At 38.2% G+C, this 102,939-nt stretch overlaps 1 protein-coding gene across 1 annotated transcript; it reads right to left on the bottom strand.

Annotated features, from left to right (window-relative positions):
• Positions 1 to 3,304: 3,304 nt before the first annotated feature.
• TRPM1 (transient receptor potential cation channel subfamily M member 1) lies at positions 3,305 to 101,468 on the bottom strand. The gene is made up of 29 exons (XM_054388151.1): positions 101,181 to 101,468; positions 77,633 to 77,740; positions 75,918 to 76,061; positions 42,101 to 42,180; positions 41,048 to 41,243; positions 39,794 to 40,007; positions 38,366 to 38,490; positions 37,513 to 37,684; positions 34,878 to 35,052; positions 32,749 to 32,872; positions 31,337 to 31,409; positions 29,509 to 29,609; positions 27,189 to 27,362; positions 26,031 to 26,165; positions 25,059 to 25,109; positions 24,238 to 24,273; positions 23,404 to 23,554; positions 20,279 to 20,609; positions 19,530 to 19,758; positions 17,939 to 18,061; positions 17,479 to 17,610; positions 16,078 to 16,206; positions 14,972 to 15,223; positions 14,223 to 14,415; positions 11,857 to 11,877; positions 9,968 to 10,112; positions 7,641 to 7,840; positions 6,368 to 6,500; positions 3,305 to 4,583 (listed from the first exon to the last, which is right to left on the bottom strand). The coding sequence occupies exons 1-29, from the start codon at positions 101,466 to 101,468 to the stop codon at positions 3,305 to 3,307; spliced, it is 5,514 nt and encodes a 1,837-aa protein (XP_054244126.1).
• Positions 101,469 to 102,939: the final 1,471 nt, after the last annotated feature.

Genomic DNA, 102,939 nt, shown 5'->3' with positions numbered 1-102,939 from the left:
CCACAGCAAGCATGCAACAAGAAACTGGATTTGTGATAGTGGGCTAACTACCCAGAACACCTGTAACAAGGTACAATCCTCTGGATCTTGCAGATCTAGTGAAACAATCCTATTGACATCCTTGCTCATGCATCCTTTTCACATTCCTGGTTTCTGTCAAGGCCTTACTTGTATCCTTTTAATTTTATTTAGAAGGACAGATATACTCTTTACCAAAGATAACAGTCAAGCCCATAACCTAGGAAAGCATGCAGAGAAGCAGTGTGGAGAAACCATAGCTGGAAGGTTTCAGCAGCTGTTTTAATTAATTACTAAATAGAAAACGGACTTTCTTGGTTCTCAGGTCTCAAAATCCAGCCTCTAAAATAGCAAGAATGACTGCAGTAGGAGAGGCTTCCAAGAGCAAAGTCAGTCAAGCCCCAGAATGACAAAATGTAAAAAGGGGTACTTTGTGGCATCACCTGGTATAGTTCAGAACCTGCTTATGCAAATATTACAGTTACTGTGTTTAAAAGATTTGCCTTGAGGGAGAGGAAAATGTCTGTATTGCAAGGTATTTTAAGGTGAACAAACTGAAATCAGTGTAATGTCTCTGTGCAGACATAGTCTTAGAGTACATAGTCTTTAGGTTTGACGTAGTTCAGTACAGGCCAAGCACATAACAAAAAATGATTACTGCACTTCACAGTGAGACTGCTGTGGAGTCACCACATACTGAGCAGTAGGAGGGGTGCATCTTCCTGAAAAGCAGTATTACAGAGGTCTCTTCAGAAGTGCAGATTCTGTCCTTGCATCCTTTCAGGCAGTGTTCAACAAAGCGTGTAGGCAGACGTGCAAGTGTGTTGATCATCACTCTATTCGGTGTGCTCCAAATCTACTATCAGTCTTCTATATACATACAGAGACACGTTTAAATCATATTACAATGTCTGTAGGTCTAAAGTAACTCTGCCAAAGTCCCTGTACTTACCATTTAATAGAAGAGCTTGTAATTTCAGTTCATGCTATGCCTCATAAATGCCTTCAAATATAAAAATGCCATCCAAGGCTTATAAAGTCATCACTGCATAGAGAACTTTATGGAAAATTACTGGCAAATGTTAAAAAAAGGAAAGTTTGCTTAGAAAATGTTCAGTCTATGCACTACACAAGAAGGAGCAGATGAGTGAAGTGGTTTGATATCATAGTGATATCTTTTTCATGTGTTTCTTTATAAATATTTTTACACAAAGGAAGGAAGTAAATACAAAGGTAAAATGCTATGTGGTAAATTTGTAATTTAAATGCTAAAAACGTGACTGGTCAAACAGATTTAACACATTTTATAAAGACAAAATAACAAGAGGTATGCAACACTGTATTTTGTTCAAAATGCATACTGCTGGTTTAGCAAAGTGCTGGAAAGCTGCATCCCTTTGTGTTTGTGAACGAATCCGTTTCTGGTGAGTGTGCAGGCAAACAATAAAAAGGCATTGGCAAACTGGAGGCTATTTAACCAGAGGTACAAAATGGCTATGTAGTTGCACAGGATGGTAACACATGTAGAAGTAAACATGGAAGTGAAACAATTTCACATGCCATCCTAGTTTTACAAAATACCAAGTTCCCTAAAGCTGGTTAAAAAAGAAGCTCACATGAAAAGAAAACTGTCAACACTGTTCTGACAACAGTGAACCAGTAAACCTGCTAGCAAAAGTTCTTAGGAAATGATGAGTGAACATTGGGAAATGTCTGTGCAGTTACCATGACCATTCGGTATGGTAACAGCAGTTGAAGGTGTTAAGTATGGATGGAATATGGAAGTATAACACAAACAATAAAAAGCTGATGCCTTCAATGCATTTGTAGATTCTTCCATTAATCTCTACCTTTCAAAGTGCTGTAAGCAGCATTATCAAGTGGGATACTGATACCTACATACTGTGGAGCTCATGCAGGGGTAGGAAGAATCTGTCTTTTCAAAATAGTGTATGAGTAAGTCCTGATAGCTAATGAGTTAAGCATACACTTTTAACCAGTATTCTGTAAACAAATAACATGCTTTTAACTCATTTTCTGTCTTGTCTGTTCAATGGTATGCAGCCTCTGCAAAGAGGTGCTAAATAATTCAAAAGAGCAAAACTCCAAAAAGGTAATAGAGAAGAATGAGGCAAGTAACATCATACGTACTATGAAGAACTACAAAAAACCTAGTACTTAGAATGCCACTGTTGAGATGAGCATGCTGGAAGACTGTAACTATAGATGTACGTTTTTCAGTTTTTATCACTGAGGGATAGAAAAAACTTTCGCTACAGAGACTTTTTTTCCCTTTCACATTTGTTTTTGGAATTTACTCAAGAAAATGTATGAAATTTCTATTTCAGCTGGAAAATGTATTCTTTGTTTACACTGACTCCTAGAAACTTTCTTGTTCCTCGTGTGTTGTCAAAATGAAATTGCAAAATGGAAGATGAAATTTGATACACTTTGATCTCACCCAATGAGAACACCTTCCTCATTTTCTTTTTTTTCCCCTTTTCATTTTTTTAAAAGCCAGATTCTTACTCTGTATTTTGAAACAATGGTCACTGTTTTTCAACAGTTTAAGGCTGTCAGCATGCTTTGGGGTGGGGGCAGATATGATCCTGAAAGCAAGATTATATCACTTAAGTTCAAGGACAGGTCAAGAATATCTCTACACTTTCCAGGTCAAGTTTTTCCAAACAGAACTGTATTTTGCCACTCAGACCTGTTTCAGTGGATGAAAACAGCTATGCTGTATCTTTCTGAAAGGAGAGCTAAGAAGCATACATGAAATCAGAAGTGAAAGAAGGAACTGCATAGTTTTTCCTTGCCTCCAACAATTTTGTTTAGATCTGAAAAAACAGTGGCCACAGAGAAACTGGCTACATGATGAAGGATAAAAACTAAGGCTGGTTAAAAAATTTGTTCAGTTTAAGAAGACTTTCTGATAAAAAAAAATAAAAATTAAAAAAATCTAAATTATTATATAATAACATTGCCCTTCTTTCATGAGCTTTTATAAAGAGCTCATCAGTAAATAAGCTTATGAGGCAGATCAAAATGGAACAAAGAAAGATCTATACTGTTGGTATCTGTGGACTGTGCCTACTTCTTATCTGTCCCTGAGAGAAGATCTCCCTTTCACCTGATCCAGCAAGCATTTAAGAACAGAACCAAAAATGGAAAGGAACAAATATATGCCACATTCTTCTTTACAAATGGATTTTAAAATCCATAATTTGTTCAGTTCATCATGCTGCTTTCTTGACTATCTTTGAAACAGGGGCTATAAGCCACTTTAACATTCAGTTTCTGTGGATGCATTTTCTTGCTTAGCTTTCTGTTCCTCTGTTGCACTGCCAAATGCTACCACGAGATTTGTTACACTGCTGGCATGCCCTGGTCTATTTAATTTGTCCTTTACAGACTTGGCTTTTTGAGAACGGCTGTGTAAACTCTTTGACCTTACTGATGGGAACCCAGAAGTCCGTTCTGGCTTTACTGATAGTAAATTATCTTTTTCAGCCTTGACAGTGGTAGGCATAGAGGTGTAAGAGGCACTCATACCTGCTTCACCAACATCACTGTCATCATCTGTGTCCATCTGTAACTGTTTCTGCTCTGCTTGCCTTTCTGCTTCAGAGGCAAACCCAGGGTATTCTGGAGGATGTTCTTGGGAAAGTTGCTGCTCAACTTCATATTTCCACTCTGTGGCCCACTGTTCAACTGCTGAAGGGCACACCTGATCCATGATGGTACTATACTCAGCAGTCCAGTTGTTAACTCCTCCAACCATCTTCCCACCCTGTGCAAATATAAAGCTCCTTGACTTCATCATAGTGGTTTGACAAGCACTGAATGTTTCAGGAGGAAAATAGCGCATTGCTTTAGATTTGTCCAAGGGGTAAGAGATGGTAGCTTCTAACTTGGTACGTTCTACTTTCAACTGAGTGTTTTGGAAATCAGATGTCGGTACTGACTGACTGTTTGTAACAGCATCCATCTGGTTTATACTTTGAGGAATCATTCCATCACTCTTGCAAATCCCCTGCTTTTCATCCCCCAAACCACCTGAATCAGAATGTGGCGTAGAAACATTCTGTGCTATTTCTAACATAGATTTACTGTCATCTGCTGTGGAGACTGCATTAGCACTAGAGGTATAATGGAGACTGGTATGGTGTTCTGGAACCAGCATCTTTGGGTCTGCTTCATCTTCTTTGGTACCAATAGAATGGGCTTTTTTACGCAGTCCCATGGCTGGTGACATAGGAGTGGCACTGTCGTCATATGTTAACTCATCACCACCGACATGGTATCTGTACATGCTGTAGCCATCAGAGCTGTTAACGCTGCTTTGCCGCAGGAGATAAGCAGCGTCACACTCAGAGGAAGCCCGCGAACGTGTGTATGTCAGCTCGGATTTGTCAACACCCGCCAGCTTCTCAAGAGCATTCACCATCCGCCCAGATAGTTCTTCCAACTGAGAGAGCCGAAGGTCGACTGTTTGAAGGGAAGCTTTCATAAAATGCTCTCTTTCGTTCACTTCTTCTAGCCTCATAGACATATTTTCAACTCTGTTGGGTATAAAAGAGGAAGCATAGAACAGGGGCTGTGGAATGGTGCAGTAACCCGTTACAGACACCCAGCCTGCTGATTTCTTCAGAAGGTAGAATTTTATACTATGAATCATGCATCATTCTTTTTTCCTACGTGTAGCATCAAAAACAAGTGCATTTTCTTGCTATCTGTGCTTTCCATACATTGTATTAGAAGTCTATTTGAACTTTGCCTTAGTTACATGTCAGGAGAGTACAAGAGCTGAAGCCCTTAGGCGCAGTGTGCCACCCACTTCATATTCAGTTATCTTTCACTGTGAAGCATCAATTAATTCCATTAAAAATACTTTGTAATGACATGCTCACAGGATGATTTAAAATAACATCAGGGCATGTTGTAAAACAGGTTTTGCAGCTGTATGGGAGAAAGCAAATGCCAGTGTGTATGGCATTACTTTAGCTCTTGAAATACTTTTCAATTGTGTATCAGCTGAAGGGAGTGCAATTACTGTCTTGTTCAATTAAAATAATACTTCTCCCCGTTTTATCATTTATATTCTAATGGAAAAATATATATAAAAAGTAATGTATTAGAATGTGGCTTAGAGATCATACACTAGGAAACCAACTGTGCAAATTAAATTAACATTCTTTTTCTCTCACACACAAAAGATGACAAAGCATCTGGAGAAAGAAGCCATGAGAAATAAGCAAATCTGCTTTGTGGCCATAGACCATAGTGAGTCAGTGAGGCTTACCAGCCCTGCTTTATTCTCTGCCACAATACCTAGGATTTTGACAAATTGCCATGGATAAATAGCACGATAGAAACTACTCGAATGAATACATGTAGCAGATTTCATTTACCTCTCTATTCTCAAATTTCACATATAATAATACAGGATGTACAGGGTCTCCCTTCAAGAGGGTGTTTATCCATTAAAGAATTATATGGCTCACAGATCTACCTCATTAGAAATGTTAAAAGGAAGATAGATAGATAGATAGAGTTAATCAAAATACTACGAAACACATTAAGGTGAAACAGTATTTAAAATGTGTGTAATTTTCATAATTTCAAGGAAGTGACAGAAGACCCCATCCTTTGACTGACTTAGAACTACTAAGAGAATAGGACAAGTCTTGGGGAACAGTTCTGCCCAAGTGACCTGGTGAAAAACAGTGTTGCTACCATTATCACTGTGTGCTTACACTGCAATATGCAAACATTACCTAGTCCTCAGAATGGCTTAATGATTGACATCTGAATATTCCCTGTCTTTTAAATGGGAAAGTTCATATTGAAAAGATGAATGCATTCATTGTTCAAAGCCTCTAAGAGAATTTGTGGCAGAGATTAAAAGTCAACATTTGTGAATGATGGACCATAGCGTATATCATAGGTCCAAGGGAGGAATCATCAGTGTCATTATTTCTCACGGTTGGATGAGCTGTTGGAAGTTCAACAAGTAGTAGTTTGCTCAGACAAATAAAAACCAGAACTGTGATCTTCACATGGGTGAGAGGGGAAAAACTCACCATGAACTAAAATATTCTTATACCAAAGCTACCCAAATCAGCAGCCTTAGCAACATATTAGGAGAGACAACAAAAAGTTTGCTTTTGTGAGGGATGCACCTGCACAGATATTTACTCAGGATTCAGATCAGCTTCTGAACTGGTGGTGCTGTTCTTCAAGATATAAACCTCTTGTACTTTAACTCAACTGGTTATAATGAAGACAACAAAAAAGCAAATAACGTTCCAGATAAGTGAGGTGGGCTTTTCCTCATAATAAGTACCTTTCAGAGGTAACTCTGATGCGTTCATCATTAGATGATTGCTGCTCATCCTCTTTTTCTTGGAAGTATTCTTCTACACACTGTTCTTCAAATTCATACAGTTTTTTTAGCTCCTCATCATTCAGAAATAACTCTGTGCAAAACAGAAGAGCAAAATATGTTTCTTTTTTTCTGAACTCCTAGCAGTCAATGTAAATGCATTTTAGCAGATTATTTTAGGCATATGGATACTGCAGATTCTATTTCTGCACTAAATGAACAGATGATTTTGTAAATAGGGAAGGAGCCCTTAGCCAAAGGTGGCCATAGCCCTGAGGGCAATATAATGCATTATGAACATCATCTGCTTTTATGACCATCCACAGGGGGTTACATTTTCTCAGTGACCTTTGTACATTTTAACAGCAGTGCTTCATGTTGAACAAACTTGACTAGATTTTACAGGATAAAGACTAGAGCAAGCTCTGCTAGTTTGACTGTTACTTCATTCAAATATTGTTCTTAAAAGGATGCCAGTTATAGGCAACATAGAATCTAATATAACAGATCGTTTCCCTGACATTCCTTGGACAACAGCTTCAAAAAATTATGACCATGTAAGGAGAATTCAAGGAAAATGTAAACTTTTGGGGAGATTTTATCCTTTACTTGAATTTGTCTCTGTATTTTGACAAAGTGTTATGTTTAGGATTTTCCCTTTTTTTTTTTTAACTCAGAAGCATATTGTGCAGAAATATAATTACAAAACAAATTTCCTGTGAAAAGTAGAAATACAGAGATAATTGAGGCATCTGATTAATTCAATGAGGCATATAATGAAAATAATAACAATAACAGTGTGTGTTAGAATAAGTATCCTCATAGTTCCCCTGTGAAATGACAGATAAATGGAGACATGAAAGTGGGGATACTCTTAGATACAATCACAGTGCTGACTCTAGAGATAATATTTGAAACTGTGATCCCTTTTCAGTTTCCTGTTTGCCCTCTCTGATATATGGGTTTCACTAGGACTTGGCAAAACTGGATTAAGTAGATGCCCTCTCATTGTTTTAAGACAGCATGTTAATGGATGTCTTCATTAGGAGCACAGCATCGCATTTCTCTCAGAGTCCACATTGCATAAGAGCTGCTAACGATATAAATTTTGTCCCATGCTATCTTCTGCAAATACATTTGACTGTCAATGTGAACAAAATAGTTCAGCAGTTGAAAAGCTGCTGCTTTCTGATGATACGGTACAAAGAGCTCAATGTAGAGATTTCTTGCATACTCAGTCCCCTGTCACGCTCATCCTGGTCTCCTTCACCCTTCCTGCAGCGACAGCAGATTCGCTTGATGATTATATAGATGTGGCTGAAGATAATCATTGGTGGTGGGAGGACAGGTCTGTCATGGAATGTCATGATCAGCTGGTACCGCTGGAACTTCCAGACTTGGTTGGATATTGATTTTACCTCAAAGAAGGTATTACTGGAAAGGAACATAAGTACAGTTTCTATTAGGCCCCTAATTGTTACTTATTATTGAGCAAGCAACTGTACTGAAAAAAAGTAACAGCTAAATAACAACATGAGGCTGCAGAGCTTGCTTGGTTCAGCTCTTTCCTGATGGTGCTGAACTTGCTGAATTGATGATTAACTTGAACTCAGGATTTCACTATTGCTTTTGGGGGTAGCTCACCAGAAGCTGTTCTCCGTCCCCCATGTACTATGCAGAACTGCTCTCTTCTTAGACTATTTGCTCCTACTATGGAAAGTCCTTTAGATGTTAATGAAAAGAAACTTGGGGCTTGGTTATAAAGTATTTCTTTTGATGCATGCCAGTATTTGATATTACACAAAGTATTGAATCCATGAAAGGTATTTTATGCGCTAAATGAAGAAGGTTCACACAGTTTGCCTTTAATATGCTAATCAGCTTGGCCTACATAGAAGATTTCAAGTTTTCACAAAATATCCTGAATTCAAACTTTGTTCACTCAAACTTCGTTCACTCAAACTTCTGACTTAAAAACGTGCTTCATGGTTCCTGTAAAGGAATACGTTTCTGGAAGCCATGGCCTCATCATTTCTACATCAAAAGAAGGTGTATTATAAAAACGTTTTATTTTGTATTTATTCAGTGAAGGGTAAGTGATAATATTCAATCCAGAAATAATAATAGTCAAAGTTATTAAATACCAATAAAGAAGATTTGATATTCTGTCGTAGGCTTTTCAAGAAATTTTAAAGTATGTTCAGGCAGCTCACTGCATTTCTATGAGATGATGATACTTGCACTTCCTTTTTTAATATTTTTTGTCTATTTTTTCTATCTTTACGTGCTTTAGAACATCTACATTCACAAAACCAGTTAAAATACCCCTTCAAAAACAGAGAATTCTTGAGTTCATACAGCTTTTGGTTTCTTTTGTCTATCTATACATGAGATTATTTACCAATGATAAGTGACAGTCTGCCTTCATCCTGTGTCTCCTGCGTAGCAGGAATTCCTCAGCTACATCTCATCCCCTTGCAACCACGCTGGGATGACAGGAGTTAACAGCATGACCTACTTCCCAAACTGCTGATTCTTTGGTCCTTCTAGCAATGTGACTCGCATTTGAGCACTTGAAAATTCCTGACCTTTTAAGTTACATACATCAAATGAATCACAGGCTTTGGGAGTGGAAGATTTCTGGGCACACAATGAGCTGTTTGTTGTTGTGACACCAGATACCTATGCCAGCAAAGCCCTCCAACACTACATGTTTATGGGCATCAAAAGTAAATCACCTGCTTTTCCCAGGTGGTGTGTTCAGTAAGTCTTACTAGCACATAAATATTTCAGGTGTTTGGGGTTTTTTTGTTTGTTTGTGGTTGGTTTGGTTTTGGTTTGTTTTTTCAAATTCCTAGGTTATGAACAGGGAAATCATGTGGCATAAACGTGGGTAGAAAGAAAAAACAGCGTAAATTAATTTACTGTTACTCCAGAGAAGTCTAAATACAGATTTGTGGAAGAACATTAAGAATATACATAATGAACATTGCTTGCACTGGCCACAGACCTTAGCAACATGTAGCTATCCTTACTCTTGGTTCGAGGCAATATAGACTCCTTTTCTGGGTCATGTAAGAATTTTGCAAGACCCTGATATCTTTTTTCTAAATGAAAAGCAATACAGGAAGGAAAACCCAAAAAAGCTAGATGATGTAGTGATAGTAGAAAGCCTTCTGCTTTTGATGTTTAGATTTTCATTCTGCAGTTCTATTGCAGAACCACCTTTGCCAGTTGTGACATCAGCTTCCAGCATGTGTGTAGCAGGTTTCATGGACTGTGTATTACATCTTTCCAGAGCAATCTGGAGGCCTGTCACTATCCACTAAATGATAACTGCAACTAGCCAGATTCTTTCATGCATTACTGCAATTGCTGGCAAATTCAAAGCACCCTTTCCTCCACTCTTTCCCAGCCTGTACACTATTCCAAGTATTTGCCAGTCATGTTCATGGAGTAATTAGATTCTCAGTGCAAACGCTTGCAATATCAGTTGATGGGCTCACAGGAACTTTATCTCAGCAATAAGAAAGTAAAGATAGCACATGATCATTTACATACTTGAAGACAGCAATCAGCAGGTTTACCAACAGGATATTTGCTACCAAGAGGTAACAGGCCATAATAGCAGGAGTGAGCCATGCCCCTGGTATACATGGAGGGAGGCGTTTACCATCATCGTCATAAAGATTGTCCCCGCAAGGAGCTGAAGGAAAACAGAAAGGTATTTTTCCACAAATTGCCTGATAGTTAAAAACACTATTTACATTTATGCAGTGGTGGCACATGCATAAGATTTGCTGAGCTGAACAAATTCTACCAGTTTATTTCCAGTAGCAAGTATGTATAAATTCTACTTCAAATTCTGCTGCTAACTACAGCATACAAAAATATTTCCCCTTGATAGTTAGCAGAGAGACAGCTACAAGTTTACTGTACAGTGAGGCTTTATCTTCAAATTCCTATGGACATTCTTTTTCTTACAGTAATAGACTAGGACAAGATCTTCATGTGCACAGATACACACTAATAGTGGAATTAAAATAAATTCTCCAACAAAACTTGTGTGCTTACCTTGCCAAAGATATAAAAGAATTTCCTTGTAGTCTCAGATTGTTGGGCACAAATTAAACCTTTACTGGGGCCCTGATACAGAAGAGATCTTAATGACCCTCCCCAGCTTTGCCTGGGGTTTACAACTACACCCCTTATGCATGCCTGTCCCTGCCTGAGCTGTATCAGGTGTGCAGGTCTCAGGCCTACCTCTTGGATGGACGTTTCACCTGTGTTTGCCCCCTGGATGGACCCTTGTTCTGGCTCTGGCCCTGTCTCCTTTTGCCCCTGTTTGGACTCTCTGTACTATTATTTGCCCAGTCTGGGGCTGTTAATGTCACCAGCAGGTGGCCCTGCCACCACTTTTGGCCCAATTTCTGCTTCCTTTATTTTTCACAGTAATTCTAAATTTTAGATACAATTTTAAACAAACGGGAGAGAATTATAAAATGAACATTAAATAGGAACAGCAAAATAGACTGGTGAGGATGAGACAAAAATTGAGAATGACCCAGCTGTTGTCAGATTATTGCCTGCAGTAATCCTAAGAAGACGTAGGTTGTCTTGAGGTAAGAACTTCTTGGAGGTGGGTAATTGCAGCAAGTTTGTTCTGTCTCTAGGTGCAGTGCCAGTGAATCTGATTTCACATACAATGCTAACTTTTGGAACCGTTTAGTAGCAGGTAAAGTGTTTTATCAATCATAGCTTCTTTAGCTGAAATCTTAGTAAATTCTAGGTCTGACAATCAGTTCATTGCAGATTTTGTTTATGTGAATAGACAGACCAGTGGGACCGAGTATTTTACAGAAGATCCCAATGCTTCAACCTGATCTGAAAAATTACTTCCAATTATTTGAAAACAGACTAATCTTATTTACAGGGACTGAAAGGGAAAATGGTACTACTATTAATAAACTATATTGTACCTGCTTTTCAAACATCAGACCTACGTTTTTTCTCTTTATCATAACAGGAAAGTCAAGTGACTCATAATATTATTCATGTGGAATATGAAAGTAGTAATGTAGAATATGAAAGAACTCATATGGAGTGAAAGTCCTGCCAAAAAAACCACTGATACTGCATCTAGGTATTCAAAGGGAATTAGTTATAGCATGACATTCATGCGTCATATTAAAAAAAAAAGTAATTTCAGTTTTAGTGTACTAGAAGAGTTATAGCAAACCACACAAGCTCAGTTAAAACTTATGATCTGCAATCTGTATTAAAATATTTTTTCTCTGCTTCTTTTCAAACGGAACTATTACAGTAAGAAAACAAGATTCACACCTAAATATTGGATGAGCCCTATAATTGAAGTGCCAGTATCTAATGAAGAAAAAGATTAATGAACATGTTCAGCTAAATAAGATAATCAATTTTCCACAGAGACTTACGATTAATTTCCATGGCATAGACTGAACAGCATTCCAAAAGAACAAAATAGAAGGAAGGAAGGAGGCAGGGAGAGAAAGACAGAAAACAACAGAATAATATAGAGATTAAAAAAAACAAAACAGAAATTACAAGAAAAAAATTGTTTGAAAATACAGTTTTGCCACAAAGAAAAGATAAGCAACTCAAATGTCAGAACAGTAGAGATATAAGCTTAGAAATTATGTCTTTGTTATAAATGCATTGCATCCTGCAGTTTCCTACTCATGTTTTCCCCAAATGTTACATCTAGCAGTGAATTAATGATATTAATAATAAATCACAAAATGCTTCTAGCAGATGATCATTTAAATATACACAGTATTTCAGGCAAGTAAACAAAACTGGCGGTCACTATGAACAGAAAACAACTCAAAATTATTACACAAAAACATTCTTTTAGCTATTGTGGTAACATTTATGTTGTTTGCTTTTTTTTTAATGATTATTGTATTTTTAAGAACCACCCTGGCTTTGATTCAGCCAGCTGTTTCTGTTTCCATTAATACTCATAATACCGGTGCTATTACAGTTTGTAAGTTCATTAGAGCCCATTTTGACTACCAGTATGGACACTTGCTTGCCAGCTCCTAAATGGCAATTGTAAGCAAACTCACACTACTGAAAGAAACACAGCCAGGCTGCTCTATTGTTTACAAATATGATGCTCTTGACTACTAGATACCACGAACTTCTTGCTCATGGGCATCTTCTAAATGGAGTAAACCAGACAGAAGCATCCTGGGTTGCATTGGGAAAAATGTTACCAGCAAGTTAAGGGAGGTAATTACTCACCTCTGGTAAACCCACATCTGAACTTGTGTGTCTAGCTCTGGGCTCCCTCACAGAAATCAGACATGGACATACTGGAAAGACTCCAGTAGAGGGCAAAGAGTTTTAAGGTGATTGGAACATCTGACAAATGAGGCAAGGAAGGCAAAAAAAGCTGGGATAATTTAGCCTGGAGAAGAGAGAGTCAAGGGAGACGTTACTACCTAATGGTGAGTGGAAGTAAAGACAGAGCCAGACTCTTCTCAGCAGGATACAGTGAAAAGAGAAGAGACAATGGACAAAGGTAAAAATGTGGGAACTTCATTTAAATCAGACTGTCCAGAGAGGCTGCACAGATTTCATCCCTCAAGATAATAAAATTCTGACTGAACAGTCCCTGAGCAACTTGATCTAATTTACCCTCCTTGGAGCAGGGAAGTTTCACTGGATGATCTCCTAATGTGGTTTCCAACCTCAGCAATTCTGTGATTTCTGATCTTCATCTTTAGCTGACATCCTGTCTTCAGTGAAGCTCTTGACAAAAGTCCAACTACCTGCTTTCAGATTGAAAATCTGATGTAATACTTTTTCCATGAAGTGTTTGCACTTGTGGGCCTTGGCAAAACTACCCATAAGCACTTGACACAGTCATGTTAGACTGCCCAGTGACTTCTGAGGTTGCTTTTGTGGTGTGTTTATGGAGAACCACAGAAAGATCAGAGTGAAAATCTCCTACTGAAAGCAGAAAGAGGCTCAAATGTCATTCCATTGGCAGTAGAACTCCTTGGGTAGCCACTTCTATTTAAAAATTAAAACAACAACAAAACCATACATTTTCAAATTAGTTTATGTTTAAGCTATTGACACAGCAAAACTTTTGACCTGGGAAGTTTTTTTAAACTGTGAAGATTTTATATCACAGAATCACAGAATATATGGGCTGGAAGGAACCTTGAAAGATCATCTAGTCCAACCACCCTGCCAGAGCAGGATAACAATGGCTATCTCCACACTCAAAGCTAAAGAAGTAGAGTGTTCCTTTTTTGTTTTGTTTTCCCATGTGTAGAAAAGAAGATCATGAGTGATTCATCAAATGGAAACATTTCTGGAAAGTTGATAGGTGCATCTATGGGAGTAAAAATGTATTAGCTCATTGCCTGTGCTGTGCACTGCAGATGAGAGAATACGTATATTTTCATCTCCTTTGCAAGGTATTTATTTTTTTCTTCTTCTGTTGGAAATATTAGTAAAATAATGGTTCGAAAGGACACCAGATCAGAATGATCTCTGCTGATCCTTGCAAATAAACAGAACATGTAATAGTGTTATATTCTTGGGCAGAAGAGTATGCTAGACCATATCACTCTCAGTGTTAACCAAACTTGAATATAAACCGAGAGACAGGACGTGCAGGTGGGGAAAATTGTTCAGTCTCTCAAGTCTGTCACAGGAAAACAAGAACAATACAATCATAAAGACAAAACAGTAATTCCAAATTAAAAGTAACCATTAATTTGGATCTGATCATCTGCCTCAGAAACAGGAAACAGACTCTTACTATGAATTCTACTCTTACGGTCTATCTGGTCTGCGAACACCTCTCCATAGATCATCCAGTAGGGCATATAGAAGATGTTGCGAGCTAATCTCCAAGAAGGCTCCTCATCTGGATGCAGGATAGCTTGGCGGGCCACACCAAAACTCATCAGAACCACAAGCATGATGACCACAAAGTAGAGCATATCAATCATCTGCATGGAAAGACCATACAGAGGCTCTTAACATCGCTGGCTAGTACAGCAGCATTAAAGTAAACAAGAAAGCATCAAGAGAATGAGCACATTCCCATAATCTTCTGGCTAGTACACTTTAACTACTGCTCATGAAGTAAGGATAAATAAAAATGCAGTAAAACCAGTAATTTACTAGAATTAAAAAAATACTAGAATATATTAAAAAAAGCCAAAATCTTTGCTATCTCTATTCTCTTTTACATCAAGTGCTTTATGCTGTGCACTTCTGTGCTTGCAAAGAGATAACTGATGGGTTTGTACCAGCAGTCTGTTATTGCTGATACAAGTTTCCACAGGCAGGTTGGAAAAAATAAATAAAAATTCTCTCTTGATTCAAGCAGTGACTAACAAGAGTACTGCATCATCTAGTATGTGTGTGAAATTCACATGGCAACTTTTTCACAGCCTTTATTCAGAGTCCTACTCAGACAAAAAACCTCTTTTAAAAACCAAAACTGAATTTAGTTCCCATGAAGTTCTGAAATACAAAATTTATAGCAATTTAAGCACTAACCATCTTTCCAATCATCATGACGTAAGGTCCCAGATATTTGTTCACACCAAAGATATCTAGTACTCTAATGTACCAGAAAATAATATCTACACAGTAAATCACTCTTCCATAACCCATGTAAGGCTGGCTCTGCAGGCGAAGAATTGCTCCTATAATAAATACTGAGATAGCCACCAGGTCAGTAATATTCCAGTATTCTTGGAGCCAAACTTTCACTTTTTGGCTCAGCTTGCCAGGCTCTGACATCAGAATCTGAAATACAAACAAAACCAAAACCAAACAATAAAGAATTCATTAGGAAAAACTCCAAGCTACTTTTTGAAACAATGGTCAAGAAAAGAGGCCAGTCTTGTCACATTCAATAAGTGCATGAGAACCCCTTCACTGCCAGCAAAATTTTTCTCAAACAGCGTATTTTTAGTTACTAGCAGGCAAAGTTTCTTTTTCATAGAATCATAGAAAGGTTTGTGTTGGAAGGGACCTAGAAATACCATCTAGTCCAACTACCCTGCTATGGGCAGAGACATCTTTCACACAATCAGGTTGCTCAAAGCTCTGTCTGACCTTGAACAATTCCAGGGACAGGGCATCTACAACTTCTCTGAGCAAGCTGTTTCAATGCCTCACCATCCTCATCATAAAAAATTTCTTCCTTATGTCCCATGAAACCTACCTTCTTTCAGTCTAAAATGGTTGTCCCTTGTCCTCTCACTACAGGCATAGGTAAAACCTGTCTCTCTTTCTTCTAAGCCCCCTTTAAGTGTTGAAAGGCTGCAATAAGATCTTCCTGGAGCCTTCTCCAGGTTGAACAAACTCAACTGTCTCAGCCTTTTTTCATAGCAGAGGTGTTCCAATCCTCTGGTCATTTTCTCGTTCCTCTCTGGGCTCTATTTCCATCTTTATTTCTATTTTGCCTTCATTAGGCCTATTTTTGTTGTAGGTTTTAATCAGTAACATCTAAACCAGGAGATCTGGACTACTGACTTGGCATCTGTATTTGTTTCCAAATATGGCTTCTCAAACCTCTGCACAAGTCCATGTCATTATTACCTCTAAAAGCAAGCTTCCTTTTAAAATTAGGAAATGTTGGTATGATCAGACTTTACCTCTCTTATTTTCTCTAAAGCCAGTGTCAGAATGTAAGAGATGACAATCCATTCCTGGACTGATGGCCATCGTTCCATCCGCACCAAGATGATATAATTAAATAGCATCAAGTAGCCAAGGTATGATATCTACAAAAAAAAAAAAATCCTTTATGGGCATCAGGTGATGGATCCCAGGTTTCTTGCACACATCAAAAAATCAGTCTCTGTTAATTTCCATTGGGTCATTCTGGACTTATGCTAGAAGTCAATAGAGCTGTCACTATAACTACTAGTGTAAATGTCAAACTGGTGATGCTAGTGTCTCCAAGCCTCACATTAGATTCACCTGTTGAAGACCTTTACTTTCACAAGTGAAAAAAGATTTTCTTCTCCGAAGGAAGCAGCTTGCTTCGAATGCCCTTCCTATATGCTGGCAGAGGTCATGGTTCTCCAGCAGTTGAAGGAATGACAGATGCTGTGGAACACATCCAGACAGCTGAATTATCTCATTTGTTGAAAGAAGCAAAACAATATTTCCAAACCACTCTAAATTGGGTCCTCTGTGGCTGGAGCTTTTTTCATCTAGGAAAATGTAATTTCTTTGCACCATGAAAAAATGTTGAATACTTTTCTTTGAAATCAAATAGGAATCTTGCTTTTAAATTATTAATATGCACAGCAAAAAGGGATCAGAATAGTGTTTTGTGATTTTGATGTGCTGGATCTAAAACTCTACAAAATATTATGACATACTAGCTATTGAAGGTCCTAACTATGAATGAGAAATAAATCGGTATCCTTTTTATGAGGCACACACAGACTGTATGAGCAGTACTATGAATAATTTTTTATTAAAACGAAGTTTAGCACCAAGTAATTCTTGAGGCACTACAGAGAAAATTAGATGCTTGTCACAATTAAATCCTTTAGTTTAATTGGTTTTAATTGTTTAAAAAGAAGTGCTTATTAAGTTGTATCAGACTGGAATCTGTGCTTCTATCTAGGCTCCACTCATCTGAGCCTAACTGTGAACAGAGCAAATACCAAGCACTGATGTTATGGCATTATTTCTTGGGCCCTAAAGTATATTTTAATGCAGAACAGGACCCAGAGCCTTTACAACACAAGAGAATCCAGCCTAGTCTGGATTGAGTGACAGGACTGTGGAGCTGACACTGAGTTTGGCATATGATTAGCCAGACAGGGCTTTCTTCAAAGTATGTAGGAGTTTCAGAGGTTGACAGCATAAGCTTCAGCTATTCACTCTGTTTCACTGTCTATGCATTTTTCCCTGAATAAAGGGAGTTTTTTACTCATCAGATTCCATGTAAGTCAGTGCTCTTTATTTAGTTATTTGGCTATTATTTTTACAGGTGTGAGAACAAAAAAATCACTATCAGTTTAATCATTGTGACTTACTGTGTAGAACCAAAATTTGACAATAGGTGCATTATAGAATTCATAGATCTTTGTTCCAATTGGGAGGCTCTTTTGTTTTTTTTTCCCATTCTCTTCATCTCCTTTTCGGGAGCCTGTATCCGCATTTGCATCCTGGAATAGCAAAGTTGTCAGTTTTATCAATAGAGAACAGTAAAATAGTATCTTTTCCTCAGATATAGCCCCAGCCAACTTTTAACTACACATTGCTTCCTCCAAGCAACAGATCTCTTCTTAAAAATACAAATTCCATAAATCCGTGCAACTACACAGTTATTTGCATGCTCTGAGAATCCAGCCTATACACTCCCAAACTCTTCACTGACTTTTATGCCACAGAAGCAGTTTAGATTTTATCCTGACTGCCCTACAGCATAATTAGAAAAGCTGTAATGCTCAACACTCGAGATATTAGAATTTCTTAATAATCTCCATTACTGACCACATTTTCCTCCTCCTTTTCTCTGCCTTCCTCATTTTCTCTTGATGTCTGGTAAGAATAATCATCATAACTCCGAAACTCTAGGAAAAGGATGGTGGGAGGGAAGAGAATCCCCATTATAACCTGTAAACCAAGAAAGAATCCAACTCAGATGATATTATTTGTTTACATTAAGAAATTTTGTAACAAGGCAAATCCCATAACCATTATTTTCTTTTGTATAGTATTCAAGATACTCTGCTATCCTTAAACCTATAACAATGAATATGTAGTACTTATGAAGTGCTGGCAATAAGGTCTTGTACGGAAAGATGACACCCTGAACCATTTCTATCTCCACAAACGCGCTGCGGTTAAGAAACTGTGCTCCAGAACTAGAGCTGTGCAGAGAAACTCCATGGAATGGACACAGTGACAGCTGGAAGAGGGCTTCAGGTTTGTTACTGGAGTTTACTTTAACACTTAATAGAGTTAGCTTTAATATTTACAAAATTTGTGAAAGGTAAAAGAAGCTTTGCAGATAGCAGTGGGAGAGCTCTCTTACTGTATGAAATTGCAGAGATACAGAAACACAAGCACAAGTTGCCAACATACAGAAAAGAAGCAAATACTAGAATGTAGAGAACAAAACTAGGACGTTAGCAGGTTGATTAAACACATTTAGAAAGCACCATGATGCAACCTGAACAGCCAGACACTTGCCTGAAGATTTTTAACAAGTTTGAAGAGGGAAACATGGGAAAGCAGAAATAAATTGAGAACTACAGAGAGAGTGCAATGTGTACATCAGCAAGCTTGGGAGTATGGCCTGGGAAGACCAGCAGAGCACTTTGTCAGTAATGGGGGATTTAAGGATGTGAGACTGAAGGTGGCACCACCACAGTGGGCCTCCATTTGCGTGACAGCAACTGCATAATGTAACAAAGAAAGGATTGTGTTCACATGAAAACACACAGAAGCAAACACTGCTCTGCTTACTTAACGTTGCCCAACTCATGTTTCTTTTCTGTGCCAGTCTCCCCACATAACTAGTTTTTGACAAAATCCAACAGTTGAGAAATATAAAGATAACTAAAAGAGACAATACCATTAAAAAACAGAAGAGGGAAATAAAAATCACATAGTGATTTTGCTCAGATCTGATTGCACCGATTTCACTCTTTTCAACATTGAGTCTCAACTCTGTGTCTTCTGGTACAATATTAAGCAACGTTAAGAAGCATGAGTCCACATCTGGTTCATTTTTGCTCTATTCCCATTGTGTGGACCCCTAATGGAGGGAGATCCTTTGGCTCATATCCAACTTTAATCAAAGCTGTGTGTTTTCAGTGAACAGATCTCATCATTCACTGAAAGCCACAACTTCATTCTCATGTTCAGTCATACAAAGCCTTTTATGGATTTCTGTTTTCCTTTGTCATGGGATAACATTCCTTAGATATCCTGAATTCGGAAACTAACAATTTAGCCTTAGAACAGGTATGTTCTTTAAACATCTACAATTAGTAAACTGATTTGTTCTACACGATGTATAATTCAGTGTTACATGCAACAAACTATTTCTTTGAAAACAGCTGTAGAACAGAAATACCTTAAGGCCTGGATTTTTCCGCATGCGTAGTCGCCCCATCCACATATCTGTTAAGAGCATCTGGCTGCATGTGTGAGCAATAAAGTCCCTGTGTTTAGCTGCCACAGCCAGTTTCAGGCAGGTAGAATTACTCCAGTTTTTCAGTTCATAGGTTAGCAGTTTCATGGCAATCTGCTCATCATGCTTATAGGACTGGTCCAAAAGTTCAACAGCCAGCTGGCCAAAATCTCTGGAAAATGCAAGGTAAATTCAGCAAGCTTTATTTAGAAATCAGTGTTTGCTCTTATCTGTGGTTTTAATTCCATTCACAGGGCATTATGTTTTTCCACACACATACAGTGGCAAGAACAACTCAGTCTAAGGCTTGATAAGGGACAGTATACAATAGTTCCAAACAAATTTTGGAGAGAGAATTAGATCAATAATATCTTAAAGCTAGGTTGGCTATATAATCAGATTTCCCTTAACTTATTTGAGTAAATCCTGAACACAACTTTGTGAAATAAAACTAGCTATTTTTACAGGGAGAGAAGCTGAAGAAAGAATATTTTCTGTCAGAAGAAAAAGCAAGTTTCTTCTTGCTAGTGTTGCCTTCAGCTTCAGATTACTGTTGATAAATAGGCTTTAAATGGCATTCTATGAACCTACATTCTAAAAATCAATTGTACTTTACTAAATGTAAAACTTCTCAGTGGGTCAGACAATCCCCTATATCAAGTAGACATAAACCCTGCTCTGCATCTACTAACTTTGAGTTGTTGTCTAGATCCTGAGAGATGTCGTCCACCAGCTCACTCTCAGAAGACTCATGGGCCATAGATTTGTACAGTTTACAGGCCACCAGTGCCTTGGCCATGGTTTCCTCCCCTCGCTGCCAAAGAAAGAGTGCCATCTTTTGCCGTTTCATCAGCACAGCCCATATCATCAGTTCATGAAAGGGATACTGGAAGCGGCTGACTTCTGGGTCATCCACATCAATATCAATCTCTTCCTCCTTTTTCTTCTTCTTCTTTTTCCCTTTGGTGGGAGGCTCATCATCCTGGGAAGAAAAAATTTTCCCATCAATATTTAACAGCCTAGCTAACAATGCACCATGCACAGTGCAAGTACTGAGAGGGCATATTAATGAAATTCTAATATGTTTTGCTGTCTGCTACAATGCACACCAACAGTGATCAAACTGTGAAGAACAGGTGACAGAGCATGCACTAGGTTAGCACACACAGCTTGATGTTTTATTCAGAGAACTGTTCCTTGCATACTTAGTTACAAGTTACCCATCTTGGGTAAATACAGTAGAACTCTGTTGTTGTGGAGGCATCACCTTACGCTGCATTGTAAGTCGATCTCTACTGTATCTGTAATTGCACAAGTTGATTTGCAATGAATTAATATTTAATTAATTCCTCTGCAGCATCAAAGAGGCTTTAGGAAACCTGAATTCACTATGAATACATTCCACTATAATTTCTGATTTGATACGTCTGCATCTATCCCCGAAGAATAGCGCTGCACGTCTCACAGCTGTCAAAGCAGTTTTCAGACTGATAGGCAGGTGGAGAATGTGGTAACATGCAAATGGAAAAGCCAGGCAGGAATGTCCTTAAGAACAGCAAGGTACTAAAAGGAATCTTCACCTTTGAAAAAGCAATCTTCTCTTACGTATGCAGTGCAAACGAAAGGTATAAGAATCCCATTTCTTAAAGGGATAGGGAGGATAGGCCATTACTACAGGAACCAACATGGAAGTAACTGAAGGTAAATACTGACAATGAAGCAGGATCCTGAAGGGAGAAAAGCCATGATTGGGAAAATTAGGGTTTAAATAATGTAGGAAGAACATTGCATATATAGGTGTAGACAGAGCTCATCATCATTGCAGACCTTGATTCCACTCTCAGAAGCAGATTACAAGGAAAGGCAATTACCACTACGTTGTGACAAAATACAAACTCAAACCCAAATTCAGGGTTTAGGCTCACATCCCAAGTTTCCAAAGATGACTCTTCAGCTCAACAATTGAGCATGCATTTTTCTTCCAGCAGTTTAAGAACTGAAAGTAGTGACCTCTCTCTCTTATGGAAAATTCAGGAGTCATTAATTCCATACAATGAAGAATGTGTTGAGCATCTCTGAAGTACAGGACAGAAAATCTCAAATGGAGGACAAATCTAGGTCCTCCTCACACTAGGAATATCAAAAAAAAACCCTTTGCTAACACAGACAAATAGCTAAGGAGTCTAAACATCCTGCTAACAGGGGAAATTAAAATAATCCAAATACTTGGAGTCACATCAATTTACTGAACACTTCAGCAAAATAAATGTTTCTTTTTCTTTTCACCTTTCTCTTTGGAGAATGGGCCAACCTCTGTAAAGTGGTGAAAAAACTTCGGGGTTTGTGCGGGCGAGGGGGGGGGGGGTCTCTGGGGTAGGATGATTTAATGTAAATTATGGTGTTTTTTTTTTTGGATGTAGTTGTGATGTGCTGTTGGATTTTTGGTATTTTAATGGATTTATTGTGGGAGTTGGAGTAGTATTTTATAGGGGGATTTTAGGGTGATTGTAATGTGGGGTAATGGTTTGGGGGGGTGGGGGTGTTTAGAGTGTATTTTAATGTGGGTATTGTTTGAATTAGGTAAGAATGAAATGGTGGGGTTTAGGGGGAAGGTTGGGGTTTTGTTTTTTTTTTAGGTTGTTTTGATGGTGTTGGTGTTTTGATTTAATTGTAGAATTGTTTTAAAAGGGGATGGTATTTGAAATAGCAAACATTGATGTTTTTATTAATAGTATATTTTGTGTTAAATAATGGTAATTAATTGAATCTCCCTTTTAACTGTATTTACAAGAAGGCAACAGATTAGAAAATACTTTCCATCCTGTACTCGGGTGAAAGATTTTGATTCAGATGGAAGAGTCAAATGAATCATTCAGTTATATACTGGTTTGAGAATTAAAATCACCACATGGTCACAAAAGCTCAAAAAGGTGCTTCTAAATACATGCATGGTAAAGATATCCATAGGAAACTGTAAAAAATATAATAAACATTAAAATCTCTCACAACTTCCCATTTAAAAAATACCTCTGTTCTATTTACATTTTCTGTAAAAGGTTTATTTTTTCATTCCATCAAATAGTGCTACACTATATATATGTACTATTATACTTGCTATAGAATATTTGGGCTTCAAATGGCCTTGTGACCATATGTAGCTCTAATTTCCTAGTGTGGGGAATATAATTTTTGTAATTATATAATAATATAATTTTTATAATTAAAGTAGAAAGCTTCATTTGACCTCCAAAGCTGAACCAAACAAATAAGCTAATGAAGAAAATTATTCCATTTGCTTAGAATAGACCTTTTAACAAAGCAAGGCCCATACTTGTTATTTTCAGTATTGGTACATGACTGTGAAGTGTATTACTGAGTTTCCATTGGGTAAGATTTATGCTCAGAGCAGTTCTTTACAGGACTTACTGTAACAGATTCATTGCTCTTCTGTATTCAGAGTAAAGTCTGTCATACCCAAATTAGGGCTAATGTTGGTTATGATTACTTGATCAATAGGACTGGCTTGACTACTTCAAGTAAGAATATGTATATATGCAAACACCACAGTTAGAAATGCTTGGATTGCAAACTAGTGAAATAGGAGGAAATTCACCTCCAGATCAATGTGTTTACCACTTTTTGGGTCCTTCCATCCTCTAACAGAGTTTTTAGGGGTTCCTTATATAACTAAATTATTAGAGTTTAAACTTCTGTCCTATAGCATTTCTTTAGAATTTAACATGTAGTGTTTCACAAAGACAAAAGAACAAAGTGCTACTTATTTTTTACTATCAGGATGGCTACATCCAGATTGAACTCATTCTTACCCTCTTTGGTCCAAATAAATTATTATAAAGAGTCCGGAAACTTTTCCGAGTATAATTGCAGCGATAAGCTCCACCCATGAGATATTCAAGTACAAGACCAATATCTATTAGGCTGATATGATAATCTGGTGGAAGATTTCCCTATCAAAAAATAAAATAAATAAATAATAAAATAAGGACTTGGGATAAGAAAACAAAACATACATTAAACTCCCTAGCTAGCCATATTATGTCATGTTTAAATTGGCACACAAGTATTATTTAAAGCCACTGGTTTCAGTCTCCGAATATTGGCACTAAATTAATGATAACTGATTTACATAATGACAAATTTTTGAGACCATATTTTCTTTGGTTTGTAGTTGGCAGTACTTACGATTGTGGACAAATTTTTCATTTGATTTACTTGTACAGTAAGTCAGAGTCCATACAAGCTCAAGTCGTTTAAAAAAGTTATAATAATGAAATTAAATAACTTTGTACTGATTATGAATCCAGTATAAAAGCATGACTTAATTTCATGGTGAATATCAGGCATACTTTACATTTTATGAAAACTTTTTCATCATAATATTATCTGCAGGCTTAAGACCACAATGCAGAACACGATTTAGATTAATACACAGCCCAGAATCAAAGAAAAAGGCAGACTATGATTGTCACTGTTACACTTGAAACCTGGATAGTGCTATTGACTCTGACAGAATCACAAGCTGAAAATTGTGCTTCATTGTTCAAGCTACATGCTACAACAATAACTGATTCTACAGCACAACTGAACAGTTGCTATGATGAAACTACTGTGTCCTAAGCAAATGCATCACCTCCATGTTAACCCAACCGAATCCCCGAGACTGCCGCTGAGTGAGTGAGCCATGATAATGCAATGAAAAGGAGACAGACAGAAAGCAGAATGCAGATGAGCATTAGTAACACTCAAAAAGACAAACAATGAATGAGAAAAGTGTTAAACTATGAAGCAGATCGATAATGAATTATACATTAGCATAGTACTGTGTGATTTCCACATCTGAATTTCCCAGGAATAAATCCAAGTTTTCCTTGCCAAAAAGGAATAAAGGCCATTTCATGTAGCTGAATTTGGCTGAACAAAACCTCCAAAACCGAAAAGGGAGCAAATACAACAATAAATCTTACAATGACCCTATTTATGTAAAATGAACAAATGTACATGTAATGGAGACAAATGAATAACAAATTAGGACTTAGAGCACTGAGAAACAGAACAGACTTTTTTCCCCAGGTAAAAGTAGGCATGGCAAGGTAATTAAAAGGCACACAAGGAAACAATCAAAAGGGAACAAATTCAGGGATCTGCTTAACATAGCAGGCCTTTCCTTCTGTTCCTCCTATGTAACGCTGCATTGGGAGCTTTCTGTAGAGAAGAAACAGTATCAACCTAAATCTCAGATGACATACTACATTACTAGAAGCTTCATTTTCCTCCCTTTAGTTTTTAAATTACGAGTAGTGCAATACAGCCCAATTCAGACTGACATCGCTGTTACAAAAAGTAATTTAACCTCCTTTTCTTAACAGCTAACATCTAGTTTCAAATGTTGACTGTTGACTCACATGGTTAATGCAATCACGGCAAGGTAATGGTGCTGTTAGTTAAGCTTACCTTTTTCACATCTCTGACTAGCAAATGCAGTGTATTTGGTGGACCCAGTCTCTGAAACAAAAATCATTCACAGTCCATTAGAGCTTCATTCTTCAGATTTTTTGCAAACACTAATGTAATTAATGATCTGGTATGTAAGCAGAACTTTAGGCAAACCTGTGCGTCACACTCTTGCAGGGGTGAAAAGCAGGATTTGGGCTACAATGAAAAGCACATGAAGAGCAGCATAGGCCCTTCCTTATAATCCTTTACACGGTGATTCAAGTAACAGCAGTTTGTGGTATTGTCTACACTTGTACTTGCTGCAGGAGCCAGAAAGTGACTGGAGGTTCGGTGTTCTATGAATGCTGCCCTGGACTACCACTGAAAATGATGCAAAGAAAAACAGTCTAGAAATAGTTATGTTCCTGATGACTTTACTGTGGGATGGGGAGAATTTGAATTAAAAGACATGATGTTGTAGGATTTTGAGAAAAACATTTTGCTTTGCTGGGCCACAAGGAAAAATTATACTGATTTCTGCAATGTGCTAAGAACAACAGTTGCTGTGTAAGTACTTTGCCACATTTACAGGCTTATTGCAATAATATTAAAAGTATACATAAAGGAAAAGTAATGGACATTAAATGACCAGTACTGTCTGGTATTAATTTTTTTACTATCTCCATTCGTTCTTTGAGTGTTCTGAACATGTATTTCAAATACATCACTATATTTACATAATAAACTGCAATATTTTGTAAAAGCTTCAGCAGGCTTATTAAATGGGAATGTGTATTTGCAGGGAAACAATAGGGCACTATAAGTAGTAGCAATGGCTTCCCTCACCACTATCCAACATCTGTGTATTGTCAGGGCTCAGAGATTTTTGGAAAACCAGTATATCTCAAAACGAGAAGAAGAAAAAGGACATCCCTGGTAAATACAGTAGCAAAGCTATTAGAGTGCATTTTAATATTTCTGCTCACTCACAGTATTATAAAGCTCTTCCAGACGAGGAATAGTGAGGAAGTGGTGCATGTTCACTCCATTCTCAATGAGTAGTTTCACAAAGTCCACTCGATCCAGAACCAGTGCATCCAGCATAGCCTGCTCCAGCGAATTCACCTGAATTGTAAAATGGAGAATGTAAGACTGCATGAGCACAGAAGACTTGGTTGGCCAACAACCACATAAATTTTCATTACATAGGATATTCTCAAGTTCCCAATTATGTTGATTAATCTGTAAGTGAAAGTAAATTTAGAAAAAATTATTTTATCCATGTGCAAGTCAATACAGACAGTGAAGTTTTCCAAGAAGGTTTTGAGCAAGATGAGAGCAGTGGAAGAAATCCTTCGCAGTATAACTATAGCTTTCAATCATCCTGCTTAGAATTTTTAACTAAATCAGGCATATCGTGCTTGACACATAATATGAAAAAAGATATTTACTTGCTCAACCTGATAGGAAAAAGTTAAAACTTAGGAAAAACACGCTTTATAAATTTAAGAAGAAAATGACATAATTTATCCTGATAACTTGCATATGTATCACCCACTCAAACTGCTGCCTCAGAGGAAAAAACACATCTAATGCCGAAAGACTCAAATCATTTGGGAAGAAGCACTTCCTCTTCCTTCTCCAGCTTAGTTTTGACTGTGGAAAATGTTGGTCAGGAAGTCTAACTGATCTTCTCCTACAGGTTAGAATCCCTCAGTAGGAGACAGGAGAACCACTCTAGCAGCAATTGCCTTGACATAAGAATTTTAATCTAGAAAATAGAACAATCTAATCAATTGCAAATGTAAAATGAAGCACTTAGAAATTGAGAGGTTTAAATTGCCTTCACTGGATAAATAACATGTACAGGGAAGGATGAAGATATTCATTGGTGTTAGTTTCTTCTGACATGCAGGGATAAGCACTGACTTAAACTGTTGTGGTACGGCTGCATGTGGTGCTCATGGGACAAGAGAGGGAATTGCTGTCACGATTGCAGCATCCCTGCAGAATCTACTGCTGATCTTGTGAGAATGTGCAAACAAGCATTCTACAGAATGAAAATGTGTATTATCCTTCTTTGTTCCCCACAAGGGAAAAAAAAAAGAAAATTATTTAACAATTTTACTGCAAATATTTTCATCTCACCCAGTTCAGGAGTTCAAGCTTTCTTGGGTCTGTTTCTTCTTCTGGCTCTTCTTTTCCTTTTCCTCCCTTTTTTTTCCCTTTTCCCTTCCCTCTGGCTCCTTTAGTCTGAGGTGCTGGAGATTTCTTTTCCTTCTCAAGAGCTGTTCCATCAGGAGCTGTAAGGCTTCCTAGAGGCTATATTTAAGAATGCATTAGAAGTATTAGAAATCTAATTGATCATACAGTAACTAATCAAAGAAACTCCCCAGTCAGCACTTCTCACACAAAGTCAACTAAAAATTATAATTTCCTTAAGTATAAAGACCTTTTGCATAGCCACAACGTTACATGTTTTTTAAAGCTGTTATATCTAATGTCGTCAATAACCCTGAAAGTCCAAGCAGTGAAGCAGGTAGTCTGCAAGGGTTTCCTCTCACAATATAAAGTCAGTGTCAAGAGGATGGAGAAGAGACACTACTCAGTTTTGTGACACTTCAGTTTCTTTACTCTCAGTGAATGCAATAGTTGTCCAAATAAATAGCAACAAGCAGGGTAAGGATCTGGACATAAAGAGCTTAAAACTACTGTTGCATGATGTCAAGTAGCATCCATACTACAGAGGCAGAAAGGACAGGAAAGAAAGCCACGAACAAAATTTACATTCTCATTCTGCAGACAGTATTTCTGTTTATGCCTCTTCAGACACATTTGCTCTTTGCAACATCCTTCCCCTTTCCAACCTATCTTCCCAAGACAGGCAGGTACACATGCAAACAACTTGACACTACTTGTCTGTGATGTAGAGGCTTAACTTGCTCCAGCTAATGCTTAGGTTATATAACCTAAGCATGAAGATGTAAAGTGGGTTACAACAATCCATGGTCTGCACAGAAAACTACAGAAGCAAGCCATTAATAAAGCTTGTTTTCTGCCATTTTGTTTGTTTTTAAAAAGTCTTTTCTGCCTAGCTACCACAAGTCCATTCATAAGCCTGTACAAAACTACAACTGTCCACTTGCAGCAGAGGCTGATCTGAAAACAGTCCTTGTGAACCTGCAATGACAGTGAGTTGCAATTGGCTGACACTCCTTCTGCAAACTGTTCCAGAGCGTGAGTATGAAATAGGCCAAAGCAGTAGCTGGCTTCAGTTGTTAGTTGGTACCTCTGAATCTAACCACAATAATATGGAGCTTACAATATTCCATCCAAATAAATTTTGTATATTAATAATACTTCATAATCTGTATGATAATTAAATCCTTTAATTAACCTTGAATATAGGAAATATCTCATTACTCTAAGAGAAGGGATAAAAGAGCATATGCACCAATACTTGTTTAAATTTAATTGTACAGGCTTCCAAATAACATAAATCTCACTATTATGTATAGTGTGCACATGAATAGTCTTCCTATGAGTTTCAGGAAAGACAACTAATTACCAGTACACTTCATTCTTACTGCCTCTTTTAGGCTGGTCTCCTCATGACAATTTATAGTAATTCAATACCAGTTGGTGCACCCAGTAAAGCAAAAAACCATCAGCACAGTGAGACTGAAAGTGGCTCAATAGGAGGTTTTTAGTTACACAGATGAACAAAGGCACTGAAGTGTTTCACCACTGATTTCAACAAACGTATCATCAAACTCCAATGATTTGAGAAAGAAAAGCCAATTTCAGGACCTAAAGCTTTACTGAAGATCTGGTTTTCAGTTAATTTGGCACAGCTCTGCCTGCCAGAGGCTTGTTTTCTGCAATGGTTTCCTCTGCTCATCAGGATTTTGCTTCATTAATCCAAACAGAGATTTTCACAGCTGTTAATAAAATGAGCAACACAATTTTCCTAAGCAGCTCTATGAACTTCCTTGCTGCATACTTTCATAGGTAGTTGGGGACCTTGCCAACTGCTAGCACATGTCAATGACAGAGTCAGTCAGAAGCCTTGGCAATCCTAGTGCATCACACAAGTTCACTGGGGAAGACCAGTACTCTTATTGTTCAGCTGTATCTAAAGCTATGGATTGTTTCCAGTAAATGTGGGGGTTTTTAACAAATCCCACAAGGAATCACAAAATAAAGTTATTTTCCTGTTTGCCATGAAATTGTCTTTCTGTCTTTCACAGAGTACAAATTACTGCTAAATATTTGCAAATGACAGGATAAGGATATTTCAAAATAAGTATGTCATTATTAATTAATGGGATATATGGGATATCCTACATCAGTTCAGCATAAACCAGAATTCAATACTGTTTCTCCTGGCAACAGGACACAAGGTATGAATATTCCACCATTTATTTTAAATCGTTAACAAAAAATGTGACGAGGAAAACTGTCTTACTGGCCAGTGGTGTCCAAAGACAAAGATTTGGCTGCGTGCAATGTCTACACGATTCCAGGCCAAAGCCAAGCTGAGCTGGTCTGGAGCAGATGCATTGGTACCTAAAGGGAAACATGTAAATGTTGAGTATTTCATGCCTGATGAAACAAGATTAGACAGCCTTCTGCAATTCATAGAATCATTCAAGTTGGAAAAGACTCCTGAGATCATCAAATCCAAACATTGACCCTACTCTACAAAGTCCAGCCCTAAACCATATTCCCAAGTACCACATCTAAACAACCTTTAAACCTCCCTGGGAAGCTTATTCAAAGTCTGACTACTCTTTCTGCGAAAAAATTTTCCCTAATGTCCAGTCTAAACCTACCCTGTTGCAGTTTGAGGCCATTCCCCCTTGTTCTATTGCTAATTACCTGTGAGAAGAGAAGAGCACCAAGCTCTCTACAACATCCTTTCAGGTAGTTGTAAAGAGCGATCTTGTCTCTTCTTCTTCAGAATAAACATTCCCAGCTCCTTCAGTCACTCTTCACAAGATTTATTCTCCAGGCACTTCCCCAGCTTCACTGCCCTCCTCTGCACTCACTCCAGCACCTCGATATCTCTCTTGTATTGAGGTGCCCCAAACTAGACACAATATTCAAGGAGTGGCATCACCAGTGCTGCATACAAGGGGACAATCACCTCCCTACTCCTGCTGGACACAGTATTTCTCATAGAAGCCAGAATGCCATTGGCTTTCTGGGCCACCTGGGCACACTGCTACCTCATATTCGGCTGTGTGTTGATTAGAACTCCCAAGTCCCTAGTCCAAGATGTAGAAAACAGTAAGTCTTACTCTGTATCACACTAGCATGAGAATAATTCTACCACAATGCAGTGGATGAATCAAATCATTTACGACACCTTCCACTTAACCCCATAATCTTAATTTCAAAAGGATTAAGCAGATTCTCTCCATTTTTCGTCAAAACTCCCATATTGACTTTTGTATTTTGATGTTAAAGACAGACCATTTCACTGTTGTAAAAGACTCCTCCTTTCAGCTACTCTGGTTGATGCTGTAGATATCAGTGCAGTAATTCCTATTTTTTAGCTTTGGGGACTTCAGTGATCCCATACTGAGCCTGTATCAACTACTACGTACCTGCAGGCAGAAACTAGTTGTTTCTGCAAACAAACTCCAAATAAACACGGAACTAATCACAGAATTCTCAGGGTTGGAAGAGACTTCAAAGATAATCTAGTTTCAACCTCCCTGCTATGGGCAGGGACACCTCACACTAGATCAGGTTGCTCAGAGCCTGGCCTTAAAAACCTCCAGGGATGGGGCTTCCACCCTCTCCCTGGGCAACCTGTTCCAGTGTCTCACCTTGCTCATGGTGAGGAACATTTTCCTAACATCCAATCTGACTCTACCCACTTCTAGTTTTGCTTCATTCCCCTGAGTCTTATCACTACCTGAAACCCTAAAAAGTGCCTCACCAGCTTTTCTGTAGGCTCTAAGGCTTAAAGAGTGGAAACTGATATCTGGGAAAAAATCCACATATTCTTTTAATCTTCCCACCTCTTTTTTCCCCTCTAACTTTATTAATATATGATAAAACATTAAAAAAAAAAAGGTGGACGTACAGTTTTTGCAGCATTCCCATCCCAGGCTTTCAGGTGAGAAAAGTGACAAGCACTTTCAATATGGGCTGTTCAAATAATTTGTTATAATCCAGGTGAACAAATCAAACACTTAAACATCAGGAGAGAACCTCAGGTAGCATACAAGACAGTCTTCTGGAGATCAGTTTGTCCATACTATCTAAATGCTCACAAAACCCACCTTTGAGGAGAGCAGTTAAGATGGACATCTCAATGTCCTGTTGCCCTTCAGATCCCATGCGAAACACAGTAATCTAAAGGATAGCATAAAACCAAACACAAGATTTCAACACATGAAAGAGAGAGACTAGACATGGAAACAGTAAAAAGAGCAGAATGGTGAAGCTTTATTATTTTTTAAGAGTTGAGATTATTTCCAAAAAGTACAGGTCCAATAGTGTTTCTTGGAATTTTCACAAAAGCATTTAAGCAAATTATTTCAATAAAGTTATCCTAAAATATCCTTGCATTCATAAACATGACAAACTTGGTTAAAACTCATGAATTTTGAAAAGTGGTGACAAAACTGTCATGCCAAACTGAGTTTTCTGACAGTTCTACTGCATTCCAGTAGCAATGGAAATGCCAGCTTGGCAATGGAAATGCTAGTTACCTGAATCAATGGCACTTGCACAAGTAACATACAGGAGTTGCTCCTCTGTTTCACAACAATGCACCTGACATCATATTCAAACTAAATCACTGCACCAATTCTGAAGTGAACATGTCAGGATGTAGATTTGATGTAGATTTGGATAACTAAAAATTGCATTGTATTCATTTTCCTTGCTCCAATTCTGAGACTGGAAATGCAAACGCTGGCAGCTATTACATGCAGTATTACCATAGTAAATAACAAGCAAACACTCCAGGGAAAAGACTTTCCCACTTCTATCATACCTCTTGGAGTACCAGAGCAGGATTTATTACTTTTCATAAACCCCTTTAAATTTTTACTTCTAGAAGTCAAAAGAACACTCCCTACTGAAAATAATAAGAAATTCTACATTCTGTTTATTGCTAATTTACATTTTTAAGAAAAAAAGTTTCAAATAATGTATTGGAGACAGTATTAAACCTGGGAAGACTAGAGTTTAGCGTTTGTATCCAAGCTGACCAAAGATAGAAAGTTGGGGCTCTGTGAAAATAAAACAGTTTTAAGGGAGATTGAAGCATCATTTTTCTAAGAATTTAGACAAAAATGGTGGGTTTTTTCCTCAGTCTCATGAGGAAAGTTTCATCATATTCAAATAATTTCTTTATAACTGTTCCTGTTACAGGTGTCACTTTCTTAGTGATACAATTAAGCAACACGAAGAATGAAACTGCCACACATTTCGTGCTTGAATTCTATACCAACTTGGTTATCTGATTCTCTACACACAGTCGGAGGAGAAAGCTGTGGTAGTTCTTTCCAGAAGACAAATCCCTATCTCAGCCTATGCTAATGAGTGAATGATTGTGTACATTTCTGGCGCTATGTGGAAAAAACAAAAAAAGGTTAAACCGTAACTCTGGGAAAATGCCACATAAAGTACTCTATAACGTTTGGTCACAGAAATTCCCTTTGTGAACTACTTTTAGGACACTTACAAGTTCTTTTTTTTTCATGCACTCCATAAGAATGACAAATAGTTGATGAGCTTGATTCCTGTTGTAGTTGAAGGTTTTCTGGATGGTAACTAGAAGCTGGTCCCTAAGGGATTCACTTATTATCCTAAAAAAAAAAAGGCATAAAAGAAGGCATTTCTAGAATTAATATATATTCACAAGCCCCGCTGTTTGAGAAACTTTCCATGAAAATACACAGTGTCTTTGCATTCAGTACAGGTAAGAAGTTAATGAAGAGTTAACAGTTACCTATGCATCTCAGTACCTCAGCACTGATGTAAAAACTGGCAGGGACCTTGTATTACTCTGCAATACAATGCAAGTTGCTCTTACTCTTACGTATGTAGATTTCATTTTGTTATGAAGTTCAGTCTTCAGAATTTCTGCAGCACACTTCACAGGATCCATTCCTTTGGTTTTAAATGTTGCAAGACCCCTTGCATATAGCTAAAAAACCCCAAAAGTATTTCATGCTATGATAACCTTGGTTATCTTTGTTATTCTCTTAAACTGAGAATTTAAACTGCTAGCATATCTGAAGCCTCAAAATACCCAACTGAGAAGCAAACAAATCAAAAGTTGATTAATTAAATGAGATCAAAAACATTCTAGAAAGATCTGAAAAGTCTGACCGTCTCAATGCAGTCGAAACAGACTATTTCCTAAACAAACATGCGTTTTCAGATGATGACAAACATTACCATTAGGCATTCAAAGCAGTGAGAGAGCTGAGCCTGCAAAGTGCAGTAAAATTCAATGTTCACTGTAGGAAAATGATTATTTAGACAGCAGGGCTGACAAAAAAAATTCTCATCACAGCCTTACCAGATGAAAACATTTATCTCATCATAATTTTAGAAGAGGAAAATTAGATACTGCATCATATGCACTGGGAGACAAAGTCATAGTGATAGGAAGGATGAATGTGAAAAAGAAAAAAAAAGAAGTAAAAAGAGGAGACTTGGGTGATGGAAAATAAAGAGAAAGGTACTGAATTATAAATATTGTTGATAGGATTAAATATGTACTTTGTATAAACATCAAAAAAAAAAATCCAACATCAGAGCTGCTCTCCTAGTTCACCAAATAACATCTGCACAGTTTGACAGCACTAGTTGTCAAACTATTAGTATTTAATCTAAGCTAAGATCCAACTGTAGTCAAGGAAATAATTCTTGAGTGCAAGACAGGTGTGCCATACTCTAATCAAGACAATATACTATGATTTTGTCTGAATCTGGCTACTAAAGATAAAATCATGATATTTACAACAATAATGGTGAATGCGTGTTACTTGATTGGGAGAAATAATGTTTTGAATTAAAAATGCAACATTCTGCTTCCACTTCCGAGTATTTGTCAGGACAGATCTTTTATTCTGAAGAGCAGATGAGCCTGCTAGTGTGGCTATGGATCTTCTTTAAAATAACCGTATTTTCTATCAACCAAAGAGGCAGACAGCCAACCACAAAAATAAGAGATTCCTGAAAGTTTTGGATTACAAATTAACATGGGCAATGGACAGGAGGGCTGCAGAGCACAATGCTCCAGACAACATCCTCTGTTCTGTTGATGGCATCAGGCAGCACGGCTCTGAAGAACCATCACAGACACAAAAAACAGCAAGAAAAAGTTAGAAAGTCAAATGATTTTTCAGCTTGTCTGGCACTCCTGGAGAATGAAGCTCCTTCACAAAACACACTAAAGTCAGGCAGTATAAATTTTGCAAACATATGCACTAAGTAACCTCAGTCATGATCTGAGGAAAAAAAGTAATTCTTGGGAATCACTTGTTCCTTGCCTCTAACACCCCATCCAGCACCAAGTGTAGTACAGCATACTTTGATGGAGCATGTATGACAGCATGCTGCACTGAGAGCAAGTTCATTTCAACGTATCATCAAGAACATTTGAAGTGGTAACGATTTCTACTCATTAATGCCAGAGCTTGGATCAAACAGGCAACAAAAGCTGACTGACAGCAGAATGCCTCTGTTAGTAGCGTTTTGTCCCTGAGATTTTTTTAATGAAACTTTGTTGAAAGCAAGGCAAATAGCCCCACATTGTCCTCCAAGCAAGATACAGTTTTGGTGAAGATCTCAAAATCTTACCCTCCTTCTTCTGAATACTTGTGTGCAAATGACAAAATATCCGATGCTCGTCCACTACCATCACAAATCACGACAGGGAGAGGGGGTTCTTCTCGTAGACACTCTAAGACAATGGAGATCACATTGGGACCCCCTTCCACTATGAGCCCAACTACAGGAACACCTTGTCCCAGACCTGCAAAAGAACCCAGAAGAACAGAAACAAAAGAAGTGTTATTGAAACTTAGTTTAAAAGGTTGAGATATTATGAGTGGATGTGATTTTTGTGTTGCAGCACCACTTCAAACCAGAAAATGGTCAGGAAAAACGATGGCTATTTCACGGCCAGCACCAGGACAAATGTCCATATGACATTTCATAGCCCCAAAATGAAAAGAGTGAAATATCTCTGTGTCCTTGCTTTTATCAGCTTCATACTGATCATTTATTCTCTCAGTGCTGGTGAACTGTTTGTAACCTCTTTTGACAGACATCACATACAGATAAACCAGCTAACATGATTCTCCCGTTACTTCATCAGCTTCACCGTTAGTTGAACAACTGTCAGCTACTGTGTCTTTGATGATTTGATTCTTCATTATTTACCTACAGGAAGTCTTCAGCAAGGTGACATATACCTATGCTTTATCATAAGATTAAAAATATGAAATCAGTTTATTTATCCTGAGGGTGAAATGGCTGGCCGATGGAAGAGACGACAGCTGAGCATCCCTTTGCTGTCCCTGCCTCACTGTGATCTCCAGGCATAGGATGACAAAGGGAAGCCCACAGGTCACATGGTCTCAGTAGCCTTGATCACAAGATACTTGGGGAAATGAATGACAAAACATTAGCTGAAGTCTGCCTAATCCCACTGTTGCAAGCATTTGAATTCAGTTCTTAATCTGTAAAACGACCAGCACTTCATAAAGAAGATGGACTTTTGTATGGCTGAGAACGCGTGAAAGAGCTTCTATGTTCAACCTTCATTCCTCTCTGAAGAACAGGAACACCATGCACAGTAACAGCAGAAGCTTCCTGACATCCTCCTGTCAGTACACTCCAGATCTGATAAGGAGGAGTAACAGAGTATGGGTCGGCCTGTGTATCCATGAAATCCTTAGTGATTCCTGCTGAGATTTCCAGAGGAGGTGCCTGTACTTGTCAAAAAGAAACATGTTGTTTCTACTAGGTGTTGTTACTAGTAGGTGTACTGCAGGCCTGCACAGAACTCAATTCCTGTATGTACACCCAGCTTTGCCCTTCTCATGACAAAAATCACCAATCACTGCTTAAACCAGAACCACCAGCTCCAGCTCCATTGGTCTTAAAAGAAATTATACACAGTATCTTGCCTCTGGGCCCTGACTTCCTCATCTTCCAAGCTCGTGCTCCCTTTTACAATGTTGTAACTGTCCCAGCACTTCTGCAGAAGACAAAGATGAAAAAGCACAGCTAACATTTGCTGCCTCTAATGTCTGTGGTTAACAGCACATGATACTGTCACCATACTCAAAGGCAAGGGGCATCATTTTGGTGATTTCTGTCTCTTAAGCTTACTGTAGGCAAAAAGCAGTACTTAAAGACTTTCCAGAATGTTCAGATATCTTGTGGCTGATCAGTAACTGCACCTTTCAGCTTTGCCTGGCACTCTACTTCATTTTTCTGCTCTACCCATAAGGCCCTACTAGAACTTAATGAGTTCAATGCCATTTTCATTCTGAGTGTTTTTCTTGTTTATATGGGTCTACACAGGTTAGAGTGGTATTTGTAAGAAGTCAGAAAGGCAACTGGTAGAATTGATGTCTACACTCCAGTAGCTCTTAAGTGAAGTATGGATCAAGGACTATCAACTTTTTGTTGACCATTTCTAATTATGTTGTTGTGTTGTTATTTTATAAGTTGCTGTAAAAGGGCACCTAATCAAATTTTTTAGTTATTCAACCTTTAAAAGGACACATTTTTTCTACAAAAATGTTCAGGAAAATATGTATTTTAAAAGATTTCTAAGTAATTACAAAAACAATTCTAGAAAGCTGGTTTAGAGAGGCAGCAGCAACTGGCAGACATTAAAACTGCACAAAACTCTAAATATGAAAGCACTGATGTGAAATTACCTTGATAATGGCTTAATTAAAAATCTAATTTCCAGGTGAGTTTATATGGAAGATCAAAGAATGTTGAATGGGATACTTCAAGTGAAATAAATTCATACAAAAGAGAAAATGAAACGTTAGCATGAACTTGGAATCAGAAACCATTGAGTTTCACATGATTCCTGTAAACAGAAACTGTACAAAATCACCCTGCACTGTGTATATACTGATGCTCATATATTCTAGCTGGAAGTTGAAAAAATGCTTAACATTTCCCTTTCCTCAAATTCCTACTGCTTCAAAGCTTCTCCTTGCTATTATTTGTCAATTTTCTTCCTCCCTTTAAGCACTCCATACTTTTTTGTGTTTTCTGTGCTGTTAGGGCTCTTTCACCACTTATCACAGAGCATGTGATCTAGTTGAGTCACACAGCCCTGATCAAATTCCTGCTAAAAAGAGCTGGAAAACACATTTAATTGCAATACTTTGAATTCTCTCGAGCTCTTTCTGCCCCCCTTCCTTTAAGATGCTATGTTTACAGTTTGCCCCACAGTACTTACGTGTGTTAATTTTCTGGAGGGAAATGTGTTTTTCCAGCTGACGTCGCAACTTTACTTCTGCTCCGTATTTACCTAGCGTACCATTGTCTGCCAGAATGAAATGGGTATGGGAACTGTTGAGCACGGAGAGCTTACTTAGAGGGTTTGACATTGTTTGGTAAACCCGTGTTACCTGTGTGTCAAAAGGACAGATGCACCTAGATCAGAACTAGATGTCAAAATCCCCCACAGCACCCAACAAAAGCACACACCTTATGAGGAAACAACTCAACCAGACCAGAAATACAGGAGAATTAGAGATGGAGCTTGCTTTTATATTCAAATTTGAACTCTTTACAGCAGTGTTTTCTCTGGAGGATGACATTCACATCTGTGCACTCTCCTGTGTATTCCCTTAAACTCATTAATGTACTCTCCCTGATCACACACTGTGTTATAAAATCCTCTTAATGTATTAGGATATACATTCTCATTTGGAGCTCCTACTAATTAATATGCCACTGCAGAGTACGCATCTACAGTAAATGCTAGTCTTGTACACCTAAAAGCCCTTACAGGATTTACAGAAGTCTCAGCACGAAACCCTGAATTTAGGACTTGAACCTCTGTCATTACACAGAGGTCTCTACTGCTGAAAGCAATGCAAATCTCAATAGCTCCATATTTACTTTCAGGTCACGCATGACAACCTGCCAAATATATTTAACAACAATCTTTCTTCAAGAAATTGGTGATTTCAGCTCTTATGCAGACTTTAGAAAGAGTGAAAATATTAATACTCCAAAAAGATGAGTAATGTGTTTTGTTACACAGCTGGCATTGTAATTACATAGGAGTTTCCTTAAAGACTTACATCTTTTCCTATTAGATCTTCCTTGTTTTCTACAATGCCCCACGGTGCAATTCCTATGGCACATATTCGTCCTCTGGATTTGGAAGAATGATCTTTCAAGGCATCTCCCACATGACGAATGACACCTATAGGTATAATTAATTTAATTCATTCTTGGCACTTTTGAGAGAGGACTGAACAACAAAATTTTCTTCATTAATTCCTTTCATGGAGCTACCTGCTTTTCTGGATTGTTTTCACTACTAACTGGTATCTCTGCTTTGTAATAGAATATGCAAATGCAGAGCCATGCTTTTATTTTGTTCTAGTTGCATGTAAATCCTATGCACATAGCCTTGAATTTAATGAAGTCTTTGGAAGACTTACCCAGTTACTTAACTCGCCACAATGTAATCTGTACCATTGTCTGGAATTACATTACTCTTGTACACAATGCTAAACGTTGTAATGGTATCACTGGAGTCTGAGTAACCAAAACCCCAACCCTATAGTTATCTAAGAATTTTTTTTTTCACTTAAAAATTATTAATCACTTTCCCTTAAAGACATTAGACCTGTAAAACAAAAATCAAAGACTTCTGTAAAACAAAGGCCAAAGGAAATAATTCTTCTCTCATACTGTTCTGAGAAATAACTTGATATAAATATATATTTCAGCTAAATAAAGATATTGCTATAGAAATGTTATAATGAAAGTTTACATCTGATTGGTTTTTGAAGATCACTCAGAATTATTATTAACATAAATGAAATTAATTATAAATCATCAAAACAGTTATTCTACAACAGGCCTTTCAAATTTTGAACATTTTATCAGACACCTTTTTCATTGACAGAACTCAGAAACAGTGCCCCAGACCTCCTGATGGACTTACGTGGAGTTGCTTTACAACTCATGCTTTAGATATGATCAAAAACATAGAACTGTTTAAGGCGAGCATAGACTAGAGGAAAATGCAAACAGGAGATTGCAATGTCTTCAAGTAGAGACATCTACAAGTGACTTCAGGTTTGTGTTTCAAGATTGTTAATTTACAGCCATTCATTTAAGAAGAAATACCTTATTATATTACAAGACTAAGTGTGTGCATGCATGGTGATGGGTGATCCCATGGATACAGTGACTTAGGGATATGGCATTTAAAGTGGACTATCAATCGATCACTAACTCTCATGAAGATCACACAGTCCAAAGGTATGTCACAGTCTTTGGCTACAGGAACAGGGAAGTGTCAAACATTATTGACACAGGAAAATCTTACAGGCTGGGCTGGGTAGGAGACTAACAAAAATGAGTACAATGCTCCTTTTTTGGTGTACCAGCTAACGATTCATTCATACAGACTCACATCTTCTGCCTGTGGGAAAGATTAGTAAATGAACATCACTGCATTCTTAAGTAAACTAAAAGTGCTGGTAATTGCTTACCTGTGCTAACACCTCCAGTGAAAATCCAAGCTCCTGTGGTCATGGCAGCCTTTATCAGACCTTTTCCGAATACTTGCTTTAGTTTAGGTTGCATTTCAAAGTTCTGGAGGCCTCCATGGACAGAGATTAAAAGTTTGGGCAGTTCCAGTTGCCAGTCTTTCACCATGAGATGTAGCAGAGAGTCTGGTTTAGTGTCATATGACACACGGATATACTGCAAAGAGCAATGTATAATCCATCTGCTCAGTAAATTGGCTATTGACCAAGCAAAGAATGGTGATATTAAGCCTTACATCTTGAAGAAAGAGCTTTACAATTTTTAGGCAACACATTATTAAATTTCTGCTGCTTATGATTAGAAAAAATAGATTGAAACCTTTCACTTTGCTATTCAGAAATTATCATCCACTTCCTGAATTTCAAAAGCAACACTTTCTTCACCTGCAAAACTGACTTCAATCAAGTGATTCTGTCATCCTAAGCTCTCATTACAAACCTGCAGTGTTGGAAACTGCATATTTAAAGTGACTGGAAAGTGGTTTGTACTGCTCATAAAAACTCTGTTTTGACTGTGATAGGCTGTGACTTTTCTTCTCTGAAAGATACTCAAAACCTGCCTGGCCATGTTCCTCTGCAACCCCTTCTAGGGGAACCTACTTTAGCAGTGGGGTTGGACTAGATGGTCTCCAGAGATCCCCTCTAAGCCCTATCATTCTATGATTCTGTGACTGCAACAGAGAAGCAACCACCTTCACAGGAAATAGGAGGCATACGTTGCCTTTTATCCCATTCACTCCTGATGTACTTATTTCTGCCTCCAAAGCAATAGTGTGCATTCTTCTCAGTATAGTTTATTTCTGCTTTAAGAACAAACAAAGCACCACTAGCAAAAACCACCAACCTCTCCCAAAGATTTTGGACATTCATGCTGGGTTATTTGGCCCACAAATCTCATACAAACAGATGGAATCTTTGGCATTAATACACACAGCTGTCTCCTTAGCTAATATTTACTGACAGTAACTTCAATGCAACTGTTTCATCAAGACAATGTGAGTGGCTTCCTAAGTAGATGTTATTATTCTCTTGCCTTTTTTCTCTCACTTTTTTAGCATCTTGTCCACATCCTTCTGATACAGAAAACAGATTTCCTTTGATTTCAATGGATTATGCATTGACTGATCTGGAATCTGGACACATACTTATTAAGCTAACATAACAGATAAATACCTTAGAGTAACCTATGCTCCTTACCATGGCCTTATTTGAATGTCCTCCTCCTTGGAATTCAAGGTTTCCATAGGCATCAGTTGGGTATGTTTGAGTGTGTTTACTGACAGACCATTTCTCTGGCTGGGCTTCCACTTGCTTTGTTTCTTCTCCATTTTTATTAGCTGTTATACTTGGAGGAGGTGGGATATGTTGGTTAATGAGCTGTCCACAGCAGCACCTGTAAGTTAAAATTTGAAGCAACTTGATTACAGTATCTTCAATATTAGATGATGATTTTAAAATATTAATTTTAAAAAATCATAATTAAACATATAAATAAAAAAAAATAATCAGACTTTCAGCTTACTATGCCTTGAATAGAAACATCTAGAATCATAGAAACATCTCTTCTAGGTCCTATCTGTTTTCTTTGCATACACACATGAGCCAGAATTACCAACCCACAGGTGGTTCTTAACAAGCAAAGATAAAAAAAACACCTCACTTCTGCTACGCACTGGAAAGCTGTTCTAGGCTAAAGGATGGGGAAGATGGAAGGATGCAGAAGAGGAGTAGTGACTATCTCTTTCTTACTCTGAGGTGACAGCTAGCATGTGACATAAACATGTTATCCAAAACAAGCTACCACAACTTACCTAGACCATGTCATAGCAGTAGTATCAGTATCTGGACTAAGAATTCCAGTCCTTCTATATAGAATTGTTATTTGTAGTGTCACACCAACTGTGAAGAATGGTGCCACTTGCTTCCTGGAGGGCGCATTACTGCATCCTTGCTCTCAGAATTCAGTATGAATTTATGCTCTGGTTTGCAAAGCTAAAGTTTGCAAAGTTGTTAGGAACTAACAACTCACTGCCTCTCCTGCTGCCCAGCCTTATCATCTCTGTATGATATGTCCCATGGCTCTCTACAGACTGGAGTGCAAGCATGTCTTGTGTTCTTCTTCCCCTGTCATCACCCTTGAAGAGCAATGAATAAGCTTGGTCTCAGTTTCACATGCCTAAATCCATATGAAGTTCAGTTTCCTCAGAATTAATCTTCTGTATTGGCCAAAACAAAAATTTCAAATCTTACCTGCTAATGTCTTTGTTGTTGGCAATTACATAGATGCATTCTCTTTTTGAAAAGGTCTTCTCTATCCAAGCCTTTTGACCCTTGAAAGAGGCAAAAAAAGAAAATAAGAAGATACATCATGAAATATTTCTGTGTGGCAGATATAGTAATGTTTGCCTTCTATTTTTGGGTACTGTTTTTAAAAACAAGCACTGAATTCACTTAATCACTTTTAAACACCAGACATGTCCACTCATGAAGCAAGTAGGTGGTGGGAACTTTCAACATCTTGGACAAAATTCAAACCTCAAATGTCTGTAAAAACCTTTATGCACAATGATGATGGTTTTAAAGCTATGTCTGTCTACCAAAAAATGCAGCTTTTTCTTCGTATTTTAGTAAACGGCCCAAAATAGTACAGAAAGCCAGCATAAATTGTGACATGAATAGATTGATAGCATTTACTCCAAATGATACTTTAATATTGTTCATTTCATATACAATACGTTTCCTGAAACTTTTCTCTGCTTGATCAACAATCTTCTTAAAATTGTTGTGGGTTTTTTTTTTCATGTTGTAAATCAAGTTCCAGTAAATGCCCGATACTGTTACTTGTGCTCATACACATCATACCAGTTTTACACTTTAAAATGAGCTTAACAGGAAACTATTACTGAGGTCACAGCATTTGCCTATTTTTCTTTAATTGTATATTTTAATTTGTAATTAGTTTGTGAATAATTTGTGGGGGGTTATTATTATTTTGTGTATTTTAAAACATAATCACTTTTTCTCCAAATAAAATTTCAGATTTCTATGTGTAATCTCTGATACCTCCTTGACTGAGTGACACAAATGCCCAATGAACCCCACAGTTGAGGCAGCACTCTTCAAAATATTAAAGGTAACAGATACTGCACATTTAACTGTTCTGTAGAGAATACTGAAAAATGCAAGATAGTAATATCAAAGCAACTATAGTTTCGAGACCATGTTGTTGAGTACTGCTTTACCTCATTCCTTGTAGCTTCCCAAACAATAGTTTCCTTTGCTATTTTCTGTCCTTCATGTAAAAACAGCTAAATAACCACTGGATTAAGTCACAGACTTAACAGTCATGTTTGGAAGGAAGCTTTTGCATCTTAGTATCTAAAATGAACTCTCTGATAACAGCAGAGTTTGCAGTGTTCTTAAAAGCCCTCTCTACATTGAAAAGACCTCACATACTCACACCTAAAAAATCAGTCACTGTAGGCACAACTCATTATGCTCTACTGCCTTATTTTTCTGTGCTAATGAGAGGAAGGCAAAGGCAGGCATTACAGATCAGGGAAATAAAACCTCAGCACATTTGGTCAGCCTTTGAAGTTTCACTGCTTTTGTCTCTTTAATCTGCTTAACCAAAGCTTCATTATAATCCAGTGCAAATACTTGTGCAGAAACATTCACTGTCAGAAAACAGACACTTTCCCCACTTGTTTGATACAGATTCTGCATATTTCTCTCTCTGGATTGAAATTCATTTGGTTTCTTGAGGAAAAATACAAATACAGCTACTGTGCCATTTGAGTCTGGGGGGGAAAATGTACTTTTGAACAGCCTTGGAATGGGTGAATTGTTAAAGGACTATGACAGATCAGCTACAGTTTTCAGACAAACAGCCAGTGGGAGTATTAGGCTGACAAATAGCTGCTGCCAGCAAGATTATGGCACTGAAAAAACACTGTACATTTTCCATTCACCCCTGAGAAACTCAAAAAAAGCAAGATCTCAACTTGTTGATACTAGGGAAGTTCAAACCTGCTTATTATTGCAAATCCTGAATGTACTAATCAGAATCTAATTTTGAAAAAACACATTTCAGACGTTCAGGGGCATATTTGTTCTCCTTTGTGAAAACTGACATGTGGAGACCTAAATTATCATAAAACAAATAAAAATCCCCCCACAAAAAAAAACCAACCAACCAACACACACACACAAAAAAAACCCACCAAAACCCCCCACAGCCAATTTTTGGTCTTCAGCCTAGAAATCAGTATGTTGGTGAGAAACAGTACTAATACTGGATTTTTACTACTCTATGAGTTTTTTGTTCTCTTTAGCCTTCAAACAAGATATTCTCCTGCAGAAGGTTGTCCTGGAATGAAAATCAGTCTTGTTGCTTTGTAAATCATGAATTAACAAAATCAAGTGCCTAAACAAATAATCACCTTTTTAATATTGGTATTAACAAACACAAGCACTATTTCTACAAAGACCAGTTGTCTTTTGCCTATCACAAACAAACTCTACTATTTGCTAAGAAACATGCATATGTAGGGCTGTACACACGTAGTAACTCAGTAGAAAATTTTCTCTCACCACCACACAGATAAAATTATTCACAATTAGCGTCTGTGAATAATTAGTGTGATAATACTACCACCAAAGGAAGTGAAAGAATTTGAGGGATCAAAGGGGAACAGGGATGAGTGTTGTAGTGTCACTGGAGGACATCCAAAGCTCAAAGTCAACCACATCTAAAGCAAATTCAGTCATCCCCTCTCAACAGCCATGATCCCCAAAGAGATGCTCCATGCAACAGGGACACATGCTTTGCTCAGTGGCTTGACATGCTTGACTTGGTTACAGGACAGATTAGGGCTTTGGCCTTGTCTTGCAACTAGAGAGCATTCCACTTCAGGCCAGCTCTTTGGCACCTGGAGCCCTACTAAAGAGCACACGCTCCCCAGCTGCTGCACTCCAGAGAGGCTTTGCCTGTACCAGGCACAGCTGGTCAGCAGACAAGTGGGCATAAAACAGCAGTGCCTGGTGCGTGGAGCCATGTACAGAGATCAAACGCAGCAGACAGAGCCTGACACACAGATGCAGTGGGGAAGCAGGCAAGAGACCAAATGAATGTATGTTATGCATAATATACGTTTGACAAAGCTGTTCAGGCTAATTCAAGTACAGAGTAATATAAAAATGGACCTGGCTGGGCAGCAGAGCTCACATCTGTGGAACAACACAAATTACTTTCACCAATCAATTGTTAAGATGTGGATTGATTATTGTCATTTATGGAAACATTCAGATGTAAGCCAGTTCACCATTTTACCAATTCCCATAATCCTGTAGTATGCTGCAGAAGGTGGTATCACCAGGAAAGTCTAATCTCACCTGTGTTCCCCAATTATTTAATTAGAATAATTAGAATTTTATTTAGTTTTATTTAATTAGAATGCTCTACAGATTTAAACTGGGATACTTATGCCAGACTTGAGCAGAGATGTTTGCTTTGATGAGACAATGAAAGGAAGAAGTAATCTGGAGCTGGAACGAAATTCATACTGGAAGCGTGCGCATGGTGTGCACACAAATCCATTCACCATGCAAACACGTCCACAGTCTATAGTTATTTGTACAACTGGTAAAAGTTTTAGCAGTTATTAGAGTATGAAGTATAAACAGTATGTCACAGAAAGAGGCTCTCATATTGTTTGCTAATTAAAAAATCTTGTTCTTTTCCTACTGTGTTTTTCAAAATGGCTCAGTTTGGACCCATGGAACCTTGTCAGCGAACCGTTTGCTCTGTGATTGAAACTAACACACAAGAGGCAGGATGGCAGTGTCTGTAAGCAGTGGTGTTATTTCACATTGAGGCCAGAGATCACTCCTGCTGATGAGGCAGAAACCAGCAAGCAGTGCTATGCTGCACAGAGAGCTGGAATGAGCTTCCATGCCTTCATTACGCTTTGTGTTCCTGGCCTGCTGGTGAGGCACACAGCAAACATCCACTGCAACAAGAATAATTTTCACTCCACGTTCATTAACTTAGGGACACAGGCTACAAAAGGAAGTAACAAGCTCTCTTTTCAAAGCTAACACAATTCTGCTGCATGTCTTAGAGGTACACAGCTCTTCCCCAGAAGTTCGGGGATGTGAAAAACAGCTATGGCCTCAACACCACAGTAGAACTGACTTGCTCTGCCATGGCTGGACACACCCAGCTCCACACATTAGTCCAGTGTGTTGGATGTGCTCAGACACCCTATTGAGAAGCACAGCTGCTTCTCAGCATTAATGTCACTATACAGCTAATGCAACTAAAATGAAACAACAATTCAGAGCTTACTACAGGACAGCTTGGCTCAGTGCTTGTCTGCAGAGTACATACCTTGTGTAGCTGTGCAACAGTTTGCCCTTTTTTTTTTTTTTTTTTTTTTTAATGAAACTGACCAGGCTACACACCACACCTACCAATTTTAAGGTAGCAGAAGCCATTCCTGCAACAGCTCAGCCCTATCTCTTACTGTACCAAATGTTAGGGAAAACATCTTCTAAGAAATGTGAACAATAATGTATAATGTCAATTTGTTATCCAGCCCAGTTGTGTTATTAATTTGTCAATTCCTCCTCATGCCTTTAGCCCTTCTGTTCGAGGTGCTAGGGAGATGAGGAACACAAATACATATCTGTACCCCTTTCTGAGATCTGTTTTGGATTTTTTCCGCAAAAAACCCCTTCAGCCTGCAGGCATTCCATATAGCTAGTTTTACTCCAAGGTCTTAAAAAAGTGGCAGAGTTACAACAAGCACAAAACAAGATGCTAGGACAGGAAGTGTTGAGTAACTTTATCTATGGGTAGTGGAATCATTCCTGCCAATAGGGGTTCAAATACAGTAGAATGGATGAACAGAGAGGGAAAGCAAGCAGTCTCTAACATGATGCTAGCCAAAGTAGCCTGGTAATTACCAGTTTCTTCTCTAAGCTCATTTGTTAATAATTATTACCTGAAGATAAAAGATGACCCTGTTATCTTGCTCTGACAAGTACTGTTACAACTACTTGTCCTGTCTATCATAAAGACTCTTGGCTAGATACAGTTTTAAAGGAAGTGAGGACACTTCTAGATGTGTGGATATTTCTCTTAACTATGACAATTTAACCCAGCCTATTCTGACCTAAAATAGAAAAATGCTATTATCATGATACCACATGTAATTCGATACCATTAGCAGCAGATCTTTCTTAGTAAAATTCATCAATACTTATGAAATCACAACCAACATAACAAGGTACTTCCCTCATTGCAAAACTAAGCCTATGAAGAGCTCTAATTAAAACTACTGATGTGTTTGAGTCCCCTGGTTATTTGTGGTTTAGAAAACTATGTCAATAGATTAGTTAATTATGCATACAAACAAAGACCAAACTGCACTTAGTGATGCAGATACCAACACCACTGAATCGGCCTCTGAGAGAGATCTGGCTCATCTAAATTCCTATTATTACAAATTATGACTAATAGAGTAGAAATTATGAAAGCACTGTTTGGAAAAAAAGGTAAAAAATATAAGCACTTCTTTGATGGAAGATGTAACAAGTTACTAGTTCAGCCATGACTTCTATAAAACTTCTGATAAGCCAGTTAAACATGGTGATTTTTCATACATGGTGTAAGAGTAAAGTTTGAGACCTTATAATAACCTTTATTTAAGAAATAGGGCAAAGCACAAATGAAAAACATTTTAAGAGAATGACTACGTGTTTTGTGACATTACTTACCTATAAAGTTTGTTCTAAATGTACAGCTCTAATTAGTACTACTTGAGGTAGAGAGGGCACTGAACAGGTAGGCTTGAAGAATTTAATGCACTGACATTTTCAAAATGTGGTGAAAGAAAGCCACTCTTGAGGGTGGACTGCTAGGCATGTTAATAGAACAGATTTCTAAATTACTACAAAGTAAAATTTCTATATTGACAATATAATACAGTATATGCATATTCCAGAAGTCTCTAAAATCTAGAGATGCTTAACAAATGTGTATTTTGCAAATATATATAATGCACTAATTAGCCAATCTATCCCTTAAGAAATTAACATTAGTTTGTAGTAAGTACAGTTTTCCTGAAAGCAAGGTTCTCCTTGTAGAATTCTATTAAATAGTTTGAGCTGTTGAAATTTTGCAACTTTAGCTGTGGCTAATTTTACACTCACTAAAGCAATTCTCTTCCAGGCCTTAACTAATATGTAAGATTTAAGAGAATACACATAATCACCCTCATTTTACACCACATTGCTTTCTGTCATGTAAAAAAAAAAAAAAAAAAAAAAAAAAAAAAGACTTTCCAGATAATTTAGGTTTTGGGCTGTGGGGTTTGCTCAAAATTATTTCATGTAATCTTTTAGAAATCATTACAGAAGCACTGGAACTCAAGAGTTAAAATTATATTCTTGAGACCCAAATATGTGTTTTTTAAATGTTGTATTGTATAAACCCAAGAGCTGCCAACATTCACTGAGAACTTTCTCAAAACTTGAGTACTTCAGGACTGAAATAATTACAAAGGATCAGGGTAATGGGAGATTTCAAATGAATTTTTAGATAAAAGCAGTTTTCAAGAAAAATTGTTTAATCTTCTTTTCAATCCTTGCACATCTAAAACCCATGATGCTGTGAATGAAAAGAATTAATAGTACCATAGAACCAGACAAACTGTATCTCCAGCAACATTCCTGGACTTTTTTCATGGTGTGCCACACATTTTTCTCTAAAAAGAGAGAATACAACTAGCTTCAACAGATCGTAACACAAGCCAGAAAACACAACATAGGAAATATTCTGCCTGTACTGATACACAGCATTATTTACAGCTGTCAAGTATTCGGTACAACCCACATTTGGCTTTAAAGCATCAGCTGCATCCTACCATTTGAATTAAAATGATAGTGGTGAAAAATAATATAATAGAGGTGTCAATTCACTGGATTTAACCCATTATCAAAAATGAGAAAGGAAAAATTTAGAGTCTGAATTGGGAGAGTAAAAGGAGACTTGAACAGGTTAGATGCTGTATCCAAAGTTTTCTCTGGCTCAATATGGGAATACAAGGATATATGCTCTTGGAGCTACTCTTACCCTGAGATGTCCCTCCTCAAGATCCCAACCACACTACAGCAGGAGGGGTAGGAATGAGAGAAGAGTGGATAGGAGCATCATTCTTTGAAGCTGTCATTTGAAGAGCTGGACGGTAACAAGGGTGAAAACTTAGCTTCTTTGGCTCCTCAGTCATTTGCAAGATTGGTAGGCAAATACTCAGGGATCACTGGATCTTGGTGAGGGAGTTCACACAGACTTCTCACCTCAGAGCCCAGTACACTTTACGGCAGAAATGCATTCCTTCAAATGACGACAGCAGCTCTGTTGATACAAATGTGATGAGGTTGCAGATGTTTATTATGGGTCTTCTACTGGGAAAGCCCCTTTACTGGCAACATTCATTGGAGTAAGGAAAACCACCATAAGTTATGTCCTTTTCTAAGACCTCCATAACACCTGACCTCCTGTCAGATCTTGATAAACTCAACTGAAAACAAACATACCGAGAAAGAGGCTTGCTTGTATTGCTTGTACTCCAGAAGGTATTAAGGGCAAATTTTGAAAACTGGAGACAATCCCAAAACAAAGCAAAGTCCCGACCTACAAATAAAAAAATCCACCAGAACTCCATCCCCATTTGCTGCAGAAGTAGATCTAAACTACCATTCAAAATGCTGATATATGTAGGATGTTTTTACCTAACCTCTCTTTACCAGCATTTCTACATCTTATTACAATCTTCTAATTCTGAAGTGTTTCAAGAAAACAGCTTATTTTTTATTTTTTAACTTGAAAATTTATTTTGTCTTCTTGCAACGAGTACTTCAGGTTTCATGTCTTTAAAATAAGTAAGAAATGTAGAAATTATTCTCATCAGAACACTGTCTATTCAACTGAATTATCTTTTGCCAACCAATTGTATGTCATTATACAGAGATTCAGTGCAAATTTCACTTACGCATATCAATGCTGGAAAAGGTAGCAAAGCACACGATGATCAGGAAAGAAACAAAAAGTCATTTAAAAGCATGTCCTACCTGTTTGTCACTGGAAAGGTTTCAGAGTTGGGAAATTACAGCTAGAATAAATAAACTGCATTTAACTCTGAGCTTCTGTCCCATCTTTCTGCTTATTGTTCAGGTTTCTCATTCGTTTTACTGTTAGAACTTCCAGTCTCTCTGAAGTTCATGAGAATTCCCAAGGAGATGAGTTTCCACCACTTTAAGAAGAGAATCTCATATGATAAGCATGTGAGCAGCTTCTTTGTTCAAACCAATCTCATGACTCCCTTTGAAGGTAATCCTTTAGAAGTCTCATGACCCATCTCCCTGCCCAGAGGGTATTTTCATCTCATGGTGGAACAAGGCACAACAAATCTACTTTGATAGTACCCAAATCTCCAATTTGTTAAACCTCCTTTCCTCTCTTCAAACAGTGGATGTACTTGCTATAAAAATGCCGGCACTGCAGAAAGGCTAAAGCATGAGCTGAAACTTTTAATTTGAAGTATCCCCTCCCTTCTGCTAAAATATCAACGTTATTTGCATAATTGAGACAATTGGATATAATAGTCCTTTCAGGGGTCCTCATTAGATGTACAGCGCTACATTCTTTGAAAGGAAGAAAAAAGGAGGTCATACAGCATTAATTATATCTAATCCTTTTTAGAACAATTTGAAGTTGGGCAAAATGCTGTACTAAAACAGCTGAAGTCATAAATAAGCCATTCATTTTGTAACTTTACATATCACATGCATTTTCAAATCCTGTTGGTTTTGTCAACTTAATTCCTTTGCTGCAAAGGGCTTCTTTTGCATCTTCTTACACTTTCAAACTACCTATAGCAAAGGACACTGTGTTGCAAGAAGTTATTTTTTCTGTTCTAACTTTGAAATACATACTTCATCTTGCTGTGCCAGGTGCTAACATAATGGATAACATAATAGGATGACATCTAGAATCACCACTAGGGACCATATTACCTAGAGCTAAAGGCAGTCTAACTCCCTGCTTCTGCTGCACTGCACTGTGGAGACAAGCAATCTGCTAGATTCTAAACGTGTTTTACTGTTGCCGTATGTGATCTTCAATGAAATGAACACATTTGTGATTGGCAATGCAATATGTCACAGATGTCATTTGGACTTCTGTCCTGCCCTAAATGCCAAAGCATGCAGCTCAACAAGCTTTGTTTTAGAACCAGGCCCTGCTCTTCTTAATGACACAAAGTTCCTGCTGACTGCATGAGAAACAGCAATGGGATATCAAAGAATTACACATGCCTCTGGAAAACTACAATGCCAAAGATATTTTGGACTTTGTTTCTGTTTGAGAAAAAGGTACATTTTGAAGAAAGCAAGATGCCAGTAAGACAGCATGAAGTGACAGAAAGTAAGCAACTGAGTCTGTCAGGGGCATAGCACTGCATTAATAATGAAAAGACAGAGCATTCCTTCATTCAGGGATTTTTTAATTTGAACCCTTCATTCAAAGTTCATTAAATTTAGCAAGAGACTTTGTATCAATGTATTCAATGAAGGCTGAAACAGGGCATATTACAGGTGTATTCCACAGCTGCATATATTTCTTCTGTGCCTTCAAAATCATGCTGCTAGTTCCGATCTCTGAAAACATACCAAGCTAAAGTTCCAGTTGTTGCAGAAGCTATTACCTTGCTCAAGCAAAGGGATTGTTTCAAAGCCACTACCCACCAGTCCTGAAAGCTGAAATGGAGGACACACAATAAAGTCAACAGATGTTTCTTTTTCCAGTGAAAATCAGATTCCAGACACAGTGGCCTTTATGGAAGCCTCTTCTATCTGGAATGTGTACTCTATCAGCTGGACAAACTGCAAGACATATTATCAAAAATATGTAAGGCAGAAAATCTATTTTAAAGAGAGTGATTTGGGCACTTCCCTCTGAAAGTGCAACTCAGACATCTTTTGAGATATGTTTCTTTGGCTCTATAGCAACAGAAGTTAAAAAGAAAAGAATTCCTTTTTCCTCAATAATGACATGTCCTTGGCCAGCCATTACACAAGAATATGGGTACAGTACCTGCATTTAGAAGCCAGGCCACATTTTCAGAATAGTGGGAACATCATGCCTGTGCATTTTGTTCTTCAATTTGTTAGCTCAAACTGCAGTGACAGAAATGTACCCTTTGAGAAAGTACAGTGTTTTTTACGACCAAACGCAAAAAAACTGTGAGGCATGCAAACCTGCCAGCATAGGCTTTCTACAACACTGTAACTGCTCTGGCACCTCAGCTTAAGTAATGAGAATGACGAAAGATAATTAAGCCATGTGCAATTACCCAAAAGGAAAAAAAATATTGCTGTTTAAGTGTCCAGTTTAAGGTGACTGAGATCAAAGCTCCCTCCTACAAGCAACAAGAACATTTTCATCACTTGCTATTGCAAATAAAAAGCAAGTTTTGAAAGTTTCGAAAACACACATTTCAGACATGGTGTTTTAAGCAAAGCCTAAGCTCACCAGGATGTGTGCACTGTAATGAGAATGTTCTGAGTAACTATTCAGATAACAGAATATATAATTTTAGATATATAAAAACATAGTGATAATATATAATAATTATATAATATAATAGGAAATCATTAGCATGTAAAAGCAAAGGGACTTATACAGAGTATTTGTAGAAGAAATCTTAACCAAGTTGGCTAAAAACCTAATAAACATGCATTTCTGCTGCTTCTGCTCTCAAGGGCAAAAAAGCATACCGTCTGCTGTGCTTACTGTGTAAAATGTCTGTGAGAAAATCCTGCATGGTAAGAGGAAGAAATCACTGCCATTTAATTCCAAATGCATAATTCTGTCAAGTTCAGCCAAAGCACTCATTCAAAGTTCAAAGGAATAACACACATGAGTGAAAAAAAATTACATTCTCAGGGAAAATGCCACTACACAAAAGATAATTTTCATGGATGCCTGCACTCATACTATGGGAAGGCTAACAGCACTTGGAGTTTATTTTGTGACATGGCTTGATATAAATGCACTGTGAAGGAAAGGGATAAAGATATGCATCTCTCTGCTGCCCTCACTGTGACTGTCTCAGAAAAAAATTCCCTTGGTTTCCAATGGTAGTCAGCACTCACATGCTTGCTGGGTCTAAGCTGGAATGAAGAACTGATGAATCTGATATTATCGATGTACACAGTTATCTTCATATATAACACAGAGGCATTAGTCCATGCCAAAAAAAAAAAAAAAAAGCTTTATTTACATCCTTCACTGCCAACACATGCCATTATTACTTCCACCGCCACAATAAAAATATGCTCACGTCACGACACTGATTTGTCTTCAAAACATAACAAGTGGCTGTGGTTTTACTACAACTTCTCCAAATCTAATACCTGGGTAATCAGTTATTTACGTATGAATAATTGAAAACAAAGTGAACTTGACAGTTTTTCCAGGTGATAAGTTTCAGCTGGCATGTTTAATAGCTCACTTACTGAATGCAGCTAATAGCATTTTCTTAATAAAAAAGACAGAATACACCACATTCTTCTCAGACATGATGCATTTGCTGGTCTTGTCCAAATGTGTCTCTATCAGTGAAATCAATACAAAGACAGACAACATAAAATTTCTTTGTTGATACCTACTGGTCTTGAAACTACTCTCCTAACAAAAGCTAATTAATTCACCTAGTACAAAGTATTTTTTCTCCTTGTTTTCTTCTGCACTGTTTATGTAGCATTCTGTAAGATCTAATGAGCAATGCCATATAGAGGCTAGTGGATTCATATATCTCTAGTAAAATTTATGGATAGCAAATGTGGAAGCTGAACTTTGAAAATGTCGAAATGTAGTGCAAAGAGATGCAATATTTGATATTTTTTCTGCAAAGCTACATATTGTACATGAGCAGGAATTGAGCTGACTACATGCAGAATGCCTAGGAAGTATGTTGTAATTTTCCTCACAAACACTGTAAGACCAAATCCAGATTTGAAATATCCCAGTAAGCTATAAATGCAGATGTCATAAAGGAGTGAACAATAATTACACTGTGCCATAATGAAGAAACGCTGAATAAGGAGGTGGAGGGTCAACCACAAAAACCAGCATCCAAATCCCCTTGGGACTGGAGTTTCAACATTTGAGTCGAAATAATGCTATTCACAAGCCATATCTGAGACAAACTAACCTGCACCTCAAAGAATCCTTTCTTTTTTTTAATAAGTGAATTAAATCTCAAACCAGTAACTAGGATTTCACAGACTGCAACACTACTGAACTACCCAAACTTCTGATGAGCTTTAATACAAATGTCACAGATATGGATGTCAGAATAGATAAGAATTGACAAGACAGTTATATGTGAGTTAAAAACAGGCTAGCTGAGAATGAGTCAGGACTGGATAAAGATGAAAGGCTGGATTGTTCATGACAAGTCCGTTCACATGAAAACGGAATAGGGTTATTTATCCATAACCAACCTAGGAATACTGGTTTGTAGCAGCAAAATCCATGACTTTTCACTGCAATTCTCTGACCAGCCACATAGAACTCATGAAGCAGTAGCACATGTGAAAAGATGAAAGCAATGCTTGAACTACAGGTCTCTTAATTATTAAAAAATCTGATTATTTTAAAAAGTACATGACCTGGAAGATTTTGGTCCAACACATATTACCAGATGCCACTATCAAATCCGCAACTAAATGGACTACTGGAAAAACTCACGACAAAGTATTAGAAGAGAAAAGTATCTTGGGTTATGATCACTGTGCAAGACTGGGTGGGTGAAGTAGATTCTAAATGTCTCTGGCACTGGTTATTCTCCTTTTTGCTTAGAGGCAGCAGTTACCACTTGGTCCAAATATATGCTACCTGCATACAAACAAAAGGCTTATATGAAATGATCAGATAAGCTCAAATAAGGCACTGAAGTCAGTGAGAAAACATGCAAGGCAGAACAATAATCTCAGCAAAAGCAATTATAATTTTTGCTCAGGAGTAACACCTGATTCTTTTCCCCTTCTGAGCCCAAAGTCTCACTGCAACACAGAACGTGCTGGTGAGGTGGCTATGGCACAGAGAAGGTAGAGCTGGCACATACCTTACTGTGTTGTGGGATAAACCAGAGCACTGACTATAGCCTCTAGAGCTCTAATGAAACCTGACTTCAGAAAAGCCAATAGGCAGCTCCAAAAGAGAAATAATTTGAAACTAAATGATCATAAATTCTCTTAATAGTGAAGAATTACCCAGGCATTCTGGGTGTTGAACAGCTAATACAATGATTCAAAAAGCCTTAATGTACAACAAATTGACAGTATAACTCATGAACTTAGGTGGCGACAAATGGCTTACTTCCCAAACTGATTTCTATAAAGCAAGCCACGTTTATTGAAATGTGATAATCTCTGCACTACATGGGTTTGGATGTGCAGCAGAATTATCTCCCTGGTTTGAAGTATGAGCTATTATCCACATAAAATGTATTAGGACCTTAAGTAGGAACTGATGAAACCATACAGTGCCCTCCACTCACTCCCTTCTTTGTATAAATTCCCAGTCTGTAAAACATGGAAAACAGCAAGTTCCTGTAAAAAACATACATTGCTTCTTATGCAGGGAATGAGCACTTTTAGGTATACATGACTGTAAAATAAGCGTGATGGTTTCTTTCAACTTTGGTATATTATAACTGCAATTCTTCTTTGGACAACATACATATATAATTAAAATAGTTGCCTTGTTTACTGCCCAGGTAAACTCTGAACTGATCTGCAGCATTCCTTTAGAGTTTTGTCAAGTGGGTAGAATTTGAAAGAGTAGTTTTAAAGCAGACCAGAGGAAAATCGACACAGGTTTATTTTAAATCAGTTGCTAGTATAAGAAAGGCTGTTCCATCCTGTGAGAAGCAGGAAATAAGTTATTTTTATCAAGATTTCACCCACTGGTAAGAGTTTCTGTAGTTCAGTCAAGTGACACAAGTACTACTCCTGCCTCATAGAAATGCTTTTAAACTTCACAACTTCACATAGCAACAGTGGCAATTCCATACATTTCACAGTTCTTCCTCCCCCCCTCCTTCTCTTTGTGTTTGAAAAGGCTTTGTACAAGGAAAAAAAAAAAAGCAGCAGAATGAACTCTGTGTTCTGTTTAAGCACAACTGACATCAAAGATGAGCTGTAACAAAAAATAATGCTGATCACTCAGAGCAGCAGCATACCAATACTGCCTATGCCATCTCCTCCACAGGGGACTGAACACTCCTACCTGGACTGCTCACATTAAGGTTTTAACACAAAGGCATTTGCTTAACTCTTGGTTCTGTCAATGCTTACACATATGCTTCACTTTATAGCCACAAATAGCCCCCCCGATTTCCACAAAACCATGCCATACACAGAAACCTGTTCAGAGTTGATGGAACAATTCAGAAGCTTATAGCTAAGACTGTCAAAAAACATCCAGTGTTTTAAGAAGGCATAAACCAGTATCTTCTACAACGGAGAATATTTTGTGCTTCATTAGCAGTGTTCATTTGAAAAGTGTAATGCACAAAGATGGACTGACCCTCTTACAGTAAAGAGCTATTCTACCTGATCATAAAATTTTGTGAAGTAAGTATGATTCCCAAGCCAAACAATTGGTAGATGTTCTGTAATCACGGAAGATCTGAAAAGAAATCTACTGGCATAAAAGCAGATCCTGGTGATCAGTGCATAGGTTAAGATAAATTAAAACCACAGTAAGTTGCTGAAACAGGATGAGGGACTGCAGCTTTCACCTTTGCCAAGTGCATTATGTTCCCCTCCCATAAATTAAAACAGCAATGCCAGCAAGCAGCAAATACTCATTAGAGAGACTCTGAAGTTAGTAATTCTTCTAAGAATTACTGGGACAGGGGGAGCCTCTAAATATTACTTAGTTTCAGTAATCTTCAGCAATGGTCTTCCTGGTGTATTAAGTTTTACATTTGTATGCAATTATTTTCTCGGCTAAACAAGTGTGGTAGTGGCTGAACAAAAGAAACTGTTTCTGAATAAACACTTAATTTCATTATATGCCACAAAACATATGTGCATAACTCACCCTTTAAACTTACATTTCCAGCCTTCTCCTCAGACTGGCACTTAAAGAAACACGTGGGTTACAATAGCATTATTTCATCCTGGAAAGCCATAGAGTTTGCAAGTCTGTAGAAAAATGTATATAGATGATCTTCTATCTTTCTCTCCAATATATTATCAAGTTTTCTTGGATAGAGGAAAGCATATTTCAAATATGACAGCCTCAAGTTTTATGATTTCTAGAAAGACTGTGGTAACAATGTATTTAGTGATTCTCTACACCATCAACACACTCTGAAATTTAAAATCAATTTAAAAGTAGTAAACAGAGTTTCTAATGAAGGACATTCTGTAGGAAGACTTGACCATATGTCTGTGCCTATTTCCATGCTGACTCTCATAATTTCATTTGAGGAGGTTATAGGCATACGGATTCCCTACAAAAACACGTTACCCTCCTGGATTTAATGTTAGAATCTGAACACTGAAGATGTAGAAGCACAAAATACCGTAGACCTGAGCTTCTAATCATTCATTGCTGTTGTGACTGACAGCTTGCCAAGGCAGAGACAGATTTTTGTCTCTTTGTAAAGCAAAAAGCACAACCACAGACCTCATATCTATGAATTAAAGTACATGTGCAATATATTATAAACACCTTTTAAAAACATTTTCTAAACGCTCCTGGAATCGGGGGCATAATCTCTTCTGCAAGACCTGTTCTGTAATAACCCTGCTGGAATGCACAGTGTCTATCAACCTTCTTAGCTTGCCTTTTGAGAGTGAATTTTTCTCATACTTTATCAAAGCTATACCACAACAAACTACACTTGCAGAACTGCAGTGGCCTGGTTGCTCAAGTTATTTGGGGTACGTTTCTTTCAGATAACTACAATTCTTCATCTGGAACGCATGAGAACTTCTCTTAGATGGCTTTCCTGCTTGCTTTCCCTTGCATTTGGAAGCTTGTGGGTGCACTCTGGACATCATACTTAGAAGTTTTCACAAATGTAGCTATAGTAACTGTCATGCTATTTGTTCATTGAGTGAAGGTTTGTAGCTTTCCTGTTAGTTGTCTTTCTCACCTTTTCTAAAGGAAAAGGGGGGGAGGGCCTGTTTGAGATGTTCTTAACTAATACGAAACTGACTCTCTTTCACTGAGGGTCATGTAAAAGTTTTCCACACTGACTTTAGTCTGGAGAAGGCTGAGGAGAGACCATAATTATTGCTTTCTACAACTACACTAGGTTGTAGTGAGGTGGTGTTGGTTTCTTCTCTTAAATAACTAGTAATAGGACAAAAGGAAATGGCCTCAAGCCGTACCACAGAAGATTTAGACTGGATACTAGGAAATGTTTCTCTACTGAAAGAGTGGTCAGGCATCAGAACAAGCTGCCCAGGGCAGTGGTGGAGTCCCCAGCCTTGAAGGTGGTTCAAAAAACACATATACATGCCACTCTGGGGCATGGTTTAAGTGGTCAGGGTAGTGTTGAGTTGATGGTTGGATTTTCCAACCACTGTAATTCTATGGTACAGGCTGGAATCTCATCTTGATTCCTCTTCTATCTCCAAACTATCATAGTTCTGAAAAATCATGAAATGATGAACCCATTTTCTTCTTGAATGGGTTTCTGAACAGGTCCAGAAGACTACTGGATCCTTGTGAAGGGACATGCAGCCACACTGAGGAGTTTATACAGCCAAGTCTAGAGCATGTAGTAGAGACATCACTGGCAACTCTATGGTCAAGTAGAAACTGCACTTTCCTTAGCAGCGTTATTTGCAATAACTGAAGGTTTTATGTCAGTATTTGCCTTGACACAGAAGACACTCAGAGACAAGTATTAAAAAGCAGAAAACAAACCCTTATCTTAAGGATATTATAATCATTAACTAACACATACTCTTCCCTTATGACATCTTATCTGCTCTGTAGAGTCCCTTGCCTACTGGTTGAATTAATAAAGGTACTGACAAATTATTCACTGCACAGATTAGTTAGATTCTTGTGTGGTGCATATCTCTCTTTACTGCATTTATTACTTTGCTTTAAATTCTGATAGAGGTTTCTGTATAAACTATGTAGGTATACCTAATTATGCTAAAAGAGAAAACCAGAAAAAACATACTAAAGGAATAGAAACCTTTTCAGGGAGCCACAGAAAGCATCAGTGTGCTTATTTTATTGAGTTTGCAGGCTGGAAGTTCTTGTGTAGGATTAGGTAAGATGATTTGCACCTCTTAGTTGCAAAGCTCAAAGCTAAGATGGACCCTTTCAGGACATATTCTCAGCACTGTTCCACTTGCTGAATGTGCAGTTCTATGAAACTCATTACTTCAGAATTACAGCTCACTGGCATAAAGCACTAGCATCAGATTTTACGTTTCCCCCCCAGTAGTCATTCAAAAAGGGTACAAGGGAAAGAAAACAGCATTCAAAACAATTGTAGAGGAAATAGAGTTAATTTAAAACACTGCCATCAATATAACTTTTATCATAACGCCATTTTTGACCACTCAGTGAACAAACCTGTGCACAACAGCCTGGGTTTATTTTGTCAGGGGGGAAAAAATTCAAGAGAACATTCAGGACTTTTTTTTTTTTTTTTAATGAGAAAGCAATATGCTTGATTAACACTCACAGGCTGCAGGTTAAATGAATCCTTCTAAAAGGAAAGGACTTAGGATCAATGCTTTCAAGCACACTGAAACGCAAGACCGAATGAAACAGAAACAGAACGCAAAGCTAGAAGCAGGAGGTGATGAAAGTACATTCTAATTCAACACACTCTGCAACACAGCTAAATAACAGAGATCAAACATCTCCTTCTCTTTTCCAACACAGAAATGCAGAATTTGTAACATTTCTCTTCAGTCTTTTCTTGTGAATAGGTTTACATATATAAGCTATTATGTGCTTCTCCAAGAGAGCTGTTTTGTATCAGAAACAGCAACAGTGTCATTTGAAAGTAAAGGCATATGCTTTTCACTCTAAATGAATCCAAACAGGGGCCAAGATTCAAAAAAGCCACTTAAGCATCCTACTGAATTTTTCACAGAGCATTCATATCTACACAATCAGGTTTAGATTGCCTTGCAATATACTTACTAGATATTTTAGCTGTTACTTCCCAGTAGTTACTAGTATTCTTCATCATCCAATCTCTTTATTGCTTTTAAATGCAAAAATGGTCATTCTTACATTTATCTTTGCCCTTCAGAAAATGGAGAATGCTGATGGTGATTACTGCTGCAGAAATGGCTGATGTCTCATTGTTGCAGCTGTGGGCTGCTTTTACATACATGGAGTAATCATCATCTCAGTAACTGAAAGATACTACATTTTCAATTGTACAGACTCCATATTAAAACTGACAATTACGAACAGATCACAACTGGTGGAGGAACCTAGCCACGGAGACCATGAATCTATGACTAGGGAATGCTAAAATGGATCTGTCCGCCCAGGTTGTTTCCAGAAGTATCTACTATCACCTACAACAACAATACCAAGACTGAAAAAATTTACAAAGAAAAATGATGAGTTTGCATGCTATTGATGGCTAAAGTGCAATTCTTTGCATTTTGTTTTGTTCTTCAGTCATGTTTTTTACATGGTGAGCAAAACAATAAACATCTGATGCCTTAAGCGTTGAATAGTATTGTGAAGTATCTAGGCCAACCTTACAGACAGAGAAGGTTGAAAGAGAAGTTACTGTAAAGACATGCTATGAAATCAAATCCTTTTAAAATGCATTATTACAAATTTCTGATTAATAGAAAAACGAACCTCAAAATGACAGAAAATTCAAACCAATTTTAAGGAGACGTGGGACATGCTTTTTGACAGAAGTTGTTAGCACCTGAACAAATGTCTTAATTGGAGAGATTTTAAAACTACTACTCAGTGGGGGATATGAAGGATTTACACCTTTTGAAACAAAGATTTTAACAGGTTCCTCTACACGGATTTGAAAGCCTATACACAAGCACCTATTTTGAAAAATATTTGTTTTAGAAGTTATAAATCATTAAAAGCACAACCTACCTGGGTACTTATATTCAACAAGAAGAAATAAGGTAGCAGACAATGTTAGCAAACATTGCATTATGTATCAGAACAATTTATATCTATCACCAATATAAGAGTGAACTGAGTAAGACTCCAAAAGCTGCAACAAAAGATAAAGCCAGGAATTTCTATTTTAATCTCCTAACTTCAACACTTTGTACTGCTAGGTGAAAAAAAAGTGATTTGGCATGCACCAAACACAACGGGGCTTGCTGAGTTAAGCTTTAATAGCTGGGTCAGAGGGCAAGTTTTAGAGTTTACTCTGGTTAGTACCTTCTTTGACAGAGAGGAAGGTGGATCAGCTTTTAAGTATGGGGAAGAGTAAAAAATGAAACCAAATTCAAACAAAAGACCCCAGAACAAAATCATAATACTTTAAAGTTATGTTATATTATAATAATGCCCCCCAGCTGGAGGCGTTTAAGGCCAGGTTGGATGAGGCCTTGAGCAACCTGGTCTAGTGGAAGGTGTGTCTATCCATTGCAGGGGGGTTGGAACTAGATGATCTTTAAGGTCCCTTCCAACCCAAACCATTTTATGACTCTATGAATATATGCTCAGAAACTTTGGCAGCTCTCTTCTTGAGGGCAGAAAACTTTCTAGTCTGCCATTTTAACTGAAAGGTAGGTATGGAACACAGGTTCTGAACTGGAGTAGAAGTATCACAGCTCTGGTTACTACCAGAGTGCCACAGTAAATGAAGGCAGCTTTCTTAGCCATAAATCTCATGAATGCCACATTTCAAGTATCCACTAGTGTACACCATCCTCAAGGAAAGATCATTGGCATTTTGAACTGGTAGCTTAAAAACCCAGCTTCACTCACTACTGAGTTAGACTCCATAAACACTAACAAAATTTTACTTGTTAAACTAATCTAAAAACATTCTTTGAATTCCCTTTTTGGTAAAGACTCATTTGAGCAATGCTTGTTTGCTCAGTCTAATTAACATACTGTTTGGTTAAAGAAGCAGCTTGCTACTAACAAAAGTCCTCTGAAAGGGTGGAGAACAAGGTTCAGGATTTATTTCAAGAAGGACATTAAAAATGGGGAAAAAACAAGTGCCAAAACCACTTAGCATGAGAAACATACCAGCTGTACTTCACTAATCTGTGGCTTATCCTTGGGAAAAAAAAAATCACAAATCCACTCAACAAGCAGGCTGAAATGCCACTATATTGGCAAGAATCAGGAACAAAATGGAATCAAATACATACTCACAATACCAGCTATTAAAAATTTTGCCTTGGTCTAATAAAGTATCAAGAGCTCCACTTAATTCAGCCACAGAAAATGAAAAAGACAAAATAGAAAGACTACATATAGGACTTCGCTAGAAAATTGTTTCATTATTATGGCTTCATTGATGCAAGATGTATACCCACTAAGCTGGCTCCAAATCCTGAACTTTGGAACTCTTTCAATTAGAATCAAGAACTGAACATGTCACCAAGAAATATCCATATATATTTCTCTATGTTCATGGCTGAGGCACACCACCAAAACAAACATAGAATAATCTGTACAATCAATGTCTGTGCTATGCCTGTACCTGCTGAAAGCTGCAGTATATCACTGAGAGCTATTTTGGAAGGTGTGTTGTGGTGGGCTTTTTTCAGCTCCCCCACAACTTTCACACATCTTCCAGTCCATTATTATGTGCATTTAGGTAGCTTTTGTATCAGCTCAGTATTAACTGTGGCAAACAAAATCCTAAGCACAATCAAAAGACTAAATCCATCATTAGTTGTTTCACTGATGAATGTTTATAATAAGCATATCTCAAAACTCAAAAGTAAATTTAGTACTATAAATTACATAAATTGGAAAAAAGTACAGAAATCATTAAACAGAAATCATTAAACAGAGCCATCTTGTGCTAGTTATATCAGATGATATTATAGGTAAATCTTTTTTTGCATGTTTATGACCCTTTGATCAATAGGTGAGTATTTCTCAGCATCAGGATGATGTGGGGGAGGGAGGGAGAGAGGGAGTGTGGGCAGCCTGATCTAGTTGGAAGTGTCCCTGCTCACTCCAACCCAATGCAATCTGTGAATCTGTGGAATGAAGAAAGAAAGAGTAATACAACCTTTGCTGTCAAGGTTCCTGTCCACAGTGATGATAAAATGATCTATGATGACTGCTTGATTAAAAATTAATTGCTGTGATAATTTAAAGATATGTCTTATTTAATAATTAATGTATGGGAATTAAATTGGACTATTTATTATTGAAGGCTTATTATAAGGTATACTCAGAAAAAGACTCATGATTTTCACTGTGCTATTAAGGGGGCAGTTGGGATTTTATTGCATCCTGGAGAAAGACCTCTTGCTGTCATCTCTGTCTTGTACAACAGCTGATCCTTAGTTTGGCTCACTACTAGGGAAAATACGAATTTTAGTGTAAGACTTCACAGTGAGGTCCTTTTTATATAGTATAGCTCTACCTAGTGGTTGATTAATCCAAGTGCATCTGACTCTTTAAGGACGACCAAACCATTAATTTGATGAAGGCCAGGAAGACCTTGGGAAGGTGACACTTTCTTATTCTGATCCACATTGCCTAGATCTGGAAATACTCTGGGGAAGGTTGTGCTAGCTAAAGCATATCTTTACATACATTGATGAATGTGATTCCATGGAGAGTTCTCTTGTAATGAAGACTTTTCCAATACATTTGCAGGAACAAACTATGAGCTCCAGTACTTGAATATTCAAGCAGGATATCTAAATATCAGCCTGACAGATAAACCCATCAAAGTCAGCAGGACAGCTCCTGTGCTCAATTGTATTAACATGCTTTTCCCTCTAAACCAGGACTTAAAATTGTCAGTATTGCTGGGGAAAGTTTGATTAAGGTGGAAGGAAAGCCTCTCTTTAAGCATTGATGTGCTCCTGTGGGAAACAGGAAGCTTGCAACTTCCCAGCCTTCAGACTGGATGCTTGTGGCAGTGTCCTGAATGCTAAGAGCATGAGCACTGGCTTGTTCACCTTGAAAGCAGAATGATCTGCATGCAATGACTACAGCACACCGTGGGCTAACATAGTCTTCCTAAGCAGGACTAAGTTGGGTAGCTCTCCATAACCTCTGTGCTCTGCAGCAGACATGCTATGGGAGAAATTATGGTCTGGTAGGATCTGAAGACCTACCAGATCAACATGACATATTGAATCCTAAAAGCTCTTAAGTCTGAATGAGAAAATGTAAATGGCTTCTGATTTTTTCCCCAATCTCTTCATCCATCTAGGGAACATATTGAACATTAAACTGTGTCAGCTTCTAATTGAATATAGCAGGGGAAAAGCTGCTAAATGCTGTCGTCTGTAACTGAGTAATGGATTTCATCAGCACGGGTCAAAGGTTTTTGCTGGTAATTAAAAACGTTCTACAAAAGTATGACTACAGTTTTTCCAGTCTCATCAGGCCATTTATCGAGTGGAGTCATAAGGAAATAGAACCATAAAGGTTGAAAAAGATCTCCAAGACCATCAAGTCCAACTCTTAACACTGTCAAGTCCACCACTAAACCATGTCCCTGTGTGCTACCTCTACAAGTTTTCTGAATACTTCTAGGGATGGACATTCCACCACCTCCCTGGGCAGCCTGTTCCAATGCTCAACCAGTCTTTCAGTGAAGAAATGTTTCCTAGTATCCAATCCAAACCTCCCCTGGCACAACTTGAGGCTGTTTCCACTCGTCCTGTCACGTGTTATCTGGGAGATGAGACAACCCACCACTACCTTTCATGTAGTTGTAGAGAGCAATCATAGAATGGTCCAGGCTGGAAGAGGCCTTAGAGATCATTTAATCTAACCTCCGTGCCATGGGCAGGGATGCCTCTTAACCAGACCAGATTACTCAAGGCCCCATCCAACCTGGCCTTGAACATCTCCAGGGAGGGAGCATCCACAACCTCTCTTGACAATCCAGTCCAGAGTTTTGCCACTCTTGTAGTGAAGAATTTCTTCCTAAGATCCAATCTAAACCTATTCTCCTTCAATTTAAATCCATTTCCCCTGGTCCTATCGGTAGACACTCTTGTAAAAAGTCCCCATGAGGTGTCCCCTCAACTTTCTCTTCTCCAGGCTATACAGCTGCTCCTCCTAAGACTTCTCTTCTTTCAGGGAAAATGTTCAAGATGGCAGCCAGATTTACTGACTCACCCTTGTTCTTAATTCAAGCAAAGTCTGCTAATGAACTAGGCCCATAAGGTTAACAGAGGTCAGTGTGGACCATTTCACATTATTTTCTACCAAATAACTATAAAACTGCTGAGGTTTCTAAACACTCAGTCAGGTGACTGTACACAAATACCTGGTATCAGTTCAGAAATGTGGCACAGCAAAGACATTCTCCCAGGACTAGCATTCCACAAGCCTAGCTTCCCAGAGAGTCTAATGAAGACCTTGTCAGCAGCTAGAGGCCAGAGAGGATGGGAAATGGCACTAACTGCTTAAGTTCAGTTGTGTCCTGCATTCCAGTGTTCGCTTACAGAAAACAAAGATAACAGGGCTCTCCCTCAGACCTATGAAAAATAACTTCAAAACATTGTAACTTAAATTAAAAATATATTAAAAAACCCTTCTGAGTACCACAAGTACGTTAATGTCAGAAACCTCAGAGACCATTATTTATTCCAACTACTAAAGCTTTATCAACAGCCAAATGTTAATATCATAGGATTATTATGAAGAAGGCAAGCAATGATTAAAATTAACTAGGCCATAGACTGGAGCTGGACACTAATGACAAATGTATTGACACTCCTTTTTAACAAGCCAGTTATTTCCCTTCCCATTATTTCCCAAATATGATATGCCACTGAAACACTAATCCAGACCTTCCGGAAGGCAGCTGTCCTCCTGGCTCTGCTCACCCACCTGGCTCTTAGCATGGGTTCATTTTTCCAAAAGCCCAAACAGACCAGGACCCATACACACTCAGGGCTAATTCTTCATTCAGAACCTCTCTCAACTGCTCATATTCCTCAATAGCAAGCAGATAACAAGAAGCAAGACAAAGCACCAAGAAGAGAGAGATAAGGCATTTTGGGCCATGGGGATCATCCTTGTGTTGTGGTTTTGTGTGTGTCTGGGGAGAAACCAAAACCAAAGAAAACTTTCAAATGAGATTAGTGTGATACAGATCCTGGCTGACCCTAGCTCCAACAAGTATCCTTCTTTCAGCTTTTTGGTATACCAGAATGAGATCTACATGCAGCAACTAGTTAACAGCAGAGCTACCATTAAAAGAGAATAAAAAGCAGAGTTATTTAAGCCACAATCCTTCTGAGAAGGTGGAAGAACTTTGTTGGTAAATTAACTTTTCTGAAGACAGAAGGCTGACACAAGTTTGGGATTCTCTAAGATGAAAGACACTGTTAAACACCCAGACTTAGTGATTGGTGATGGCATGTCACGTCATGCCAGTGTTTCAACACTTATCAGACAGTAACTACAGGAGAACATCCTGGCTTTTCAACTTTTAAGTCCTCTGATCAAAAACAGACCCAGTAAATACAAATTAAAACATGTCTGATGCACTTCTGTGGATTAGAAGAATAAAGATGTTTTTAAGGAAGGCTCAACACAATGGTGAAATGAAGTTTGAATCAAATACCAAAACAGGTACAAAATTCAACAGCAAAATTAAAAGATGCTCAATTACACACCAGGTTAAAGAAATCTTGCACAAACATGAAAGTCTGGTTTCCAAAACACATGAGCTCAAGCTTGCAAAACTCTTTGGTGAAGGATGCAGTGGAGACTAAAAGGCAACAATATAATTTTACATAAAACCCCCTCAAGATTACTTCTGGTCTAGACAATCCCTACCTTAAGTATGAAAACACAGGAGAAAACTCTGAGGAAGAGTAACTACATCTTCCCCTGATCCTGCAGCACTCCCTAGACTGTGATGTTACTGGGCAACACCGATTTCTGCTCTGACCCAGCACAGCTGCTCACACCTTACCTCTGAATTTAATAGGACGTTAAATGGAAAAAGCTTCTCAGCTTGTGAGCAGCATGCTCAATTCCCACCTGGATCTTCAATCTTCACTTGTACAAGTAAATTCATCTCCATAATTGACAAATATTTAGGGGACTCAAACTTCAATAAAACCTAGGTAAATTATTAAGAGATTAAGATGTAATTTTAAAACACCCTGCGCTATGAGCATTGCTCCAGCTAAGCACATTCTGATTAAATCTTTTTAAAAGCTCTGGAATTTACCCTTTGTTCTTCAGTTCCAAACTGGCAAAGATTTTGCTTCTGTAAAAATATAATATAAAAATCACTACCAACAGTGTAGAACTGGATAAAGATATTTACTACTTAATATGAAGGTCAAGACAAAAAACTGATGCATCCAGTTTCTCTGTAAAACACATAAATAAATAAATCAACATAGAGGTTAATGATTTACTGCTGAATTGTATTAGGTATAGTCTTGGGTACTGTGTTTCAGAAAGAAGACAGGATGAACCCCTCAACCACTGGATAACTTATTTCTCCCCTTTTTTGTGAGAGATTTTTAATACATGACCTGAGGGAAGGAGGGAAATTAATGTCAATCAGGAACTCTGGAAATAAAAGAAGAAAAACATTTAAAATGTCTAAAAAAATTATAAACAGTACATTTAGCAGAGCTTAGTAACCACTGCTTGCTTTCCACTGGTAGAGGCTTAAGTCATTCAGCTATTAATCACATGAAAGTAGATATTAAGGAATATTAAACCATACCAGCTGTTACATCTTTTACTGTACTATTATTAGAGATTAATCTTTATAGAATAAGGCTGCCTTTTTATGCCATTTCAAAGACAACATCATACAAACCAATACTGTTTTACAGCACATCTTCATAAAGGGCTTGAAGAAAGCGTAAGATAACTATGTGGTGAAATTCAACTGCATCCTTCAAATCTAAGGCACTTATGTGTAGAAGAGACACTACTGCTGTAATCAGCTGATACTTAATTATTGTGACTGCAACAAATTGCTTTTATAGCTTGCTATTTATTTCAAATGGAAAAAATACTCTCTTAGCAATACTGAAAGTTCTCTTCTGGAGTATATTCAGGTTACGTAATTCCCTATTTTCTTTAGCAGGGAATGAATTCCGTTAAAAGCATCTAATATGATCTAGCAGATGAAGCCTTAATGAGGAATATTTAGGATTGCAACAGAATTTTCACAAAACAGAATCAACAATTTGAACACAGTATTTTCTAACAAAGTATAAAACCATGTTAGGTGAGCCCAGATTTTCAGAGGGGAAATTGCTTTTACTGTTGGATTACACTTCACAGACAACTGCACCTGCAGATTCTAGAGCTCCTATCACATCACATGTTGATGGAATGCTATTAAAATCACAAAAGATATCACACTGCTCTGAAAAAGTATAATTACTGTCAGAAAAGGCCAGCATAATCCATTAAAGATTATAAGATTACCATTAAATATAAGCTTCTAATCAGTTTCTTGAGTTTGAGATGAGACTGTACTAGCTGCACTAGGGAATCAGTTGTCATAGTTACAGAAAATTTACATTCTCTATACCTACACTCTGCTCATTTTGTTAAATAAAAAAAAAAGTTAAATCTAATTGTTGCAATTATTTATCAGGGTACCTTTTAGGACTTACATTTAGACTTTAGATTGATTTTACAGATTACATGTGTATTACACATGTAATTACACCACCTAAATGACGAGGAAGAAGCTCTTTAGTCTAGAGTTTGCATAACTTGCTTTTCTCCCACTCGTCTTTGAAATTTCTACATTATGTCCACAGCAGCCACTGTCCTTTCACTCTCCCCAAATTTGCAAAAGTCCTTCAGTGGCTCCCTTTTCTCAGTCTGCTTCAAGCTGGTCAGCTGCTCCCTCCACAGCACTGCCCAAACCTGCCCCTGTCTTTGACAATCTGGCATGTACATGGCTTTTCACAGTCTCTGCTACCTGTCTTCAATCCTCTCCATCCTCGTCTTCATCTGTTGATGAACCAGATGTTATTTATGTAATGGGTTTTCATGCTTTTTCCTCTTCTCCCAAATAAGTACCTTAAAACTGATATTCATTCTTCTATTCATGTAATTTCCCAGGACAGACTGGCTTTCCCATTTTACCCGCTAATGCCTGTCTACAGAACCTCTCCCGTTTCCAAATCAGATCCCTGTGACAACACTCCTGCAGCATAAGGTCAATAACTTGCCTGCTAACCACTGGCAAAAGTACACAGTGGACAGAGGTACTCACAACACAAAAGATAATGTAAATATTAGGAGGTAAAACTGGAGTCCAAATATAAGCCTTTAAGCAGTTTATCTTATTGCTTACTTTATAGTTAAATTAACAAGGATGGGGTTTTTTTACCCCTCTTGTTTCTTTCTTTCCCCCAACCCCACCCCAGCTAGATCTGAAATCACAAGGAATAAAATATGAGAACAATCAAACATTTTTACAGGTAATTAGGAGTCAGATGGCCAGTTTTAAAAGATATGAATCTATGTAAAATCCTTCCATTCAGATTTTATACACCTCTGCCACCCAGCTGTGAAGCACTGCTGCAGTTAATCCTTGAACTATATACATTGTGAATGCATTTAACAATCCACAATCACATTTCTTTCTATATTATATATTAGTGAAAAACATCAGTTCATCTCTTCCTCGGTAATTAAAATCTATTTAGACTTTTGGATAGTATTTACTCAGTTTTGCTGAAAACTTGGCAAAGCTGTAAAAATGTGAGTAAAATGTGCCCTTGAACCTTCTGAACATATGGTAGTTTTCTTGCAAGCTATATTCTAGGAATGAATGGGTCTCTTCTTGCTCTTTGCTCATATGTTTGCGATTTGTCCTTTCACTGCTTGTCTGCCTCTCCTAGATTTTGACTCTCCATTTCCACTCTTTTGGACTGTGAAGGTTTGGCTTATTTTCCACTTTTCCAAGAGGGTATCCTTATTGCAGGCATCCACACCAAGATGAAATTGAAGTCTGGCAACAATGAAGAGGGTTTTTGCATGAGCAATTCCTACATCAGAGATCAGTCAACTGGAGGCTTAAAGGGAAGGTATGTGACCAGGGGAACACTAAACCAGTTTCCTGGGGGGGTGGGGGGAGGAAGGAAAAGAAGTTTCTTCTTCTTCAGCTTTTCTAATTTTCCATTTCTGTGGATGGCAGATGTTGCAATAGAATTTGGGCTCACACTGAACAGAAAATTATTTCTGTTGTATGTGGACAAGACATACTGAGGATAATAGAAAGCAAAGTGAGTTGCCCAAATTCACAAAGTAGAGTGGAAGGCACAGCTAGAAACAAAACCGTGAAGTTGAACTGATGATCCAATCTACAACACTGCCTATGAAAAGGCTCTTTTTCGATGCTTTCTGACTCTTCCTTTACTCTGCCACCTACATTTTCCACCTCATTTTTAAAGACTGACTAATTTAAAAGAATCTTTATTGCTTGTGGTAGATTCTACAAAGTCTGAAATCAAAAAGCACCAGGAAAGGTTCTATTCACTAAGGCAATGGTTGAGAACAGTTAAGTGCCCAAATTCATTGCAAGACCAACTAACCTACTATCACTACCTGAGACATGAACATTGATTCTGCTTTCCAGCAAAACTGCTTTTCCTTTTGTTTATCCACACTTGTGTTTTCTAGGCAAAACAAAAGTGCAGCCATTTGAAGCATGGCACCACTTACAGTCTCATTCTGTATGCGTCCTACTACTGTAAAATCCTCATCTGCCTCAGAAGCACTCTTACACTAATACTTGTTGCTCTTTGTGTTTGGAAGTCAGACAGAGCTTTGCAGTATCCATGAGCATTTGCTTGAGTTTTTAACAGGTAGCCACACTTGACAGGTTCCTTTCATAAAACTATCTTCAAAGTGAAAATTGCTCAAGGCTTTCTGATTTTTCTCTACTCAGGCTTGTTTGCAGACCTTCAGTGGAGTGGTAAGCAAGAACTGGCAACAGGTACAGCATGAACTAAACATCTATGGCAGGGTTGGGGTTTTTTTTTCAGTGAGGCTAGAAGTAATTCATGTTGGGAAAGAGGCAGTGAAGCACAGTTAAAAAAACATAGATGCATGTGAATCTTAGAGTAGCCAGAAGGGAATACGAATAGCTGGACAGAATATCATCAAATTGCTGAGAAGTGAAAAACATCATTCTGTAATTCACGAAGTGATTCTAACATATATGGCAGGAGCTCTGGGGAAGGATTCTGTTCTCTTCATGTCTGCTGCAGTGTCACTCATGGTTTCATCATTATTGCAAGCCCAAGTCAAGCATTAGGGAACACTTCACATATATAAAAACTATTTAAAACTATATTAAAACTGAAGGCTCCGCTTGCATGCTATATGACAGTTCCCCTGCTGCTCCCTTCATCAGCTTGATCTTTTTCTAACATTACAGAATCTTGGTCCTAAATCCTTGTTTTCACTGATATGGCTGACACAAGACAGTCCAGAAATGCTTCCCTGCAATTGTGAGCTTTAACAGGTATGCAAGGCAAAGAGACTTGTCTCTGATTCCATGCTTACACCTTATCTTGAACAGCAAGCTTCCAGGCCTTTGTGGTAACCTTTCCTTCATGCCACAGATCACATATTACTCACCATATGCACACACCATATGTTCCTGTGGGATGTCTACGGTGTATTGACTTGTAGAGAAGGGGCTTAGTGCATGCCTAGCTATGCTGGGTGATTCATACCTGCAAAATATAGACTCCTGACAACATACAGATTCCTGTAAGCCATACCTTACAATGTCTGTCTTGTGGAAAAACTTACAAGATGACAAGAAAAATCTCATGGATATGCCAAGGAGAACCATTTACTTCTACAATACTGATACTCTTTCTTTGGATAGTGCATCAGAGCATAACAAAAGCCTTGTAATTCATTTGGCCAGTTAAAGGATTTATTTCCAATTCCTGTTCAGATCAGTTGGTACTAGCACATACTCTGTTACGGATGTTTTCACAATGCTCTTATCCAGCTTTTTGAAGGACATTAAGACACCAAATCAACTAAATAGATTCAGTGTGGATTCAGAAAAGCAGTTCAGTAAAAGAGCCACCAGAATGCTCTTTGTTAACAAGAACACACAAGTGGAAAAGATTCGTCAGATTTGGACAAATTTAGATACTCAGCAGTTTTCAATATTTTTTAAGAATACAGCTACAGTACTGATCCTCTGTCATGGTCATAGATTATTCTAATTTGACATTTCCTTCTTTCAGTAAACAGAAGAGTAGAGCCTGTCCTGTTGTCTCCAAGTTTAGAGTCTGTATCAGAGATCACACATTGCTAGGCACATTTGTGTTTGAAATGAGGCAACTGATAACCTGTTGCCTGTTCTCTAAACACAGCTCTGCCTCTGTTTTTCTTTAGAGCTATGATGGCAACTAGATTATTGCCTGGTATTTTTTTGAGCATCGAACATGCTCTGCTATGCTTCAGAGAGAAATAAATTACTATACCCAAATTATTTTCTCACTTTCATCACTCAATTGACTCACTAAACTGGAAAAAACAAAGCCAATGGCCAAAATGTTTACAGAAAAATAATTACTTAATTATAGCAAAAGTTTTGTAAATTTTTTTTCAAATTTTGAAACTCTCAAAAGGAATGTGTATGAAAATGGTTTCATTCACTGTTATAAAGTGGTTTAACTAGTTGTAACTGTAACCACTTGCAGATAACAGTTCCAAGTAATGGAAAGAGCAAAACTAAAACTTCAAGGGATTTTATACCTATTTCAAGCTTCGTTAACAAAAGGTAAGACCTCTGACTTACAGCCACTTAAAGGGGAGACAAAATCATTTCTCTGGCTAAAAGACAAACCCTCTCTGATCTAAGTAAATGTATTAATCCTTTTCTATCTTTTCCCTGATTTTTTTGATCATTTACAAAACATAGGGCAAGCTATTTGCCTTACTCTGAAGATCTAATAACCTTTCCACCTTTGCAATCCATGAAAACTCCTCTAATGATTCATTGGGTAATACGGTACTACCTTAAAATATTTTAAAGGATCCATTATACATTCTATAGTACTGATGTTGAGATTTTTCAAAATTGTCTAATATATTCAGGTAAAATACACATTAAAATACTTCAAATATTTTTGTTTCTTATACCACATTTGATAGCCAGGAAGTGATGTAAGCAATAATGCAATTAAAATATATTAGTGCCTCTATAAAAGCTTAAATCTGAGCATCTGGAAGGCTTGTAGTGAGTATATCCTTGCACAGATAATCACAGAGAATTTACAAGCATCGAAGAATTATGGGCAAGCAGAAATAACATGTAGAGAAAAGCTGTTTCAGTCAAATGCTTTTCAGAGAACAGAAAATGAGTCACAGTAGGAACATCTTAAAGACATTTAGATCAAGTCAATGGAGAAAGTGAGCTGAGATGAAAGCACTATTTAGTACTACAAAAGTAATTTGAAGTAATTCCCACTAGTCAGAATGACATGTACATCCAGGTAAGTTCTTTCGTTTTTTAATAAGCTGAAATGTTTACAAGAAACAAAACCAAAACACAGATCTGTGTGAACACAAACATAGGCATATTCCTTTCCTTAAAGACTACAGGTGTCACATGTCACTTACAACATTCTCTGTTGAGGTGGAGAATAAAGCCTTGAACTGCAGAGCAGGTAGCAGCAGATGTTTTTGTACACCTGCTCAAGAAGTAAAATGGCATCTTCCTCTAGATTACTCTTGCTATTCAGCACTACTGCTGTAAAAATCATGGACCATCACCACACACACTCCTCAGAAAAAGGTCCATGGAAGTGGTAAAAGGGAAACATTATTACAGTGGTAGGTGAAATCTTTATTATAAATCTCTACACTTAAGTACATCACTTGGCTTTAACAATTACCAGATGGATCGTAAAGCACTACATCTCTACAAAAAGCATTCAAGACTGGTTTCAATCTCTGTTTTTAGCTGTATCCTTAGCAAAAGCTTACAATAAATACAAAGCATTCACAGGCACAACAGCACCCAAATGTCCTGCCTCAAGATGTCCTGATTCCTAGTTCACTTGCCTGTATGCTGACAGTATGCTATTAACCTCAAAGAGGCAGCCAAAAGGAACAGTAAACCAAGCAAGCTATGAAAGGAATTTACACCTTTTAAAAGACCTTTCTTTTTCCAATAATCAGAAGTTGAACTTTGTGAGAGGGAAAAAAAAAAAAGAAAACAAACACACACCACCAAAACAAAACAAAACCCAACAGTAACACACCAAAAAAAAATTGCTCTGTGCTCCTCCTAGCTTCACTTGACTAGTCTTTCATATGGGATTAGTGGGACAAGATTAAACGATTTTTATCTGGGTATTTCACTCTGAATTTATTCCACTGAAGAAGTAAAATTATGTATGCTTTGCAGTATCAAGATAGGCTTGGTGCATTAAAAAAACATAAAGTAAAAATCTATCTGACTGCACCTGAGATGTTGCACCTGAGGTGTTACACCTGCATTAGAGATTTATTATTCCCATTTGTCCTTCTCTTAAATTTCCTTCATCATTGCCCCTGTCTTTTATTCAATAAATGACATTAATACGATAGTATTAGGTATATTAGCCTCTGAAACTAATGCTTATCATTGAGAAGATATTTTGCTGTCAAAGCAAGCAACATATAGGCGTTCATGAAATGGAGTGTCTTGGAGGACAGCCTGGTTTTTCACACTATTTGGACACAACCACAAGGGACCTAAGGAGTAACTGTGCAAGTAATGGGAAACGTTACACCAAGTGACACCATTGCCAAGTATTAGCTCACATTTCAATATGCTGCTTTGCTTTATATCTAGCAGAGGAGAAAGAAATGCTTCAGAGCTTTCAATTTTTCTTTTGTTCAGGCTTGACCCTAGTAACATGGACATTATAGATGAAGTTGTTTTGATTTTTATCACCTAGCATTCAGTATCTGTAATAGGGCCTGTAATACGGGCATTACATAGAACCTGACAATCTCTAGCAGAGAAAAAGGCCAGGGTACCCAGCTAGTACGTTAAAAAAACCCACTAACTACAAATTATTTTCTCTCTAGAGAGTGTTTGCAGTTCACCTGGTGATAGCCCATGGCCAATCTCTGCTGAAGAATTCCCCCAAACTTAGACATAGTATTTCTTGCATTCACATTAAGAAACAAAGTTTTAATATTAATCTACAACATGTTAGCTTGTGACAAGAGAGTGAGTTTGTATGTTATAAAGAAATCACCTCAGGTCTTCTCTCTCCTTCCTTGCCTTTTTCATTCATATACTGCACAGCACACAATCTAACCACAAACTCTATTTCTCACAGAATCTCTTTGCTGTAGACATTCAGAGAAAGCAGATTGCACTAACCTGGTTATTGTCGGGGGGGGGGGTGGATTTCAGCTCTCACACTGTTACACACATCAAAATCCTTTATACATTCTAACAGTCTTCTCATTGATTACACCTAGAATTGTCACTAAGCATCAACAGCCATCAAAATATGACTCTGACTCTGGAGAAGAATCATTACAGGCTAGCCCTGTTTGATGATATTTAACCCAACAATCCTTAAGACAGTGCACTTGTGAAAGAACTTCCATAACAGAAATAGGATTCATTGCCAGAACCAGTGCAATTAACATGATGGACACTGCTGAGACTTAAGAGAATACAAGGGGAAAGAGAACTGTCTTTATTTATAATAGTCCCAGCTATTTAAATAAGAAAAAAGGGGCAAACAGTGTCTCCAGCTGTTTCTCTCAGATTGCATTGAGTAATTGCAGACTTACCTTTTGTGATCCAGACGCTGAGCCCTTAAATGAAGTACGTTTGAAGGAGCCACTCATTCTCCGTAAAGAACCTGCCAACTTTCCTCCTCTTCCTTTCTTAGCCCCCTGGCCCTTACCCTCCATAAGGGACCTAGTACCCCAGCACTAAAGAAAACTTTGATTTTAGTCATGTAGACCAAGCAGTTTTTTTCCTGAAGCAAACAATCATTAAATTACAGCTTAAATAAAAAGCTAGGACAGATGAATAAACCAAAATCTAAGCCAAATAATGAGACTCCTTTTCTGATATGCACCCTGTCACAAGTGTTACCAGCCAGCTAGACAACTAGAAAAACAAGGCAATACACTGATAGAAACTGCTGTTCCCCTCCCTCTTCTCTATTGACTCTATAATCAGGCTTAATGCACACAGCTTCTGCAAGCTATGGTTTTTAATGGACAGAGATTTAATAAATGGTGATTGAAGGTAAATCTACTTTAGAAGCAGCAGCCCAAAAGGGTTTTTTCATGCAAAGCACAGGGCAGTCAGATGGAAATTATTTTGGTATCAGTAGAAAGGCACAGGAAAAGAGCAGATGGTCCACAGTAGACTATAGGTTAGAGGCCTGGTGGAATTCTAAAGGATAACTGCTGGTGGCAAGTGTGCTTACAGCAGGTCTTGGGATGACAGACATCAAGTTTTAAAAGCAAGCAGCTGTATATCCTACAGATATCACACCATGGAAATGTAGTATTTACAGTCATGCAAAGATCCATGGCTCAAAGGCCCTATCACAATGTGTTTTTTAAAAAAGTGAATAGTTTGGTTAAAGATAACTGTAATTGTTTCAGCTTATAGAAAATCTAAAACAACTAAACTGCTCTTACTGATGTCTGATATCAGCCTAAGAAAAATCACATAAAGTGAGAGATTTAAAACTTTGATCTACAGTCTACCACGTCAGCTGAAATACCTCCTTCCTTCACTCACTTCAGTAGTCAAAGTATGTATGGAAAGGAGTAGTGCATAATCCAATGAACTTTGCTCACATGGACAGACTGAGATAAGATAGGCTTATACCTGCATAATGACTTAAATGTAAAAGGCATTTAGAACTAGGCCTTCCTTCACTGTGCAGTTAGTGAGTATTAAACTAAATGAGTTTCTTTCACAGACAAGGGAACAAACCAAAAACTAAAAACACTCTTTATGAGATGTGTTAAAAGAATATTTTCTGTAAAAAGACGTATGCCAGTGTCCTCTGACATTTCTAATACAGTAAGAAAATTTAGAGTCATGTGTTTTACTAAAAAACCCTACATTCCATTAAGGGTATTCATTAATTAGGCTAAGAACAGGAACTGCTGGTACTGTGCTTACTCCTGCAAAAATGGTTTTCCAAACATGCTTGTTTCAAGATATTAATTATTAGTATGTTGTGCTTGCAATCAAAACATCTAGACAAATGTCCTCATAAGTAAATTCATCTTCTACTTCAACAGGAATTCTCCTGCATAAGGAAATAGCTAAATAGCTGCAACTCAAATAAAAAAGCACTTGGAGAATTTCACACTATTTTTGAAGCTCTATTTCAAACTTCCTGAGCACAACAGAACTGACTGATGGTGTACACTTCTGTTATACACAGCAGTACATTATTGTTTTATCTCAATTATAGGCCTCAGCCACAGTTCTTGATTCTTCAGATTCCATCCCAAAAATGCTGGTTACCTACCATCAGAATGAGCACACTGTAGGTTGCTGGGGATTGCTGTCTTCCAGGGGAAGAAAGTCGACTCCTTTTTCTGTAATCTACATGTCCTCCAAGCAATCCTGTAGTAACCTAGGCAAAAGCATATTTGGATCAAATATGTAACAGTTTACACAACTCAGTACATAACTGGGTGAATCTTGTAGAGTAGGGTTATCGGTTGGACTTGGTGATCCTGAGGGTCTTTTCCAATCTGAATATTTCTGTGATTCTGTAACTGGCAGGTGGTATCTATAGAAAAGAACTTCCTTTTTGTCAGTTCCACACTTAAACTGAGATGAAGACTGTAGGCCACTTTGGGGCACTTTTACTTCAGCATTGCCTATCAGTTCCAAGAGACTTTTATTATTTAGAAACTGTCTGTTTCCTCTCTCCTTCTCTTGCAAGAAAAAAACAGGTTTAAAGTGAATTTAAGTAGATCATGAGATGTGGGGACAGAAGAGTAAAGAAGTAACAGGCCAGTGGGCCTGTAAATTGGTGCTCATATTACCACCCTCACATATTAGAAATAATCTCTTCTGATCATATAAACAACAAAACACATGCCAGTAATCTTATTTCCTTAACCTGCACAAACTCATCAAGTCTGCCAGCTGACCCTTGGGGATAGGTTTCAGCTTTCTATAAGAATATATTCAAACTGAAAATTAAAAACCAAAAAGTGAAAAAATTTCCTAATCTGATTCTGAAAAAATGCTGACCAGAGCAGTAGTAGCTCCTATAATAGGAAATGGGAGCTGCCACATTTCTTCAATTCAGATTCTTGTTGCCTCAAATGACTTTTCCAAAACTGAGGCAGATAAAGGCCCTTATGCAGCATATAAAACTAAATTAAACTCAGTGGGCATTTGTGAGGATCTAGACCACAATTAATGGGTAAGATTAAAAAACCAGGGCTCAATGGCATATTGCATTCCATGTTCCCATTACAGTCATTTCCTTCTTATGCAAATAGCCTATTAATATAATTAGAGAGATAGGGAGATCTTACTGCTGAAAACAGAATAGTGGATCCCTTCACTACTACATCACGTGCTCTATTTCCAATTAAGCTGAAAGAGCTGGAGACATTTAGAATTAACTTGGGAGCACTCTAAAAAATCACTTCCTTGTCTCATCCTAGGATTCTGAAAACAGCTGCGTCTTCCAAGCTAAGAAAAGGGAAAGAAGAGATTTTTTTGACCTCTGTTTCTTTAAAAAATGGAGAGGTAAACCCTGAATTCTAAAAATTTTACTATTATGTGCAATTTAAACATCATAACTGCTTTCAGGGCATCAAAATAGAATAAACTAACTTCTTTAAAAACAAAGCAGTGGAGCAGTTTAAATACTGAAGTTACTACAGATATTTCAGGCCCTCACTTAAGCTGATCTCTGTTTTATTTAAAGCCTAAAGCTCTGTCTGTTTTCTTGTTTAGCATGACAATGTTAATATCGCTCTGGGCTTTTATGAAAGCAAACTAATTATTGTTTCACCTCTAATAAAAATCCCCAGGTATATGACACAGTATTTAGTTACTACTGTGCAGAAGAAAAAAGAGTGCAAAATCTTGATGTTCCATATAACCTACACTTTTAGTTATACTTATGAACAGTATTTCTCTAGCCAATGGCATAACTTAGGTAAAAACTCATCTAGATGAACAGCAAGTAGATAGTTCATGGGCTCTCATTCATGGTAAGAAGCAAAGCAATTTACCGTATATTTGTCTTCAAAACCCAATGCAACACAATACTAAGTTGTTGGTACCAGACACAGAATCACAGAATGTATCCGGTTGAGAGTGACCTCGAAGATCATTCAGTCCGTACTGACAGAAATAGATGAGAACTGTCACCAGATATTGGATAGTAGCCTAATATGCAAGATTATAGAGCATGAAATACAATTGGAAATGGCCAAATTGCTGTAACAGGAGTGAAAACCTCCTCCCTTCCTGATGTGTAGCATTTAGCTCTAGATTTGATTAATTCAGGGCCTGTATCTACCCCAATTACTTTGAAAGAAACACAGGTATCCTGTTATCCTTGGACAAGCTGAATTGCTATTCATCTTGCCTTTAATTGTATGCAAAGAAATAAAGTGTAGAAGGATATTATAAAAACATAAATCCAGTTCAGCAATTCTGACAGTACAGGCCATGCAGCCCTCAGTAATCAGTATGGAAGAGCATAAACATTCTAGCAGCTCAGCCATATTGCCCTAAGTTTCCCTGGACACAAAGCCGAGTCTTTAAAAGCATTCTATGACAACAAATTAATTACAATGATGTTCAGCCTCAGCACACTTAAAAGTGACTTTCCTTTTAGACAGATAGAAAACCAGAACTCTTTCCTGTTCTCATAGTCATAGCAATACAATAAATTAGATGACAGAAAGGATTACACTGCACTTTATGTGATTATTTCACAGACCAGCTTTGCTGCAACCTATTTTCTGTGCACCATCAACCCTGAGCAAAGGCTTCTCACTGGACTCAGACTCGTCTATGTGACAAAGCATTTCCTTGTAGTTAAATAAAGTACCTAGTAGCCTGTAGTGATAAGTGACAAAAAGTCCTAACTCGACAATCTCTGGAGGTCCCTTCCAATCCCTAGCATTTTATGATTCTACGATTCATCCCTGGATGACCATTACGACCAGATCAAAAATTTTCTTTGTTTTTTGATGAATTATTATTTTCCAATCACTCTGTTTACACTTAAACAAATTAGAAGTGGTAAATAAAATGCCTTTAAAAATTTCCTGTTAAATGCCATTTGAAATACTTTTCTCCTATGCCTAAAACATGGATGAAACTGTCTGTACATTACAGCAGTTACTTTTGCTCTGTAATAAAAATGGAATGCTAGCCCTATTATTGCAACAATGAACTGGAGCGAGAGGGAAGCATGGAGAGTCTGTTGTGCTGGACAGACTGGAAAGATGCTGGGGGTCTTGTTGGTGTGAGCAGGGTGACCCTAGAACCTAAATGCTAAAAAGATTGATTTCAGAAGTAGAACCATTGCCACTGGTGGTGGCCCTCCACTGAAAATAAGATTCATGACTGATGACTTTGAAATACACAGTATGAAAATAGACAGAAATCAGCCTCACAATCTTAAAAGCAAAGGAGGTTTCAACATGGATTTCAGTGAGGATAGGAACTCATAACAGTAACAGTTTTCTTTTTCATTTTAGATGTGCAAAAAAGCTGGCATCATTTCAGTATTCAGTACACCATTTTACTTTCCTTCTGTGGTCTCAAACAAATCTAGTTAAATAAATTCAGAATATTTATACATCTATCGGCAACTTAAAAAGGCTTAAAGAAATAATGTCTCTTATTTAACCAATACCAAGGACTTGAAGGGATAGTGAAGAAAAAGAGAGAGCTGAAGAATGAAATCATAATCAAAATGAGTAATTTAAAATCAAGTAAGCATTGAAGCATTGAACCTGCACCACTAGGTACTAGCCCACAAAACTCCACTGATCTGAGAACGGAAAGAATAGGCCTGTATCTCTAGAAAGAAGCAGCGTATTTCTGCTTCCTACCACAAGGCAACATCTACAACTGGTGACAAAAGCCCACCCCCTGCTCGGGTAAACGAGAAAGATCTGAGCAGTAGCTGCATTGGAACTCTGCTCATACTCAGCATAATAAATAATGAAACAAAGCTTCTTACTGTTTCCTGTCAGAAGATCATTTAATAACTCAGTTCTACAAAGGGAGGACAGACTTCCATTAGATGCTATGTAAATATAGCACTTCTGTTATTCATAGCATTGAGAGCATTTCCATTTTCCAAATACACAGCTACTAGTGCCACATCCATTTAGTATCTTCAATGGCAAATACTTCTGACCTCCATCGTTTGACAGTTCGGTCCTCACCCACAAATAAAACTTTTTTTAGTATCACCGGCTCCATCTCGTGGATATTCTGCAGTGTTTATTCTCTGGAAGGGAAAGAACACGATTTGCTAACACAGTTTTATTTCTCCTTCCCTGAGAAATAAAAGCATTCAAATATCTAATATTTAATTCCTTTTACATAACAGTAACATGTGGGAAAGGTGAAATATGCTAAAGTATCCACCTTGATTTTCAAGTAATTCTCTGAAAGAAGTTTAAAAACCTTTCTCTAAGAAAAAGAATTTAATTGACTAGTGACTTTTCCTGAACCATAAAGTATCACAGAATCACAGTACTGGTATTATAGATAATTATGTTGTCCATAATTGTGAAAATGGCTTTTCAAATAAGCAATATAAATAAAATACTTAACTTTGGACTGCTTAGTAATGGCAACTGGAACCTGGAGAAGACCTAGAAATGTGCATACACAATACATTTTGATACAAGAAGAACAAGACAGTATGAAAAGAGTTAGCTGCAAGATAAAAGCAAACATAAGGTATAGAAGAGGTTTAGAAGTAAAGTAAACTGACAATCAAATCATCACTTCCTGGCCCTATTCATCATTTCTATGGGACCACACACAAGTTGCCCTGTATCTTTAGTACCTTGATTTCTCTATTTGAACAAAAGAATTAGTTGTCTAAATCTATGCAAAGAATCTTAATTCCCTCATATTTTTTTAATAATTTGGAGTACTTGGACAGACGCACGTATGATTATCGTTTGCAAAGTGCATGAGCAAGTAATCCCTACATTTTCACAAAAACGTTCTCAGCTGTACTGGCAAGCCCATGGTTCTTCACAGTAATGACTTCAAAGATTTTGCTACATACTGAAAGTACTTTGCCAACATTAATGCAACTTACAAAAAGAGAAAAAAAGGGCAACCTTGGATGAACTTGTTTCAAGACTGTTCATTAAAAAGCGTGGCTGCACAAACAAAACACCTCATTTCAGAGTTCACACATCACCAGAAGCAAGGAAAATAGAGTAGAAATACAAATATAATAATATTGATTTTCCACCTCTGCATTATCACTTTAGCACTTGAAGATCTATTTCACTTAAGTTTACCCAGCAGATAATGCGGTCAGGAAACAGTTCTGTAATCCAGCACACATCAACGAGAGATGAATCAGCATCTCCTAAACGGTCTTGTCTGGCAGAGCTTAGCCACTCTCAGCTTAACTGAGTCCTGTGGCATTCCATAGAGGTTTAGCATTATGCTGGATGTTTTCTGACTGAAATATTTTACCTTCTGTTGACAGGTATTTGTTATAAAAGAAACCTACAATGTAGTGAAAACCTAATTAAACTGTGGGATATTTTAAGAAGCCAGCTAGGTGAAAAATTCATCATTCTCATCTGTCTCCCAAGCACAAGATAAAAATGAAACTGTCCTTTTTGGTAACAATCTATACAGAAGAATAGGGAAAATCCATAACATTTTCATTGATTTCCTGGGTATTTCCAGCAAGAGTTGCTGTAACGCTGAAGGAAGATAATACCACACATGCTCACTAACAGACTGTTAAGAGCACCCCATCCCTTTTATCTATTGATTATGACTCTAGCTCCTGTTCATACTCAATGGTGAAATGTGCCATGTTAATCATTAGAAGAAAAAAGCTTCTGGGCAGCTACAGATCACCACATTACCAGCAAGATCTAGACCTAACAGCCACCAGTCTGCCATGCCCTGTTACAGTGACAGGCAAATGAAAATTATAATGTAACAGACTCCTTACCCAACTCCCTGTCCCGAAGTAATTACACAGAGAATTCCCACCCTTGCCAGCTTCTTCAGTCACAGGTTCTCTTGTTTCTACCAGGAACATTTATCACAGTAACACTTTACAGCTGACCAATTCATGTCACACTCCTCTCCAAAGATCTGACAGATGATGGTGGGTTTTCCTTCCTAAAATTTGCTTCCTAAATTTCAACATGTAACACTGACGATGGGATACATAACAGGGTGAAGACTTTTCTCTTTTCTTTCATAGTCAATCTTGTAATGCTTTCATAGTTGAGATGAGTTATCCATCTCTCCTTCCTGACTGTGAAGTCTCAGAAACAATAAAGACAAAAACTGTTCCAAAACCATGTGATAGAGTCAAAGGGCCAAAACAAGACAACAAAAGCTACAATCTCACCTGACCTTGCAGTAATAGGATCACATCAAGATTAGTCTATGTCATAGATTAAGCTCACTGAAGTAAATTAATCTTTCTGAAGTCAGCTAAGACTGTATGTTTACTCACTAAGCTGGGAATAACTCAGGAGTGTAAAACGAGTATGTTAGAATAGGCCATCTGGACTGCAGCTACACGAATGTTTAGTGCACTTAATGCTGCACCACTGACCTTAAGGTGGCTTCAGAGAGGAAAAGTTCTTTAAAGGGGCTTTTAAACTATACTGTGTGATTGATGAAAGAAAAAGCATATTCAAGTCAGCAGAGAACTCTTACACTGAAAGACTCCTACGGACTCTACGAATTCACATTTAGGCAGTCAACTTTTTGTCTGAGCAGTGCAGACAGCTTCCAGAAGAAATTCTGCACATCAGCACAAAGATGCCTTGCAGGCAAGGGGGCAGCCTTTCCTTTGGCTGGCAGAGAATTATTCCATTCAGACTGTGAGCAACAGGAAGCTCTGAGCTGTGGCAGCTCTGAGAAGGAACAGCATAATCACTGTGCTTCTCTGCCCATGAATACAACAGCTGGTGAATACTAAACTGTAAACACCCTAGCCCACTTCAGTCCTGCCACACTCCCTTTGCACAGCCATCACCACAGTGCCACAGTACAAAATGGGAGTTTCTTCCCTCATAGGTACCATCAAACTATTATTTGCCCAGCCATTAAGAGTAATGATGTTTGTTCACCCGCATCTGGGGAATAAGGTACATCTGGAGCCATTTTCTTCCTCATGGGAAGTTCCTCTTTAGTGCATACAGCACACTCCTCTAGAAAGTGCATTTACCAGTCTCCTCATCTTCAGCAGCTCTCCATTCTGCGTTCTCAGTCCAGGCTGCTCACAATGTACAAAAGGATTGTGGACCTCCCTCTCTCCTTTTCCTCTGTTAATTAAAATGTATTCCAAGATGTCTACCTTGACTTTTCAGAAAAATATCAACATCTTACTGAAAGAGGAGACACAGGAAATTAGCACAGAAAAAAAGCACATTTTGGCAGTGTTTCGTCACACTTCTTTGGTTTTCTACTTATGGCAACAATCACTACCCAGTGTCTCCAGGTAACATGGCTACATGTGAAAACACAATGACCAAGATGCTGGGCTGACATCAAATATAGTGTTTTACTGAAAGCATAATACAAATGGCACCGAACCCAGGCTGTGAAATAGTGCATAGTCACCACTGCAGAAGCACTAGAACAGCAAGGTCTCTGCATGCCTGCCTCTGTGTCACCATCTTACTGCTGCCTAATTTACCAAGCTGGTCTACTTTATAACTAATTTTTTAAGAGCTCCTGGCTCAACAAAGGTAAAAGTGTGAAAGTTAAAATTAGCATATCCACTTGGTGTTTGCAAGCATACATATGCAAGCATCCAGTCAATAACTCCTGCTTATTAGTCTACTCAAGGAAGCTTTTCCCTCACATATTCTCAAAAAATTTCATCATCACGTGGTACAGGACAACAGAAGTGCAATGAAAGGAAGCCTTCAAGAAATATTGTATGAGTAGATAGTGTCTTGAGAGCAAATTAATAAATAATGAAGTCCAAGATTAATTTAACAGAAGATGAATAAAACCTCTTCACTAGTGGAAGGAGTTAAGTTCACCAAAAAGTATTGTGCTTTGTGCTGTGCAATAGAACATGTTGCTTTCTTGGTTTTGCCTTAGCAATTACTACAGCTTTCTGTACAGTCCTACATATCTTACAGGGATTGAATTCTCCACATAAAATTTACCACAGCTCAGAAACAAAAGCAGTACAGATTTTTGGATTTAGGGGAGAGTTAAGCATAGACTGGCTTTATGCTGGCACCCAGCAGTAGACTGAATTCCACCTTTAATGAAGTTGATATGAACTAGGCTTTTCCAAGAGCTGCAGGACTGAGCATACTGTTAAATCTGAAAACTCTATTGTCTCACTGCAGCCATGTAATTCTCAGCATACACACATTTTAATAACAGCTTTGACATTTGCTGTAGTAGGGAATAAACAGAGTAGGAATCAACCAGAAGGACAAAATAATGCCATTATCATGTGATTGTGTATCTGTAACGTAAACCCAGTCAAACAATTCCACTTAGCTCATTGTATGTGCAAGCATTCATCACCCTTTCTTCTGTGTCTGTACAGTATCTAGCTCAACAGGCTCCATGCCTTAGCATTCTGAGATCATACCAAAAATAATTAAATTTTTGCCACCATGTATTTATGATTTTGTTTTTAATCAAATCCTCATTATCCACTATACCTACAAGATTCTGATGCTAGCATTAAAAGGAGAAAATACATACAAGGCAATAGTATTTTAGCATCCATTAACAGGATTATTATCCCTTAATAAAAATTCAGGAAACTGAACACCAGAAGCCTATTTAATCAGAATACATCTAGTTATAACTGTGATGAAAAAAAAAAAATCCCCAGCTGAACAAAGAACAAGCATGGTGGTATGGCATCTTGAACTATAGTATCTTTAAAATGAAAATTTGGCCTCAGCTTGATGCAAAAGGTTTTAAATTTGTTGTGATGGAAGTCTGACAACTGGCTTGAAGTGTGAACAACACTGAGATGAGCCATTTGTAGCTTTGAACACATACATATGCAATTACATCTGGTAACTACATCCCTGATTGATTCCATCAGCAGACACATATCCTGACAATCTATAACCTTTGCTTCTTTAGCTTAACCCACATATTGTTCAAGATATGTTTGCAAGTTGGACTCTTGGAAGAACTATGTTTGCCTACAACTTAATTTTGAACTTTTAATTTCTAAACTCGTGTGGTCTGAGCAAAGGGTGAAGGCACATGTTGATACCATTCAAAGCAGTATTAGTAGCAGAAAACCATGTAGTAAGCAACTTTTCTGCAGCAAAATTAACAAGAAGGTGTAAGTAGAAAGGCACTTGAAAAATTTTCTGCTGACATCCTTGCAGATGGTAGCTAGGGCTGCAAAGAGAATGTCTGAGTTGTGTGTTCGTACTTATGGCAGATACAGTTGCATAAATACCTAGCAAAATAGAGAGTCCTCACAAAGTAAAATAAATATAACCATGATAGACTGAGGTTTTAGTTCTGCCATTGAGCTCTCTTTAGCTTAGCTGATAAACAAGGAATTGCTATGTTCTCATTCACTACTGCTTCCTAGGTGCTGTGCACTGATTTAGTCTTGCAAAACTCCCATGCTCAGGAACAATGAAGTGCAGGTGGTTTCTCATCTGAGCCACACAAGGCCCAGCTGGTGACTAAGCCCGCCACCAAGCTCCATTTCAGCAGCCACATAATAAATAGAGCTACAAAAAAAGCTACTGTGTTGATCTAATTTGATTTCCTCTTATGTGTTCATCTCAAAATAATTGTGACCATACTAGATTCCAGTGTGGTTGGTAAAGTGAGATGAACTGCACTACTTCAGAAATCTACCCCTTTGCTTCAAGTCAAAGACAACTGAAGAGGTAATCATGACAGTGCAATCAAAATAATACTAATTAAACAAAATTAATGTCAAGCCTCTGTCTTGCATCTTGCTTACAATATCAAAGATTTTTTACTCATCATCTACTTTTTACCGTTCTGTGTATCAGCCATCTGAAACATGCTTGAGAAAAAAGTATAGAGGTGCATATTTTTGATATATTCTTGTTGAATGGTTTATCAAAGTTCAGATTTCTTTATATTCATTAAACTTGTAGGAGAAAACATGGCTGATACACAGAACAGTAAAAAGTAGATGATGAGAAAGAATCCCTCCCTTAAATACAAGAAAGACAGAGAATATCCTTGGTTAGATACATATCCCAAGTCTATAAAAATGTTATTTTATTAAAAGGATAGCTCAGATTTAAATTCATTAAGTTCAAGTGTTGGAAGATATAACAGAAGAGATAACTACCACTTGGGAATAAAACCCAGGCAGCTGTCATCTCACTAAAAGTAGAACGAGCCATTTTATCATCCTACTTAGCAAAAGACCTTTGACCCAAGCAAATAGCCACTCAAACAATGGTAGCAAAGACAATCACATTTCTTTTCCCAGTTGTACTCATTCTGTTAATTTACCTTACTGTTCTCCCTAAAATAGAAAAAACAAGAAGGACCTACCTTTTCACACTCAATGAAAGCACCATATCCTTGGGATGTATGTTAGTCAGAACAAGTTTTGTTTGAAGTATTCCCCATAGCCTTTAGCATGCAGAGGTTCTTTTAGCTCTGATAGAGGATGTGCAAACGTCTACTCAGGGTATTAGAAAAGGCTAATTCCTAATTCCCTTGACTAAGCCTGCTTGCTGCTATGGACTACTACAGGCTTTATTCCCATTAGAGACTCATTGGTTGCCCAAGGTGACAGTGCTGTGTCACAGGTAATTGTGAAAGTGATATGGTAAAGGGTTTCTAAAAATTTAGCTTTGAGTAATTTGACAAATGATTAAGTCTACAGCCTTTTAAGCCTAAAACCCAAACCAAATTATGCTCTACTTTTCTAGTATTAGCTGACGTGCAATAAAATCACATACCCTTTCCATTCACAAACTAAACTGTCACTTGAAGACAGCAGACTGAAGTAGGTTGATACTACTCCTCAGCAGCAATGGTCAAGGTCAAGAGCAGAAGATCAAGCCATGTCAGAAAAAATGAGTGTTTGTGTTCATTTTTCAATTTTGGATATAGGCCAAATTGTGTAACTTAGAACCAGCTTGACTACCAAGCAATAGAACAACTCTTAGGAGTGGTTAACACTTGCAACTGCCATCTACAGCAGGAACAAGAACAATGGTAATGACTAGAGACATGCTGGTTGATGTTCCTTTTTATTTTGAAAAGAAACAAACAGCTAGCAATCTTGCTGATAACGAAACTCTCATGAAACTGCTTAAAATATTATTCAGTAAGGCATTCTCCAAGGCACACATGACCAGACAGAATTTGATGAGATTTGTGCATCACAACCTGTTTGTACTTCTGCAAGGGAAACTGGTATTTGATGTAAATGTTGGCAACATCTAAATGCAGCATTTTTGGTTTAGGCTGACTTCCACCATTCTGGAGTATGTTATTTAGATGAACTACAATGTGGCATTTAGCTTCAGGTAACAATGAATAATCTGTGCTCACCTGAACTACCGTTACAGGTGCGTTTCGTTACAGGTTGTGCATCTGGCTGCCTATCTGCCCATTCTCCTTGGTGACCTGTGCAAAGTATCTCACATAATGCAGCATCTCATCTCATCTGATTTGGTAGGATGCCTTCTGGAAGCCACAAGGACACAATGTGACATGACTTACTCATGAAATTAGTCTTGAAGAGAAGAGGCATGTAAATCTTTCCAATTAACAACTAACTTCAGTTTTAACTGAAGATTGCTTGAACCATCCACTTACAGGGCTTTACATTCCCAATTGAAATCTTAATAGGGTGTTTGTGGAATTGTAATGCCTTCAGCTACTCCAAGTCTTAACAGTTCTCTGACCTTTTCACCAATCCTTTCACAATAGACTGATCAGTTTTTATTTCCATTTTCTAGTATACAGTCTAGATAGATTGTCTCTGAGGTTTAATGAGACCTTGGTCCCTGCCCGATTCTTTTAGCTAATATCTCATTACAAATCAGAAATAATAATTAAAATATTGCAACTGGACATAGCTGCATCACAGACTGCAGACAAAGAATTCCATGAAGAAACCACACACCTAAAATCCCATTTTGATCAAACTCAATTTTCCACTTAACTTCAGTAAATCTGATGTATCAACATCTTCCAAAATTTAAAAGATTATGAAAGGCCACACACTAAATCTTGGAACTTGAAATTAAACACCCTCAGGTAGTTGGTAGAATTTAACTATCTATTTTACAAGTTAAAACTATTACTCTGTGCAGCAGTTGTATGTACTGACTACCTTTAGACACTCCCCTGATATTCAAATTCTTTTTGGTTCCATTAAAGAATACAACATGTGCCATGGAGAGACTTGGAATCATCAATGAATTCTTGTGTGAGCTGAAATTCCCCCCACACTGACAATAACCAGGCTAGCTCAGTCTGCAAGCGAATGAAAGCTGTATTTACAAGCAGAATCTACAATCTATGATGAAATGCAATGAATATGTACAAATATACAAAATTCACAACACTTACAAATATATACAATCGTCAGAAAAGCACAACCAAGCTCCCTTTGCTTCCCTCCAAAGGGCACCTTTCCTAAGGGGCCTCTTTCCCAGGGGCCTGCCCCCCAGACCCCCCTGGCAGAAAGCAGAGTTAGCTAAAGCAGAAAAGTTGTTAACTTGGCTTGCCAAGGTCAGTGTGTTATCTTCAGCCAGAAGAGAAGAAGAAACAGCAGCCAAACAGCCCAGCAAGCTGCCCCGACTGCAGACTGCAGACTCCCCGCTTTGTTTTGAGTAGTAGTTCTTAAACATTTCTATCTATCTAATGGAAGTGTTTAGAACAATCAGTATTTTGCTTTCTTACACCCAATAGTGACTTATTTACACTCTTTCACTTTCTCTGCTTGAACTTTGAGAAGAAAAATTAAAGAGACAGTTTCAAACCATCACACAGCTATTCCAAGCAGGAACCTGTGCAACTGTGGCAAAAGACAGAGAAAGGGAATGAAAATATGTGGAAAAAAATGGCCAAAATGAGAACAGCTTATCACTTGCTCCTTTCTGGTTTTAGAACACTGCAGATCTCTCAGATACGGAGACATCTATATCATAGCAGTAGCTAAGGCTTTTTTTCAGTATGCCATAACACCCATTAGTCATCACCCTCTTGTTTGTTTCTTTATCCCCAAAGGATATTTCATGAAAATTTGTTAAAACCAAGAACTTTCTTAAACATTTTGAGCACCTGCACCATAAAAATCACATTTTCACCTGTAGGTATGTGATTACTTAAAGCAGTTTCTGCAGGACAGAGTGTCAGATAAGAAGCTACCTGTAAGTAAGCTATTCACTACTTGTCAGAATATCACATTTCCTGTGGTCTGCTACTTTTGAACAGATGCTTTAGTCTCCATAACCAGGAAACCATTTATAATTAATCTACTTTGTAATTATCAGCCTTGAATAAACTACCTTCAGAATCTCATTTTCTGCACAGCATACCAAAGACAGCATTATACAAATTTGTACACTCTTCTAAGTATAATTGGTTTCAGTTGTTTTGCATATCCTAAAGCAAATAGAAAATTCATAGTTAATGCAACCACAAACTTTTAATTACTCTTTACACTTTATGTGGTCTGGATATGGATGTTCCCACCTTGTTTCTCACAACCTCGACGACACGCACTGAGTTCTTCTCTTTTAAGCACGTTTCTACTTTTGTACCTTTTTGCTATGTGTCCCGACAAGCATTCCTACACCACTCATCTCAGCAGCATCCAGCAGATGGAGCCAGCAAGCCACTGATTTGGATTAGATACACGTGCAAGACAAACCAGCACCCAGTCGTTAGACTAGAAGGCTATTAACAGTATCAGCTGGTAAGAGTTCCTCATGCAAATCAAACATCCCTCTGCTTTTTCTTCCTAAGACAAAAGGCTGGGCAGTTTCTTCTCTACTCTCCTACTTTAAATCATTGATCTTAGTACTGTTCTTTTCCCTTCTTCACAGAAGCATGGAAAATACAGACAGACAGGAAGAAGGCAAGGTGGCTTGGTACTTCACTCATTTTTTAATTTTCACGGTCAAAGTCACAGTTTACTTCATCAAAGTACACACAGTACTTCATCTTACTGATGAAGATTCCCTACTTAAGCAATTACCAATCTCAGATGTTACTAAACTGCAAAAACCTAAAAGGAAGTTGATGTGACATGTTCTATTCAGGCAGCTCAAAAGAACAGAACTCATCTTGATACCACCTCAGAACAAGAATCAAGAAGGAAATAAAGATGATAGGAGAAAGAAGAGGATTAATGAACTGAATTTGCAAGGGACCCTGATCTTTCTGTTGCAGAATGAGATAAAGCTTTCAAGACTGAAGAGAAGGTAGTACATTCTCTGAAGGTTCATGCTCCTTGGCTGCATCTTCAGCCACAGTAATAATTTTCTTAATATGCTAACACTACCATAAGCCCTGAAACATTGGTAATCTCATATGCTCTTCCACAGAGCCTTTACTGAAGAGCATAAACTGAAAAAAAAAAATCCTGCTGGCAGCTACCAGCATCCAAAAATATTCTTTCCTTCCACCTAACTGAATTACAGTTGAGCCTGTGTAAAGGTATCATCAGATAACATGATCCAAAAAGATGTATTTCCATCCCTATGCAGAATGGACTATAGCCCTGCTCTTCATACTCTTTAATCTTACTTCCCTCTTTATCTATTGGGCCATTCATTTAGACAGCAAGTGCTGAAGGGCAATTACAGCAAAAAATGCTGAGTATGTGTCCAACACATAAATGTTCCTAAGCCAGTACAGGATCACTTACTGGAAGGGAAGCAGGTACTTCACTGCATCTGGATGCAGACTGAAAAGGATTCAGGCAGTTCCTAAGCCTAAAACATCTCTGTGAGCAAACCTGACAGGCACAACCCCATGACCTTACATTTGAAATCCAGGTCTACCTTTTAGCCCTCTAGCCCACATAGCAGTTCTACTGCTCAGTGAACTACTGTTCCTAAGCTTCCATAGGGGAGAAGAGTTTTTAAATATATTCCTCATCAGCAGGGACAGTTTGGCTTCTATCTGCTGTAAACAGACCCTTCTGTGATCTGCACAGGTTCTTGGTGTTCCAAGCAGAAGGCAGCCAGAGCACACAGTGTTCATAACACCTCCACTCTGGTCCATGTTACAGTGCAGTCTGACAGATAAAACGGCCCTGTGCCAGTGTCTTTTCTAAAAGCACCCAAGGAACAGTCAAAGGAAAATAAATGTTTTCCCTCTGGAAAGGGTCTTCCTAAGGGACAGCTTCCATTTGCCTATCCTTTTATACTGCCAGCATGGTACAGCAGAATGATATACCAAAGGAAAGCTGATCTCACAGGTAATTTCAGTGACAGTTCACATTTGAGAGGTCTACCAGGGACAGGACCACAGGGCACAATGTTGCTGACCTGTGTCAGATATGCAATACCGTCTACCTGCTGTAAAATCTTCCTAGCTGCTGAAGATGTCTAGAATCACAAAAGCGGAAAAGTAATTTAAATTTTCTTCCCACTTGCTAGGTTGCAGGTCTTGTGCTCTGCTTCTTACATTTATGCCACTGACATTTAAAAAAAGATTACTATCAATCAAAATGTAAGCTGATTCTTTAGGAAAAGAGAGAAAAAAAGAAAATACTGGGAATGGATTTTTTTCAACAGTGCAAAACAGAAGCTATTGCAAAAAAAATGTTTACTGCAACTATTACTGAAATTACTAAAATTAAAACAAGAGGGGAAAAATGATCTTCATTTGAAGTGATTAGTCTCATTGGTTTATGATTTCAGCTAGACAATTATCTAACTGATGATTGTAGCCATCAGCTGTAGTTTAAATGGGATATTATGAATGCTGGCAGGCCTACTTACGGAGAGGAAACAGACTTCCGCACCTTTTGGTACCTAACACCCTGATCCTGTGACCATGTCCAAACTTCTCCTGATCTCATTTCCTTCATTCAAATTCCTTAAACACTGGCCTACTTTTCATATTAATATTTAAAACTAAAAACGTGGAATAAACACAGAAATAGTATACAGCAGGTGTTGGCAGATCAAGATCTCTGTTCTTGCTGTGACGGGTGAGATTTTGTACCTCAACTGTGCTGTTAGCAAGTTTACATGAGTCACTGCCTCTCCTCTTTCCTGCCTTTCTAAGGGTCTTGTACTGTATCAACAGGCACTGGGGGACACAGGCGACCATGGGTGCAGTGGAAAGAAGCTTAAAATTGCCTGCAGAGGTACTAATGCAGCTGGTGATGTTTCTAATCCTCATGTAGAGTGTTGATACAGAAGAAACTGCATTGCTAATAACAAGAAGAAAGAAAATAGATAATACTAAGCAATCACTGAGAACCCAAATTGGGAACTAAAGTACCCCAGCTAATCTCTTCTGAGGGCTGGAACTCCAACAGTTATTTGCTAGCCAAGGCAGAATAAATAATAGGCCAAAAATTTTAAATTAATCTCTTGGGAATGGGAAGCAGGAAGGAAATTGTCTTTGTGGAATGTTGCCAGATGAGAATTAAAATTCCAGTCTTTACTGGAGGCCTCTGCTGGAATGTGCAATACACTGGGTACATTCCCCTCATGCATATACACACTTTATATTTTATTTTTCCATGGCATGCTGCTTAAAGGCTCACAGCTCTATTCTTACTTGGTTTCTCAGTAATCTTGGTACATAAACACAGTGAAACCCAAAGCTGTACTCCTCAGCCACAGTGTCTTTGTTGAAATAGAAGGCATTGCACCCAGAAGCGAGATATATCTGAAGGTTCACCCTGAAACTAGGAGGAAACTACTGTATGAGATCATCCTGAAGTTTAGTCTACTGCCTCCATCAAAACTTTCTCAAATATGCTACCAAAGACAGCTTAGCAAATCTTCAGTGGTCAGCAGTGAGACAGTGTGAGGTCCAAGAGAGCCCTGTTCTCACTTTTGAAGGGTTAGAATTTGGCTTATGCTCCAAAATGCTCCTGTCAATATTCATCATCCATCACACTGTTGATTGCAGTTGTTACCCAAAGCACTCACCTTTCACAAAAAACAGAACATTCTTTCTGAGGGTAGGAGAGGAGGAGAAGAGGGGAGATTTGATCTTTCTTCCCATGGTAGTTTCCCAGAAAATGCAGTCTGAACACCACAGACAAGGAAGACCTGTAGAGTGGACAAACACATCCCTTCACAACATGACTGCTCCACAATTCACAACAGAATGGTATCAATGTTTTTCTTAATACCAAACAGACAAACTATACAGGCCACTTATTGTAGGCAATTATTCAATAAATGGAAAAGTAACATTGTGTGATAATACAGTCAGAATGCCAATTACTGACTCTTTTTACAGTCCATTCCCACTGAAGTCAAAGGCAGACTTCCAAGATAAGTACAAATGGAGACCTGGAACTGCATTTGTTCAAGTATTTTTTCAATAGATGCCTTACTATGCAGACAAGACTTTAAAAAATTGCCACTGGATACCTTAATCCCATTTGTTTTGCTGAAGATAAGTGAGATCTGCAACTCTGAAAATCCCACTAAATATAATCTGAATTTCTAGGCTTTGAAGAAATGCATTTGTGCATGAAATTCACTTTGTGCTGGGGCCAGAAGAGGATTTTTATAAACTCCAGTGGGAGCCAAGGTATACTGAGGCTTTGTGATGTAGCAAGCAAGGAACCTCCTCCTGTTCACACTTTTGAAAGTTGCACACGCCATGTTATAAATCAGTGTTAAAGATGCTAGAATATAACATCCATATGCAGGAGGAGTATGATAGATCACAGTAAAAAGCCAGGCTGTACATAAACTCTAGCGTTTCCTCACAAACTGTCAAAATTCAACAGTGCCAAAGGAGATTTCCAGAGACTACAAGTATTGTCCAATTAGCAAGGGCTGGTGACACAGAGTCCTGCTCATGTGCCTTATCACTAACTGGACTGAGTCATTAGTCAGCCACAAACTGCAGTTTCTGTTGGACTCACTGAGGGCCATTAGGCCAACAGTTGGGTTTAAATTTTAACTCATAGATATAAAACATTGCTTTTCTAAGAGTAGTTCAAGTACACTTCAAATTCCACAAGAAAATCTGTTTTCCAAGGCAGAAGAGCCTCCCAGTTCTTGCAGCACTGAGTATGTTTGAGAAAGCACTGTGCTCCAGATGACTGCCTCCAAATAATGCCTAAACGAATCAAATAATTCCATGAGCACAGACACTAGTTAAGTCAGTTTCCTACGGATTTGCATCTTATGGACTTACTACTGCATAGCAATACATGAGCTCATGATACAGTCTCTCTCTTATACGATTATTGGTTCTCTTCCATTCTATTAACCCTATTTAGTCTAGTTTCAGACACTGCTTTGCTGTTAAAGTGAGCCAAATTAGCCAGGGAAATCCGCAGTAGACAATAAAGTTGCATTAGGTCTCCCTAATTTAGAAATCTAGGCTAATAATAATCTATCCTCTGCACAGCTATTGTTAAACTGTTGTACTGTTGGGAAAGAAAAAAATTCTTAAAATTCTGAGTGAGTCTGCTCTTATTCTCTTAATAAAGAAATCAGAGTAAATTCTCTTCTGCAGGCGAAACTCCAGTCAGCCTAGGAAAATACAGGATTCCTGGGATTTAATACTGCCTAGTGCCAACAGAACATTGCCTGAGTCACTTCCAGAGAACAGTCCCCAAGCCTATGTTCCCAAACACAAACAGGCCTACCCATTTATTAGGAAAGTTAATATTTAATAGTTCTGACCTCAGTTACTGAGACAGCCTGTGTTTCCTGAGCACATACGGAAAAAAGCAACTTGCTTCATTAGTAGACAACACTGGATCAACGAGCCTTTTGCATTCACAAAATTCACCTAGCTCCATTTGGCTGTGTTTCCATCCAGACCTAAAAAAAAAAAAAAAAAAAAAAAAAAAAAAAAAAAAAAATCAGGAAGAGAATAAGCTTTAAGTGTCACAAAAGAACATACAGTCAGCTCTCCAAGACATGCCTAATTACAAAGCCAGTACTGATACTAAATTATTTTAGACCTGGGTAAAATCATTGTGCTTCATCATAAATTCCTTCTTAAATGAGGCAACAGTATATATTGGTTTTCCTGAAATGTATTTTTCAATTATTTCTTACTGATAGAATTTTGAACATGCAAGTGGCTAAAGTGAACTAAACATTATTGTATCTTCAAAAGCAAAAACTGGGCATATTTGACAGGTAATTTGAAGGGTATGTGGGCAGTTATTTTGTAGCCTACATATTCACTTCCATCAGTTGTTATGTATTATTCTTAAGGGTCTCAATAAAACTGCTTCTATTTTTCTTGAACTAATCTGGTATTTAAAAAGCCATTTATTTAACGACTTCATGGGAACCTTAAACTACTAAAGCTCATACTTGCAAAATGCTTTTCGTCACAACCTTGCAAGCTTGAGTCTTCATTTTCTCATTACACAACTACTTGCTCATTACACACTGAAAACAGAAGCCTTTTCAGTTACTTTAGATCAGACCCTTGCAACAGTATAAGACCTCAGTTAAAAAACCAGCAACATTAGTCCTGATTTACAGTAGCCAAACTGAAGAAGTTACAGATGACAGACTGAAATCAAGAACAAAAATCTTGCCAAGCACAAAAAGAAGCTTTAACTACACTCACAGCTATACCTATTACCATCATGTCTTACAGCTGTACTGTATAATACATTGATAAATGCCAAGCACACTGTTTTGTTTCTTTTTAAAGCAATCATAATTCATAACTTTACACATTCTACTACTTTCCCACTAATATTTAAATGAATGCAAAATCCACTTTATTTAATTACAGCATCATAGAGAAGCAACAAATGAAATAGCACCCTTCTAGTCAAGGTTAAGATTACCTGGGTGCAAAAACACTTGTTCACAAAACTGTCCATAGCTAATTACAGGCTCAAATATACTAAAACCAAAATCGGCCAACGGTATGAAGGCAACCTTTCCAAAGTTGTTTAACTACCTTTAAAAAAAAAAAAAAAAGAGAGAGAGAGAGAGAGAGAGAAATTTTGCAACCGTCTCTCTCTTGCCTATGCAAACAGGTTGAATTCTGACATATGCTATAAAAATGTAGCCCTTCTTTCTGTGGTTGAAATGGAGTCTAAACCAGATCTTTAGCTATCTCCAGAGTAGGATTAAAAGTGAAAAGACATATAGTTCATCTTACCATCAACTTTGAAATGATGACCTTTTATTATTTACTCTCAACTATCATCTTCTTGTTGCTTTTTAATTCAGTAGATATTTTTAGCCATGACTCCAAAGAAATTCTGCAGTCCTAAAGTTTCTAGATTGTAAACTTCAAATGTAAACATCAAGAAAAGTATCTGCAGTTAAATATGCACTTCAAGTTCAATCAACACAAATGAACGCATGGGTATACTGTCAAATTCCATGTTACTTGCTTAAGTAAGGACCACTACAACACAGAAACATTTGAGTGATGACTTTAAACTGTGTGCTATATATAGGAGGTATGAGATTTACCTATGCAACATCTCAAGTATTTTTCATAGTATGCCAAATAATAATTGATAAAACATTCCAACATAAAAGAATACAAAATGAGTCCAAGAGCACAAAGAATGTAAGCTTCTGAGAGTGAGTTCTCAAACTACCAGAGACTGCTGTTCCTCTTGAAACCAAACAATTTGGCTTACTGTTTCCTCTATTCACTGGGCACTTCTATGCAGTGTTTTGGTGTGATGGCAGTGATAACCAGTTGTTTGGGGCTGACACGAATTGGTGATTAACTGTTTCATGCTTGGCTGACCACAAAATAAGATAGTCTAAGAAAGAGAAGGGGGTGACAGATGGTTTAAGGTTATGCTGACACTGAGATTGGAATGTACTGAGATAACTTGCCCTGGTACAACAAATAATTAGCTCTGGAACAACATTTTGAGATTAGTATTGTTTTGAAAAACCAGCAAAGTCCCCCAAAGTGGTGCCTCATTATAATATCATTACAATGTAAAAAAACCACACCTCCTAGCCAGAGAAGCTGCTTACCCTCTGAGCATGTAGTGAATTTAAAAGAAGCTGTATCTTTAATATGAAGCAAGAAAGAAACTAACCAAGGGCTAATTAGTGCTGCTGACATTAGATTTGACTAATACATTTTACTGTATAAATACCTGGCACAAATCTCAACTGGTATGCTAACTTTATGGAATTACCACCTTGCACCCCTTTCTGTGCAGAACTGGAATAAAACAAGTATCTGAACTCTGTATTGACTTGTCTCTGCACACCAGGTAAGGAACTTGGATTTGGGACAACAGCAAGAAGAAGACATAGAGTCTGTATCCAAGTGATGATCCACTCAGGTGTCCTCACTAACAAGTCAGTCTCCATAAGAGGCTTTAACACCATGAAGATCAAGCAGTGAAGTCTAACAAAGACCAAACATTCTGTCTATCAGCTGAAATGTTCTGACTGAGCAAAAAGTACTACAGAATCTCCCTTTCACCAACTCCCCTGTGCCCCTCAGGGGCAGTGTGTGGCCCCAACAGATAACCAGGATAAGCTCTGCCTCCACCCCCCTTCTCCCCTCCCCCCCCAAAAAAATAATGCTGTAAATAGTGACCAAAAGTCAAGGAAAACCAGAACATTTGTCATCTTTGCCTCCAATGGTATGACTTTCAGGGAGGCTAAGTAAAGACAAAGTTACTGATGTTCTGCTGAAACCAAAGGCAGAATGCGGCTATGCAAGCAGCTAAGGTTGGGCAGAACAATCACACCTTCAGCTCAAGTATTCTTATTATCATATGAAGCTGAACTAAGCAGTTAAACTCCTTCTACACTCAGAAATATATTATTGCATTTCAGCTCTACAACAGACAAACCACAAATTCCAGATCAAAATTCTCCATGCTTTAAAACAAACTTCAGCAGATAAATCCCCTCTGGCCATATACTGATACGAGTAGTCTCAGTACAGTGACTGAAACTCAGTAAAATAAAGGTCTGTGGATATGTAGTCCTCAATTTTTTTGCCTCAGCTGTGTTCACTTTGACAACACACAAAGAAAAGATGACACTCCAAAACACATATATACAGGCAAAGCTACCCTTGAATGACTTCCTCATTTTGTCTGTTTGCTTAAGAACACGAGGCACCCAATGCTCTCACAATTTTGAAACTATGTTGATCTTATCTACTCTCAGAACTACACAAATTCTTTTGTGTGTATGGTTCTAGAGACCTATATCTATCAGAACAAATCTTGTCATGAGATACCATTTTTCTATGACTATTTAGCATGTTGTAACAGAGGCCCATGTTGTAATGCAGTGGGAATGTAGTAGTGGACACTTCTGAAAAATAACATGGTGCCACAGTCTCAAGAGGTTACTAAAGTATTTGTACAGCAAATCACCCCTCTAAAGAGCAAAGGGCAAAAGCATTACTAATGCACACTTGAGACTCCTGTTCTAATGTTGTGGTTTAAAGTGCTGAGGGCGTTCCTGCACTTAAGAGATTACTTTTGCTCTCTTCACCCCAGGCGCCCCCAAGGTAAACTCCCTCTGCCACAGGCTGATGTGTTATATATTAAAGGAGGTGGTAGTAAAGGGCATGACCACAGCATCTGTCCTCAAAAGCAAGCAAATCCTCTATCAACCAAGAAAGCTATAAAATGAACATCTCAAAGACACTCTCAAGTCACTGAAATTCAGTGACTCACACCCTAACACAACTTTCCTGGTAGAGGCATTAAAGCAACTGGCCTTATTTTCAATGTATGTCACACTTGGGCAGCTGCTGATCCAAGAGATAGACTTACTGCCAAAAGTGGTTGGGTGGCAGAGTGAATGCAATTGTGCTCCAGGTTACCCTGGAAGGAGGTTCTACCTTGTGAAAACAATCTGCTGCTTTTCAGATGAAGACTTCAGGAGAGCTGCAAAACTGAAAGCATCAGATGTGGACACTCTTTTCATCTCCACTGAAGACAGAGATGAGGTGTTGCTTACTAGATTCATCATTTGTTAAACAAAACTAGACACTATGTAATAAACAACTTGGAGGAAAGTGAATTGTTACCACGCTCCAATGGACTTAGACTGAAATAAGGAACCTAATTTTTTTTATGACTAAAAGGAGTATTTCTCATTGTATTGAAACAAAAAGCATAGACATTTCCAAGGTACAGGATAACTACTGAAGACATATTTGTAATATGCAGTAAAATACTGCAGCATTTTTTGAAGGCAGTAAAGAGGAGACACACATTCCCTTTCTCCACAATGTCTTCTTTTGGTGAGGTTGACTCAGGATACTGAAGCAGATGGCCATAATCCAGTATGACAATTCCTATTTTTCATGCGGCACAGCCCCTTTTTATCTTGATTACAGGGGATACACAAATACATTACACAGTTATGCAGCCTTTAGAGCGAGACAAAGGCTCTTCACTGCTTTTACAAAGTACAGTTTGTGTGTCGTAAATGATACCCCTCTGTGCAAGGAAAGCGTTCCTTTCTCCCCAGATCAGAGCGTGGGTGGACTGCTGAGAGAACACACGTCGGCGTTTTCCTTGCACGTTTCCCAGAACCGGGGGGGGGCGGGAAATGCCGTTGCAATTAGAGCAGGTGGAGATTTCAGTGACGATTCCTACACCCGCGGGAGGGGAAACATGGGGGAAGGGAGGAAAACGCTATTCTGCCCCCTCAGGAGAGAAGGGACGGGGCTGAAACCCCACTTGCCTGCAGGGCAGAACAGCACCATTTCCGCTCTCCTTCCCTCTCCCGCGGGAGCTGCACAAGTGCCTGGAAGCTCTGCAGCAGGGACCGTCTGGGGAAAGGGCCCAACCCCCGCCCCACGGTCGGCGCGCAGGCAGGCCAAACGCTAGGCTGCGGCCGGACTTGCGGGTTTTCCCCGCTCCCGCCCGCAGCCGGGAACTGGGCGCGGCGCTGACGGTGGCGCTGAGGCCGCAGGTGCCTGGCGGAGGCGTGCGTGCGGGCGGGCGGGCAGCCCGCGCGAGGAGAGCCCATCGCGTGCCAGGGGGCGCTCCGCCCCCGCCCCGCTATTAATAGCGCAGTGGCGGCGACGGGCCAGGCGCGCGCGGGGCACCCGAGGACAGCGGAGGCTCCCGCTTAAAGGAACAGTGGCGCCTCCGCCGCTTCAGGCCTCTCGCCCGCTGCTGCTCCCGGCCGCCAGCTCCCGCGCCCTAGCCAGGGCGAGGTCACGGACTGCGGGCTCCGCTCGTTGCGGTGGTGGGGCCCACCGCGCTCCCCTTAGGCCCGGGGAGGTCGCCTCGCCGCCGAAAGCTGCCGGCTCTGCAGCAGGCTGAGTCTTCTGCGCGGCCTCCCCAGCCCGAAGGCCTGGTCTCGCTCTACCGGACTTCCTCACTGCTCCTCTTTTGGGTCCTCGTGATTTAGTGGCTTTAATATTAAATACATGCTAGGCAATCTCTTGAGACTGAGCCTAGTAAACAGGGATTTACTGGAAATGGATATCAAAAGCACACGTTTTGCATACTCCTGCTTCCAGCAAGAAGTATGAAAAGAAATTTATCTAAGAAGCAAAAGTTCCTGTGGTTTGATCTCTTCTCTATCTTTAGTTATGGAAAAACTTAGCTAGAGTTAGGCTTGACTGAGAGGGTACCTCTTGTACTGAGGTATGTACAGCAGCAGTGTAAATTTCCACTTGTCTGGGTGTTGATTTTTTAAGGAGGAAAGTCACTGAAGAGGAGAGCTTGCCCATTTCTCATGTGATCCTTCCTATAATTTAGAAGATTGGGATAACCCAAACAAATAAAGACCTAAAAAGCCTTTCTTGAGGAAATACTTGTTTACTTTGAGGGTGACCAAGTACTGGCACAGGCTGTCCAGAGAAGCTGTGGAGTCTCTTTTGGAGAGATTCAAAACCCATCTGGATTTGACCCTGTTTTACCTGCTCTAGGCAAACTTGCTTTAGCAGGGGGGTTGGACAAGATGATCTCCAGAGGACTACAGAATTACACTCTAGCTATACACTTAGCTTATCAGGAACCTCCATTAACCGCTGGTTTTCACCTTTCTGTCACTCTCAACAAACCCCCAAAACTTGGCATGATATATTCAATCTTTGGGGCTTAAGCAAAAATTACTGACTTTGCCCTCAACCTGAATTAAGTCAGCCTTGAACTTTGCTAGATGACTGAATCAACATTTGTATTTCTGTTAAGTCCTCACCTTGTGGCCTGGACACTACTAACCTTCTTCATACTTCTAGCCCAATCCTATGTAGAAGCCGAAATGAGAACAGAATTAACTCCATGTGCTCACTAGCTGGAAATATTGCTCTTGCATCAGGAGTGCTTAGCTATCTTACACCTAGCAAGATAATCACTAATTTTTGGAGAAATTAATCACAACAGCAATAAAACCTCCTGTCCTCCGGTCCTGTACTCTAATTTCTGTATTAATTATGCTACCTTTTGCTCCATTTTTGTACTTCTCCTGTCACAGTGCTTCACACAGA

The sequence above is a fragment of the Indicator indicator genome, chromosome 16 (genome assembly GCF_027791375.1).
Source record: "Indicator indicator isolate 239-I01 chromosome 16, UM_Iind_1.1, whole genome shotgun sequence".
Taxonomy (NCBI): Eukaryota; Metazoa; Chordata; class Aves; order Piciformes; family Indicatoridae; genus Indicator; species Indicator indicator.
The sequence above is the reverse complement of the archived record's forward strand: the minus strand, read 5'-3'. Positions and strand labels throughout refer to the sequence as shown.

Excerpts from the sequence above, each read along its gene's own strand:
- TRPM1 (XM_054388151.1), bottom strand. The coding sequence starts at position 101,468 with ATGGGCTCTCCTCGCGCGGGCTGCCCGCCCGCCCGCACGCACGCCTCC. Across the intron at positions 20,610-23,403 it reads ACCAAAGAGGGTAAGAATGA|CTAGGCTGTTAAATATTGAT; the intron begins GTTCAATCTGGA and ends GTGCATTGTTAG. Across the intron at positions 15,224-16,077 it reads CTTTAGAGAAAATAAGAGAG|ATTCTGATGTCAGAGCCTGG; the intron begins GTAAAGTCTGAT and ends TTTGTATTTCAG.